The sequence below is a fragment of the Vulpes vulpes genome, chromosome 1, assembly GCF_048418805.1.
Source record: "Vulpes vulpes isolate BD-2025 chromosome 1, VulVul3, whole genome shotgun sequence".
NCBI classification, from domain to species: Eukaryota; Metazoa; Chordata; class Mammalia; order Carnivora; family Canidae; genus Vulpes; species Vulpes vulpes.
The window spans coordinates 178,311,253-178,425,089 of NC_132780.1; the positions used below are offsets into that span (position 1 = coordinate 178,311,253).

At 36.5% G+C, this 113,837-nt stretch overlaps 1 protein-coding gene across 2 annotated transcripts; it reads right to left on the reverse strand.

Moving 5' to 3' along the window:
* Positions 1–29,457: 29,457 nt before the first annotated feature.
* On the reverse strand, positions 29,458–99,897 carry MAP3K7 (mitogen-activated protein kinase kinase kinase 7). 2 transcript variants are annotated; one of them, XM_026002883.2, is made up of 17 exons: positions 99,400–99,897; positions 84,422–84,532; positions 81,976–82,041; positions 81,410–81,455; positions 80,182–80,320; positions 70,711–70,835; positions 68,053–68,181; positions 65,959–66,089; positions 64,288–64,369; positions 60,838–60,968; positions 60,065–60,194; positions 56,850–56,930; positions 48,921–48,985; positions 38,826–38,931; positions 34,482–34,543; positions 33,277–33,392; positions 29,458–31,192 (listed from the first exon to the last, which is right to left on the reverse strand). In XM_026002883.2, exons 1-17 carry the CDS (start codon positions 99,517–99,519, stop codon positions 31,012–31,014), a joined length of 1,821 nt encoding a protein of 606 aa, XP_025858668.1. In that variant the 5' UTR covers positions 99,520–99,897; the 3' UTR covers positions 29,458–31,011. The 2 variants fall into 2 exon arrangements, with proteins under 2 accessions (XP_025858668.1, XP_025858669.1); XM_026002884.2 differs by lacking the exon at positions 56,850–56,930.
* Between the last annotated feature and the right edge of the window lie 13,940 nt (positions 99,898–113,837).

Sequence of the window (113,837 nt, forward strand, 5' to 3'; positions counted from 1 at the left end):
TTGTTGCTAATTTTTGTTGTTGTTGTTAGTTTTCTGAGGAAGTATCATACTCTTTTTCATAGTGACTATACCATTTTACATTCCCACCAACAGTGCATAAGTGTTCCAATATCTCCACATCAATACTTATTTTGTAATTTTTTAATATATAACGGCCATCCTAACAGGTATAAAGTGGTATATATCTCATTATGATTACTCATTTTAATTTTCCTAATTATTAATATTGTTGGAACACCCTTTCTTGTGCTTGTCATTTGTATATTTTCTTTGGAGAAATAAATATTTAAGTTCTTTGTCCATTTTTAATGGGTTATTTAGGCCCTTTGTTTGTATATAATCTTTTAAATGTATTTATACATGAACAAGGCAGAGGCAGAGAAAAATGGCCAACTAAGAGTGTTATCTTAGAGTCTGTGTGGGGAATAAGGGAACCAAGAAAAGGGAAGCCTCTTTGCCTTTTGTGTCATGTATTGCCAGTTTCCACTTGTCACCAACATGTGTCACTAATTGAATAAAGAAAAAAATGTAAAGAAACTATCAATAAAATGTCATTTTGCTTATGTATCTTAAAATATCTAACCCGAGTATTTTTTTGAGGATTTTTTTTTTAATAATACAGCCAAGAAAATGAAATAGTCTTGAGCTGACTGACCCTCCAAGCAAATTTCATAGGTAAGATTTCAATAATGAGAAGAAAACTTCATTGTTCTCGTTGAAGATCCTTGGCCTGCCTTTCCCTCCTCTCTCCCCTCCTCCCTTCTGGAAAGAGCTCAGACTAAGAGAGGAGCCTGTCTCTCTTTAAAGAGAGTATTTGTTTCCATGGTAACTTGCCTTCTTCATCTTCAGAGTTGTAAAGTGGGAAATTCTATTACAGGCTTATCCAGGCAGTTGCTTTTGAAATGGTGTCTGATATTAGCTGTTTGTTTCATTCACCTTTGCTGCTCAGGAGTCTTTTGAATTTGGTGGTTCTGTTTTGATCAAATGGAGGAAGTAAAATAAAACAATACGAAGCTGATTATAATCAGTCTGATTGGGCCTGCTGTGCACTTTTGCCAGGAACTGTTGTGGGCTGTTGGAGCCCCCCAGGTGATGGAGTGATGTGTGAGGTCCAGTCCCACCTCTGCACTGATCCAAGGCAGTGGAGCCCAGCACACAGAGCTGCTTGGAGATGCCATGTGAGGTCAGCTGAAGAGGAAACAGAAACTACTTCTGCTGTCAAAAATGACTTATTGTTAATAGATTTCATGCCTTATCTATGAGATTCTGATGTGGGCAGGTGGAGTCATTATATCCCTGCTGTGAAAGCAACTGTAGTTCAAATAGGTGCAAATAAAGCAAGCAACCAAATTACCAGAGGCTGGTGATTTTCATTTTCCCACTAGCATCTATGCTTGTAAAAGCTTCATTTATTGACTCTTGGAATAAAAGGTTTTGAAAGTTTTTATTGACCACAGTGATTGGTATGCATGAAATCTATATGGTTTTTAATCTTTCTGAACCCTCAAACAAATGACATTTAAATCAATTTATATATATAGAAAATCTCTCAAAAGTACTCAAGAAATTTGGCTACTTTATTTCATATGAAAGCAACTTCATGTGATCATAGTGGAAAAATAAAATTCTATTGGTTTTCTTTTTTTTTTAAAAAAAGCTAATTGCTAATCAACAGTTTACCTTCAAATTCTAAACAGATTTCTTAGGTAAAATATTATTAGTATTTAAAAATATTTAGATTGGGTTGATGAAAAAGTTCTGGAGCTGGATGGTGGTAAGTTTAACAATGTGAATGTACTTAATGCTACTGACTGTAGGCTTAAAAGTGGTAAAACAGTTAAAATGGTAAACTTCACGTTATATGTATTTTACCACAATGAAAATAGTACTTAGAATTTTCCAATTGGAAAATACAAAAGTTTCTGCAATTGCTAAAGAAAAGCATATTAAGCAAAACACAATTATCTAAGAATCTTAGGCTCCTAGCTTTTTCCCCCAACTTTTTTGAGTATAATTGAAAGATAAAAAAATTGTATATATTTAAGGAATAAAACTTGAGGTTTTGATACATGTGTATATTGTGAAATGATTAGCACAATCAAGCTAATTAAGATATCTACCACCACATAGTAGTCATCTTCTTTTATTGGTGTGGTGAGAACTCTTAAGATCTACCCTCTTAGTAAATTTTAAGTACCTGAGAGATGTACCCTTTAACCCAACTCTCTCATTTCCTCCATTTCTCCTAAGGTGCTGGCAACCACAGTCCTACTTTCTGCTTCTATGAGTTTGACTATTTTAGATTCCACATACAAGTGAGATCATGAAGTATTTGTCAGTGTCTTGCTTATTCTACTTAGCATAATGTCCTTCAGGTTCATCCATGTTGTTGGAAATGGTAATTTCCTTCTTTTTCAAGGCTGAATAATATTCTATTTTACATATACACTCCCCCACCCCCCTATTTTCTTTATCCATTCATTTGTCCACATTTAGGTTGTCTCCATGCTTTGGTTACTGTGAATACTTATGTGATGCAATGAACATGCAAGTACAGGGATCCCTGGGTGGCGCAGCGGTTTAGCACCTGCCTTTGGCCCAGAGCACGGTCCTGGAGACCCGGGATCGAATCCCACATTGGGCCCAGGTGCGTGGAGCCTGCTTCTCCCTCTGCCTATGTCTCTGCCTCTCTCTCTCTCTGTGTGACTATCATAAACAACAAAAAAAGAGGTCTAGAGTTTATTAAAAAAAAAAAAAAACATGTGAGTACAGATATCTTTTTCAGTATCGGGCTCCTAGCTTTCTATGAAGCTTTCCTTCATCCTTAAACTCAGACTCTCAAGAAAATTCCAAATTTCACTTTCATCAGCTTCAGTTTTGAAGCATTTAAAATGCTTCCCTTTCCCCATGAAAGATGATACAGGTACTGTGTTCAATAACCCTTACCTTTAGAGATGTACTTGTATTACTTCGTTCCCAACTTGTGCCTTGGAGGAGTTTGCTGTCTCACAAGGATAAGCAAAGAACACAAATTATCCCAGAATTGCAAGGGATCTCTGTGGCCGCCTCCTTTGTTGTCCTACCAAAACAGGTTCCCCTCTCCAGTATCTCCAACAGGTAGACATTCAGTGTTTGCCTGATTACTTCCAGTGATGAGTAGCTCTCCACCTCCCAGGTTGCCCACACCACCTTTGTTCAGTCTCATACTACACATTCAGTCAATAGTGTGTCTTGGCTCTGTGTCCAGCACTGGAGATGCCAAAGGAACAATATGGATGTGGTCCTGCTCTCCTAATGTCTATGTTAGGATGTTGTTCTTTTAGGCTGAAATCTTCTTTCTTTACCTTACGCTCATTTGTTCTAATTATGCCTGCAGTCATAAAGAGTGCATGATGCCATTAGTGCATGCCTGCCACGGGCAGCCTGGTGCCAAGAACCTTAATGGCTTCATTTCTTTTACTCTTCACAGGAATCCTATGAGGCAGAGACCATCACTGTCTCCATTTAACCATTGAAACTAAGACTTTAAGTATCTTGCCTAAGATCATATAGTTACTATTTGCTTCTCCATTCATATTCATCCATTCATTTATCAAACACTGGTTGAGAATCTACTGTGTATCTAATTGGCAATGGAGAAAAACGTGGTGATGGCTGTCCTAAAGAACTCACCAACAAATGAGGTTGTTGGTGACAGACAAGTATAATGCAGTGTGCTGGGCTGTGCTCTGGCAGTGATGACAACTTGGAGGAAGGTCTCTCATCTGGTCTGTGGGTCCAGTCAGGCTCCTGATTATGCAGCCAGCTCCAGCTGCTTTCTGTCACACATCTGATCCCTCTCATCCATCCATTACCTGCATCCTGAGTGGTTTTGTCACATTCATGCATTTCCTTGTTCAGCCAACAAATATCTTTTGAGAGCGTACTTTGCAAGCCTTTGGGGACACAACAGTACATAAATCAGATGTGGTCAGGACATTTACAGAGTTTGTAAGGTAGGTAAGAAAAAGACACAGAGAGATAAACAGCATCTTAAAAAAAAAAAAAAAGCACACAGCCACTGTGGAAAACAGTTTGACAGTTTCTCAAAAAGTTAAGCATAGGAGCACCAGAGTGGCACAGTGTTTGAGTGTCTGCCTTTGGCTCAGGGCATGATCTCAGGGTTGTGGGATCGAGTCCCACATCAGGCTCCCTATAGGGAGACTGCTTTTCCCTCTGCCTGTGTCTCTGCCTCTCTCTCTCTCTCTGTGTGTGTCGCTCATGAATAAATAAAATTAAAAAAGAAAAGTTAAACACAAAATTACCATATGACCAGCAACTCCACTCATTAGATATATATCCAAAGAAATTGAAAACAGGTACTCAAATACCTGTACACAACTGTTCATAGCAGCATTAATCACAACAGCCAAAAGACAGAAACAACTCAAACATTCATCAGTGGAGGAATGGAGAAATGAAACTTGGTGGTATCTATACAGTAGAAAGTTATTTAGTCATACAAAGGAGCTGAACGGAAGCAAGGCACAAAATGTTACATATCATACAATTCTTTTTATGTGAAATATCTAGAATAGATAAATGGATAGTCAGAAAACAGATGGATGGTTGCCTGTAGTCAGGAGGGAAGAATAGGGAGTAACTGATGGGTTCAGGATTTCCTTGTGGGATGATGAAGATTTTGAAACTAGAGGTGAAAAAAAAAAAAAAAAAGAAACTAGAGGTGGTGGTTGTGCAACATTGTGAATGTAAATGCCACTGAACTGTGCACTTAAAAATTATTAATTTTCTGTTATGTGAATTTCATCTAAAAAAACCCCCAAAAGGCATAGCAAAGGAGCCTATTTTTTTTTTAATTTTAAATTTTTATTTATTTATGATAGTCACAGAGAGAGAGAGAGGCAGAGACATAGGCAGAGGGAGAAGCAGGCTCCATGCACCGGGAGCCCGACGTGGGATTCAATCCTGGGTCTCCAGGATCGTGCCCTGGGCCAAAGGCAGGCGCTAAACCATTGCACCACCCAGGGATCCCCAAAGGAGCCTATTTTAAAATGAGATCAAGCAAGGATTCTCTGAGGAAGCACAGTTTAAGCTGGAACCTAAAGGTTAGCGAGAGTTAGCTAGGAGTAGGTTGTTGAGAACATGCCATTGACAAGAAGTGGCTGTGGATGAAGTTGAAGGAGAAGGCAGTGGCAGGATGAGGTAAGGATTTGTAGGCATGTAAAGTATCTCAAATTTTATCACAAATGCCATGGGAAATCTGAAGAGCTTTCAGCCAGGGACAGTCATAGTAGCCTACAGGTTATCACTTTTGTTTTGTTTTAAAGATTTATTTATTTATTTATGAGAGACACAGAGAGAGAGGCAGAGACATAGGCAGAGGGAGATGCTGGCTCCCTGCAGGGAGTCTGATATGGGACTTGCTCCTGGATCCTGGCATCATGCCCTGAGCTGAAGGCAGACGCTCAACCGCTGAGCCACCCAGGCGTCCCAGCATTATCACTTTTGAATTCTGCAGGAATGGATGGCAGAGGAAAGAGAGCAGAGCAGGGATGCAGGAAGAATGCAATGCACAACAGTGACTTGGACTAAAGTCCCTGAGACAGCCAATTTGGTTCATATCCTCCAGGGTCACACCTGTCATCATGACCTTGTCCCCTCCCAGTTGCCCTGGCTCACGTCAACTTCCTCACCTCTTAGCCTCTGCTCCAGCCATAAGGAATGGCAGGCACTCAGTACTCAGGAGTTCAAGAGGTACCGCAGTCTCTTTCACTCCAGGCCACTGGACATTGTGCTCCTATCCTGAAACATTTCCACATAATATTTGCCTGGCCAACTTCTCTTCAACCTGTGACATGCAGCTAAGGCTGATGTGGCCCCAGGCTCCTATAGGGCTCCCCTTAGGAGTTCCCTCCAGCACTCTGGAGGGATTGGGTGGCCTTTGCTGTTTTACCCCCTTGGTTTTTTCCATTAACCCATAAATGCCTCCAGGCAGGAATTCCTTTGTCCTGCTGCCTTGCATTATACACCGTGGTAGATGAATTCCTTCAAGAGAGTCAGAACTCAAGGTGCCTTTCTTTGAAATCTGCTTTGAGTTCTTGGTTAACATAGTTCCTTTTGGGACGCCTAGGTGGCGCAGTGGTTGAGTGCCTGCCTTTGGCTGAGGGCATGATCCTAGGGCCCAAGATCGAGTCCCACATTGGGCTCCTTGTGGGGAGCCTGCTTTTCCTTCTGCCTATGTCTCTGCCTCTCTCTCTCTCTCTCTCATGAGTAAATAAATAAAATCTTAAAAACAAAACAAAACAAAACAAACCGGGGCGTCTGAGTAACTCAGTTGGTTGAGCCTCTGCCTTTGGCTCAGGTCATGATCCCAGGGTCCTGGGATGGAGCCCCATGTCTGGCTCCCTGCTCAGCAGAGAGTCTGCTTCTCCCTCTCCCTCCGCCTCTCCCCATGCTTGTGCTCTCTCTCAATAAATAAATAAAATCTTAAAAAAAAAAAACCCACATCATTTCTTTTTTCACTGAAGATCTCCATTCCACCCTCCCACAGATACTGTCCCTTATTGAAATGCTTGGCTCTTTCCACCTTTCAGTGTCTCCAGCCTTCGACAATATTAATCACATTTTAGTTCTGCCGTCTTCTCATGGTGAACGACCCTCTCACTGTTCCTTTTGTTCATAATGCCAACAATACTTTTCAGTAGGTTATTTTCCTTCCTTTTTCATGACACTTCTAGCTCTTTAATCCGAAGACTAGCAATTCATAAATGATTAATAAATAAATACCTACTGTTCTAATGGCCATTTAGCCCTTGAGTTGCAAGTACTAGTCAAGTTTTTACTCTTGAAGACCCAATTTAAAAAATATATTCATTTCATTGTTATTCAGGACATTATCCATTTCCCGAAGACATTCACCTATTATCACCCGGAGTGATGTTTAGTCTTCAGCATAGTGTTGGAGCCCAAGCAGCTTATACTGAATGCCACCTCCACCATGTACTAGCAGCGTAACCTCAAGCAGATTATTCCCCATCCCCATGCTTTTGTGCTCTCCTTTGTAAACTGGAGATGATAATGGTACCCACCTTAGAGCTTTTGTGAACACTGGACAAGTTAATATTTATTTATAATACTCTCAGAGCAGTGGCTGGAGTTGGCAACAGCCACAAATACCTTCTGAGGAAGGGGAAACAGAGGGGAGTTACTGTGTGTGCTAAAGCAGCTGGGACTCCTGTCCCCACAATTCCACCTGCACCTTTCTCCTTTATGTAGAGTGATGACAGGCTGCAGACAGCTGGCTTGGGAAGACTGCTGCCGCCTGTGTAGCAATACATCCAGCAATATACCCAACGGCAAAACACATCTTCCTGAAGCCACAACAGCCTAAGGACTTTGGTCTGGTTGTCATGGTACCCTCCTCCTATTTATCAAACTGTTAAAAAAAAAAATTATTTTCAGTGCCTGGACTGAAAGATCATCCCCTACCAAAAGAAAAAAGAAATAACATTCCTGACAACATAGCTTTAACTTTATTTTCATATTAAAGACTTTACTGATAAGAAAAAGCTAAAATCTAAGACAGTGTGAGGAAAACTCTGAAATGGAAAATACTTCTTTGCTTAGCTAAAGAAAAATGACTTTTTTTCTTTGAGCAAAATCAACGTGACTGAGCCATTGCTACATTTTGACTCTCTCAACTTTCTGAATAACCTTTAGTGAGCGTTTATCTGCTGCTTGCCTCAAAAAGTAGAAGTAGTTCATAACTTCAATACCATGGGTAACAGAATCAATGATTAAAATGCAAAGTAGCCACCATGCGGAGGATGTGTAGATGGCCTAGATGTCATCTAGGTGGTGGTGTTTTTGTTTTGGACACCTCATTCCTTGCTACTCCAGGGGTTGGTGTCAACATACAGTGGACCACACACCACATCTGCTGCCGTCGTGATATTTTTTTGTTTGTTTGGTTTTGTTACATCTTACATTATGCAGAAATATTTTTGTACAAATTGTTTAAAAGTTATTTATGCAAGGTTTGAATGCATACCTGTGTTTTTATTGTTTTGAGATTGCCAACTTCCCTGGTTTCCTTAAGGTAGGAGAGAACTTAACCTGTATTTCATCGTCACAAATAATCCATCTACACATGTGCCCAGATATGGCAAAGCAGGTGAAGACCTTCCAATTAAAAGCATGTTTAACTGGAAGCTGAGAGCCTGCTTTGTCCATCAAGAATTACATAAGCATGTGGATATATGTTATAGTCGAAGTAAGACACTCTGCCAAGTTTCCTCTGTATAGAATTTACCCATTTCTCAAAATTTAAAAATTCAGACTTCAGCCTTTGCACTCAGGAGGGTTTTGCGCCAGCATGAGCTCTTGTACTCTACACAGATCTAATTTATACAGTGGGTCAAGAGTAGAATAAATGATCCAACATAGCCTTTCTTTTCCTTTTTTCTCTCCTTTGAAGTGAGTTGAGTTCTCGTTCAAGGTTTATAACATGGCTATTTCCTAGTTGTAAAGTTATGCCTTCATAAGTGCCATTGTTGTAAGGTGGTGTTTTCCTAGACTTTTCCCTGACGCGGTTTTACTCAGGGGCAGGACATGGAACCAGACACCCCCTTGGGGTTGGGCAATGATTGGGAGAGGAAGGATCAGCAAACTCCAGTGAAGGTCAGAAAGATGGTTCAATCAGGTAGGTAGAGCTTGGTGCCCAGAGAGGAAGGTGATCAGTGAAGGTAACTGGCCATTCAGGTAAGTAGCTGACCTTTGAAAGTTCTAGCAGGGTATCATGGGCTACAAAATAGGACATCTGGGAACAGACCATATTTGGATGTCAGATAGCCAGGGAATTGCACAATCTGAGTTAGATCACCTGCTAACATATTTGATGATGATATTAATGGAATTAAGGCCTACAATGGGCAAGATCAAGGTAGGACCCAGCCCTAAAGGGAAGCTGTCATCCTGTGAGGGCATAAGCTCAGCCAGATGAGTAGTAAGGGGAACAAAATGTTTCTGAGTGGCCCACACTCCCAGTGTCTGGACAGGGTTGAGTCAAGTCACATGGAGCATCATGACAGGGATGTGGTAGTAGGAAAAGGCTCTCCTTGACTGGTTCTATCAATTAGGTAAGCTATCTGCTGCAAGTGGCTGAAAATCCAAGTTGCTGTGGCTTTCTGTGTAGGAACACTTACTGGTTATTAATAAGAAGTCTGGAAATTGTGATCTCAGCATTGGTGGGGCAGCTTGTCAGGGTCATTCCCATCCTTTGCCCCATCACCCTTACCTGTGGGCTTTTTGTCACCATCATCATATGAAAGTTCCTCGTACTAGTGGAGGGGTCTTAAGCAGGAAGGACAGATGGGAGCAAAAGCCTGCTTCCTTTTAGGCTAGTATGGAAAAAAGGAATTTTTCAGGAGCCCTCCCAGCAGTCTTCCCCCTACTAACAATATGTAGGTTATTCAGCCACTCCAACCTGTAACAGAAGCTCGAAATGCAAATCTCTTGTTTCCAGCCTCCACAGAGGCAAGACAGAAGGTGGTAAAGATAATGACTGCTGGAAATCTAGTTTTTAGATACATATTTTGTTTAATGTAAATCTTTCCCCCCGCCCTTTTCCCCTTAATTTGAGCACCCCAGATGCCCCTTCCCTCTCCCTTTTCAGAAGAATATTAAATTGCTTTGGCTCCTTTTAGGAAAAAATGGTATTGGTTTTCTCAAAGACAGTTTATTCTTCTCTGTAAAACTGATCAATCCTTATTCTTCAGAGTCAGGTGTGAGAACACGTAAGTCTTGAACCACAACTCATGGTACTCACAGCTGGACGGATGGCAGCCAGAGAAAATACTACCCTATGTTGCTTGTCTTGTAATACTGCCAAACTCTTAGGGGCCAAGGAGAGTCAACTTTGAGGCAGTTGGGTTTTCACTTAGGACTTCTGCCTCTCCTCATCCCAATCTATGTCCTTGGACAGAAAAGGCCTAAGGATAGAATAATTTAAAATAAACATATAGGGTTGCCTGGGTGGCTCAGGGCATGGCCCTGGAGTCCTGGATTGAGTCCCGTATCAGGCCCCTGCATGAAGCCTGCTTCTCCCTCTGCCTGTGTGTCTGCCTCTCTCTCTCTCTCTCTCTGTGTCTCTCATGAATTAACAAAATCTTAAAAAAAAGAAAAAAGAAAAAAAGAAAAAAAATATGGCACGTATTTCCTTATATGATAAAAGGGAAGAGACTTGAAAATTGAAAAGATCAGTTTTCTTAGTCTAAAATGGTCTAGAAAACAGTTGAGCAAGGCCATTTTAGGATCCTCTGAGGTGGTGGTGCTCAGGCTTTAGGGGACAAACATATGACAGAACTGAGTACACCTTGGGGGGAAGTGTAGAGGTCACTTAGGCATCTAGAGTAGAATAAAGATATGTTCAGACAAAGTAATGTATCAAAAAGTTTACCACACTGGTGCCTTTTCTGAGGAAGCTGCTGGATGACACACTTTAGCAAAATGAGTAAACCACAAAAAAGAAAGACATGAAGTCCAGGAAATATGGATCTGGCCCAAGAAAGCAGCAAAGGTAAGTCACTGGATGACAGCTCAGCAATGGCCTGAGAGTACCAAGTCTGTATGGGAGCTCAGGGAATTGTAGTGAATATCTGCAGAATGATGGCTCCGGAAATGGATCCACAACAGTGTTTGAGAATATGAAAAATTAATAGGTGTGGGTGATAAATCTGTTGGAGCATTTTTTTAAAGGTGATAAATCTAGCTCTTCCTTGGCACTGCCTGCGGAGGTGGCAGCCATCTCCTACTTGGCATAATGGCTGCCTTCAGACCTCTGGTGAAGCCCAAAGTTGTTAAAGAGGACCAAGAAGTTCATCCAGCACCAGTGAGTGATATATCAGAATCAAGCACAAATGGCAGAAATCCAGAGGCAGAAGATTCAAGAGCCAGATTGTGATGCCCAACATTGGTTATGGGAGCTATAAGAAAACAAGCACATGCTGCCCAGGGGCTTCTGGGATTTCCTAGTCCATGATGTCAAGGAGCCTGAAATGCTGCTGATGTGCAAAAGTCTTACTGTACAGAGACTGCTCACAATGTCCCCTCCAAGAACCCTAAAGCCATTGGGGAAAGAACAGCTCAGCTGGCCATCAGTCCTCAATCCCAATGCCAGGTTTCTAGTGAAGAAAATGAACAGACAGCTTCTGTGCATGTCATATCTGTGTTAATAAAATCATAAAATGCCGAAAAAAGGTGATAAATCTATAGACAAATGAGAAAGGTACTAGGAGAAACAAATGGTTTTAAGAGAAAGACCATATAATGAATAGTCATACATCACTGGCTCACCTGTGAACACTAGTTATATAGTCATAATAATGCAATATGGACTGATTTAATCTAAAAATGTGATCTAACTATATTGGGATGAAAGGGTAGAGAAAATGGGACAGGTAACTGGTTAAATCCTCTACTACCATAATATGAAGTCAAAATTTTGGTATGCAAAATTCATAAATAAATAGCAGTATAAACATATTATTTACAAGTATGGAGATAAAAAGAAACAACAGGCCCCAAATGGAGTCACCTGTGCTAATCCCCATTCCAGCAGACTAAGATCTAATACCTAACCTAATCAAAGTTTCAGTCTCTCCCAGGAATGCCATTTGGAACTATCTGTCTGAAATTTCCTGATCAACATTAGTGAGTTAATCAGCATGATAGACTCCTGCTCTTCCCCCAAAGGAAAGCAGCTGGGGTGCCTGGGATGCTCAGTCACCTGAGCATCCAACTCTTGATTTTGACTCAGGTCATGATCTCAGGGTCCTGGGATTGAGCCCTGAGTCAGACTCCCTGCTTGTCAGGGAGTCTGCTTGAGAATTTCTCTCCTCCCCATGCCCCTTCCACGGCTCATGCTCTAAAATAGATATATAAACCTTAAAAAAAAGAGGGAAAAAAAGGAAAGTGACCTTGCCTGAAATAATCCCCCCCTCTTTTTAAAATGACTTCCTTGCCCATACCCCCTTCTGGCTATAAAAGCCTTCCATTTTGTACAGTTCCTCAGAGCTCCTTTCTACTTCTAGATGTGATGTTGCTCAATTCATGAATTGCTGAATAAAGCCAATTAGATCTTCAAATCTACTCAGTTGAAAATGGTTTATAACAGGGTAAATAGAAGAAGTGGTCTGAGAGCAAGAGGCAGGGCATAAATTGCTCATTTTGCTAGAAGATACATTGATTTTAAAACTAGGTGCAAATATCACCTTAAAAAATCAAAATGGATCTTTAAAATGCATATAAAAAGTCAGGCAAATTGTTAATTTACTTACTGAGGTGTATTCTCCTCCTTTGCTCTGAAACTTCTCCCCACCAGCCTGTGATCAGGCCATCATGGATGTGCTATACAATCAAGACCCCTAATGAGCTGACCCAGCAGGCAGAAGTAGAGGAGGCGTCAGCATTTCAGGGTTTGGCCACTCTAGATTCATCTATGTTGTTCCAAATGACAAGACTTCATTCTTTTTTATGGCTGAGTAATGTTCCATTATATATTTATAACATTTATAACATATATAATGGAATATAGGGACACCCAGGTGGCTCAGCGGTTGAGCTCTTGCCTTTCAAGCCCAGGGTGTGATCCTGGAGTCCTCGGATCGAGTCCCACATCGGGCTCCCTGCATGGAGCCTGCTTCTCCTGCTGCCTGTGTCCCTGCCTCTCTCTCTCTGTCTCTCATGAATAAAAAAAAAAAAAAAAAAAGGAATATATATATACACACGCACACACCCCCCATCTTTTTTATCTATTCATATCAATGGACACTTAGGTTGCTCCTGTATCTTGGCTATTGCAAATAATGATGCATTAAACACAGGGTGCATATTATCTTTTTGAATTAATGTTTTCATTTTCTCTGGGTAAATACCCAGTAGTAGAATTACTGAATTATAGGGGGATTCTATTTTTAATTTTTTAAGGAACCTCCAAACTGTTTTCCATAGTAGCTGTATCTGTTTGCATTCTCACTAACTGTGCACAAGGGTTCCTTTTTCTCCATATTCTCAATACTTGTTATTTCTTGATTTGTTATACTTATTCCAGAGCATTCTGGGAGTGTCTATGAAAAGTGAAATCATGTTCTTAGATAGAACATTCCCATTTTGAGGAATCTACAGGATTAAGAGCACCTATATAGAAGGATATAAGGGCCAAGTTAAATACTGCATTATAACCAAAAAATATATTTTTAAAATTTTATTTATTTACTCATGAGAGACATAGAAAGAGAGAGACAGAGACATAGGCAGAGGGAGAAGCAGGCTCCATGAGGAAGCCTGATGTGGGACTTGATCCCAGAACTCCAGGATCATGCCCTGAGCTGAAGGCAGATGCTCAACCACTGAGACACCCAGGTGTCCCCCTAAAATATTTTTTAATTAAAAAAATATACCCTAAATCTCAAAAATGTCTTTTGATAGGGAAAATATTAAATTATGGTAAATTATGCAGTTTTTTTTAAAGGACTGAATTAAGTCTATATATGTTGATCTTGATTGATTCTGTGATCTACTGTGATATGAAAATAGGACACTGAAGAGTAGATATATGATGCTGTTTTGGTAAAAAAAAAAAAAAAAAAGTTAAACCAAACAAAAAGCCTGCATGTATAATATGACATACATATGAATATTGAAAATAGTCAGGAAGGATACTCTTAACAAATTATTACCTTTTTAAATGTAATTGTGAATTGTTTGGCATGTTTGAGAACAGATAACTGTGCAATTTAAAAATCTATGTTTGAAGAAGGAGGGAGAAGCAGAGAAGGAACAGTGAGAAGTCAGGTATTGAAGGTGTGGTGGTCTATGGGGACACAGGTTGCTGTTGGAGAGTGGGAATTACAGGAGATTTCTATTTGTGTATTTTGTAATCGATTCTGCAACAAGAATATGAATTTCTTGGTTTACAAAAAAAGTGATTTACATTTTTGAAATAAATGTTTTAAATTATAATAATTTGATGAATAAAGCTTCATAAAATGTATTTATAGGGATTTATAACATATATAATGTAATCAACCTAATGAAGGCCTGCAAAGATAATTGTTTTTAGATAATCAAGAATATTCTTTTCTTTTTAAAAGTGATCTTCTGTTATAACCAGTCTGTAAATAGTGACAGACTCTAATAAATGAGGTGAGAAGGAGGGAAAATACAAGAGCACAGCATAATGAACTGGCCTATAACTATCTAGAAGAGAACAAATTGCAACTAGCAGCTTTTCAGAGTACATCTGCAGCCACATATATCATGAATCATAAATCTCTCTGGCACCCCAATGTTTTTGATCTGAAGCACCCAAGAAAAGCTTCAAGAAGTTGAATTGTCTCCCTTGTGGGAAAGAAATGAAGGTGAATTCATAAGTCAATGACAAACAAATTCCAATCTCACTGAAACCCTCAGCTTACTGAGTTGCGAGCAGATTCCCATGGACAGAATATACATGCAGACAGAAAATTTGCATAGACAAAGCAAAACCCCTTTGTGCCTACGTGCCCAGATCTGAAACCAGGGACCAAAGAAGCAGGGTCCTTTTCATGAACACATACCTTTACTAGCACCAAAATGTCCTTTAACTTTGGTTACTCATTCCTTTTAAGAGGATGGGGGCGGGGAGGGGTAGGTTTCCTGCTGTGCTTCGGCCTAGGCCCTGCCAATATTGTCAACCATTTGGGGGCTGACAAAAGACTAGAGAAAAATGCTGAAGAGAGATACTTTAGTTTTAAAGCTACTTTAGTTTATTCTCAGGAAGCATTAGATGGGTCTCCTTTTTCCAATATTAGCTAGGCCAACTATCACAGTTAAAACTACATGCTGCTAACAAAAGTGACTTTTTCTTTCTTTCTCTTTTTCTGTCTCTCTCTTTTTCTTTCTTTCTAGAGGGGGAGAGGGCAGAGGGAGAAGGAGAGAGAGAATCTTAAGGCAGGCTCCATGCCCAGTGCTGAGCCAGACGCGGGCTTGACTTCACAACTCTGAGAACATGACCTGAGCTGAAATCAAGAGTCAGACACTTAACCGACTGAGCCACCCAAGCACCCCCATAAGTGACTATCTGAAAAGAACAGAAAGAAAGCATGTACTCTTTGGGTAGTTTGATAAATAAAAAAATACAGGAAATCAGCTTTTATATTTTTCCTTGCCTCAACAAGCTAGTACCTGAGCCAGTTTTGCTGCCTGAAATGTTTAAACATTGCTATAATTGTTCCTTAGAACTTCATTTAGGATCTGAACAACCTGCCATTTCCCTTAAATAACAACCTGTCATAGTGACATATGCGGAGGTGGTTGGTCCGCAATGCAAAAGTAGTCTGTTTCAGCAGACTGTTCCACGTATGAACAAGAGGCAGGTTCATTAAAATGAAAGAATAAAATTTGCCCCTACTGAGACACAGTGCTTTGGTTATTTTGGGGGAAAATGTCTTATTTTATACTTAAAAATAGTCAAATGGGGGCTTAGAAGTATTAAATATTTGTTACTTAAAAGATTTCCTTTACTACCTTTGTTCCAAGTTCTCTTATTCCGTTGGCTGGCAGGAATGGGGCATTTTATTATCTATTAGAATGTGACATTTCATAAGACTGTCCCCTACAAACTGATTTCAAGAACATATGGAAATACTTCACGTTTTCTTTGGTGAATAGCCGTCTTGTTTTTTAGTGATTTTTTTTTTTTTTTAATATAAAGAAAAAGAAAGGAACCATACTAGTGAGGACAAGGTCAGACTATTCACTGACATGACAATCTCGTTTCTATTATTTGTAATTCCAAGCTAGGCATGCCATCTACAGATGTAATGGTAACAAGTACATTTCCGTTTTCCCCTAGATTGGCATTCATTAAATTGCTCCTGGCTGTGGGGAAGGAGGTGCAGTCATCAAATGAGCTTTGCTTGGAGTCTGAAAACGAGAGGGTTATAGCTGACTGGTGAAGGAACAGTAATTTCCTGGAGGAAAAAGACCTTGGAGACAGACTGGTTCTGGGCCTGGCTAGATGCCACCTTGCTGTTGGGAGTCAGGAGGCCTAGCCAGTTTCCACGCCAAGGACACAGGGTGGCCTGGAGCCAATCCTAAATGCTTGTAATCTCAGTGTTGTTAATTTACCCTCCCCATTTTCTACTATGGCAAACTCATTTCTTCTGTTACAAATATACTTAAGGTGTTGATGAGCAAGAATGCATCAAAATGCTGGGAGGGGAAACCGAATTGAATGTCTATTTGTTGATTCCTCATTTCAGAAAAGATTGTAAGTCTTTTCACTTACACTAACACCGTTAACATGAATTCTTTATAGTGCCTTTAAAAATGTTACCTTGATTTAGGAATCTGTAAATGTTCTGTGAATGAATATAATAGTCAAACTCCCCATAGATCTTTAGGTCTGTCAGAAGAGACCTGGATTTGGGCCAAATTATTGCTCCTCTGCACAAGGGATGTACTTGCAAGACCAGCATAATGGAAAGAGCCTTTCTCTGGTAAAATGGCAGGGTAGCATTCCCAGATACAACAACATGACCCATTCTACGTCTTGCTGTATTAAACCTGAGGGACGCCGAGAGAAACAGCTGCTTCCAAACATAAGTGGAAAGTGAACTTAATACTTTAATCACCATAAATTGTAGTGATTATTTGTGTAAAACCGTAAGTGTATGCTATGACTAAGTGAGTCATTTACAGAATATCCTTTCAGTTATTAACTTGGCATAAATACTAATCCCTGAAGATTAAGTTGAACGCTAATCACTTTGAACATTCAAAGACCTTTTGTAATCCCGAGTTTCTTATTTACATATGATAATTTCCCTGGTGGTAGCTGAGTATGGCTGATCATTGCTATGTAAGCAGTAATGTATGACAAGGCAAGCTGGAACAAGGGATGGGGTTTTCTTCTCTCAATCCCTCCCAGTTCTTCATTCCCAATTTGAGCTTAATTAAAACTCCTCAGAACTTGGCTCTGATAACTAGAGGGCCAAACAAACCCTGAAATGCTGATGCCTCCTCTACTTCTGCCTGCTGGGTCAGCTCATTAGGGGTCTTGATTGTATAGCATCCATGGTGGCCTGACCACAGGCTGGGTGGGGAGAAGTTTCAGAGCAAAGGAGAATACACCTCAGCAAGTAAATTAACAATTTGTCTGACTTCTTATATGCATTTTAAAGATCCACTTTAATCTTTTAAGGTAATATTTGCACCTAGTCTTATTTTAAAGATGCTATTTATTTATTCATGAGAGACAGAGAGAGGCAGAGACACAGGCAGAGGGAGAAGCAGGCTCCATGCAGGGAGCCTGATCTGGGACTCAACCAGGGACTCCAGGATCACACACTGAGCTGAAGGCAGATGCTTAACCTAAGCTGAGCCACCCAGGGGTCCCTGCACCTAGTTTTAAAATCAAATGTATCGTCTAGCAAAATGAGCAATTTACGCTCTACCTCCTGCTCTCAGACCACTTCTATTTACCCTGTTATAAACCATTTTCAACTGAGTAGATTTGAAGACCTAATTGACTTTACTCACTAGATGTAATTGAGCAACATCACATCTAGTAAGTAGAAAGGAACTCTGAGGAACTGTACAAAATGGAAGGCTTTGATAGCCAGAAGGGTGTATGGAGAAGAAAGTCATTTAAAAAAGGGATTGTTTCAGGCAAGGTCACTTTCCTTTGGGGGAAGAGAAGGGGTCTATCATGCAGATTAACTCAGGGCATTTCACCTAGAGTGTTATGCTAAGTGAAATTAAGTCACAGAAAGACAAATACCCTATGATTTTATTCATATGTGGAATTTAAGAAACAAAATAAATGAATAAAGAAAAAGAGAGACAACAAAAAGACTCTTAAATATAGAAAATAACTGGTGGTTGCCAGAAGGGAGACGGGAGAGAGAATGAGTGAAATAGGTAAAGGGGATTAGGAGTACACTTATCTTGATGAACACTAAGGAATGTACAGAATTGTTCAATCATTATATCGTACACCTGAAACTAAAATGTAACATTGTATGTTAATTACTTAAATAAAGACTATTAGAAAAAGAATTTCATAGGAAAAAATAAAAGCTTTTTCTCTTTGACAAATATGATTAAGAAAATGAAAAAGGCAAGCCAGACTGGGACAAAACATTAACAAAAATATCACAAAAAAACTGTAACAAGAATATATAGAAATCTTACAGCTCAGTATTAAGAGAAATAGCCCAATTAAAAAAATGGGCAAAGGGGCAGCCCCGGTGGCTCAGCGGTTTAGTGCCATCTTCTGCTCAGGGCGTGATCCTGGAGACTGGGGATCAAGTCCCACGTTGGGCTCCATGTGTGGAGCCTGCTCCCTCTGACTGTGTCTCTGCCTCTCTCTCTCAAATAAATAAATAAATAAAATCTTTAAAAAAAAAAAAAGGGCAAAGGATTTTTAACAGACACTATACAAAACATATTATATGAAAGCCCAATAAGCACATGCCAATACACTGGAAATCATTAGTTGTCAGGGAAATACTCAAAGCCGCTGTAGGTTCCCACTACACACCTATTAGGGTAGCTAAAATTAAAAAGACTGATCATCCCAAATGTTGACAAGGATGTGGAGAAACTGTAAATTCTGATACTGCTCTAGTACTGCTATTGGGAACATAGAATTAGCTACTCTGGAGAAGTCTGGCAGTTTCTTAACAAGTTAAATATATACCTACCATAAAACTCAGCTGTTCCACTTCTAAGTACCCCACAGAAATGAAAACACATGTCTAAGTGAAGACTTGTACACCAATGTTCATAGGAGCATTATTTATTAAGAGTCAAAAACTGGAAACCCAGGGCAGCCTGGGTGGCTCAGCAGTTTAGCCCCGCCTTCAGCCCAGGGAGTGATCCTGGGGACCCAGGATCCAGTCCCATGTTGGGCTCCCTGCATGGAGCCTACTTCTCCCTCTGTTTGTGTCTCTGCCTCTCTCTCTGTGTTTCTCATGAATGAATAAATAAAATCTTAAAACAAAAAACCTAGAAACCCAAAATATCCATCAGTAGTTGTGTGTATGAACAAACTGCTGCATCTATACAAGGAACCCTGCTGAAAAATAATAAAGGGACAAACTATTCATATATGCAGCTACTTAGGTGAATAGCAAAACATTATGCTGAGTGACAAGCCAGCCAAAAGAGACTATATTCCTTTTTTTTTTTTTTTTTAAGATTTTGTTTATTTATTCATGAGAGACAGAGAGGGAGAGAGAGAGAGAGAGAGAGAGAGAGAGAGAGAGAGAGAGGGAGGGAGAGGCAGAGACAGGCAGAGAGAGAAGCAGGCTCCATGCAGGGAGCCCGATGTGAGACTCGATCCCAGGTCTCCAGGATCACACCCTGGGCTGCAGGCAGCGCTAAACCGCTGCGCCACTGAGGATGCCCATGAGACTATATTCCATAGAATTAAATTCTAGAAAATAATTAATTATAGGAAGCAGATTAGTGGTTGTCTGGGAAAGAGGGAAGAGGAGGGATGGATTATCAAGGGGTACAAGGAAGCTTTTGGAATTGGGGAAATTCTCAGTATCTTGACTGTGGTGGTTTCACAGATGTATACACGTTGTAAAACTTATCAAATTGTACACCTAAATATTTGCAATTTGTGTGAAAATTATACCTTAACTATTGGGCATTTGTTTCCTAAATCACTTTCTCCAGTTTAAAACAAATCTATTCCCAACTCCACTGGGCTTCTGACTGAAATTACATTAAACGAAAAATCTATACAATTTTTATGATATCGTTTTCTCATTTAGGAAAATGCTAAGTTCATGTCTTATTTTATACTATTTATTAAGGCTATAGTGTTCATCAGTCCTATTTCCTGTTAGATGTTTTCTCTGATATTTTATAGTGTTATTGCCATTGGCAGTAGGAGTAAGAGAAAAATCTCATTTCTACTTCTGATTATTGTTATTATAGAGAAAAAACTAATTTTGATACATACCAGATATAGTTACTCTAGCAAAGTCTCAAATTTTTAGAATTTAAGTAGAGTCTTGTGGGCTTTCAATATAATTTTACATTCTGCAAGTAATGATAATCTTCCCATTGTTTACACTAATTATTTTATTTTGGGGTCTTTTCATTAGCTAAAACTTAAAAAAAATGCTGAATGGCAGTGCATCTTTGCTTTGTTTCAGATTTAATGAAAATAATAGTTATTTAATCAGTATGCTGTTGGTTTAGATGTGTGATCTTTATCAAGTTTCGGAAACTCCACTTTAATCCTTCTTTTATTGTAAATATTATCAAATGTCCCCTAGGCATCTCTTTATTTAAATGATGAATGACACTGAGGATTTAAAAAAAAAGTTGCAGTTTTGCTATAAATACTTCTTCATATGTCAATCTTTTAATATTTTGAAGCACTCAATTTGGACAGATTTGTCCATTGCAGAACTATATCACATTGTCAACCTTAAAACAGTTATTTTAACAGCAAAACAGATTTGGAAATAGCAGAGGAATTATGATCTGAAACATATAAACTATGGCAAACCATAACCAAGTCAGATCAAAGGAGAGGAATGGTACTTGATGGAGAAAAGGAAGAAGTTGGGAGGGGCTTTTTTGAACTAAAGTCTATTGAATCAAAGTGAGAGTTCAGGGTGGTGAGGGTTTCTCATTGGCTGAGTGTATTTTTTTATTGGTTGCGCTACTTGCTGGGCATGGAGAAATTCTTTCTTCTTCCTGTTGGGAGTAGTTTAGGAGGCTTCTTTCTATTGGAAAAGCAAGGTATGTCTCTTCCTGCTGGGGTCTGCATTGATGATGAGTGGTAGTACACAAAAACTGCCCCCTATGGCCTCCCAACTTCATTTTATTTTATTTTTTTAAAGATTTTTTTTTATTTTTTTTTTATGATAGTCGCACAGAGAGAGAGAGAGGCAGAGACACAGGCAGAGGGAGAAGCAGGCTCCATGCACCGGGAGCCTGACGTGGGACTCGATCCCGGGTCTCCAGGACCCCGCCCTGGGCCAAAGGCAGGCGCTTAACCGCTGCACCACCCAGGGATCCCCTTTGAAGATTTTTATTTGCAGTAATCTCTACACCCAACATGGGGCTCAAACTCACAACCCTGAGATCAAGAGTTGCATGCTCCACCGACTGAACCTGCCAAGTGCCCTTCCCATTTTAAATAAGGTTTCCTTTATTCAGTTTTACAATACTTGGTGTAGAGCTACTATAATTTACTTAACACCGATCAATGGCTATTTAGATTGCTTTTCAAAAACTCAATGCTGGGACACCTGGGTGGCTCGGTTGAATGTCTGACTCTTGGCTTTGGCTCTGGTCATCATCTTGGGGTCTTGGGATCAAGCCCTGTGTCAAGCCCACTGGGCTCCACACTCAGCTAGGAGTCTGCTTGTCCCTTACCCTCTGCTCCTCCCCTGACTGGCTTTCAAATAAATAAAATCTTGAAATAAAACAAAACAATGAAATGCTGTGATAAACACAATTGTGTAACAATGTACCTCTAAATGATTTCTGATTTCACCTTTATTTTCTATGCTTCCTCCATAGAGATGGAAGTGGTAGAAAAGACAAGGTTCATATATTCAAAACTTCTTGAATTTCTGATGTTCAGGCATCACTACTTATACAGAAAGGTGGTTTTCTCCCCCAGGCTCCACTTACCTAAAGACATTCTGAGTTGCCCTTCTATATTTTTGAAGCTCTATCTCTGCATCTTCTTGAATCTTACCTCCATGGTCCTATGTTTGGTGAATATCAGGGACACAGCAGGTTTTATTTTATTTTTTATTTTTTATTTTTTAATTTTTTTTTAGCAGGTTTTATCTTTCACTGACTCATTCAAGCATTCATGACCCTGACTCCAAGTATGTGTGGGCGTTTCCCCCATACCAAGTCATTCGACACCAGCTGGGTGTCCTATAGTTTAACTCAATTCCAACATTATCTACTCAGTATAATATTCCACAGGATAAGGGTTCAGTCCTACAAGACTACCTCCTGCCCCCATTTCAGGAACTAATTGCAAGTCCAAGTTGTAATCTGTGCCTCTGACCTGACTGGCTATATAAATCAGAGGTCCCAACAATCTTTTCCTTGGATTTGATTAATTTGCTAGAGTGGCTCAGAGATCTTAGAGAAACATTTTACTTACTAGATCATCAGTTTGTTATAAAAAGATATAAACCAGGAACAGCCAGATGGAGATGTACAGGGTAAGGTATTTGGAAATGGTGTAGAGCTTCCATGCTTTCTGTGTGCATCATTCTCCTCCAACCTTTGAGTGTTTATCAACCCAGGAGCAGTCTGAACCCTGGTCTTTTGGGGTTTTTATGGGGGCACCATTACACAGGAATGACTAATTAAAATACTGGCTTTTGGTGATTGAATTGCATCTCTAGCCTTCTTCCTTCCCTGAAGTGGAGGAGGGAATAAGAGTTCCTATCTTCTAATCCAGTGGTTGGTCTCCCAGGCAACCAGCTCCTATACCCACCTAGGGGCTTTCCAAAAAACTGCCTCATTAACAAAGCAAGACCTCTTTATTGTTCTCACCAACTAAAAAATTTCAGCTGTGTGCCAGAACACTTGAAAGAAGACCAAATATAGATTTCTTATTATACATCACAATATCATACTCCTCCTCTTAGTTTACACAACACTGGATGGGTTAGAATATAGAAAATTTACAATGGCAATAGCCCTGTCTGCTCTATGGTGTTAGGTAATTCTCAAAACTGTCAATGTAAAGGAATTACTCTGGGAAAAAAGTTTATATGCCTGCATAATAGCCTGTCATGTAAAGCAGGAATTAAGAGGCTGGGGTCCCTAGAATGTGCGATAATAATAATAACCATCATCATCATCATCATCTTCAAGACATTAAAGTTCTGATTTAGGGCAGCTCCGGTTGCGCAGCGGTTTAGTGCCGCCTGCAGCCCAGGGCGTGATCCTGGAGACCCTGGATTGAGTCCCGCGTCGGGCTCTCTGCATGGAGCCTGCTTCTCCTTCTGCCTGTGTCCCTGCCTCTCTCTCTCTGTCTCTATGAGTAAATAGATAAAAAATCTTAAAAAAAAAAGTTCTGATTTATGTTTTTTTGCTCCTCTTGTTGAGACTGCTTCATCCTCACCAAAATCCATGGGAGGACCTTTGCCATCCCCTCCCTTTGGGTCTACCTCTACCTGCAGGGATCCAGGCTGGGACCAGCAGCAGAAGGGAAGTTCTTGCCCCTGTGGGATTCGTGCAAGGGCTCCAATGGTTATGCCCAAGGCAAAGGGCCCCGAGTTCCTGCCAAAGAAACATGGTTAGAGTGATATGTAAGGTTGTGTTCTCCTGATTTTCATTTTTACTGTGCAGAAAACAATAAAAAGGTAAAGAACTTTTAAAAAGGAAAAATTACTACAGTGTCTATACCCGAAGACAACAACCACGTCATTTTTCCGTTTTCTCTCACACCTTTGTTGGAACTGTTCCATTCAATGGCATTATTTCATTTCCATTAAGGACTAAATACACTTCTATAAATACACTTAGGAACCTAGTTCTCCCGTTTATTAAGTCTGTAAGAAAATGTATTCCAAATTCTAAACTAATTAAAAATGAATTTTTCTGAGCCTTGAAGCTAAGAAAGACCTGGATGTGAACTGCAGTCCATTATTTACTAGCTGGGCAAGTTTTTGAACACCTCTGTTCTTCATTTTATTTCTAAAACAAGAGTACAAAGTACAAAATGCCTAATGCATGGTATATACTTAGTAAACACCAGTTCTTTTTTTTCTTTACAATATCTCCGAGTCTGTTAAAAATTTTTTCCCTTTTATGGCTAATTTTTATTTTCTCATCAATAATGATTTGTTCTGACATTTCTATTTGGTCTTTTTCTCTTTCTCTCTTTTCTTTCTTTCTTTCTTTCTTTTCTTTTTTCTTTTTCTTAAAAAGATTTTGTTTATTTGAGAGAAAGAGAGAGAGAGAGAGAGAGGCAGAGACACAGGCAGAGGGAGAAGCAGGCTTCATGCAGGGAGACCCATGTGGGACTCGATCCTGAGACTCTAGGATCATGCCCTGGGCCGAAGGCAGACGCTGAATCATTGAGCCACTCAGGCGTCCCTCTATTTACTCTTTCATTCGAGATACAACTTAACGTTTCTTTTCTAAGGTGGATTGTCTGTTACCAAATATCTAAATTACTTCAAGTCTGATTTCCAATTAGTGTTCCAACTAAAGTGCTCTAATTTCACATTTTGAAGTTTTATTTTTCTAAGCTGTACCAATTAAAAAATACAGGGAACTCTTTTAAATATTGTACACCATACTGATTGGATTCTGACACTACTATGCATTCTTGTGCTTTGCCTACTTTCCATATTTACTATGGAGAGAGGAGACAGAGGGAGTAGAGGTGGCAGTGGTCTAGTTTCCTTTCCAAGACTGTGGTGAAGGGTACTCATTGTCCTCTGAATCTTTTTGATCCTTCTGTTGGGCATTGGCTGCCCATTTGTACAGACATTTCTAGTCTCCCTGCAGGTAAGGTAAATGCATATAACTAAGTTCGGGCAAATGGATGGGAGCATAAGTGACCTGCACCTTTGCTGCTCTTGCCCTTTCTCTCTCCTCTTTGGCTAGGATGCAAATGAGCAAAGCTACCACATTACTTTACACTTTTTCTGGTAGAAAGAAAAAAAGTGCTATCTTGTTTAAACTATTATTTTGGGCAGCAGCCAAACTCGTGTTCTTATGAATCACAGGGTACATGGAGCACAGAGACTAGAGAATTTTCTGATACGGCTGCCAAAGAAAGTGAAATGGGAAGAAATACTCAGCTTAGGCCAAGGAACTTTGTACCACTTCCTCAAGTCTCTTGTATATAAGGTGTGGAATCATGAATGGGAAGACAGAATTATGTAGTCAGATATTGAGTTTTAGTATGAATTTTTAAGTGAGACTATTGTCCAACAGCAATGTACTAATATGTAATACCCCAAGTGTACTGAAACAGATCACTTGTTCAGCATATAAATTATCATTTCCATATGTATCTAGGGGAATAAAGACATATTTCCAATCCTCAAAGAAATCGTATCTGTTAAAAGGTTCTCATGGGGGGCACCTGGGTGGCTTGGTGGTTGAGCGTCTACCTTCCACTGAGGTCACGATCCCGGGGTCCTGGGATCGAGTCCCACACCAGGCTCCCCTCAGGGAGCCTGCTTCTCCCTCTGCCTATGTCTCTGCCTGTGTGTTTCATGAATAAATAAATAAAATCTTAAAAAAAAAAAAAAGGTTCTCATGGTACATTCAAAGGAAACAAGTGTGGTACAGATTTTTCCAAGTAATATGCTCATGACATTTTACATGGATTTTAAGTAGTATCTTTACAGGTAATGTATTAAAAGTCAAAAAGGCATGTGAGGTAATATTACCATTTTTTCTTCAACCATAAAAAAGTTACACCCATTTTCAGATTTCTTCAGTCTCTAATTTGAATTTAGCAAATTTATCATCAATGATCAATGCAGATTTTCCTATAATAACTTAAAGAAGAGGTACCACAAGGAGAAACAAAAAAGTCTGAGCAGGAACTGCATTTTGTACATTACTTTTGCTTTTCAGAAGATAAATATCCAGCATTTGCTCAGTGATTTCTGGTATTCAAAGCAATTATCTTGATAATGCCATATGGCATCTATAAGGTATCACTGACCATTAAACTACAGGATAAAAAATACATTTCATTACTTGGAAATATAAAAGCACCATGGAGGTGACTGGGTGGGTCAGTTGGTTAAGCCTCTGCCTCTGGCTCAGGTTATGATACCAAGGTTCTGGGATTGAGGTCTGCAGTGGGCTCTCTGCTCAGCATGGAGTCTGCTTCTCCTTCTCCCTCTGTCCCTCTTCCTTTCCACCTCTTTCGTGCTCTCTCTCTCTCAAATAATAAAACCTTTATAGATATGTGTATCTATAAAGGCACCATGAAACTAGGGAAAGTTAAATAAGCATTTGATTCTCAAAAAGACTTTGCTGAAAATGATATGAAGGGCAGTTCACTTCACAAACTCAGTTTAGGTGGGACCTCATGGCAGTAGAGATGAGAAGCTGAGGGCAGGTATTAATTACTGGTGGAATAGGAAGGTCCTGGAAGTAAGCAGTGTATGATTTACCAGGGTAATCCTATTATTTATGTCTATGGGCACCTCTACAGCATACAGGACCACCAACAGTATGGGTATGAGATATCCATATCAAATACTATATACAGAAGACTGTTTATTATTTAAAATATTATTTCCCATGTTTCTGAGCAAGCAAAACAGCAACTGTAATCTAAACGAAAATGAAAAGAAGAATTTGTAAAAAGTTACACTTATCAACCATATTTGCTGAAAACTACCATGTACCTACTAATATGCTACTGTCCATGTCTGCATTGCATTCTAACACTTAAATACAGTGGTCAACATGCTTACTTTAACAAACAATACGAAGGATTTTGTGAGCAAAGTATTAAGGTTCTGTAAAAATGTAAAACTGAAGTGATCTTAAATGTTTCAGAAGGCAACACTACATGACCAAGTTGGCCACAATGGATGCATCTATCGCTTCTTAAAACCTGTTTTCTCTTGAAGACTGATACTGGAAGGTTTCCAAGTATCACTAAGAATGGTTTAATTAAAATTTCCTGTCAAAGGAATTAAAACAACTATTCAAGAGGGGGGAAAAAGCTTAAAAAGCAGAGTACATATTGAATGATTATATTTATGTAAAATTCTAGAACATGCAAATTTATATTTTTAGAAAGCACTGTGCCCAGGGCCTGGAGTAAAGGCAGGGAAGGACCCCAAAGGGGCATGGGAGACCCTGGGGTGGGAGGAAGGAAATGTTCAATATCTTGCTTGTTGGATGGCTTCCCAAGCATATATACATGTCAAAACTCAGTAAACTGTACTCATTAAATGGATGCAGTTTCTTGTATAAAAATTAAATCTCAATTAAAAACAAAATGGTAAAAACAAAAAAACATAAACAAACCAAAAATGAAAAAGCCTAGATTAAGCCTTTCCTGAGAGTGGAGAACAACTCTTCTTTTTAGATCAAGCCTCACAATATCATTATTTGTATTTCCATTTTTAGTACAGCTTTCAGTTGAGGGGAGGAAGAATGAAGACACCCCACTCACTGAATAAATGAACACGAAAGCCGAAGCACTCAGCAAGTTTTAAATTACAGTACAGTGAAATGGTTTAGAGCGCAGACTTGGGTTTACAAGACACGTGTGGGTCTCAGTGCTGGCTTTGTTGTGATCTATAGAGTGGTCACAAAGTCTGTGCCTATGAGGTAACTATGTAAGTTACCTCATATCCGCCCCCCCCCCATCATTTGCATTTCTCATGTTCTTCTTCACATCATGAGCTGATGGTTACCAGAGTCCCCTTACATGAGATTCTGCCTAAAACAGACAATGGGGGAAAAGCAGACTCAGGAACAAGTCTTAAACTTTAGGAGCCTAGTTTTCCATCAGAGAAATGGTAGTATGATCTAACTACCATGGGATCAATGAGAACATGTGATTTGGCATTAGCCATAAGCTTCACTTTTAATAGGTGCTCAATAAATATTTGTTAAAGGAAGGAATGAATGATGAATGAGCTGATTTATTAAAATGAGGGTCAAGTTTGTAAGAGTGTGTGTACATATGTGATGGTTGGGAGGCTAAGAGGTTGATCAAGGAATGAAATAATGTAACGTAGACACACTACAGGAAATCAATTTTCTAATGAGAAGAATCACTCAGTAATGTATATACTATGCTGTATTTCACATAAATCGTGATTTAATGAAATTGTGAAGAGCACCGATTTAACAAAAAATCTGAAATGTTATAGATGGATATGTTAGCTGGCCAATCAGCCTCTCAAAAATCATGATTACGTTAAAACAGTGTTGAGTATTTTAAGAATACTCACTTTTCAGTTTTTATTCAATTTTGTGTTGGTAAACACACTGCTAGAGCAGAAACCTCACAGCTCATTTGCTGATAATAAATCATTAATCACTTTTATAAACAGGTTAGAGTAACAATCTGTATTTTATTATAAACAAAAATAAATCGAAAAGCTTCCTTCAAGTATACAGTATGCACAAGGATTTCTGCATTACACTGTTTTACATAAAATGTTCTGAATGACAGAAGTAGAACTTCCTACCATTTGAAGGAGAGAGGAGTCAACTGCTAAAAACCACACACTTACAGAAAGAAAAAAGTTTCAGACAAGACCTGTGATCTCTGGCTACAGGCAGGAGCTGAAACTAGGAACAGAGAAGAAACTTGGGAGGAAAAAAACACATTAAACACTCTAAACCGGTTCAGCAAAAAGAGTGAGACATATGTAAACAACTTTTAAGCAAATCTCTTCAATTTGTGGTGTTGTTATAAAGTAAGTAATTTTAAATGATTTTCATTTGACTCAAAAAAGTTAATTTTAATGCTGCAGTTTCTGTTTTCTTTCCCTCGAGTAAAGAATGAAATATAATTAGGGATTGTTCAGGGATTGTCTGTGAATTTCCTACATGGGGGCCTTTACACCACTTGCTTGTCTGTTCGCCATTTCCAACCAAAAATGAGGCTTCGAATAAAAAGTAAAACGAGAATCATAAAATATTTGGCTCCTTGTTAAAATTTCTTTAAAGGTTTAATGGGTGAGGATGCTGGTTAAAACTTGTGGTGGATTTTAATGATCCCTGCTGCCCTTTTCTCCCATCAAGGACAATCAAGGACTTATAAAAAGTATGAGCTTTGCAACACAACTACTTTAGGCTGAACTACTCTCAGCATCTAGGGCAATTACAGTGTGAGAATCCCTAGGAACTTACTGTAAACAAACAAGCAAGTGTTCAACAACCTTTTTTTGCACTTGGCACCATGACTTAACATTACTATTTTCTTCCATTTTCCTATTTGAGATTTTTATGAAGTGATTACATGTGATAACAATAAAATTTCCCTTTAAGTATGTAATATAGAGCAAAAACACATTCATGACTTGAAATAAAAGCTGAAATCTATAATGCTAAATCCTAATGGAAAGGTCAAGCATTAGCATCCACACTTGAATATCTCATGCTCTGAGATAATCAGAAAAGTCTCTGAACACTGACTAGGTCCCTTTTGGTGGAGTGACACACATATATCAACAAGCAGCAATGCTATGAAAGAGTTCTACTTTTCCTTAGTCTATGGTTATTTTCTGTGCCAATTTTATTTTACTATTAATGTGTTGAGACCAGTATCACTTTCAGCTAGGTAATCAAATTATCTGGGAATGATAGCCCTTCTTTTTTTTTTTTTTTTTTTAAGTAATGGTAGACATCTACTTACTGGAAACTTTCTAACAATAGATTTTGAGGAAGCTAAAAATGACACAGTTTAGTACAAACTGTCTTTTACCTTTATTGCTTGTATACACAGGAATACATTATAAAACTCAGTGGGAGGAGGAAAAAATAACAGAAGAAAAAGTTACCTGCTTTAGCATTTTTAAGAATAGTTTTGATAACTTCTTAGATCAACTTGCTTATCTGAAACAGAGCAAAACTACAATACAATCATGATATAATTCTAATAATCACAGCAATTATGCTTTCATTTTTAATTTTCTCTTCATAAAACATTAATGCTATAAAAATGAGGTTGATGACATCATTGTTTAAAAGACACCTTGTACTGGTACCAAAATGTGATTTATTTTAATACCAACTGAAAAAATAGAGCTTATATAGTCTATTATTTCAATGAAGTTCTTTAATTACTTTTATTTTCAAAGTTGGTAGCAAAGTTATTGTTAACAATATAAATTTTCTCTTTATAAGTGTCGAAATTCCCTTAAAACTGTTGAAAGGCAGCAGGCATTCTAGGATGGGCTTGCAAGGAAAATCAATTATTCCAATGTTGATAAATAGTACACTTGATGAATTTTATATTGACTTCTTTAGTTTCCTTACTAACTTCTCCTGATTTGCCAGGTTTTTTAACCCTTTTGGTTTCATAAAAGGAATCTAAGCCCAAGCCTTTTGGCTGGAGCAATTATTTCCATTTTCCACTATTTCTCTTTATTTTTTCAAATATACACTAAAACAATCCAATAATCATTGCAGGAAGGAATGATCATTTAAGCTGGATCGTGTTCATTTACCTTTTAATTTCATTTAAGAGATATTAATATTAGAGTCATAAAATCTTTACAGTTTCAACACACATACACGCAATCACAAATTAAAAATCTTTATATCTTAAAAAAAGGGTTCCATTTTGTTCAATGTATCATAGTCAAATTTTAGTCCAATGAAATATGGTTTTATTACATACAGCAGCCGCCACTTACCTTTAAATATTTTATGGGTGGAACTAAGCTCAGCATTGACTGCAGGATGCTGGCGTCAGAGCCCTTACCTGTAACTGTCCCTAAAGATTCTGCATTTCTATAATGTACCACCAATTATTCTAGATTTATAATACCCTGTCTTCAACTTGGCAATATACCATCTTTTGGAAAAAAAATTGTTTTCTGAGATGAGATACAAGAACAAAATCATTCTTGAGGTTCCACCTCGAAAAAAAGACGATGTTTGCACATAGCAGCTAGTTTGATAACCCCTGTTTTTGTTAGGCTAGCCTTCACACAATGAGCATGCATGTACAGCCATGGTTCACTGCATCTGTTCTGGAGTTGAGAACTGCTGCTTATTCAAGTCACAGATGCCCCCATGTTATGTAAGGAGACAGTTGAATTGTATGTCCACCATGAAAAGAAGAAAATAAACGATGAAACAAAATGCAGCAAATATAGGCAGTTGGCATTCAGAACACGCCCAAAGCTAACACTCATGAATTGTCATTATAAGGGCTTTTCTTTCCTTAAAAAAAAAAAAAAAAAAAGAAGTCTGTCTTTGCATATTTTAAAATTTAAAGGTCCCAGAGAATCATGAAGTGCCTTGTCGTTTTTGCTGCTGACTTCTGATGACCTCTAGTTGTTTCTTGCATTGCTGGTAGTAAGTGGAAAGGCTTTTGTTTTCATCTAAAAGCTTTTTATGTTCCTGTACCAGACGAGATGTATTTTGCTGGTCCTTTTCATCCTGGTCCAGTTCTGCAACTAGTTCTTGCCTAAAAACAAATATCACATAATAAAATATTGTACATCTTGTACATGATAAAAAAAATCCATACTTAGTAACTGATAAGCTTGGCTTGTTAGGGCTTTCTGTATTGACTGTTACACATTTTAGGTACACTACTCAAATATAATTGTAGGCTAGAATGGAAACTATTACCCACTCTTCTGGTGTACCCACACGAACACCACACCACAATCCTTTTGTAAGTAACTGCACTTAGATAATTAATGAATGCAGATAAAATGGCATAAAAAAAGTTTCAAAACATTTTACTTGGTATCCCCTTTGTGTAAGAAGAAGAAAAAAGGCTGGGGAAGGGCTCTAGGCACAGGAAAATAACATTTTTTATCATTCACATTCCACTTTTACACTCGTGAACTTTTATTTATGTTTGAAATTACAGTCTTATTAAACTACAGTACAAAGTGGGGGCTCATAGAACATTGGCAAGCTAATTAAAATAGATGCTATAAAAAAATAGATGCTATCAACTTAAATCTATTTCCTACTTTAAAAGTGAGAACAATACAAAGTACCAATTTCGAATGAGTTACTTTTACAAACATTTTCAGGAAAGACCATTAGAGACTTTTACAGCCTGATAAACTTTTTAAAGACCCCTTTATTTGGGAGATGTTCAATTTTAACTCCTAAAGTGAAGTTATAAGTGATTAATTAATAATATAAATGAATAATTAATGAAGAGCCTCCAGATGATTTTCTTGTAGTATTTCTCAAAGTATTTAAATAAAATTGATTAAAATTGTCATAGTTTTCGCATTTCCTCAATCTATCATTTCTTTTCCCAGCACAGAACCAACTCCTCGTTCAAATGAATAAAATAGGAAAAAAGTATAGACTAAATATGTAAAGTAAGAGGTTTTTTTTAAAAAACATAAAGTGTCAACAGTTCTACAATTAGCTCTACAATTTGCAGACTCAAATATTTATTTCCTATAGAGCCTTTAAGGTAGAGTTGAAATCATTTAACAATAAGTTGTGATAGAGCTATTTTTTCTTTTCTTTTTTTAAGTACAAAGGGGAACTTTCCACAAATTATTTCAGGAAGCAAGAAATTTTCACTTATTTAGATTAAAATCAATAGAGGGAATCCTATTACCATGCCATGATTTTTTCCTATAGCACTTCATTTCAGTTCCCTCTAAAATGAGGATCATGCAAAAACTGAAGTTTTTGTTTTGTTTTTTAAGAATGTCAAATAAAGGAGCATGAAAATTGATTTTCTTAAAAAAGGGAGGAGAGGAAGGCAGACTCTATAACTCTCAGAAAAACATATGCATGAGTATAAAACACCTTATAAAAACACTCATGGGTATAAAATAAAGTAATCCTACTCTCCTAAACATATACCTGGAAAGACTATATCAATAAAACATTTCTAAGATAAAGTACAGTTGAACATTAGTAAATCAAATTATTTTACCTATGTCTAAGGAAACAATAAATCATTATAACTATAAATCTGCTTCTGGTTTCAAAATTCTTAGAACATGAAACACCAGTTTATTTTCCTTAGTTTTAATATAATATATACAGCCAATGGGTTGAGTTTTACATGAAAAACAGCCGAAAGTTCCTTCAAACTTAAAAGATGAACACATATAAAACCTCCAAATTGGAAATACAGTTGACCCTACAATGAGATGGGTCTCAACTAAATGGATCCACTTATACATGGATTTTTGTTCAGTACTGTAAATGTATTTTCTTTTCCTTATGACTTCCTTAATAAAAGTTTTTCTCTAGCTTACTTTAAGAATATAGTATATAATACATAAACATATAAAATAAGTGTTAATTGACTGCTGATGTCATTGGTAAGGATTCTAGTCAACAGTAGGCCATTAGCATTTTTGGGGAGTCAAAAGTTACACATGGATTTTTGAATGAGTGGGGGTTCAGCACCCCAACACCCAAGCCGTTCAACGGGCATCTGCATGCTTAATGATCAGTTCTAAAAATTATCAAGCTTTCATGTCTTCCAACAATATTTCATCTTAACATATTTTAAACTTAAAATACTAACGTGTTTATTCACAAAAGATAACTTACTTTCTCTGTAATAACAAAGCAATTTCTGTTTGAACTTTCATATATTCTTGTGCCATTTTACAATGCTGTTCAAACACTGCCATAGATTCTTTGGAGTTTGGGCACGGTGCTAGAGGCTGAAAATAAATCAGGACTGTTAAAACATAATTAAATCAAATCTTAATATCAAGCTGAAAGTTAAGACAGTGACTGTGACATGTTTTTATAGCACTAAAGCAATGGTCTTTTAAAAGTAAGTGTTAGACCATGGCCTAGAAAATTTCAGTGTCCTTTTGTCAGAGTTAACTCAGAACTTAAATTCACACTTGCTGTCTTAACACTTCTGTTGTTACAGAGAATCATGACTATAGAGTATCACTCGCCTCTGGTTTTACATTTCAGGTTGTCAAACCATATTATACCATAAGAAGTTTATGGCTTTCATACTCATGAGGAGACACTGAAGTGTATTACTTATGTTTTCAGTCACTATGAACATGAGACATTGACAGTGTATCATGAAATCTATTAAGTACAAATGAGCTTATGCAAATTTTATATTACAGTACTAAAATTAAAGACCAAAAATGCTATTCTTGGCATTTTCTTTCTTTCCTTTTTTTTTTTTTTTAGAGAGCAAGAGAGAGAACCTCAAGAGGCTCCATACCCAGCGCAGAGTCTGATGTGGGGCTTGATCTTACAACCTTCTGATCATGACCCAAGCCAAAATCAAGAGTTAGATGCTTAACTGACTGAGTCACCCAGGCATCTCCTAATTCTTGTCATTCTTTTTTTTTTTTTTTTTAAAGATTTTTTTATTTATTCATGAGCGACACAGAGAAAGAGGCAGAGAAGCAGGCTCCATGCAGGGAGCCTGACGTGGGACTCGATCCTGGGTCTCCAGGATCATGCCCCGGGCTGAAGGTGGCGCTAAACCACTGAGCTACCAGGGCTGCCCTATTTCTTGCCATTCTTAAACAAAGATATGGAAGTATTTTAAGACAATTAAATATCTTAAGAACATATGATTTTGCCAACTTCAGATTTGATTAATTTAACTGAATGAATCATTTTAACTTGATTTTCGAAAGTTTAAGTAGGCCAACTAAAAGCATAAGTAAGTGAATATATGATGACAGATATAAACACAACTGTCAGCTTTCTAGATAACTTCTCTAAACTTTCTAAGGAAATAGTAAACAGTCACTGAGAAGGTAATTCTTTACCTGTAGTTGGTGATCCAGTGTAAGATAAGCCATTGGGATAGAGTTATCTGATCCATTGGTATCTGGAATTCAAGTATGTATTTTATTTATTTTCTATCATAAATAATTATAAGGACAAAGCAAGAAAGCATGCGTGAGATATTGGTATTTTTTTTTCTTAAAATAAGTAATACATAAAAGTTATTACTACTGGTAATGAAGAAAGTCTATTCTGAATTCTAAAGGTAAAAGAGAACATCCAATTACCAGATAATCAAAATGCAACCATACTCTGATACAATTTAAGCTGGCTATAAATTGTGTAACATTAAAGCTTATAAGCCCTTGTTCAATTAAAAACAAAAACATCTACCCCTGAGACTAAATACTACATTATATGTCAACCAACTTTAATTTAAACAAAAATCTTAAAGGAAAATAAAAAAAAAAAACAGTGGTATGGGACCTTTATACTTTATATTCAGTCTTCACTGACCACCTAATCAAACCTCATAGCTCTCTTTCCTTAATCATGCTATGTACTATAAGGCTGTGTCAATTCCCTGAATACTAGTGTTCTTTTTTTTTTCTTTTTAAATATTTATTTATTTATTCAGAGACAGAGAGAGAGAGAGAGAGAGAGAGAGAGAGAGAGAGAGGCAGAGACATAGGCAGAGGGAGAAGCAGGCTCCATGCAGGGAGCCTGACGTGGGACTTGATTCCGGGTCTCCAGGATCACACCCCAGGCTACAGGCAGCGCTAAACCGCTGAGCCACCGGGGCTGCCCTGAATACTAGTGTTCTTTAATGAAAAAAGGGGGAAAACAAGAGACACATTCTCTTCCAGTAGATTATCTTCTATTTATACAGATTCTAGCATAAACCCCCTCCCACCTCTCCTAATAAGAATCACTGTAGAAAATGGAAGATGTTTTTGATAGGAGTATGAACAGTATGGAAATTATAGCTCAATGTCATGCACAAAACAGCTGAATGGGTTAAATCCAACCAGTCGATTTTACCAAAGTATTTTGAACAGACAGCTTTTGTTTGTATTTCAAAAGAGGTAAACTGTCATAACAACTTGCATGAGTCACATGGGATTAACATTTATGCCTCCAGAAGCAGGCAGGATAACTGTGAAGTAATAAGAACTTTTTTATTTCAGAAGTAGCTGCTTTCCCACTGTTAGGAGAGAGTAAATGAGTTAAACAAGTGAACTGTTCAGCCCTTTCCCTGACAAGTAACTCCTTGAAAGAGTGGTGCAGATAAAGACAAGGTCAGGCTGATAGCAACGCACTGCATGCAATGCAATAAAAAACTAGGACAGTCTGATGGTTCAGTAACTTCAATAATTTATTATTGACTGATATTCTAGTTTTCTTTTTCAAAGCCATTGTGAATGTGCTTACAAGTAACTCCAAAAGCTAAGCTAAATCAAATGAAGTAAGATAATGCATGTAAGAAATACCATGCAATGCTAACCTATATGGTAAGCACTCAACATATGGTGGTTATTATTACTGTTATTGCTGTTGTTATTGATACTAAGTGGAGAATTAAGAAGGAAGAGTAATTTTATATACTCAAGTTTGTATTTCAGATTGAAAAAACATTCAGTAATGTTTACTAAATACTGGACAGCAATAAAGACAGAGTAACAGTGTATTGCCTAGTAGAGTCTTATCTGCCCAAAAATCATATACTAACTGAAATGGCTGAACAAGAAATACACTTAACTTGTTATTTCTCTGACCAACTCTTTCCCCACCCACATCAACAGTTTCAAACTATGTAATCTCTAACAAGATTACAACTGATTAAAGATTATTTGCCCCTGACTTTATAGGAAAAATTAGTCTCTTGAACTCTTTCAATGTTTCTATTCCTATTACTCTTTCTTAGATCTTTCATACTTGATATATCTTATTAAATAAATACTCTGTGTCTGATATGTATTTTAAAATTAAGCATACCAGGATCCCTGGGTGGCACAGCGGTTTGGCGCCTGCCTTTGGCCCAGGGCGTGATCCTGGAGACCCGGGATCGAATCCCACATCAGGCTCCCGGTGCATGGAGCCTGCTTCTCCCTCTGCCTATGTCTCTGCCTCTCTCTCTCTCTCTCTGTGACTATCATAAAAAAAAAAAAAAAAAAAAAAATTAAAAAAAAAAATTAAGTATACCAGTGTTTCACAGTACTCAGGGAATGGAAAAAAAAATTCAAGGATTGTGCTATTAACTATCAAAACACTCAGCTTTGTGCTGAAAATTTAGTAGTGTCTTAAATTTATTAAATAAAGTATGATGATTTTTAAAAAATTTTTAATGTGCCAGTATTATGACTCTAAGATTGCAAGCAGTGGGCCATGTATTATACTTCCATCTTTGCAAATAAGAAAAATTCCTCAGTGGGTTTTTCCCCCTCTGTGGCTCCCTCTACTGTGTCTAGTCATTTCTCTCACTAACTGCTCTTGGGTATACATGTCTTTCTCTATATCTAATATATTATAAATAGAAATCCAAGATCACTCAATATGTGCTATGATTATTAAATTGATATGCTTTTTAATTTTTTCCAAAAATGCAAAAAATCCCTCCTCTTTAAAAAAAAAAAAACTAATTAATTAGGTTATTTAAACCTATGTATGTACTTCTAGTTTTTTCCTGAATCAGGGGGAATTCAAAGAAAAAGTCTTTACCAATATGTCTTCCCTGTAATTTACTGATTAGCTTGATTATCAATACTTTTCTCAGAAATTGTGAAAAGCTGAACTTCATTAAATATAAGCTTAAACCAGTATCAACTTCTAAAATTACATACAAAATTATCTAAAAATGATAAACACAAACTTGCCGTATTTCAAGGCAAAGCCAAAATCTAGGTCAATTTTGGATCTTCGCATGATTTCTAGCTATTGGTATTTTAGGTCACAGAAAAGAAAAAGATGAGATTGGGGTTGAAAGGCTGGAAGAACAGATGAAAGTGAGAGAGGCATAGAAGAATTTTTATTTTACTTTCATGAATTTAGTCATGTTGACTGGTATGGCCAGATTAGCCTAGGCTGAAGTCAGGAGGCCTTGCCAAGGTGAGCACTAGGTCTTGTCAAATGTTGTAATGTCAGGGCAACCCTCACCAGGAGGTTGAAGAACCAAAAATAACTAATATTACTTGAATGTTAATGATTAAATTGGTCGAGAGCATTTCCCTATCTACCTCTGAGGAGAGGCACATAGTGATGAATTCTGCACATGTGCTGAGCAGTGAATGATCTGGAGAATCCTAGGTTGGGCTATGCTAGGGGTTAAACACAGAGGAGTTTTTGCCACTACTAAATTTAAACTTACTAAAACTAGAGAGTACACCCCTGGCTAAACATAGTTGTATCTTACATGAAACAGAAAGCTACTCGGTTAATTTTTTAAATTAAATTGTGAACTTCACTAAATCATGCCAAAAATCTATAAATACTTATAAGTAGTGTTTTAGCTTGTAAAAGCAGAAAGCTGACTTTTTAATTTCAATTTAATTGCCACTATTAATAACATAGTTGATCTTACATAAAATCCCAAATGGTTTAATTTTCCAAGGTTTAAAGGATCATCTTTCCCTCTCTGACATAATAAAATATAAATAATAAATTTTCATAGAATGATACTACTGAGTATCAGGGAATTCTCTTAATGCTAAGGAAAAGTTAATTTCACCATGGCACATAATTTCCTGCTTGCCCATAATAAAAGTATTCCATCATTAGATTTTAATACTAGTATTTTGACCAGTTGGTCATTCATATTAGGGAGTTTTAATTAACTCTTAACAGGCTTTTTAAAAGGTCTAGTTAACAGAAATTTTGTAACTGAAATCAAGTCCTCCCTACCATTTAAAAATGATTCAAAACGTCAATGGTCAGAAAATTTTTTTCTCACTGACGTACATGGTATCTTTTATGTTTAAAACAAAAGACTAAGACGAAGATGATTATTTTTATCATTCTGCTGATTTTCATTATTTAAAAGATAATGGACTTTACTACTATCATCCAGTAGGATGGATCAAAAATAGGAAAATCATGGACTTAAGTATCAGGAATATAGTATCTTCCTCTCTGTAGTGACCCCAAACCAAAACATCTTCAATATACATTTTTTAGTATCCAGGGAAAAAAAATGCAGAAGGCAAGACAATTTATCTCAGTACTTAAAAACTCATCTTTAAGTTTATTGCTAAATATTTGATTTTATTAATATGAAAATAAACTACTGTAAAATGCCTGGCTTTATGAAGATCAGAATCATGATATAAATAAATAAAAACAAATATGATGAATTCAACTTCTTACGTATAATGAAGAAATACATTGGTCACCTGTGGAATCATCAGGAGTCCAGGGATGACTTCGAGTTGGCTTTTCTGAGGTTGGTCCTGAGGTAGTGATCATTCTGACGCTAGGACTGGATGACCTACTGCTTACCTATAGGAAGAAGTGACAGAAGGAACAAAATATGATTTATATGTGGAAAAAAAAAGACAAGAAAAAATTTTTTATTATAAAGCAAAGGATAGACTTCCATTTCTATCATGAGATCCTGAAATCCTCTTGCAAAAAATAAATCCTCTAAGATTTTACACACACGTATACACACACACACACAAGTATATACACAAACATATAAAATTTATATGCACTAATGTATGGTATCTCTTAAAATTGATGAGTCTTGAAAAAAGTAAGAGAAATGCTCTGAGACCAGAAATAAAGCAGGATCAGGAGTCCGGTAAGTATTTAATGCTGTTAGCTCCGGGAATTTCAATTGAACCAATGATGTAGAGCTTTTGTATTGACTACCTTCTACACTCACAGGAATAGGCATTATGTCTTGGGCCTTTCTAGGAAGGGAGTAAGATTGGAGAACTACTGTGCTTAAAGCTAAAACCCAAGAAAAGCTTCAGTCTTGGGGAAAGAGTAAACTAAGAAGAAAGATCTATCCTACAAAAGCAGAGAGCAAATAAATTTGTCTGTGTTGGGAGTGGCTCTGGATGGAGGGGAGAAAATGTATCCAATGTGAATTCACAAACTATTTCCATAATTTGTGGATGATACAAATCCCAACCACAACCAAACCCAAGCAGATAAAATAACAGAAAAACTACAATAATGAATTAAACATGGGTCATTTATAGTCAAGTTCTAGAAAACAAAGACAAATGGAAGATAGCAGAGACCAGCCTCTGAGACAGATTATTTACAAACCATACCAGTGAAATTCTCAATAACAAAAAGGAAGCTAAGAAGAGTGTGGAATATCTTCAATAACTACCAACCTAGAATTGTTTAGCCAACAAAAATGTAAAGAATGAGGTCAAAATAACATTCTTAAACAAGCAAAAATGGACTCTATTATCCGTAGGCTCTTATCATAACAATTTCTAAACCATGTACTTCAGGGATAAGAGAAAATTCTCCCTGATAGAAAGGCCAAGTTGCTATCAGGAATACTGGTAAACATAAGGATGAATCTATACACAGAAAATATTAAACATTGGAAATATGACTAATTTACAAAATTACCAAGCAAACAAATAAGACAGTACTAAAACCTGAATAAAACAGTATAAGCAAGAGAAGCACTGATTTAAAAATCCTTATATTGGGGATCCCTGGGTGGCTCAGCAGTTTGGTGCCTGCCTTTGGCCCAGGGCGCGATATTGGAGTCCTGGGATTGAGTCCTGCATTGGGCTCCCGGGATGGAGCCTGCTTCTCCCTCCTCCTGTGTCTCTGCCTCTCTCTCTCTCTCTCTCACTCTCTCTCTATCATCAATAAATAAATCTTAAAAAAATCCTTATATTGAGGATAAGGGTAAAGCTATTAATGTTAGGTTGAGTATGAGTGTTAGAATTCCACAGGTAGTTACTAAAGTAATAATAATATATGGGACTCCCAAATTACAAAGACAAGTAATGGAATGAGAAATATATTTGTTCAATTCAAAGGAAAGCAAAAAGGAGCCAAAAAGGGAAGTAAGAGAAAGCATTAAAGAGAAGGAGCAAATTTATCAGTAACCGTAATATAAATGGATTAAAATCTTCAGTTATTTAAAAAAAATCAAACTGTCGCGCTGGATTAAATGCTCTTTAAAAGAGATATATCTGGGAATCCCTGGGTGGCTCAGCGGTTTGGCGTCTGCCTTCGGTCCAGGCATGATCCTGGAGTCCCGGGATCAAGTCCCACATCGGGCTCCCTGCATGGAGCCTGCTTCTGTCTCTGCCTCTCTCTCTGTGTCTATCGCGAATAAATAAATAAAATCTTAAAAAAAAAAAAAAGAGAGATATATCCAATTCACAGAGTAGAGAAAAAGGAAGTTAATGAAAAAAGACAATCAGGTAAACCTACCCAAGAAAAGTTATGTAGCTAAATTAATGAAAGAATACATCTGAGGGTTTAAAAAAATTACTAGACAAAGAAATAAAAGGATTAGTGAGTCAATTCATTATATAACAATTCAAAATTTATATGCTCTACCTATTATAAGATATACCATACCCATACATAGCTTCCAAATAGACACAGTAATAAAACTGAAGGAGGGACATATTCACCACAGTGAGATGTTTGAACACTCCTCTGCAAACCATTTATAAAAGCAGACCAAAAAACAAACTACAACATCAGTAAAACCTGAACTCCATAAAAAAGAAGCTTGATCTAATCATATAAATGAATCCTGTACCGAAAAACTAGAGAATATGCATTCTTTCTGAGCACCACGGAATATTTATGAAAACGGGTCATGTACTAAGCTGTAAGGCAAATTTCAAAATTCCAAATTTTTAGATGAAGTAAACTAGAAGCGGTGACAATTTATAAACTAGGGATTTAACTTACAAACTTAATATTAGAAAAAGAACAAAGTCATCAACCTTCCCTCAAAAGTTACAAAATAAGAATGAGAGAATATAATTTGGTGCTTAGTAAATTAAAGATAAAACAAAAAATCTGGGGATCCCTGGGTGGCTCAGTGGTTTAGCTCCTGCTTTTGGCCCAGGACGTGATCCTGGAGTCCCGGGATCGAGTCCCACATCGGGCTCCCTGTGTGGAGCCTGCTTCTCCCTCTGCCTGTGTCTCTGCCCTCCACGCCCCCTCTGTCTCTCATGAGTAAATAAATTCTTTAAAAAAAACAACTCATAAAGTGAATACTCAAGTTTCTATACACTTTAGAAAATACCAAGCCCAGAGGATTTATAGTTGAGTTCTATCAAACACTTTCCATCTTAAAGAAATTATTCTAGAAAAAAGACAGTTCCTCATTTATTGTTAAGTCAGTAAACCTGACTAAGAAACAAAGACAGAATAAAAAACTGCTAGCCAACTTCACTGATAAAAATAGGTACAAAAGTCAAAAGTCCTAAAAATTACATTAGCAAATGGAATTTGGCAGTGTAAAAACAGTAATAATAAAAATCTTTTGAGAAGTTGAGGTTATCCTACAAATGCAAAGGTCACCTGATGCTAGGAATTCTATTAATCCAATTAATCATATTAACAGATTAAAGAAGATAAATCTCATTAAATGCAAAAAAAAGCATTTGACAAAATTTAATAGCCATTTATGAAATTACATTTAACAACTTGAATCCCATTTCAGAGAACATAGTTTCTTAGCCAGAGAAGTGGTATTTATAAAAAGTCTAGAAATATGGTAGCACAGAAAATGGCACTGTAGGCTGGTGGATGACACAGAGGTCACAGGCAAGGAGCACACAGGAAGACTCATGGGAATCGATCATGTTCCATTTCTTAAGTTGGGTGGTGGATTCATGAGCGTCCATTTTATTATCAGGCTTCAGAACTTACATATTACATGTACTCTTATCTATGTATTAGCGTTATATATATTAAAAATTCTCAAAGGACATATAAGCTAAAAATGGATTTTATAAGAATCTTTTTTTTAAAAAAGCACCTTTTTTTTTTCTTAAAGTGTTACTGAATACTCTGTAGGAGGCTCAAAAAAGAGTAAGGAGTTATACAAAGTAGAACATAAAAAAGTACATAAATACAAAAGAAACTTCAACAGAAACACTCAAAGACTGCAACAAGTAAAATGACTCTCTACTACTACTATAGAAATTAGCAGATGTGAGTTCTAACCATGGTGCAATGTCTGATTTAGTTTACTTCAAGAAGTCTTAGCTTCTTTATCTAGAGAGGGAGTGGGGTTGGGTAAAGGATGTGGCAACTTTTATTGTTTTACCCACTACTAAAGTTCTATTATTTTAAGACTTAAAAACTCACAATGAATTGAGGATACTAAAAATTAATTAAAAGGCACTTTTATAACAATTTCAGAAATAAATCACAAAATAATTTTGCAAAGATTGGGCAGTCCCAGTGGCACAGTGGTTTAGTGCCACCTGCAGCCTAGGGCGTTATCCTGGAGACCCTGGATCAAGTCCCACGTCAGGCTCTCTGCAAGGTGCCTGCTTCTCCCTCTGCCTGTGTCTCCGCCTCTCTCTTTCTCTGTGTGTCTCTATGCATAAATAAATAATCTTAAAAAAATAAATAATAAAATTACAGAAAAGGAAGATTAAAAAAAATTTTTGCAAAGATTGATGGACTATTACTTTCATCTTGGGTACCTATTGAAATTGCTTCAGAAATTCCAAAAAGCTTTTCTATACCATAAACAATTTTTTTTTTTTTAAATTTTTATTTATTTATGATAGTCACAGAGAGAGAGAGAGAGAGGCAGAGACACAGGCAGATGGAGAAACAGGCTCCATGCACCGGGAGCCCGACGTGGGATTCGATCTGGGGTCTCCAGGATCGCGCCCTGGGCCAAAGGCAGGCGCCAAGCCGCTGCGCCACCCAGGGATCCCCCATAAACAATTTTTAACTCCACATCAGACTGGTCTTTCAAAAACCTTAGTTTATTCATGCCACGTTTACAAAGATGCCCTGAACAATGTTCATTCTGTTTTTCCCTCCTCCTTGCTAATTCTTCTTCATCCTATAGGGCCCAGCTGAGGTTCCCTACATTATATGCTCATTCTTACCACATCCTTGGTTCTCTGCACACAAAAGCAGACCCTGTGTTTGAAGACTGCTTTGTTCTAGCAGTGTGTGGAATACAAAATCTTTATTTACTGGTTGTTAATGATCAATTCTGGAATTCTCACCCTGGCATTTCTGACCCTCCAATGACAGATTTTACTTTCCCTATCCAGATCATCTCCCCTTTGACAATTCCTTATGTCCCTCTTTCTCTTTCTACTTTTAATCTGGACTCTCTTTCTACTTTTAATCTGGATTCATTCAAGGAGTATCTGGTCTAATGCAAAGAACAAATATGACAACTGAACTATATGAAACTGACACCTTTACACATCAAAAACAGTTAAATACCAGCAAATTCACATGACTGTCTAAAACTTTGTGGAGACTTAAACGCAAGTGTGAACTTGAATAAGTAACTCAGTCTTTCGGAGCCATCATGAGCTAAATTTACATCCATAAATTAGTTAACTAAGTCTTTATATTTCAAGAAATTAGTTTTTTGATGAATCACAATATGCTAAAATGTTCATATTAAAAAAAACTAAAGAAATATTTAAAAACAAGCCATAACTGTATTTCTTTAACACCTGAAAAATATAAGGTATAAATAAGAGGATCAGGTAACATTTGAGAATTTAAAAAAGTTGAGCTAGTTTATGGATTAAATTTGTTACTATTTGCAAACTACTAAGAAGTCTTACTTTATAGTAGCTACTTAAAAAAAAATCATTGGTCAAATTCTTATGGTCATGTATGCTCTCAAACTATCAAAACTCATTTGAGTTACTCCTTTCTTCAAGACATTTACAATTACTTTATTCTATTCTTATACAAATTGTAAAGTTTAAGAGAGATAGAGAAACTTGACTTACCACAAGGATTGGATATGAAAATGGTTACAAGAGTACAGAATGCCACACTGCAATTTAAGGCAGCAAAAGAATATGAAGCCAAATTTAAACCAGAGGGCAAATTACAACCAGTAGACATGAAGCAGAATTGGACTTTGCACAGAACTTTATCTCTGTATTTATAAAAAGGAATTGGGAGTTATTTTACAGACAAAAATAAAGCTTTGCTTTTTATATCTCACCTGAATGGGAAAATATTTTCATAAGTCAAAAATTTATGGCCAGTGCTACTATTTAGACTGACATTTAAGAGCTATTTAAAGACCTCAGTTGCTAAATTTATACAAGCACAAAACACAGAGATTAAATGTTGATTTGATAATTTTGCTGAAGTAACATCTGAATAATAGCATTAAAAAGAAATGGGTATCAAGTTGGTGATGTGGATTTACAAGGGCACTTCCTCCATTATGACAGTCACAGATAATTCAGTTAAAACTATACATGACAGATAATACTGAAAACATTCTTTCTAATCTGAAGGTATAGGATCAAACTAATTTTAGCTTCACTATAGTTCATTATAAGGAAATTTTGGAACTTTATTATTCTTATTCTTTACCTTCTCCTAAATTCTTGGAAATTTATTATTCTTACTACATAAGCCTCTGATTTAGAGCTTTAACAGAAAATGATTTGCACTGAAGGAGGTGCAGACTGAGGACAGATAAAAGAAGTAGTATAAAAAATTATATTCCTTAAATAAGTAACAACTGATATGTGATAAAAGGCCTTTAAGGCAAATACTTTCTATGACCCCTAATACAAACTTCTTTTACAATATAAAAGAACTGAATGCCAATGGGATTTTACTTCTTTCCTAGTGGTATTTTTGTTTTCTGGATAGCAATATACTATACTGAGAGCAAGGAAGTGGTAAGAACCTTGGCAGGTACACTATAGGGAAGCAGGTATACATAATTAAGCATCTACAGTGTGTAAGAACCCCAAGAGGTGGGTGTTATGGTCCCCACTGGTACATAAGATTGCTGAAGCTCAGGGAAATTGAAGAACTTTAGTGTCACATATCTAATAAAAGTATATTCTAAAGTCCATATAAAAATACAGTATTCGGGGATCCCTGGGTGGCGCAGAGGTTTGGCGCCTGCCTTTGGCCCAGGGCGCGATCCTGGAGACCCGGGATCGAATCCCACGTCGGGCTCCCGGTGCATGGAGCCTGCTTCTCCCTCTGCCTGTGTCTCTGCCTCTCTCTCTCTCTCTCTCTCTGTGTGACTATCATAAATAAATAAAAATAAAAAAAAATACAGTATTTTCGTGCTCTAAACAATAATAATTGCATCATTTTATGGTCATGATTTTCACTGACTGGTGTCCTCACCAAGAGACTTCCAGAAAACAGATCTATATTGGATACAACTCCAGAAAGGGCATGCAGACATGCACAAAAATGTGTAATTTTAGTGAAACATAGAAAGGCTCACCCAGATATATAATAAATAACTCTGTGTAGACATCTACAGGAATTTATTATCAAGGTGAATTTGCCTTGCTCAATAATATAATAGAAGCTAAAACTTGTCATCACTGAAAACTACTTAAATAATGATAATGCAGACTATCAGAAGTCAAAACACCTGAAATTGGAGAGATGTAGGACTACTTTAGCATGCAATACATTCAGTTCTACATGCAAGACAGAATGACAGAGTGTAGTTTGTGTGTTTTGGAATCAGGTCTGGATTCATAACCTGGTTACAGCAATTACTGGTAGTACAAGGGAAGAGACTTTGGAAAGTTTCTCTAATTTTCAGTTTATTCATCTGCAAAATGAGGAAAATAAAAGTATCAAATTTTCAGGGTTACAACTTAAATAACATGTATTAAAGGCCTGACTGGTGGGGTGCTTGTTTCTTTCACTATTCCACTCTAACAATGGCAGTATAAAAAAATATCTAATTTTAATTTACTGATGTAAAGTCAAAAGGACTTTAAGGTCAGTCTTGAATCAAGAGCCAAAGTATAAACTCTAATCAGTTCACTCTCCTCTAATGAGATATAATATTAAACTTTATTAGTAAGTCTTCTCTCTTCCTCTGATGATTGTACTAGGTGGGCAAATATTTTTCTTCATGTTCTTTATCAATTCCATGGCTAAAACCAACCAACCAACCAACCAACAAAAAACCACCATGCATCTGTTTTATCACTGTTAAGCCAGACTTTTTAAAGAACTATAACTGGGCAGCCCGGGTGGCTCAGCGGTTTAGCGCCACCTTCAGCCCGGGGCATGATCCTAGAGACCTGGGATCGAGTCCCATATTGGCCTCCCTGTGTGGAGCCTGCTTCTCCCTCTGCCTGTGTCTTCGCCTCTCTCTCTCTCTCTCTCTCTCTCTCTCTTTATCTCTCATGAATGAATAAATAAAATCTTTTAAAAAAAAAGAACTATACTTTTAATTTTGAAAAATCCATAATGTGCATAATTTTTTTTTTCAAATAATTAATGCTATTTTCATGAGCAATTAAAAATATTTAATGGTCATTTATTCTAACACTTCAGAGGAAAATGTTTTCACAGTGCATTAGAATTACTATTTGCCATCCTCATCCCAAACTGGCATTTTAAGTTTATAATACTTAAGTAATTTTGAAAGAATGGATCAATGTAAAAACTGGCTACATAATGGCTATATATCATCTGTTTTAGAACAGGTTGTACTGCCACACCAAATTCCCCCTCACTCCAAATCTTTTGTAGTAGTCCATGACAATTCATGCAATGATTGTCAAACAACCACAGTCTGCCTCAGTTCTAGTGTTTTCCTACTGAAGGTATGAAAGGGTAGCAATCAAAATCTCAAGTAATATAGAACCTGTGATGAAATAAGGAAGCTTTGGTATGGTGAGGTCAGTCCTGAATTACAGTGATGCTTTTAGTATAGAGTACAGAGAAAAGCACTTGCGTTAGCAGATGCTCCTGAACTGCCTTAGAACAGGCTTTGCATTCCCAGTCAAAGGGAGAATACTTGGCTAGAGTTTCTCATAACTGGAATATCAATGGCAATAGTAAACAAAGTTAAAAAGGCTGAGCTCATCAAGCCTCTAAGGAATCAAAGCAAATACCAGATGCCAAACTATCTGTTACTAAATGCCCTCATTAATACTTGAAGTATTTGAGGGTGAGAAAGTGCGAAATTTCATTCAAAAGTTTTGGCGTTTTACAAAAGTAAATATAATGAAAAAACCCATTAAATAAATGAAATAAAATGCCTGTATTCATCCATAATACTTTCAGATTTAGGGTTACTTAATATCATATAAAAATAATTTAATATATATGTATAATGTGTCTGTGTATATATGCATGTTTGAGTGTATGTATAGGTATTGTAAGGAATAGAAATATTTCCAGATATAAAGAATAAAGAATAAAGATATTTACCATAAATATCTCAAGTGCTTTTGTTAGTTAAGTTGATGGCCATAAAGGGCTTTCAAATTTTTAATGACTACAAAGATTCTTTAAAATTTAAAATATTTATAAAAATTAAATAATAATAAAACACTTCTAGAATGAAAAGTACTTGTGCATTTTACCATAAATTAAATCACTTTGTTTATAATATATAATCCTATAATTTTACATGACACAATGTGATATTTTTATTACTTCAGATGTATGCTGTACTAACATTTATTTCAACACAAGTGAAAATAAATAAAAATACTTCATAATTAGTTCTCATTCATTTAAAAATTATCATATTATATATGTCCAGTATATTTACCTGAATAACAAAAAATAATGGCTGAACTGCTACTTGTATATACTTGTTGGTTAAAACTCTGTGCTAGTCAGTAATGGCTTAAATTAGAACAGTGTTTGGATCATTTAGAAAGAAAGTGATAAAGAGATAAGAGGAGTTTAGAAGAAAGTCCAGAAATACAAGAGGAAGAAAACCTTAGCAACTGCGATGAAAGCCTTTCTGGAATTTATCCATCTGCTTAGCAATGTCTTAAGCATACTTCACAAAAATATAAATCCAGTAGACAAAACAAATTAAAAGATATTAGAGTCATCTAGATCTGTCAGTGTCTTATGTGATGCCACAGGAGTGACATTTTCTTGAGGAAATATTCACTAGTAAATATTAATAATTAGTAAAAATTTTTTTTCACCTCATAAAAAGGAGACTGCACTAATGATTAACTTTTGAGGACAAGGATAACAAGAAACTGTTAAATTACAAGGCTGATACTTCCTTATTAAATCATATATAGAAACCATGTAATGCACATGGAGCACTATTGAATTAATCAACCTACTATGATAAAATTATCCCTCATGTTAAACTAATAATGGCATATATACTTTTTTTCCCAAGGTATTTAAATTCAAGTGCCAATGAACGTCTCTACTACGATTTTAGGTCAACTCAGGAAACTAATTCTGCAGAGTGTATACATTATAGTTAACTCTTTATCTCTGCTCATTATTATTCTTCAAAGACAGAAGGTTCAAATGTTAGGTCTTACCTGACCAGGTTCTGTCCCAGTAACAGTCAAGTCTTGGATGGATCTACGTCTTGGCTGTCCGTTGCCTTTTAAAGGATAAAAAAAAAAAAAAAAAAAAGTAGAATACTGAGATCTATTCAAACAGATAACAAGGTTGTTACTGCTACAGTAGGAAGTTGAAATTTGTTGCTCCGTGGATCTACACAAAATGTTTGTAGAAAAAATAATTAAGTTAGTTTATTGTTAAAAAAAAAAAAAGAAGAGAATGTTGTAAGGAAAAGAAGAGAAACAGCTGCAGAGTTTTAACTCAAAAGTTGCTGGTCTACGGCAAAGTAGGTCCTAATACAATTAACCACTCCTACTCCACATGAATAGCTACTGAACTCTCTTGCACCATCTTCTGTCATGTATTTAAATAGATGAATGCTTGTGGGCTGGGGCTGATGATGGCATCTATTTCAAGGGCCTTACGTTACAGTTTCTACAGCAAGACAGCTAGCCAGGAAGTTGTATGACATGACTGCCTTTAACCAACAACAGTACCTTGTTCTTCAGGGCCTACAAGGATGTTTAGGCTTAAATTTGTTATACTGAGTCACACTTACTTAATCCCATTAATCTTTGTAACAATCTAGAAGTTCATTATTGGTGAATAACTTTTAATTTTCTACTGTGAATGACCCTCATTCCATTCTCAAATATACAGTGTTTTTTGAGATGGCTATTGTGTTAATCCTGCTTTAGGAACTTCCACACTAATAATAACTTAACCTAAAAAGCAGTTATGAAAAAATGTTACAAATATAAGCATAAAAGAATGAATTAAGCAACAGTTTCACTTGGTACTTTTATTTGGGAATAGAGCTTTTTATATGGTATCTTCTAAGATAAGAGATCAGCTGTCTAAAAGGAAACACCAAAATATTGTGAGAAACAGCTGATAAAATACTCAGAATTCTTTTAACTCTGAAAGCCCTATTATATAATTTCTCAACTAGTAGGCAGCACTCAACATGCACTCTAAAAATTTTGGCCCAACTAGCAGACAGAATTTGTTCTTAAAATTTTATATTTCTAGGGCTGCCCAGGTGGCTCAGCGGTTTAGCGCCTGCCTTCAGCCCAGGGCATGATCCTGGAGACCTGGAATCGAGTCCCACGTTGGGCTCCCTACATGGAGCCTGCTTCTCTCTCTGTTGGTGTCTCTGCCCCTCTCTCTCTGTGTCTCTCATGAATAAATAAAAATCTTTAAAAAAATTTATATTTCTATAATCCTAAGAATCTTATTTTAAAAACAATCAGCAATATAATTTAACATCTTAATCCGTGTGACCCTCTGATTATTTTGCATGTAAACTAAAGGAACCTTACAACAGAATGAAGTTTAATGAAGTAATATGTGTAGTAAATATAAGAACTTAAGTTTATAGCCACACTCAAATTTATAAGATATCATCACTTTTTTTCATTTTAAACTATGTTTTAGAATTCTCTGCAGAATTTTAGCTCAAATTTACTTGAGATTTCATTTCATTCCAAGTTCCAACTTTTGGATACAAATTAAAATAACATAAATAACAGTACATTTGTTCAATCAGGCACACTAAGATACTTCTGTGAAAAATTTTAACTATTCCTGCTTCCTGAGGACAGAAAGATTGCCACCACCATGACTAATAAGCAATTTTAGACACATTTCATTCAACACAATCATTCTAAAATTAGCTGAGATGAGACAGGCTTGTAAAAGTGTCTGGAATTCTCTTTTCAGATTAGCAACATTTGTGAATCTGGGGAACCACCCAGCACATGTGTCTAAAAATCATTACATCACCACTTCAATAACAACAAAAACAAACTCAAATCTAAGTGGGGTAGTAGAAGGAAGGGGAATAAAAACTTTTAAGGAAGTAGGGTAAATAAGAAGTGACACAGTTAACAAATGCCATAAAATGAGAAATCTTCAAGCTACAACATGAGTCAAAGCAAGCAATATTAGGCAATGCATTTTAATTAGCATAACCATGGCAGAAAACCATCTGGCAAATAGTTTAGACAAAGCAAAAAAGGACTGCAATCAACAAATACTTATTGCTCCAATATTAAATTTTAAGCCATAATTCAGAAATGTGAATGTAAAAAAATAAAACTTCTATTATTGCTAATGAAAATTAGAGTATGTTCTCAGTAAATTTAGCTTGATTCTGAACTTTTTTTGCAACTAAATACTAATTTAGAAACTCACTCATTTTACATTTTTTCGTAGTTCTTTATCATATGCATATCTATATTACACATGGTAGTATAAATGAAAAAAGTAGAATCAAAGGCCAATATGGTGTCTACAGATGCCTGATGGAGGAATCCGAAACCTGCAAAAGCGTCCTGGGTATTTCATTTTGTAATAAATTCTGGAACTTTTAGGACTTATGACAGGGAATAAGTGACATTTTTTTAGAACAACTTTTCTAAGAGCACCAATATACTATATCCCTAGCTCATCATATTTCCCCAGCCACCCCCACCCCCGCCCATAATCCCTTTCCCCCCTAAAAGAAAGGGTGGTTGAGATAGCGGGTTACAGGCCAATTTAACTGTTTTTTATAATATCACAAAAACAGAATTCATCTCTTCAAAAAGCTGCTCTTTTAAGTACAACTTATTTCCTAAACTGATATTTGAACAGAGTCCACCTTCCCAGTCACTCTTGTGTCTTTTCCTATTGGTTTAAGTAAGCTCATTGTTTTCCTTACCTTAACTACTCTTAATTTTCTATTTTCCAAACTTCCTGAAGGCTCTTTTCATGTAAAATTCAATGCTACATTTTCCTGGAGACATCTCTTCACTAAATGTTGGAAATTTTGAGATTCGTAAGTTTTGAATATTAAAATTGTGGGACACTGTTCTCTTCATCTGTAAAATACATAAGATTTAAAAAATTTTGTACAGCACTATATACACTGTAGTATTTTATCACCGCTTCATGGTAAACTATGCAACTTAGAAATATATGTTCTCATTTAGGCTGCTACAAATTTCATATTCTTTTATTTATTTCAATAAATTCTGTGTCATTCCTTAGAAGGCCCTTCAGGGTGGGGTTTTTTTTCCTTCTATCAAAGGAAAGTAATTATTATTGACGTTTTGCTTTCTAACACACTAGCTTTTAGTAGATAAGAGTTCAATTTTTTGATTACAAAAAGTGATCCTGATAGGCTAAAATACATAAAGAGACTACTAAACATTCTCTTTAATATTGGTTAGATGAACTTCCCTATTTAATTAGCCACAAATACAGAATTTTATTGAAGGTGATGTGGCTACACATGACAGAAGCAGATATATTTCAGCATAGCTCTCCTTGAGCCTCAGAGTCCCTAATCCAAAGATTTATAGCTGCTAATGACACTATGTGTCCAAGGTAGGAACTTGCCAAATCTAGTAAAGTCTACTTCTTATCTCACTGTCTCTTCACATCAGCACTGCACTATTTGGGGGGAAAAAATGAACCAATAATTTATGTACTTGAAGTAATGTTTATAAAACATTAGTAGTACTGGTTCTTGAACCAAATATACTATTAAAAGGTTATATTCTTGTCCTGATGGGAGAAAGCAAAATAGTGCCCAAGTGTCTCTGAAGAGTATTACAGCCTCCAGCATTCTACAAAGCCCTCAGTGCACTATCCTCCACCAGCCCAATCCGTCCGCCAACTCCCTAAGATAGCTGAAACTTCTGAAGCAGGAAAAGGTGTAAGTATGAGACATTGAACTACCATTTATTTTTGTTAAATATGCCTGGGATCTCCCATACTCTACTTATTAACTACTCATCATACTCTTGAAAACAACTAATGTAGACCTAAACGTGTCTGACTGAAATTAAATGTAAGTGTTCATTAAATTTTTCTCAATAAGTATATCTAAATGCAGCTGAAATTATAAGGATACCTGAAGTTTCTTTCAGCTTTAAGAACTGTATTACAAACAAAAATATCAGTTAAGTTCAGGTTCTTCAGGGTCCTGGGCAAAAATATTTTACATGACTATTAAAAATTTTGCATATTCAATCTTCATTATTTCTTATATCCTTAAGAACAGTATATAAGATGGAATACCATCTTTGGTCAAAGCATACTATGATTCTAAAATGCTATGCCATGTTATTTTAGCCTTGCAAAAGGTATACTGAAGCACCACTATTCAAGGATCTCAAATTGAAGTACATTAAAGCTATTCTTATCTATAGAATAAATGAGAATTTTCAAGTGTTTTAAATCAACTCAAGCATTATAATTTAGTCTGAACAAAGAGATTCAGTACCACTGGGTTTAAATATAAATATTCTATAAAACTTTATGGTTTAATTTTTTAAAGATATATTCAAAATTCCGGTAGTCACACAGTATCAGTATTTGGAAAAATTTACTTTTGCAATATTTGGAAATATAGATCATTTTAGGATAGCAATCTGGTATAAACTATGTATAAGGAATTTCATTAGAGAGAGAAGAAGTATAGAAGATAAATGTTTCAATTAAATCTTTTGTATGTACTTAAATAGTACCTTTTTTCAGTGGATTTCAAAATACATTATTACTGCAGTTGATGATTTCCTTACGTGCTGTAACTATTCACTCAAGGACACAGGAGCAGAACTGCTGACTTTTTTCAACCACTCAAATTAAAGCCATGAACAAAATCATGACTTAACTACTCAAGTCTCTTACTCCATGCTTTAAATGGGAAAAGTTTGTTGCTCCTGTTTTGTTAATTTTTTTTTTTTGGACATTTTACCTGTTTATCTCTGGCATCTGCATCTTTGAAAGAAATGCAAAATTTAGGTATTCTAACACCAGTAAATGTTATTATCAAAATGTATTATATAGTTTCACAATTCATAATCCCTATTTCATTTGAGTATATGAAATAAAGATTGGGGGAGGGAATAGAACCTTGGAAGCTTGGAGAGTAACAAAAATGAATGTGGGAAAGTAAAAAAATCAAGTGGAAAAACCCAATAAATAAAAAATCATATTCTTATTAAAATCTTGGGAGAAAAAAAATTAGTAAATTTAAAGCAATCTAATAACATGCCAGTCATTCACCTTTTCTTCAAATAAAAGTAATACAATTAAAATGTACTGGCTAAACGGGAGAAATGATTATGTTTTTAAAACTTCCAAGTTTTAGAAAACATTTAAGAAAGGCTATTTCCTCTTCTCAAAGTTCATTTCAGCTTATCATTTTGTAATGTTCAATAAACGAATAGATTAGAAAATGGTAGGTCAAATAGTTTAAATCCTGAGCAAGAAACGTCTACACTTGTATTTACTTTGCTTATATTTATTCATAACAGATAAGATAAAAAATAAAGCTATATTTTAAAAAAAGTGCTTACAATTGTGATCCAATATTAATAAATACCAGTTTGGGTATTATCAAGAGGTATTTAATACCACAGAACTTATGGGAAACAGACTTTCAGGAAAAAAACTGCACAAGGTACCAAGAAATTCTAGCAATTAAGTATCCCTCTTTGTAATTTAAAATGGCCATGTAAGACATCTGAAGTACTCCCAAAGCATGGGTTATATTTTTATATTTAATTTAAAAATACAACCTAGGAATACTTTAATAACTGGCTCTTATGTCCAACTGTTATAAGTCCAGTGCTTGTATTAATCTTTTATTAAAGAAAGTAAAAACTGATTAGGTTACTATTTAGATATCTGGGGGGAAAAAAGTCACCAAGAATATTTAATAAAATATGTTATTGAATACTATTTCTATGTGAACAGCATTGTTGCTCTGGCAATTAAGAGCAGAATTATGGTTTCCTGACTCTATAAGGACATAGTGTCAAAAGAGGGTCTGTTGGCCAAAAAGGTCTCTTTAATGTGAACACTAAAGAGGAGCAAGACAAGTTTTCTGTCTTCTCCTCCTCAAACAAAAGAGGAGAAAATGGATGTGATTGGAATCAGATCTAGGTTGGGATCCTGGCTATGTGGCTCTGAGAAAACCACTCAAAATTCATTAGATTAAGTTCCTCATTTATAAAACAGCTGTTAATTTTATCTGGTAACCTAGTTATTAAGACTGCTATAGAGGTCAATTGAGATAATGTACCTTAAACTACTTTATAGGCCACACAAGAGCATTTAAGCAGGGTTTCTCAGCCTTGGCACGTTGACCAAGTGCCATATTAGGCTGGATAATTCTTGGCTTGTGGAACACTGTTTGATACATTGTAGGGTGTTTAGCAGCATCCCGGGGTCCTTCCCACTATTTGCCACCTGCCACTTGTGACAACCAAAAATGTTAACAGATGTTGCCAAATATCCCCTGGAGGGCATATTCATCCTGGTTGAGAACCATCAAGACTTTCCTTTCTCTTTTCTCTCCCTCATTATTTTGTACAGTACTGGCTACACTGTTCACTACATGAGTTTGTATGTGTTATTAGTGCTTACTCATAAGACATGGATTAAGACTATATTGCCATTTGCCTAAATACTTCTGATTCAAACATTTAAAGTAATCACAGCTTCATAGTATGTATGTCTAAATGTTGCTACTTCTTTAGTCAAAATAATATGCCCCTAAACACAGTACCTTTCAGCATGGAGGTGAAATAATCTCAAGTACTCTGTTAATTATGCATGCAGGCCATGACTCAATTAACGAAATTGCTATGTGAGAAATAGGTTAAACTCTTTTCCCTGAACAGTAATAGTGATGATGTTATAAAATAAATCACTTTGAAAAAATAAAAATTAATCTAATATAAAGTGGTTTTATACAAAGTACCTAAGAATTATATTATGTTTTATGCATATTTATAATTTATACAGATTTTATATGTATCCTAGTTCCTAGCCATGGAAGGTCAATAATAGTTGGTTCATTTAACAGGCACATATTTATTAAATACTGTGCATGAGGCCCAGTGCCAGACAGCTGCTGATACAGTCAATAATATATAATAAAAACATGGTCTGTATTCTGTTTTCACTTTACTGGAGGAGAAAATGACCTCTAGGTATTCAACTACGAAACAAAACTATTTTAAAAGCACAATCACGGGCAATGCATAGCCCTGAGGAATTTACCCAAATCATACCCATAAATGTGTGTGGGAAAACTGTGTATTTCTTTACGGGGGAGAGGTAGAGGAAAACCCAAAGCAGACAGAGTAATAAATGATTAATTTTGATGACATACATTTGTTGTCTGTCAAAAACAGTGATTGAGATTTATCTATGAAATTATCACCATAACAAATAAATGCAATTTACCAATTTAAGACATTGAAGTACCATGTGCTAGTTAGGTATAAAAACATGTAGTTTGCAAGAAGATTCTCTTGATAACATACAAGAATCACAACTGACCATGATTCTTTGGCAAGATACCATGCAAAACAGCAAATCTCTTTTACTTTGTTTCTATTTTCTAGGTTAAGGCAAAATGTTATTTAGCAATTCTCTTTTCCTAACTTCAAATTTCACTTGCTACCAACAGAAAGAGGCTTGGATAGGAAGTCTCAAAGGAACCCCAAAAGTAGAAATTAAGGAAGGAAAGGAGCCAAGAACAGTAAATATTTTAAATAGTTGTTTCCTTTTTCTGCTGGGTGCAAATAAAGTCTTGGTTTAGCTCATCTCACTTAAAAGCAGGGAGGAAGGTGATAAAATTCTAGGCTAGTATTTTCCCTTCTGAGAAAAGGTTTATTTTGCCTTCTATGCTACCCTCATTTTTGGAGATTTAAGGTATCCTGTTAAGTCGGCTTCAGTATATATAAATGTAATACCTTTCAATCTGTCTCCCTAATCACTGCATGCAAGGTATCTATTTTTATGTCCTATAACAATTGGAGCAAGAAGCATTTTATAAGTACCAGGGATCATTATTCCGGTCCCACAGCTATTAGACCAACTCAGGTGGTCTATGATACCTGATATGACGATCTCAGGGACATCCAGAATGTTGCCAAATGAAGCAGTTTTACGGTGGCCCCGTTTAGGCTTGGAATAGGCTGCAAAAACATATATATACAGTATACATGCAAACAACCACAAACAGTAACACAGAAAACGATTAACTACAAAAACAGAATAATTTTCAAATAGTTATGTTAATACTTCATGCAGAATGGCATGCAGAACTATCTAACTTTTCATCCATGCTAAGAAAAGGCATGATTTAGGAGAAAACAAACTATCAATAAAGATTTTCACATACTGGTTTTAATTAGCAGGGGGGGAAAAAAAAGGACAGAGACAAAGCTGCACGGTAGTCAGGAAGCTAAATTTCAAACATGGGAAACAATCTACCTAAGTGGAATCACTGATAAGCGATGGAGGGCTAGGATGAAAGTGGGAAGGGAGACAGGAGTTAAAAAGAAATAAGCCACCATATTTGTTTTAATTACACAAAGGAATATATGTTCAAATGAGATGTTTCTTGAAGTTGCTATAAAGTGAAATTTGTGATTAAATGGTAATTATTGAATCAAAGTACGAAACATATATGCTTTTGTAAATAAATATTTACATACACTTCTATTCAGCTGAATATTTGCTGTAGTTTCCAAAGGTCAAAGTGCATTCCCATTAAATGTGAACAGTGTTAAAAGCTGGAGAATACGAATCTTTCAAAGTAAGACAATTCATTAAAAAAATCTGAACTATATAAAATTCAGTGGATGTTCAACAACATCTGTTCCACATTTAGAGGGTAGGATAATTTAAATATATGTGGTTGTTTTTAACCTACTGAAGTATCACTTCTGTACAGAATAATTATAAACCAGTACCTGACCAGAAAAGATATAAATTATAAAACCACTTTAGAGCATTAATCATTATTTAGCAGATCTAACTTGAATGACATCCCTAAAGTGAAAGGTTTCCCAAGTGTGAAGATGTGTCACTGTATACACTATTCATCTAATGCTATACTGAGATGCCCTCACTCCACAGAAAAACACTTGTGACTCAGAGAGTAGGAGGGCTTGTTAGTGGCTGGTAAGCTCCATTCAATTTGATCATTTATGAAGATCCATCTGTGTGGCAAAGACTGCTAGTCCCCTGCCAATCTCTATTCTTCCCCTCTTTCTTAGCAACAGCACACTGACTTTACCCAGGACAGCAATGTTCCTACATAAAAGATCACAGATCCATTTTTTCCTTGCAGCCCCATGTAGCCATCTATTACTATGGCCAAAGGCATCTCTATGGAAGTAGATAGGGGAAACTTCTGGTAAAGATCCTTGAAAGAACTTGGGCATGTATCCTATGGCCTTCTAATTTTCCCCTCTTGCTGCCTGGATTGTGGATGTGATGACTGAAATTATGATAGCTATTCTAGAGCACAAAATAACCTTGAAGATGGAAGCCACACAATAGAATTGTGGCCCAGAGACAGAGGAGCTCAGCTGTCTAAGATCAGAGAGCAAATTTCAAATTTCTCTATGTGTGAAAAACAAAGCTTATGTGTTAAAGACACTGCTATTTTGAATATTCTGTTGTAGCTAGCCGATTCTAATGCTAATATAATCAGTGTTCATTATTAGATGAAGACAAGTACAATATGATAGTCTTCTGGGAAACTTCTTTCTGAAAAGAGCTCCACAAAAAATGACAACATTCTATTTAGAAAAAAAAAAAAAAAACAAATGAGAAAAAAAGACCTAAAAAAACTCCAAAGAAACCTGGTTAGCTAAGTTAAAAAATATACATACTAATATACATGAAAATACACATGTATACATATATATGGTTAAAAGACTAGAAGTAAAGACACAAAATTGTTAAGAGTTTATCTATTAGGGGGAAAATTAAGGAAAACTGGTTTTTGGTTGTTTTTATTTCCACATTTTCCACAAAAGAAATGTATTTACTTTTATAATTAGCTCTCCTCTACCCCTGGAAGAACTGGAACAAAAACAAATTAAACCAGCATTACCTAGCTAAAGACTGGCTAGAAAGGTTGTAATTCACTCAGGTAATAAAATATATACAACTGACCATTGAACAACATGGGTTTCAATTGCGAGGGTCCAATTATACATGGTTAAAAAAAATACAATATAGTGTTGTTAATGTATTTTCCTTATATTTTTAAAAAGATTTTATTTGACAGAGAGAGGGAGGGAGAGGGAGGGATTACAAGTAGTGGAAACAACAGAGAGAGAGGGAGAAGCAGACTTCACGCTGAGCAGGCTCGATCCCAGAACCCTGGGATCATGACCTGAATCAAAGGCAGACGCCCAACTCACTGAGCCACCCAGGTGCCCCTATTCTCCTTATAATATTCTTAAGTTAAGTTCTGGGGGAGTCATAAATTACATATGGATTTTCTTTTTAAAAAAGATTTATTTATTTTTTAGATTTTATTTATTCATTTAGAAAGCAAGAGAGAGTGAGTGGAGAAGGGACAGATGGAGAGGGAGAGAATCTTAAGAAGACTTCGCGTCAGATGCTCAACTGACTGAGCCACCCAGGCATATGTGGATTTTCAACTGCAAGGCAGGTTGATATCCCTAACCCCTGTGATGTTCAAGGGTCAACTGTAATTGTTTTTGTGATAACCAGTCCTTCAGTAATTAATCATTAATCATTTAAGTGAAAAAATGAATTCAAATACTAGCTTTTCCAAGATTGAATAAAATTACCATGATCTTTTAGATAACAATTAAAAGAATTATCTATACCAACTTGGCTATTCTTGCTACTAGAAGGAAGAGGAACACACAGTATGGCCAAATCATATTTGGATCTAGAGTACATTTTTCTGCTAATTTCAAAACAAAATATTTGCTATTATTTGAAGTCAGCACAATTTCTAGTACAATCACTAAAAATCTGCTGAAACATTCTAATTTTGGCAAGATTTCAATTTCCTACTTAAATTTTGACCTCATGTTTGAGGTGAAAGATTTATATTTAATAAAAATATATTTTATGATCCAAATAATTTTGTAAGTTATACTTGCCTTATTTGGAATTGGAGAAAAACATACAAATTATGGCTAGAAACTTAGAAAGTATATTGTAAGCCTACTTCCTGCTTGAAAAAAATTTATGACACAAAAAACCTGACATTCCCACTACTGAAACTATAAAACTTTTATTTCCACTTCTCTTTAGGTTTTTGTTTCCTTTTTACCTGTGGTTGCAGCAATTCTGGCTTCTATTTCAGACATGTCAGCACTCATCCTCTTGCCCTCGGAGGTTGGGGGCAAGCTCTCCACGCTACTTCCACGGGAAGCTCCCAAGCTTAAACGTCCTGATTCACTCTGTTAAAATTACAAGAATTACTGAAGCTCTTTAAATTTAAAACTCCTGGGCAGCCTAGGAGGAGGAAGATATCACCTAAGATTCTTATGGGTTCTGTTCTGTTCTGAAAAGGAAGTTTTAAGGGAGAAGGAATTATAGGGGTTAAGGGAAAGCAAGCTACAGATGGCTGCCTTTAAGAAAGGGCAGTCACTGGAGTTGGGAGTTAGAGGCTACAATTATTAGTTAACTTAAATGCCTCAGGTAAGATAAATAAAATTACTACCTAAAATACTTTTTAACCAACAACAGCAAAAAAGATAATAAATCTGAACAATATGAAATGATAGATTTAGGACAAATTCCTTTAACTGGGTAGCAGAACCAGTTTTTTTTAGCACTTTACATTTTTAATCAACCATTAAAGCTAGGGAATATCACAGGGAGGGAGTTGCGCTATTGGCAAAGGCAGCAATCATCAGAAGGGAAAACAATTTGATTGTGATAAATGGTAGGAGAATCTCATTTTATGTCTCTATGGTTATCTGCTTCAGGAACAAGATTCAGCATTTGTATAATGGAAGATGACAAACAGTTTCAGTCAGTATAAAGTAATGACTACTAGTAAGGTCATCATATGATTTTACTTTTAGTAACAAAACAAACCTGTTGCTTTGCCTGGTTTTTCAACAATTTTGATTCTAAGCGCTTAATAGTATCATTTGTGGCAGGAACTTGCTCCATATTAGTGTCACTTTTATTACTGGTATTTGTAGAAGCGATGTCCATGAATGAGCCTAGGAAAGCAGAAATATTTATGATTACAAATTGGGAATTATATAGATGCTTTGTTCAATAATATGTAATTTAAATTCTTTTCTAAACTAACAAGATATGAATCGAAACTAAGACTTTTCAAGCCAATGAAGATATCCACACTCTTTCTTTCTTTCTTTCTTTCTTTCTTTCTTTCTTTCTTTCTTTCTTTCTTTCTTTTCTTCTTTCTTTCTTATTTATTTATTTATTTTTTATTTATTTATTTATTTAAAAGATTTTACTTATTTATTCATGAGAGACACAGAGAGACAGAGAGAGGCAGAGAGAAGCAGGCTCCATGCAGGGAGCCCGACGTGGGATTCGATCCTGGGTCTCTAGGATCACGTCCCAGGCTGAAGGTGGTGCTAAACCACTGAGCTACTCGGGCTGCCCTCCAAACCCATTTTAAATGAAACTTAAGGATAGCAGAAACAGGGAACCAAAATGCTTAGTCTTCTAAAGTCAAGGGTGACTGTAAGGTTCTTAGTCTGAGCTAGTAAATCAAAGTGGCTATTAATCAAGATGGGGAAGACCATGGGAAAACTAAATTTGAAGGGTATGTCAGGAGCTTAGTTTGGAATATGTTAAGTTTGAGTTCCTGGGCAGCCCGGGTGGCTCAGCGGTTTAGCGCCGCCTTCAGCCCAGGGTGTGATCCTGGGGACCCGGGATCGAGTCCCACATCAGGCTCCCTGCATGGAGCCTGCTTCTCCCTCTGCCTCTGTCTGTGCCTTTTTCTCTCTGTGTGTTTCTCATGAATAAATAAATAAAAATCTTTAAAAAAAAAAAAGTTTGAGTTCCTATTAGACATCAAGTAGCTGGATATATGAGTATGAAGTTCAGGCCAGGGATGAAGCAAAACAGCAAATAGATGATATATAAAACTATGATACTGGATGAGATTACTGAGGAAATGAGGGTAGAGAGATAAACAAAAGAGCCTTAATGACCGAGCCCTAGGCATGCTGACATGTATAGGTTGGGAAGATAAAAAGTTACCAGCATAGGAAACCATCAGAGAAAGTGGCCAGAGATAGAAGATGGAAACCCAGGCTCATATGGTAACCTGTGGACTAACTAAAGAAAATACTCTATATAAGGAGAAAGTAATGAACTGTGTTAAATGTTACTGAAAGCCAAAAAAGATGAGAACTAGGAGCACTTGGGTGGCACAGTTGGTTAAGCATCTGATTCTTGGTTTTGGCTCAGGTCATGATCTCAGGTCTCAGGTCATAAGAACCCAGGTCAGGGCAGCCTGGGTGGCTCAGCAGTTTAGCACCACTTTCGGGCCAGGGTGTGATCCTGGAGACCTGGGATCGAGTCCCACTTCCCACGTCGGGTTCCCAGCATGAAGCCTGGTTCTCCCTCTGCCTGTGTCTTTGCCTCTGTGTGTCATGTGTGTGTGTCTCATGAATAAATAAATAAAATCTTAAAAAAAAAACAAAAACAAAACGACCCAGGTCAAGTCCCTGTTTATGAGGAAGTCTGCTTAAGATTCTCTTTCTCCCTCTCCCCCTGCCCTTGCTGTACATGGTCTCTCTCCTTCTTGCTTATTTAAATAAATAAATCTTTTTTTTTTTTTTTAAAGAAACAATGAGAAGTGAAAATCATTTCAATTTAGTCATGTGGAGACAACTAGTAACATTGACAGGGGTAATTCTGGAGTAGTAGTATATAAAAGCCTAAATGGACTGGGCACTAGAGAGAATGGGAAGAGAGAAGCTAAGAGGATGGAAATACAGACTATATATGCCTTGGGAATGAATGATTCCAGTAGAAAGGCTAAAACTGATGATGCAAAAGACCGAGGGAAGAACTGCTGGGAAGAGCAGATGGGATACACTGCATAAGTAGACAAGCTTGCCTCTGGTGAGGAGCTCAGCCATGGTAACAGAAAAGAATGTAGAGCAGATGGGCACAGATAACGGCCGGTGTGCAGATGTAGTGGGGGAGCTTCTGGAAGCTACCTTTTGATCAATCCAATCTTTCAAAGAAATAGGCAAATAAGATCAGCTGAAAGTGAGGAGTGAAGAGGAGATTATTTGACATTTGAGGAGACAGGTTAAAGTATAAAGTTAAGTCACCTAAGTGAGAGGAGACAGACTAAATTATAGGACAACCATGTAGCATCACTAAATCACTAAGGTGTTTGAAGACAGTAAATACGTGTTGTCTCCAGCCACGTGCACCCATACTGGCATAGGCAAGCAAAAGCAATCGTCAGATTTTTTTTTTTTAAAGATTTTATTTATTTATTCATGAGAGACAGAGAGAGAGAGGCAGAGACACAGGCAGAGGGAGAAGCAGGCTCCATGCAGGGAACCTGATGTGGGACTTGATCCCAGGTCTCCAGGATCACGCCCTGGGCTGAAGGCAGATGCTCAACCGCTGAGCCACCCAGGCTGCCCCGCAAGTGTCAGATTTAACCACTTGTGGTTAATAGCCAAACAAGCCTGAGACAAGAAATTAGAATAACTGGAATTAAGTGAAAGGAAGGCTCTGAGAGAACTGGAGCTCAGTGAAAAGATGGAAAGATCAAAGGACTGAAGGTCACAGTACTTAAACAGGGAGAGAGTCTGGAGGTGGTGGCAGAAACAAATCATGGAATTTCAGAGAAGTTCACTTTAGAATTAGAGCAACTTAAAGATTTTCAGTAAAGATGGAATTTGGTAATAACTATTAAGCCAGCTCAAAGTAAACGTAATTATTTTCGAGGTTGGGGAAACAGATCAGTAAAAATAAAATCTTAATAAAAATGCTTAAAAGGCCATATATTTTGAAAAGCACAATTTTTCTAAGAGAGTTATCTCTACTGTCTTTTTTGATGTTCACATACTACGGATCCTTAGAAAACTAAGGAACTTTGAACTAAAAACAAGAGTTCTTAAATAAGAGCTTCTACAGGCTTTTCTACAAAAGACCAATAAGTAGGGTGAAATACGAAGAAGAAACACACTGATTTTTACATTTACAATGATTTCTAATATTATTTGATCAAGCCGTTATCTGTGTAAAAATGATTTTCTTTCAAATAAAGAATGACATTCCCAGCAATACAATATTCCATCTTTTTATATTTAACTATGCAAGAATTCTAATACTTGGAAGCAGGTCCTTAGTAACTCTTTAATCTGGATACCTTCATGAAGAATGATGCACCTGGAAACCCAAACTGCAGTCAATCATATGAAATGAAGAAATTAAAATGCAAATGGAGACATCATTCATTACCTCTTGATTATAATTTCATGGGAACAGAGACACAAAAAATTAGGTTATTACTCTTCCAATCTATCCATTTACCTGTACTGGTGGCAGAGTTGCTCTGTCCTTCATCTGAATACTGACAAGGATACTGTAATGGTTCATCTGCTCCTGGAAAGTACTATATATGAAAAAGTAAATCACAATTTAAAATTTCTTTAACGCAAAATAAATCCTGTGAGAATTAATTTGAAGGATACACATTATTATTTTCTTGTCCTGAGATGTGAAAGTAGCAAAGATACTGCTTCATTTTCTCTAAGGCATATACTGAATTTGTGGATACATATACTCAGTATATGCCTTAGGTTTTTGGTTTTACAAAGATGGTGATAATGTGCTACTCTTTTGTATTTCACCTGTGATCAATCCCATGTATGTACTTAAGTATCTATTTTACACAGAGCCTAGACAGTTCTAAAGAACACAGCTATATTTTTCTAGAGGAACATAGGTAATATAATAGTATCATTCCTTATAATTATATAAAATGTATTTATGTTCTGCTGATACAAACTTCCAAACTATTGAAATTACTGTCAATCTGACAGTTGAGCTTGGTATGCCATAGAATAATTGTCAGAACTAATATTTTGAATATCAAAAATAGATTATGGCTGTTCCTCTATAAACTGGAGATATAATATTGGAAATTTTTGCTGGGCAAACATTAGAAATTAGGGGAGAAAAGGAAAGGTTTTCTTTTCAAATCAGACAAAGCACATGTAAGTACAACTACAATCTGAACAATTTTTATATCCCAATGTTTTAAGGTATCTCACTATGGAGACGAAGTAGATTTCTTATGAATGTATCTTTAGGGCCTAGGATCCTATGTATAGCTGGAATTCACATATGATGGTAAGTTTTAATCAGATTACTTCAAGCTTGGTTTGCCTAAATCATTTTCAATAGAATAAACAAATCTCTAGCCATATAGGAAATCTATATGTAAGGAGATTGAAGGGTTCTTCTACTGAGCAAACTGTTCTGAAATTCAGGCACTTTCATAAGTATGTGAACTTTTCAAGTCAAAGTACCACTTGATAGATTTTATTAGTGCACCCAAAACTAAAGGCCTAAAATTATTCAAGTAATTCTCAAAGTGTTTGTTTATAGACTAAGAAATTTTGATAATCATTTGAAAGGGTTCTTCTAAATTAAAAAATCCTATCTATAAATCCTAGAAGTTTAACATTTTAATGGCAAATGAAAAGCTAAAACTGTGCAATGAAACACCAGAAGGTAAAAATCATTTAAACAAATGTGCCTGGGTATACAACCATTCTACTGCCCTGCATAAATGACTCCTTGATGAAGATCTGTACTCAAGAAAATTTAAAATTTAGGTGGCAAGTATTAGAGTCAGAAAATACCTAAGTCCTATCAAGACATCTAATTCAGCTTCTTAGAATACAGAGAGGCAACAGGCCCTCAAACAAACGCATTTGTCTACTAAGTTAAGCAAGAGGAAAAAGCAAGTTCAGAAACCAAGTCTAGTTATCTTTCCATTATAAAGAACTTGATTTTTTTCCCCAAAATAATGTTTCCTCCTCTGAATATGAGTAATAAATGCCCATTCGAAACTGGACAAAATAGAAAAGTATAAAGCAGAAAATAGCAATAATGTCTCTTCACATTAAACCCCATCCAAACTCAGTATCTATCAAATTCCCCTAAATCCAAAGTCCCTCAAAAGAAGGATTATACCCGCATCAAATGAGTCATTATTTTCACAATTTCCTCCATTGAAGGGCGCTGAGAAGGATCTTTAGACCAACAACGAGTCATCAGGCTCTCAATAGGCTTAGGTAAATTTTTGATCAGTGGTGGTCGAGTACCTAGAATTGAAAATTAGAGGAGGGGGAAGAATGTATTTATCCAAAAGAATGGTATAAAATTTTTATATGTATTTCCAACACAGTACTTATCTTATAGATCTTGTAATTTAAGATTTTGGAATAGTGAAGTACTTTTTGTTCTGTTAACATTGTATTTTCATAAAGGGGAAGCTACACCTTTTGCAAAGTTAAAATAAAATTTTCATGTGCATTATAGTAAGAGTAAGATAGAAATATCTTATTTATTTATTTATTTTTAAAGATTTCATTTATTTATTCATGAGAGACAGAGGGAGACAGAGAGAGAGAGAGAGAGAGAGAGAGAGAGGCAGAGACACAGGCAGAGGGAGAAGCAGGCTCCATGCAGGGAGCCTGACGTGGGACTTGATCCTGGGTCTCCAGGATCAGGCCCTGGATGGAAGGTGGCGCTAAACCACTGAGCCACCAGGGCTGCCCCCTATCTCATTTATTCTAAACTTTTTCCTGTAACAAATAATAATGGCTTAGTGGGTACTTCATTAAAAAAAATTAAATGGTGGTTTTAAGTAATCTTACCTGAACTATATTTTCAGATTCACTGTAAAACTTTCAAATGTGTTTGAAAAATCCTCTTTCATATCAGGAAAGCCATCAACTATGGTGTTATACTCAGTGACCTCTAAATAACTCTTTTGTCAGTGGCAGACCTTTTTGGCTGCTGTGAATCCATCATTTCACAGCCAGAAAACTGTCAACTTTTGTGTAAATACTATAGTGAGGTTCCTAACTTAAAAAAAGCCTTTAATATTATGAAGTCTTTGTAATTTTACCAACAAGTTAGCTCTTTTATTCCTTACTTTACCGAGTTGATAATTTACTGACAATTGACAGAAAAACACAACAAATTGTCTTAGTCATTACTCTAGCATTCTCTACAATGACATTAAAGGTAGTAAAATGAAAAGTAGTACAGGAAACCAATAAAAACACTTAGGATTACTCAGATAATGATACTGTTTGACAAGTCTATGAATGATCTAGTTAGGTAAGTATTTTATGATCTGTGGAACAGTGTATTAAAATGCCAAAAAAATTAAAATGCCATAATCACAATGATTATAACCAATTGATAGAAATTAAATAATAGTGAAATAAAAATTAGGAAGGTTAAGCAACTTCCCTTCATGAAGAGTTTATTTTCCCAAATCAAATGTGAAGTAACTTGATTAATGAAGAACATGTATTCTAACATCCTGAGTGGTTAGAAACATCACAACTACATCTCTAAAAGGAGCAGGAGGGATATAAGGATACTGAATTCATAAATCAATATAACTTAAAAATATGGGCATTGGGAGTCAGAAAGATATGGATGTGAATCCCAGCAATACCACTTACTAATCTGGTGACCTTGGGCAACTTCCTTTCCCTCTCTAGGTCTCGGTCTCTGTAAAATTGTAAAATGAAGCAATAATAGTACTCCCCTTATAAGGGTGAATGAAAAGATTTTAAAAAGAAAGCATATGTGAAGCGCTATGTTCTGCCTTTATGAATAGCTGAAGTAACAACTCTTATTATCTTTTACTCCCTCAAAAGAAAAGGTTATATCTCCTTAATTATCTGAACCTAAGATTTTATTAATTTAATTTAAAAATTTTATTTTCTCCACAGAGTCCAATCTGATGTTTCTCTATCCCCTGGAGAAAGCCAACCTAGGTACTTGGCTCTGGCTGTCTACTGATGGCTTTTCCCTAATCAGCAGAATCAGCAGACCTCCTCAGCCTTGGGCAAAGGATGGGACCACTCTCACCTCTGCCCTCCTTGATTTTGGGGGGAGAGTAGGAGACTGATGACAGCAAAGTATTCTGGTAACAAAGAACTGGATATTTTAATATTTGGGATAAATGGTCTTCTTTAAGGTAGACGCAATTTTCCAGACAGAAAATATACAAAATATATTAAAGAAAAACTTCATTTTACTAACCGTTATGAACAGCCCACATGATACGGAAAGCTGGGCCACCAATCTCATCAAAGGGTTTCCGACGTGTTATCACTTCCCAAAGGATAATACCCCAGCTGAAGACATCACATTTTTCACTGTAATTGCTACCTAGAGAAAAAGGTGGTATAATTTCAAGATTCTTTTTCTACAACTGCTTTCATAAATTTTTAACAGCACTGTGTACAAAAACAGGAGGACACAACACACAGAGCTGGGAAATTACTCTTTCCTAAGTACCTTATGTCTCTGCAACAAAACATTTACTTATGAATTAAGTATTAATAATGCACTAAAAAAACACTTTAGAAAGCTGGACACTTTCTACCTTTTCACTGAGAGGCACAGGATTTATTTTTTATTTACTCAGACTTATACTTTCTCTAAGGTAGAGTATAAAGCATTTGTACTTTCCTTTCTGCAACTTTTAAATCTTAAATTTTCTTTCCCCATTCATTCTCTTGATGGAACTACTCTATCAAGGCAGAAGAAATTTCTAATTTAATGTTATGACTTTCTTCTAAATATCTGGCAAGATAAAATTCTTAATTTGTAAACTTAACAGTTGTAAGCAGTGAAAATCAGATAACAAATTTATAGTAAACAGATTATGCTGCAAAATTTATAGGATCACTAAATTGGGTGAATCAGCCCAATAAACAGCCAAAAAACCCCAAAAAACCCACTGTAAGAATGAACAATGATTACAGTGATAATTACATATGTACGTAGCATGTGTACTTCACATGCACTAAGCAGTCTACTGTAAGCATTAAAATGATATTACAATCTAATTTTGGTTTTAGGTGCTGACATCTTTCAGAAACGAAATCTATATAGCCTCATAGTATGAACTTTGCTACTCTAAATACTAAAAATAACTTCTCGCCTCTTTGTATAAATAAATCTTTTTGCTTTTCACACTATAGTAAAACTATGTTAACTCACAGGAAAACATTTTAAATGAATAGTTTTAAGCCAGTGTATTCTACACATGAACTTAAAAAAGAGACATTATTTAGTTAATTGTATAATTTAACATTTGCTAGTTCATTCACTTTTTAATTGAATTTTAAAAAGCAAAATAGCTCTACTCAAGTGACCAACTGCATGGTAAATTTCTCTCTCAGGTGGCTAGAAACAAAGAAACAAAATACTTTAAATTTGCCAAAAATAAAATAAATAGGCCATAACCAGAATCTGATACTAAACATATCTGAATCTTCTGGACGGTCATACTTCCTAACATACAAATCCCACATCTTTAATCAACTTTTCTCATTTAAAATATAACTTAATATTTTCATACAGAAACCTGTTATGAAACTTGCAGATCTCTCTTTTATAACTTGAGGTACAGAGATGTAAAAGAAATTAAACAGAAGTTTATCAGTTACTTGCCTTTCTTAGTATTACATTTAAACCAAATTACCTGCATTCCTTCTAAGGCATGCTCATTTAAACTTAGGCTGTCAATTTTTAATTGCTAGGAAACTAATACAAAGCACAATTGATTCTTGTTATTCTTGGTCTTTATGTTCTATACAGTTTCTGTGACGACTGGACTAGTGACTGCTGAATCATCTGCTCGTAGGTGCAGTCAGGGTTAGGTTCCTATGAACCTTAGTGTCAACTGATCAATATATAACCTTGTTTTATTATGTGTTTCTGTTTAAGATACTTTATTTAATATGTATTGGAGATTCATTAACATTGAACTCATGGAACAGCACTATAAATCATGCCTGAATAAAGATTAGCCAGCACATGTATTTTCTAAGACATGTCACAGCCTTGTTATAAATAGGAACACTAGAAAGCACTTCAATGCTGCTTCTGGAGGCCATCTTAAACAGTGAAATCACCAACAAAAAGCACATAAAAAAATAGAAAAAAAAAGCACTAAGTAGAGAGCAAAATAAGAAGGCAGTGTGTTGTCTTATTCCTCAGTTAGGAACATGTGTTGATGACTCAAAATTTTTCCCTGCTGTATATGGCTGCAAATAACCATGAAAGCACCAAGAATACTGGTTTTAGGGTTAAAAATAGTCAGGTTTTTATAACTGCAATTGGTGGAATATGAAAATGAGGATTGACTGTATATATACTTGAACTTGCATAGAACACTGCTAGACAATACAAATTGCTATTAAGATCTAGGGCTATATTTGTTTACTATCTCCTTAGACTTTACTACAGTTGACCAGTGAATACTGGTTTGAATTACAGAGGTCCACTTAAATGCGTATCTTTTCTTTTTTTTTTTTTTTTTTGGGTAAATACGGTACAATACTATACATGTATTTCCCTTACTATTTTCTTTTCTCAAATTTATTTTAAGAATACAGTATATAATACATATATAAAGTAGGTGATAAACAACTGTTTATGTTATGACTAATGCTTCTGGTCACTTAGTAGTTAAATTTGGAGGAGCCAAAAGTTACATGTGTATTTCCAACTGTGTGGGATGGTCAGTGCCACTAACTTTTGCATTGTTCAAGGGTCAACTGTATATGCTTTATAATATGTACTATGCAGAAATAAAACTGTGGAAACAGCATAAAGCCATAAACACACACCGGATGTACATGGAGTAAGAAGGCAGATTATCAATCGCAATATGATTTTGTCATTTACCTTCAAAAACTTCAGGTGCCATCCAAGCAGCACTCCCCTTGTTATTGGTCATGTGTGTCTGAATGTCACAAGCTGTACCAAAGTCACAGATTTTTAAAACTGTCCCCCCTGCAACCAGCAGTAAGCTGTTTACAAAAAATCAAAAATAAAGGTTGTAAGACCAATACTTGATTCCTACAATAAAAGAAGAGACATTTGTGGTAATAGAAATGGTTAAGCACAATGTCATCATACAACTTCCAACCAGTTTCCTGGTCACTCTAAGAGCTTAATGGTTCAGACGAATATTTGTAAAAATTAAATGACCTTAACCTAGTTCTCTTGGGACCAAGACTGCTAGACCAACAGTTTGATGTCTCCATCTCTATCTCCATAATCTTTCCTGATTATACATCTCTCTGGGACAAAATAAAACATAGGGTCTAAAAAAAGTCCTATCAGGTAAACATTATATGTCCTGAAAGGGAAGTAGGTGGATATCAATACCTTTGTAAATCACTTGCCCCCTAAACTTAATCTACCTATCGCAGTGTTTTTTAAGCTACAGGCAGAAACCTACTCATAAAATCTAAATCTTAAAAATCTATATTTTTTTAAGATTTTATTTATTAATGAGAGAGAGAGAGAGAGAAGCAGAGACACAGGCAGAGGGAGAAGCAGGCTCCATGCAGGGAGCCTGATTTGGGTCTCAATCCCAGGACTCCAGGATCACACCCTGGGCTACCCTGGGCTGAAGGCAGATGCTCAACTGCTGAGCCACCCAGGAGGGATCCCCTAAATCATAAAAATCTATATCAGAGATCTGGAAACCTAGGTCACAAAATTGATTCAGTAGACTATAAAAGCATTTAAAAAAATAGAATAGAAAATATCAAAGTACATCACTAGTAAAATGAAATACTGTTTGATGTATGTTGTTTTAGTCTTATACACATTAGTATGTAAACATGATAGACTGTGAAGTATCTCTTATTATGGATCATTGTCCAAATGTTTATAAACTATTTTGTTTTTATTAACCTTATGGTGAACAGAAATGAGTCGTTAGATTAACCTAATGTTGCCTGACCCCATTATCTGCTCACTGACCCCATTTCCTTTCCCTCCTGGACATAAAAGATTTTTTCTTTTTAAAGATTTTACTTATTTATTCATAAGAGACAGAGAGAGAGAGAGAGGCAGAGACAGGCAGAGGGAGAAGCAGGCTCCATGCTGGGAGCCTGACGTGGGACTCGATCCCCGGTCTCCAGGATCAGGCCCTGGGTCGAAGGAGGCGCTAAACCGCTGAGCCACCCGGGCTGCCCAGAGGTTACATTTTCCAGACTTGAGTAGTTAGGTGTGGCTATATGACCATTCTAGTCAATGGGTTGTAGATGGAAATGTACTTTGCTTTCAAGCCTGGCCATAAAAATCTCTCACATACATATATTCCTTTTCCTTTCCTCATATGCCACTGAATGCAGAGGATTTTGAACTACAAGACAGAAGGAGCCTGGGATCTTGAGCCACCAATGTGAAAACTGCTCACTAATCAAAAACATTCCTTTTGGACATCATATGAGTAAAAACAACAACAACAAAAAACTTGTACTTTGTAAAGCCATGATATTTCAGAGCTTATTATAACAGTGCCACTCTAACCAATATAAAAAAAATATAAGAAATGGTATAGAAATGGATGTAGCTATCACAAAAATCTAATATATTTGATATTAGCCTAGCACTAAGCAGCAAAAAAAGCTGAAACTGGAAAAGACAGAGATTCATTAGTGACATGGTAAAACATTTGGTAAAATTTGTCTCCTATGATAATTTGTGGCCTTAAAGGACTGGAAAAGTTGGCTGCTTCTAGACTCCAAATAGCAGGAAAGAAGACTGACAAAGGCCCATTAAGACTCAGTACTGCAGCAAAGAATAAATTAAGAGAAAGTACTTCCCACTAAAACTTGACGGCTTCAAGGTGCCTCTACTCAGTTGAGAAAAAGCAGTGTGGCCAGAAATCAAATAAACCAGGTTCAAGATTCTGTCTAAAAGGAATTATAGTAATAGTTACAGGTACATGAAATGGACAGGAACCAAGGAGATCACAAGCCTACTTTTGAGGAAATTAAACTGCCAAAGGAACCACAAATTCCTAATTAAAAGTTTTTGATTGTTTTGAGTCTTACAACAATCCTCAGGACCCCAGATCTACATAAGCAAGGTGCGGGTTGTGAAAACCGTACAAACTCTGAGGAGAGTATATGCCAATACCCACATCTGACATGGTATGAAGAATGCATTAAGAAGGAATTTACTAAAAGGTGAAGCTTGGAGTCATGACCAATGGATAAGGGAGTTCCTTTCCAAGGGCTGAAGCAAGGTTTGATCAAGACCCCTTTCACAAATCCTGGGCAGAGGGACTAGACAATGCCAAGACTTCATCCCTATAGACGAGTAACTGTGGTACACTTCCACGCTTTCCTTTTCCCAGTGGAAACTTTTACTGATTATCCTGTCTTTCTGTTATTATGTATTGTGTGAGTTGGAGAGGGCAAGGTGACAGATAACTTGTCCTTTTAATTCATTTGTTTCCAAACTATGGGATGCTACATTTAGACCAGCTGGAGGACCACATGTCATCTTGAAATGCTTATCCTGGACAGTGAATTGGATGGTGACTGGAAGAGCCTTTGGGATGTTTAACTGGCAACAGTTAAGTGGTTCTAACCTGTGGTTAGAGGAGTAAATACTCTGGGTAACTGGGACTGGCCAGCTGCTCATAAAAGCCATCTCCTTCTTCCTCTGGGGGCATACAAGACATTTCCTAACCCCTCTAGGAAGTTACAGTTCTAAGATTGAATTGTGGCCACTGATATGTGATTAAAGGGAGGGTCACTTCTAGACCTGGCTCAAAAAACCTCTCATGTGATCTCCATTCTCTTTATCTGCTGGCTAAATGATTAAGTTGCCAAAGCCCTGGAGGATGGCAGAAGTACAAGATGGAGGAAGCTTAACTGGGTCCTTGAATGACAATACGGAAGATCATCTGCCAAACAGGAACAACTGTTTTGGATTTCACATGCACAAGCAATAAATTTCTACTGTGATAAGCCCAGTATTAGCTACAGCAGCTGGTGTTAAAACAACTAATATTCTTAGCTATTATGATTCCTTTAAAGAAACTGATACTCAGAGTCGTAGGTTTTTTAATATCCCAATGTAACTTATTACTACTATAGAAACTGGAATCAACTTAAGAAAGTATTAAAAGAACTATAAAAGTAAAAGACAATTTTTATTAGCTTATTAAAAGAGTTAAACATTTAAAAATAAATATGTAACTCACTTTCTATATCATTACCTAAAAGGCTTACAGTCTTCAGGGTTATTCTGTAAACTAGTAGAAATAATTATTTATTTTAAATCCCCTTTAACCACCTTCTCTTACATGCATAAATGTATTTTTGTTTTATACAGTCAACTTTTATCTTAATGTGTTTCACCATTCCTTCTTGAATCTTATATTTGTCCTATGCAATCATTTTCTTTCTCCCCAAATACCTTCAATTAAGGTCCATTTATAGTAAATTCTCTCAGGTTTTGTTTCAAAACATCTTGAATTTGCACCCTTCTCCTTAAAAAATAATTTAGGGCAGGTACACTTTTTTTTTCTTAGCTCTGTGAAGTTATAATTCCAGTTTTCCAGCTTCCACTAATGGTGATGGAAAATACCCTTCCATCTGTCAATCCTTTGTAGGTAATCTCTTTCCTGATTAGCTGATTTAAAAATCTCCCTTTTGTTTCTGTTGTTCTGTAGCCTCACTAACATGTGTTATAGGGTAGATTTCATTTATCCCTGTTTAGAAATCATCTTTGTTCAGAAAATTCCTGGTCAGTCCCTCCTGAATTATACTCTCTCCATCTTATTTTCTACTGTAGTTCTGTATTGTTAGTCCTGTCTTTCCTTTCCCTGCTCCTTAATCTATCATTTTTCTCCTTTACTTATTTGGTTGTGTTGCATTCTGGGTAACTGCAGATATATCTTATAGCTTGCCAATTCTCTTGTCATGTATTTCAGATCCCCTATTTAAAATTTTTAATTATTCCTAAATGTTGTATTTAGTCCTTTTGGTCATTTTGAGTAATTTATTCCTTGCATATTTTAATTCTTTTTTGGGTAAATAATATAAGCATATTTACATCATATTCCAAATGTTTGGAGTCTAAATATTTGAGAGCTTAATTCTGCTTTGTGTTATTTCTGCTGACTTTTACTCATGGTAACTTGGACCCTTATGGGTGTGGTAATTTTTACTGTGGCTTCATATTTGATTAATTTTAATCTGGAATAATTAAAGGCCTGGACTGAAAGCACAGGACTTTTAAATGGGAGTTTCATTACTATCAGATGCCCTGGGACACTACCAATCCCAAAACACTTTTATTGTCTTGTTGGGATTTTCTTAAGTGTGCAAGTAGGGCAAATCCAAACTCACAACAAGAGGGGAGATCTCTGTTAAGAAATAAAAGTTTGCTTAAGTAAGAAAACTGGTATTTTTTTCTAGCCCACTTTTAAGTTGTTCCCTCTGGGAATACTAAATTTATGGAGAGATCTCAGTTCTGCTATTTTTCCTGGTACAGAACAAAAGACTTATCTCCAATTACACAAGAGCCATTAAAACTGGGGCTTTATATTTTTGATACTGACAGAAGCTCACATACAGTCAGTCCCTTAGCTTTATGCTTGGATTATATTCTTTTAGGATTCTATTCTTTCCATTTTTTGCCCTGATGATTTCCCTTATTTTCTTGTAAGATCCCTTATTTTTCTTGTATGTAAAAGGATGTTTGTTGTAATATGCAGTATCTCTGGGTGTTTGTTGTAGGACGGTTTTTCAGTTGATCTGGTTTGCCATATTGCTGGACTGTCAAAATTCTTATTATGTGAGCATTAAGAATCAAGCCACATTTCCATATAATCTCTATCACAGGTTGTTAGGATTTAAATACATAGATATTGTGGCTTAACTTTATATGCTTTGTAAACTAGGGTATGAAACCTTGTCACTATACCAGTCAGTGTGTGCCAAGGTAAGTGGCAGGGAGCCTACAGAGCCCCAGGTTAAAACTAGCACTTCTCCTTAGACCATCGTTTTTACTCAGCCTTAAGTATTTTTAACATCTGAACATTGATTTTAAAACAAATTACATTATATATGAAGTTGAATGCAAAATTTTCATGCAAAATTCAAAAAGGATGATTATTTGGGCTCTCTCTCCCTACTCTTAAAACTACTGAGGTTGTATTTTATCATAACTTTGTTCAGGGGCGGGGAGGGGAATTTGAGAAGCACCAACTTAGGGCATTAAAAACTTTGCAGAATCTCAAAACATCAATAATTCAGTAGCAGTATATTTTCTAAAAACAGCCATAAAAATCAAGTCTTCCAAGTCTAAGATTATTTATAAGATCAAGAATAGTTTCGAGTATTTACCAGGAGTAACAGGGAATATTATTTATTAAAAATAGAACGGTAAATATCTGAATATAGTGATATGAAAAGATGTCCATTTAAGTGAAAAAAGCAACATTATATAAAGTATAAATCATTCATGATTAAAAAAACAAAATAGTGGTTACCTTTGGGGAGTAGAAACAGGAGGCAGGAAAGACTCGCTTTATATTCTTCTATTTGAATTTGTTTTTAATCATGAACATATATTATTTGAAAATAACTACATATTTATTTATTCATCTATTTTAAAGATTTTATTTATCTGAGAGAGAGAGAGAGAGAGTGAGAGAGAGGGAGTGTGTACGTGCACACAAGTGGGGTGAGGAGAAGAGGGAGAAGCAGATTCCTGAGCAGGGAGCCCAATGATGCAGGGCTTGATCCTGGAGGCATTCCGGGATCATGCCTGGAGGCAAAGGCAGCCACTCAACTTGACTGAGCCATTCTGGTGTCCCAACAAGATATAATTTAATTAAAAAGGTAAAATAAACATATACAGGAAAAGGAAAAAATGGTCCTGATTTTAAATGTCCTTATTTTTTTTAAAAAAGATTTTATTTATTTATTCAGAGAGAGAGATACAGGGAGAGGGAGAAGCAGGCTCTACGCAGGGAGCCCGATGTGGGACTCTATCCCGGGTCTCCAGAATCACGCACTGGCCTGAAGGCGGCGCTAAACCACTGCGCCACCGGGGCTCCCCGAATGTCTTTATTTTTAAGATACTTCTAAAAATGTTGAATCTCAAAACTGTTTCTTATGTTCGAAGTGTGTGTGTGTGGGAGGAGCATAACTTTATTACAGTTAAAATAACTTAATAAAAATAACTTTATTACAGTTAAAATAACTTAATAACTTAATAAAATGTTGAATCTCAAAACTGTTTCTTATGTTCGAAGTGTGTGTGTGTGTGTGTGTGTGTGTGTGTGGGAGGAGCATAACTTTATTACAGTTAAAATAACTTAATGAAGGCCTAGGTGGCGCAGTGGTTGAGCATCTGCCTTGGGCTCAGGTGGTGATCCCAGGGTCCTATGATTGAGCCCTCGTCAGGCTCCTTGCAGGGAGCCTGCTTCACCCTCTGCCTATGTCTTTGTCTCTCTCTCTCAGGAATAAATAAATAAAATCTTTAAATAATAAAGTAACTTAATGGAAGGTTTCCAGGAAATTTTCTGAACTTAAGATTCTGATTTTCCTAGGTGCTATATACCACCCAAGTTCAATCACCAAGTAGTATATACCCTTACTTAGGTTTTCCTTTGGATGACAAACAGAAATAAGGATAATTTGTACTATCACACTGTAGTAATATTCAACAGCAGTATTTGGGGGAGGGGTGTTCATAGAAATTACAGTTTTTATAAATTCTTTGTATATAATTTTATATTAAAATTTTAACTAGAAAGATTATTCAGAAATCAGTTTCTTTTTAGTCCAACATGACTAGGATAAATAAACCAGATAAACAACTATACAGATCTCATGTCAAAAATACTTCTATGAGGGGATCCCTGGGTGGCGCAGTGGTTTGGCGCTTGCCTTTGGCCCGGGGCACGATCCTGGAGACCCGGGATCGAATCCCACATCAGGCTCCCGGTGCATGAAGCCTGCTTCTCCCTCTGCCTATGTCTCTGCCTCTCTCTCTCTCTCTCTGTGACTATCATAAATAAATAAAAATTAAAAAAAAAAAAAAAACTTCTATGAAAACTGAAGTGGAAAGAATGCTAAATGCAATTTACTTTTATATGCACTTCAACAAAAAATTGCCTGTTTTATTGTTCTTGTTCCAGCTCTAACTATTCTTTACCCAGAAAAGAACTGTAAAACTGGTTTTCCTCGTTTTATTACCTAGTAGATTCAAGTTAATTTTTTCTGAATGACTTTTATATTAATGTTATTATAATTAGTACTCCTTCACTCATAAGATTTTAATAGGTCACCAGCCATGAACATGACATTCAAGACTCACTGAAATATGAACTAAATTATCTTTGTAGGCTATATTCACACAGCTGGGACCAAAACCACATTTTTATTTTTGAAGTACATGCAAACAAACCTGCAAAAGATGAATAAAATAGGGGCACAAACACAAGTTGAAATTATATAAAATACCTAGTCAAATCATCACGTGCCTTCTTTATACACCATTCTCTGGAACACTCTTCCTTAATTCTGAATCCACAGGTTTTCCACTGACAGTAATATAGTATGTGTGCTTGTGTATACAATTTATATATGAAAGCATAGTCATTCCAAAGACTTTTCTTTTTTCCACTACATTCTGAGAAATCAATTCTAACTCTAAAGCCCAAAGTGTATACTGGGTGTCCTAAAAACAATCTGCAATACTATAGAACGAGTACAACCATAAGGATGCCTAAGAGGAATGAATGACCTAGGCTAGACTTCCTACAACTATACTGATGGTATCTATTAGCAAAAGGAAGAGTCTGTATCTACAAATGATTTAAGTAGGACATATCTAAGTAGGTTGGTTAAATAAATCTAACATTTATGGACTTATGGCATATGGGTAGATGGAGAATGAAGGTAGTCATTTCAGTTGTATATAATTATGGAATAGGAAAGATGTTGGAAAACTGAAATGACTTCCTTTTGTGAAGTATTTTCATGCATATTGTTTAGCAATAGTCAGTTATTCCAAAACCAAAATATGACCTAATGCAAAAGAAACAAGATACTTTTGGGAGTTCCATCTGATGGTTTCTGGCTCTTCCAAGAAAAAGATGCCTGATGCTTGCCTGCATCCTCTGAATCATTAGTCAATTTGTGGCTGGATAAGAGCTATGATTCTCATGAATTTGTTTGGATAATTCAGCTGTATATTAATTAAGAGGAGCAAAAGATGATTCAATCTTCGTAAACAGGAAAAAAAGATGAAATGATTTCTTCTTCATTGGCCAAGATAGGTAGCTACGGCAATAGCCTCAAGGAGTCAAGTAAAAAAATAAAAGAATCATGAATCTGAGTCTTAAACATTATTTGACCAGGGACCTAGGGAAACAGAAATCAGTTTTTTTTTTTTTTTTTAGAAATCAGTTTAAGTCTGAGAGTAGGAATAATGTACACTAGTGAGAACAGCCATTGCAAGAGCTGAGAGCTATGTAGAACATATTAGATTAGACATAAGAGTGACAAGTTGTACCCAGACAGGACACTTTAATGCTTTAAACCTGTATCAAGAGAATGGAATACTTGAGACTGATTTCCTAGGGGAAACCTCTTATATGAGGACTGATGTTAGTGGCGGTGGTGGTGAGTGAGAGAATGGCATGTGGACTTTTTTTACTATCACAAGTGGATAAAGAAAAAAAAAATAGAGAGGAAAGGGGAAAATACCACATGTATGTTTTCTTTATTTAAGTACCTATGCAAACAAAAAACCCCCAAAGTATTAGCCTGTTAATGTACTTATTTAGGGGAGTTTTAAAGTCCTATGATCCTTAATAAGGAGAAATCCAGAATATTTTCAGGTCCTACCCAGATGCCAGACATGTCCATTTTCCTTCCTCTAAAATGGCAAATAATAACCACTCTGTAAAATATTGTAGAATGTCTACTATATATGGACATTGTACTAGTTATTAGGAATATAGTGGGGAATAATATAAACTTGGGGACTGTCTAGGGGCAACAATAGATACAGCAGGCACAAAATAAGATTTACAGGCTAACCAATTATAGAAGTATGGCAATCAATGGCAAGAGTTATTAAAATATAACAAAAATATGACTAAAATTAAAATCCTACTAAATACAGTATTTTAAAATGCAAGCTTAGATAAAAGACTAAATAACAAAGGTGAGTTAAAAATAAACTCTTTCAAACTAGCCAAAAGGGAGGAGAAAAGAGAAAGTCAAGTGCAACAATTAGCTTGAATTAGGAAGTGGGCAGGGGTTGGGGCAAGATAGACAGAGAGAGAGAGATGGAGACAGACATCACACTATTAGAACTTACTTTGGTGGTTTCAGGTCCCTGTGAATTAGAGCTTTGGGTTGCATGCTGTGAAGATAAGCCACTCCTTGGGAACACTGTAAACACCAACTCATTGCATGGGCAGCAGTATAATATGGCAATGGTTCAGCACCATGCAGCACTGCAAAAGAAAGGCACAAACTAAAAAGAACTTTATTGCATATAACAAAAGACACAAGGTGAATGAGAGCACTATTGGGACACAGGACTGGGTATTTTTCTACACATGCTCCCATCAGTCCTGCTTTTAATTCTTTTCTAAATATAAAGATGGAAATATCTAATAATTTCAAATAGAGAACTACCACACAAGTATCTAAAATGTAATAGTACCTCTATCAAATGTTATACACACTCTCTAGCAAAATTAATATGAATTACTGCACTTTTCCAGCTTAAAAGTCTTTCACAATAATATAAATTATAGGCAATGTGATAGCACTGAGATACAGAGTACTACGGAAGGAAATAAAACAATGTGCATCAAGATGTATATAATTATGCTTTCTACAATAGCTAAAAACTAGATATAGTTCAACCAAATAAGACAACCAAGTGTTAGAGATACCCATTAACTATGATGAACACATGGGCATTAAATATAAATGAAAATTTAAATAAACCGTTAATTAAAAAAATAAAATGCAACAATTTATTTTATATAAATGCAATCATTAATATTTTTACTATATGGCTGGTGTCTCTTAAGAGTGAAAAATCTCTGTTCTATAAAAATAACTAAATGACCTTGTTTCTTTCATTGTTATAATTAAAATGTTTTGTGAAGTGCGTTTTCGCAATTTTATTTTTTGTAAAGAGAGCAAATTAAGTAGTAAGAGAGGGAAGAAAGTACAGTTAGAGAGTTCTCAAATAAGGAGGCTCAAAGATAAGAGCAGGCAAATGAAAAACATGAAAAGTATGAAGATATTTTAAAATCTATTTAAAAAGCAAATTTTGCTTTACTTAAATGCTTTTAACATTATGAAAAGTACCATCAATTGAAAAGATTGATAGGCTTCTAAATTTCACATACTAATGTTGCAGCATCTTATCTTTTCGCTTCTAATGTTTAACAGATTTTTCTTTTAAATTACCTCCTTTTGAGATTCTGAAGGTAAACTGTGAAGAACATTAAGTAACTAACAATGTATATTAAAAGCTTTTCAATGATTTTACTCTACTATATAAAGACAGGTCTAATTACACTCACCATTATATAAAGAGCCCCCTTCAGCATATTCCATCACAAGACACACCTAAAAGAAACATGTCAGTATAATTAACCACAGGGCTACAGCATCTTAGATGACTTGAGAGAACTTAGTTCAATCTGTAATTTTATAAATGCATTAAAAATTATTCTTTTGGTCCCCACTATGTAAATGGTACTAATGGAAAAAGAAGGTCCTATGATCTAAGGCCTTGTCTTGTAGGGGCCCACTACAAAATTAGTATGTAATAAATAACATAATAGATATTATAATATATAAGAAGAGTGGAGGTGAATGTAAAAACAATCGCAAGACCTTTGAGAACTTTCAGTGCTGAGTAGACTCTGTCAAGGAATGTCATAAACCTCATAAGATGAGGTTAGTGGACAGGACCACCCAAGATAATGCCTCCAACATACTATGTTGCTAACAGACTAGAAACAAAGTGTAATTTTTTTTTGGAAATAATATAACAGATCAAAATAGGTTCATAAGCTACACACCTGCAAACATTTACCATGTCAATACTTATAGGCAGGTGACAATGAAAAAATGACAAACTTACTGGATTCAAGCAGGCTCCATATAGCTTTACAATATTAGGATGGTTCACACGGGATAATTGTCGAAGCTGTAACAAATTAAAAGTTTCTTTTAAAAGATGCTAACTTCTGAGAATTGATTTCATAGCATCATTACAATTTTAGGGTGTACAAAACATTAGTTTAACCATTCAACAATTATTATTCACTATGTAGCAGGCACTGTGGTCATAAATGCCTACCCAGAATGGCAAAGATTCCCTGTCCTAGAGCTCTCATGCTTTACTTGGGAGACAGACGTAAACAATTAAGGCAAAGTGCAAAGTACTATAACAGGAGTATTGAACAAACCATGATAAGTACAAATAAAAAAAATAAACTTCAACAAAAAATGTTAGGACACCATCCCAAAGATGGCACTGAGCTTAGTATCCAAAGCAGAAGAAGCTATGTTACCGTCACCACCTTCATAGCTGTGGCTGATCAGTCTACCAAACTCTGTGCCAGGCCCTGGTCAGCACTTTATAGATACTGTATAATTCTCACAACTCTGCAACATAGGTATTGTCATTTCTACCTTAAAGAAAAGTGAACTAATTTTAAGATAAGGCTCAGAAAGGGTTAAGTGAGCTGCTAAATATCCTACCACCAGGGTTTGAACTTTAGTTTATCTGACTTAAAATATGCACTTAAATATTTCTAAATATATAGAAATCTTCTAAAGGTTTAGCACTGAGCTTTGGATAGATTATTTAAGCATTTATTCCTGCTCCTTCCCCAAATCCAAGAATAAAGACATTTTTTTCAAGGTATGAACTCGGAAGGATGAAGAGAATGTGAAATAAGAAAACAGCACACATTTTTGGAAGTTAGAAAGCAAATGACTAGCAATAACTAACTCAGTCGATCTTAAAAAAAATGAGAAAAAGTAAGCAGAAATGAGATTAATCTCATAAAACCTCCAAAGGGTTGGGAGTGCTGGTGGTACAAATAAGCTAACAAAGGAACAGAGAGATTAGTTGAAAGTCAGACCAAGGATTCCCTCCCTTCCTGACTTCGAACAGCTTAGTGACTGCCTCTTTATCACCCCAAAGATTAGTGGTTAATTCTTTGATATACCTAAAAGTCTTTGGATTGGGGAACCAAACAAAACTAAGGGATGAACTCAAAAGTAGTTGCTTCTGAAAAGGAGAAAATATGATGGGAAAAGATCTACAGGATTAAAGTTTTAAAAATAAGACTATGTAGACAACTATTTGACAGTCTGAATTACCTGTACGTATTAACTTTGATAAAATTTTTTATCCCAGCTATCTTTCTAACTCCTAATTCCTAGCATTTAATACATATGCTTTTAGCTAGTTTTGTGAAAGTGCCAATGCACTTTTAGACCTTTACCTAAACCATAAACAAAAATCATGAATAAGGCAAGGCTGAGGCCACTCTTGGAGTATACTACTAGAGATCATCTTTTCTTCATGAGGACCCCAAACTATCAGCATTTCTTTCTTTTTAAAATTTATTTATTCATGAGAGACACAGAGAGAGAGAGAGAGGCAGAGACACAGGCAGAGGGAGAAGCAGGCTCCATGCAGGGAGCCTGACGTGGGACTCGATCCCAGGTCTCCAGGATCACACCCTGGACTGAAGGCAGGCGCTAAACCGCTGAGCCACCCAGGCTGCCCACTATCAGCATTTCTTAACTCATTCAATTAATTACAAAAATCCACTTCATCAAATCCCACCTCACTTCTCATTCTCCATGTTTATACATTTAAAAATACCATAAAGGATATTTTCAAATTATAATTAAATTTAATCACATATAAATTTAGGTCTGTAAGGTAAAGAATACTTACCCATTGGCCAATGAGAAAAAAAAGTGATAAAACCACTAATTTAAGGAACTACTGCGATCTAATATACAAAATAGTATAAAATTAATAAAGAATAAATCTGATAATTACTATTGATTACTGAATTCATGATTATTGAATTCTCCATCATCAAATCTGTAAGACAACAGTTGTAGATTTTCATGCTAAATGAGAAAAAAAATCAAATTTGAAATTATTTCCCTGTAAAGTGATCTCATTTGAATTTCTAAAAATATTCAGCCAAAAATGAATGCATAAAATTTTCCTTCTTAATTTTAGATAACAGGAAAGAATACTATTTCTTTTCTATTTTAAAATTTAAATCCTATGCCTTGAAATAGATCTGAATTACATAGATGAGGCTGTATTTTAATTCAGGGAAGAATTCATTTATGTAGTTAAGAGTCTTTGCCCCAATTTTTAATCAGAATTAAGAGTGTGAATGAAAAATGTTTCTACGGCATTATCTTTGGTTCAACCAAATTGCTTAGGCTCAAGTACACAGAAATGATAATTGGGAAACAATTTTTTCATATTAAATCCATAGAGTATCGTAGGTAAAGAATTACACCTTGGAAACATCTCAACTTACCTCTACAATAAAAGCTTTCCTCTCAGATTCACTTTCTATTTGTTTAATAGCAACATCTTTTGCTCTCCACTTAGCTTTGCAAACTACTCCAAAGGCTCCTCTTCCAACAACCTGAGTTAAAACAAAACAAAGAGACAAACACCCATGATAATTAGAAATAAACAGATCTAGCCCAACATAGAACACGGAAGCCTACCTCAAAGACTTATTGAAAGATTTTAGAAATCATCACTATCTGGATTGCCACTGAGCAAGTGTAAAGTTCTTAAAGTGAGGAAATGATGAACTTATCTCTATCTCTGAAAGTTTATGGAATAGACAGCTCTTCACTATCAGATAAAACCAAAACATCAAACAACAAAGACTCCTGGAGCAAGAAAACAAATTAAAACAGGCAAGATGAATGGCAGAGGATAGAAAGATGATGTTTGGGAAAACAAATATAAAAAAGAACTTACTATCAATGTTTTAAGCTATCATATTCATGAAATTAAAAATAGCTTTTGAATAATTCAGTAGTGGTATGAAATGGAGGGAAAAGTATAAAAATATAGATGCTATAAGACTGGCCATCGTGAAGGCAGACAAAAAATGTATTACCTATACAATGGAATACATTCATCAAGAGAAAAAAATGAACTAATTGATACATGTTATATATAATATGGATGAGCCTCAAACACACTATGCTAACTAGACACAAGAAATCACATGCTGTATGATTCCATTGATATGAAATATCCAGAAATCCACAGATAGAAAGGAGATCAGTGGTTGCTTGGAACAGAGTAAAAACTGGGATTAAGGGCAGCCCTGGTGGCTCAGTGGTTTAGCACCACCTTCAGCCCGGGGTGTGATCCTGGAGACCGGGATCAAGTCCCATGTTGGCTCCCTGCATGGAGCCTACTCTCCCACTGTGTCTCTGCCTCTCTCTGTGTGTCTCTCATGAATAAATAAAATCTTAAAAAAAAAAAAGAAAACTGGGGTTAACTGTAAATGGGTATAACTCAATGTCAAGGGGATGAAAATATCTGAAAACATATTTATGGTGATGGTTGTATAACTTGGCAAATTTGTACAAATGACTAAACAGTCCGAATGGGTGAATTTTATGATATGTAAAATATCTCATTAAAGTTGTTTTTGAAAGTTATAAAATGAAGATTGGCCATCTACTGTTGACAGCTAAGTGATGGGTACCTTAGGGGTTCACTGCTTTCTCTCACTATACTTTCTACTTTTACCAATGTTTGAAATTTGCCATGATATAAAATCAACAAAAGAATAGCTTTTGATACTTGTAAAACAAAATCATTAGATGTTTATCATTGTAAAGGACCTTAGTTAAGTGCCATCTACTCCAATTTTTCAGCTTCCAACGTATCTAAGTACTTTGTGTCACAAAGCTTTTTGCTTAAGTGAAATATCTACCTCTTTGTACATCTCTCGTTTATGATGTACTTTCTGTGTAGTGCTTTACATACATTACCTCATTTACACAACTACAAGAGACAGGTACTAATGCTATTCTTATTTTACTGTAAAGCACCTAGTATTAAAGAAGTAAACTGCCCAAGGCTATATTAGTAAAGACTTAGTGCAGTTTGATGCCAGAGACTTTAACACCAGAATGTTAGGAATCCTAATATATGTACACATATATTTCTATTCTATGTCGAAAGGTAACAGTTATCTTTCCTTGGAGGAGGAGTTTTCACTTCAGATAAACTTACAAGAACAAATCCCTGGGCACAAAGCTCTTTTGTAACAAAGTTAGCTATGGCTAAGGTGATCAGATAACTTATTATTTTCATCAGAATGCTTTCTAGCATAAGAAGGAAGTGCTAATTACCAGGACAGTAGCTGTAAACTGGGATGTATGGCCACTCTAGCCATAGTTCAAATTCTTTTTTTTTTTTTAAGATTTTATTTATTTGTTCATGAGAGAGACACAGAGGAGTGCAGAGACATAGGCAGAGGGAGAAGCAGACTCCCTATGGAGAGCCTAATGCAGGACTCAATCCCAAGACCCTGGGATCATGACCTGAGCCCAAAGCAGATGCTCAACTGAGATACCCAGGTGCCCCACAGCTCAAATTCTACTTCATACATTACACAAAGTAGTATGGACATTTCTCATGTTAAATAATGCACAAAATCACCCAAATGGTTAACCATGTGCCATTTATTAAATGTTTACCATGTGCCAAGTACTAGTCTATGTGCTAATCATGCATTAACGTATTTAATTCTCCTCCATTTTATTATCTCTAAGTATTTTTTAAAAGATTTTATTTATTTATTCATTAGAGAGAGAGAGAAAGAGAGAGCGAGAGCGAGAGGCAGAGACATAGGCAGACGGAAAAGCAGGCTCCATGCAGAGAGACTGATGTGGGACTTGATCCCGGGACCATGGGATCATGCCCTGGGCTGAAGGCAGCGCTAAACCGCTAAGCCACCTGGGCCACCCTATCTCTAAGTATTTTTTTATTAAGTTTTGAATTTTAATTCCAGAATAGTTTACACAGTATATTACTTTCAGGTGTATAATATAGTGATTCAAAAACTATACATTATTCAGTGCTCATCACTCTTTAATCCCCATCATCTACTTCACCAATCCCATCTCCCACCTCCCCTCTACTAACCATCAGTTTGTTCCCTAGAGTTAAGAGTCTGTTTATCTTTTTATTTTCCCTTGGTTCATTTGTTTTGTTTCTTAGGTTTCACATATCAATGTGTGAAACCATATGGTATTTGTCTTTGACTTATTTTGTTTGGCATAATACTCTAGCTCCATCTAGGTTGCTGCAAATGGCAAGATTTCATTCTTTTTTATGGCTGAATAATATTTCAGTGTGTGTGTGTGTGTGTGTGTGTGTGTGTGTACATGACATCATCTTTATTCATTCATCAGTCGATGGACACTTGGGCTGCTTCCATATCTTGGCTACTGTAAATAATGCTGCAATAAATGTAAGGAGGCCCATGGATCCCTTGGAATTAGTGTTTTCATTTTTTTGGTAAATAGTAGTACAAATACTGGATCATAGGGTAGTTCTATTTTTAACTTCTTAAGGAACTTCCATACTGTTTTCCACAGTGGTTGTAACAGTTTGCATTCCCACCAACAATGCATGAGGGTTCCTTTTTCTCTATATACTCCCCAATACTTGTTTCTTGTTTTTGATTTTAGCCACTCTGACAGATGATGTGAGGTGATCTCATTACAGTTTTGAATTGCATTCTCTGATGATGAGTAATGTTGAGCATCTTTCCATGTGTCTGTTTGGCCATCTGTATGTCTTCTTTGGAAAAATGTCTGTTCGTGTCTTTGACCCATTTTTTAATTGGGTTGTTCTTGAGCACTGAACTGTATCTCTCATAAGAGAAAGAAACCAACATCAGTCATTTGCACTAGTCATCCAGCTATTTTAACATGAATGGGTATTGGCTAACCCTGGCAACATCAGAGTTTGGGAAAGAGTACACACAGGCTCTAAAACTCAACAGACTTGAGTTTGAATATAGGTTCTGTCTACCTATTAGCTATTAATGCTGGGGAGATTAACATCTTTGCACTTCTGTGTTTTTCAACAGTGTTCTCAGTGATATCTACAGGGTTCCTAAGTGAGTCAAAGCCACACGTTTTCTCAAGTCCTACAAAAGAAAAAGTGTGTAGAGTTGGGTATGCATAAGTGTAAGAGAGCTGTACTAATCATTTCTCTCACAATTAACCATGATAAATAGCAAACAGGTCCTGAGACAAATTTCAACTTTATGGCAACTTTAGGCTAAGAAGGTAGGGATGGAGACCAGACTATTGATAAAACTATGAAATAAAGACTATGAATTTAAAATATTCTTCAACCATGTATTTAAAAATACCTCAAAGCAACTGGTACTTAGTAGGTCTCCTCCTGTTTCATTTTCCTATTCTCAGGAATGTCCATGCAGGGATTCCAAACATTACATTTGCGGATCATTCACTTGTCAGAAAAACTGTTAGGTGTTGTATGACTAGTTGTGATGCACAAGTGCCATCTAGTGCCGAGATAATGGCTGAGTCTGAGTTTTCAATTTAAAATCATGGGAACAAAATGCAGACAAGTGAGGACACAATAAATTTTCTTCCATTTGCTTAAGAAAGCAATATTTGGGAATACTTTGAACTATAAAACAAGCATATTCATGTAAGGTAAAAGCCCATGGCTTTAAAAAGCATCCACTCATGTTAGAGCCATAAGATATTTCACATATATAGTGAAACAACAGATACAAAATGATAGTAAAGAAAGTATAAGATGCCTAAGGTTGTACACTGAAAGTGAAATGCATGATAAAAAAAATTGCTAGGAATTCAAAGGAGAGGTTAGAAGCACAGAGTTAAAGAATTAAATTTCTGGGGGTGTCTGGGTGCCTCAGTACGTTAAGCGTCTGCCTTCAGCTCAGATCATGATCCTGGGTCCTGGGACCAAGCCCCACATCGGGTTCCTTGCTCAGTAGGGAGCCCCTCTCCTTTCTTCTCCCTCTCCCTGCTACCCGCTTGTGCACATGCTGTCAAATAAATAAATAAAATCTTAAAAAAAAAAAAAAAGAAATTTCTGTGTATTTCATGATTCTGATCACCAATTCGAATGAATGAAGGGGACTTTCTCCACACCAACAAGCAATGCTCAGATACCAGCTTGGTGTCTTATAATTCAGTTCAATTCTGACACTATCTACTTGGATAGTGTAGCATCAGATCTTACAGGTTAAGATCTCATCTCTATAAGACTGCCTCTTCTCCCACAACTTCAGATGCCAGTCACAAGCCCAGGTGTCACTTGTGCTTCTGACCAATGGCTTCAGACTGTGGAGGTCCAATGACTCCCTCCTTGGGTTCAATTAATTTGCTAGAGTGGCTCACAAAACTCAAGCAATTTACTTACTAGATTACCAGTTTATTATAAAAGGATATAACCCAGGAACCACCAGATGGAAGAGAACCAGAGGGTAAGGTATGCAGAAAATGTGCAGATCTTTGATGACCTCTCCAGGCAAGCTACTCTCCTTGCACCTACCTCTACCTATTCACCAAGCTGAAAGTTCTCTAAACACTATCCTTTTGGGTTTTTATAGATGCTTCATTAGACAAGTATGATTCATTAAATCTTTGGTTATTGCCAAGTGATCTGACCTCTAGCTCCTCTCCTTTCTTCTCCTCTCCTGCCCTTGAAGGTCAGGAGGATGGAACTGAAGTTCCAAACTTCTCATCACAAAGTAGGTTCTCCTAGCAGGAGCCCCATCCTTTGGTAGGCATCAAAAGTAACCTCATTACCATAACAAAACACACATATGCGACATACAGGAGAAAGAAGGGGAGGAGGAGAAATATTTTTGAATCTCTCTTCACTTAGGAACTACTGAGGGTATCTCTCTTCACTTAGGAACTCTGAGTCAGAAACTGTGGACAAAAGTCAAATATATACACGAAATATACATTTGGTCATTCAGATTGCAACATCAAAAAAGCCTCCCATTTTCCAAATAGCATAACTGTGGAGACATTAACAGGAAAAAAGATAAAGAATTGACCCTTGTGAGGTAGAGAAACAACTCAAGACAAAATAACACTGTTAAAATAATTTTTTAAATACCAGCTGAAGTGAGCCAAAGGTGAGTCTATGAGGTGCCTAAAGAAACACCCCATCCCCTTCAGTGATAGGTTCAGGGATTCAGGATAGGTTAGGGATTTGAGGGCAAAAAGGACTTACCCTTCCCATTTCTCAAAGAGATCCCTAAGAGAGGGTAGCCTCACACAGCTTAGCCCACAAGGGAAGCTGCAGATGATTAAGAATGCAAGGGAGATAAACAAAGGGAGGCCCTACTCAGGTTCTCTCGGCCCCAAAAGAACCTGGAAATGATACAAAAACCTCTTGCCAAGAGAAAAGTGAGGCAACTGAAAATTAGAGTCTTCTGAACTGTTGGAAGGAGGCTGTTGCAGGGCAAATTGCTGGAACCTATATCATAGGCAGTGAGATGGCAGACAACTCAAGTACAGGGAGCTAAGTGTAGAGCTTGGCTACATTTTGGAGAATCAGTGAAATCATCCTCCTGACCTTCAAGGACAGGAGAGGAGAAGAAAGGAAAGGAGCTGGAGGTCAGATCACTTGCCAATGATCAAAGATTTAATCAATCATACTGTCTAATGAAGCATCTGTAAATTTTGGAGAATCAGCTAGAATCTTACCAAAGGGTAAGACCTAGTCAGTAAGCAAGGGAGAAATAAATCATTTCTCCTTTCAAAGGGGTAAAGGTGAGGTTCATGTCAAGAAAATAATGAACTTCATTTGTTTACACCTTAAAATAGTAGTTTTTGGTCTACTATATCTAGCTACCATTTAGGATACCAGAGATAGAGCAATAAATAAGACAAAGGCCTTGATCTATATGGAATGTGCTTTCAATTGGGGCTGGAGAGCAGACAACAGACAAAACGATGAATGAGAAAAATACCAGATTGCAAAAAAAAAAAAAAAAAAGTCATGTAGAAAACAAAAAAGGAAGATGATAGAACAAAGAGACTAATGGAAATTTTGGGATGGATAGTACAGTAAGGCCATCTGATGAGGTTACTAACTTGATACTTGAATAATACAAGGAACCAACCAAAGAAGAATAAACAAGTAATGTGATGGCCCTAAGAGGGGGAAAAAAACCCCATTCCCTATTCAACAATATTTGAACGCTGTCTACAGACTAGGTGGTATTCTAGACCCTCAAGATATAGAAGTGAACGAAATAAACCATAATCCTTTTTCCTACTGCTTATATTCTTGTGGAGAGACAAACGAAGCAAGACATACAAGTAAACACATTTTAGTAAATAACAAGCGTGCTAAGAAGTAAAGGAGCAAACTCTTGTGTGTACACACACAAATGCACCACCACACCGCCAATTTTAAACAGGGAAGTCCTGTAAAGCTGCACCAGAAAGGTGACATTTTAGTGATGACCTAAAGAAATATTTGGAGTGTTTGATGTGGGTGGTGCACAGTGGAAAAAGGGAAGAGTGATGCCAGATAAGGCTGGAGAGACAGGTAGAGTCTGGATCCTGAATGGCTCTCTGCATCATGAAAAAGATTTTGGATTTCAGTCTAAGTGCAATGGGAAGCATATTAAAAATAAAAAAATCATTCTAGCTCTTACATGAAAAATGGATTGTAGGGAAGCTAGACTATATAGAGAGACCAAAGAGGCTATTTCAACAGCTCAAGCAAGAGAGAATAGCTAGGACAAGGTTGATGGTAGAGCAGAAAAACGGGCAGATTTGGGATATGTTTTATTATAAGATTAAAAGAGCTTGCAGGGGTGCCTGGGTGGCTGTCTGTTATGTGTCTGACTCTGGTCATTTCAGGGTTTTGGGATTGAGCCCCCCATTGGGCTCCCTGCTCAGTGGGGAGTCTGCTTTTCTCTCTCCCTCTGTCCTCCCTCCCTACTTTTCTCTCTCTCTCTGCCTCAAATAAATAAATAAAATCTTTTTTTTTTTTTTTTAAAGAGCTTGTTGATGGTCTGCATGCAGGCAGGATGGGCAGAAAGAAAAGAGATGAATTAAGGATAATGTCTAGATTAGGCAACAGCTTAATGAAGGAAAACAAAGAAGAGAGTAGGCAGATTTTTGTAAAATAACACATTTAGCAACTAAATAACAGCATTTAGTTGTTTCTAGTCAATCAACTGGATGAGATTACCAAAAAAGTAGTCTCTAAATACTTGGGCCCCAGAACTGAGTTCTGAGGAACTTTAACATCTTGAAGAGAGAGGAGAATAAAACAGCAAAAACTAGGAAGGAACCGTCAATAATGTAGCAGGCAAATCAGATTAGTGTCATAAGAACCCAAGGGAAGACTTCCAAAAAGAAACCAAATGCAAAAACACAGCAAAAGCATTAATTCAATGGCTCTCAAATTGTGGTCTCTGGATCCAAAGCATCAGTATCACCTGGAAATTTGTGAGAAATATAAATTCTCAGGTTCCAACTCAGAAGTACTGAGTCTGAGGGTAGGGTCTAGCAATCTATGTTTTAACAAGCTCTTTAGGTGATTCTGGTTTGAGAATGATAATACTAGCTTATATTAAAAACATAATTAACAGACAAACAAGATACTCTGGTGGAAGCTATCACATAGACCAGGGAGTCCTCTCCTGTTGTTGATATTATTTATGAAAGTTTTCCAGAGCACTAAGATGCCAACTTGGGCGGGAAGAAAGGAGAAAAAGGGAATTCTTGTGAACAATCCAATGTTTTTCCTTATACACAGTAGATGAGTAGAAATGAGTGGCACACATGGCAAATTGAGACACATTTGCAACTAAGGTAAACAATGAAAAATCCAACATTCAAACTACAAAACAAGGAAAGAAAGTCACTTTTTACTTACTACTAAATTTTTAATTCAAGTTCACAAATCAAATATGCTTTTTGGATAGAATTCCTATCTGAACATAAGTTTCTCTGACACATTATCATTAACAATTATTTTGAATGACAGCTTTCTCCAAAGATCAATTTTCAGCAAGGGTGTAAAAAAGGGCACATATCCAATTACAAGTATCTCCCCCCCATCACACACGTCCATACAAAATGGCAAACTCAGAAATAAATACTAGATATTTTTCACAATCCCTCATCTGTAAAAACAGAAAAACAAAGGAATGCAAAGAGGACTTTGGCTTTAAAAGGGAAGTCAACTTAGAAATATTTCCTCCTAAATTTATGAATTCATTCTAAATTAAAATGTTGTTAGATTAATTCTCTTATGATATGCATCTACCCCCCCCCCCCCCCCCCCCCCGCCATGGTGTAGTCTTCTTGGTTTTGGGTCCACAACTTTAGTTTCATATAGTAAAGCAGATTTAAATGTATTTTTTTAATGTAATTAAAAAATTATTTATTTATTCATGTGACACACACACAGAGAGGCAGAGACATAGGCAGAGGGAGAAGCAGGCTCCACTCAGGAAGCCCGATGTGGGACTCAATCCTAGGACTCCAGGATCACACCCTGAGCCAAAGGCAGACGCTCAACCACTGAGCCACCTAGGCGTTCCTTAAATGTAATTTTTAAATTAAAAAGAAAAAAAAGAACAGAAGAATGAGAGTGCAAAGACTATTATCAAGCAATTGATATTAAAAAGCACAAATATCAAAATCAGGATTCATTCTGTTATGTGTTTAAAGAAAGCAACTCCTTTAAAAACGAATTTCTTTAGGATGGAAGACTATTCCTTTATCCAAGTCATGTTACTAAAAACAAATGGACAAACAAAAAACCCACTTAAACTATACTAAGTGGAAAAGGATGCATTTGTGCTCTTAATTTACTATGAAATATTATTCTTAATTGTCCCCAATTCATGTTATTTTTAGTTCAGTGATTTTAGTTGTCACATCAACTTGGCTCTGCTCTATGGACTATGTGAATGGACCCTGGCTATGCTGCCACTGCTCTGGCTAGAAATACGGAACATGACAGAACAAGCACAGATCTTACATTAATGTGTTAGAACTTAGAGCTTCCAACTATTTCAGAACTCAGAACTTCAATATCTATTAATAAACTGTGGCAGAGTAGAACTGCCATCTGCTGACAAGACAGTCTTGAAAACATAGAAGTAAAGCTTTGATTATTCAAACTTATTTTTGAATTTTCATGCAGTCTTTTAAAACCTGCCACAGACATCTGACCCAGTTAGTAGGCCTTTCTTTCAAATTATATGCCCATGTCATCTTTTAAGCTAAACACACACAATATAAAAGTTATCATGTACCTATCTTCACTATGATAACAATTCCAGATTTCAAATGAAACCAATGATCATAAAGTTTCACATGGAAGAGGGCAGCCCGGGTGGCTCAGCGGTTTAGCGCCTGCCTTTGGCCCTGGGTGTGATCCTGGAGACCTGAGATCGAGTCCCACATCAGGCTCCCTGCATGGAGCCTGCTTCTCCCTCTGCCTGTGTCTGCCTCTCTCTCTCTCTCTCTCTCTCTCTCTCTCTGTATGTCTCTCATGAATAAATAAATAAAATCTTTAAAAAAGTTTCACATGGAAGAGTTTATTAATAATTTTGGATACCCACAATTAAATACTAACAAATCTAGAGACTCAGTTTTTTCAGGTCGCTATAAACAAAGTTTTTTCCCATTATCAGTTGTCTATATACAGCTAAACTACAAAATAAACATCACTACCAAAAGTTCTTTCTATATTTCCCTTTAAAACAAAACCTTTGGGTCTCTATAACAAAGCTTAAGAACATGTAAGTACTGTGGTGATTATATGTGCCTTGCTTATTATATTATACTTGAGGTCAACACTGTGCTTTTAAAAAGCAACTATACCAAATAGGGTCTTTTTAGGATTTTAGTAATAACTCACTAGTGGTTTACTTACAGCATCTGACCCTTCACGGCGTTTTTAAAACCCTTGCTAAACCAAAGTATTTGCTAGGTATAATGGAGTATAATGGAATCAACATTTGGATAGAGAATCAGATTTCACTTCTAAGTGTAAATGCTGCCTTAGTCAAATCACAAACTCATCACAACCTCGGGTTTGTATCACATACAATAAAGAACTGGATGAGTACTAAATCCTCATGATTATGCTGTGATAACTTCAACTACTCCTTCAACAAATATTTACAGAAAGAATAGGTGCTACACATTGGTGTTACAAGTGTGAATAAGGCACCTTATATTTTGCTGTGGGGATACACAATTTTGCTTACTGGTTAAGTGCCACAAAGGATAATAAAACTGACAAAGATCTAGGTTGCTTAGGCAAAGTATCCCTAAGGAATAAACATTTGAAGTGGGACCTGAATGGTGAAAGCAGTCAGCCATGTGAAGTTCTTGGGGGAAGAGAATTTTAGGCAGAGGAACAACTGCAAAGACAATTCACATTTGTGCCTTTCCCAGTCTATAATGCTTACTTTATGCAAAATTGAGTTTCAGATTACTTTCTATTCACCTAAGTCTTCTGTGATTAACTCTACTTTCAAATTATGGCTTCAGTGCTCAGTTTATAGCCACAGTTTTAAATTTGTGGTTCTGAAAATGTTAATTATTAACTGTTCTGTGTTCATTCTAGCCTGACAATAAGTCAAAAATTTCAAGGAGAGAATCTAGAATTCTTCTATTCATCTTCCACAGTACCTTAGCAGTATTGTATACAGAAAAGAATGTTCATTAAATGCACAGGACCAATCACTGTAGGAAAGGAAATCAGTATTGTTTCTCCACTTTCAGAATAAGGTTTGGTCAGAGTGCTTCATAAAGAACTAAAGTAACACTAAATATAGTAGAAAGAACAATCGACACGAGTGAGAAATCTCAAATTCAATTTCCAGCTCTACCACTTACTTAGACATCAGGCTTCTAGTAAATTAAACCCTATGACCATTTGTCAATATAAAATGGGGATATCTGTCCTGTCTAATCAGGGTTGGTTGTCACCAGCTATATTCCACAAGAGATCATGTAAAGCTTACTGTGGAAACATACCAAAATACTGGAAATAACAAATGTGTTTTCACTTTAGAACTGGAAGACACTTTAAATACCATGTTCAATTCTTCATTTTACCTGAGAAGTCAGAGACCCAGAAAATTGAGGTTACCTGCTCAAGGTTACTGAAATATATTTTGGCAAAATCAGTATGGCATCCAATTTTTAAAAATACCCAGCCCAGTACACTTTTTACCACACCACACTGTCTTTACCACTTCTTGCAACTTAGTCTTCAATGTGCATACCTCTAATTTATTCTAATATTCTCTTCACTCAGATCCAGAATGGTAAAAACCAGATGGCTTAAAAAAAGGACAACTTACCTATGTAAGTTTCTGAGGCTGAGACCTCCTATAATTTGGTATCCGAACTGAATTTAGGAAGTGCCACCCTGATATTACTGAGTCACAAGATTAGGAATGTAAGGATTACAATCAGCTGATGCCTTAAAAATATGCATCTACTAAATGACTGCATATTTGGCCTGTGGCTGGAGTATTTTTCTTACGTAGTTTCTAACTGAATCAATATAATGCTGCTTCAATTGCATTGTTTTTTTTTAATATTTTATTTATTTATTCATGAGAGACACAGACTGAGAGAGAGAGAGAGGCAGAGACACAGGCAGAGGGAGAAGCAGGCTCCATGCAGGGAGCCTGATGTGGGACTCGATCCCGGGACTCCAGGACCACACCCTGGATCGCGCCAAACCGCTGAGCCACCCAGGGATCCCCTTCAATTGCATTGTTATTTGAGAAATACAGAACAGGATTTTATTTATAGGCAATATATTTGTACTATATAAAATACTGAAGGCAATGTAAAATACTTTTTTTTTTCTGGTCATCTTTCTTCAGTCTCTTATTTATGATTTTAATCTAGAAGCAAAATCTAAATTGAGAAATAGTTATTCACTGAGTGCCTATAGTACACTATGGATTATATAACACTGTTTTAACACGTGCAAATGAATGTAATGGGAACTATGTAATAGTTTTAATTTTAGAAAGGTCCAAATTCAATCTTTAAAGTGAAAATAAACTGAGTATTAAAAAATGAAAATTAAATTAGATAACCAGGGGTAGGCCACGTGGCTCAGCGGTTTAGCGCTGCCTTCAACCCAGCATGTGATCCTGGAGACCAGAGATGGAGTCCCACGTCCGGCTCCCTGCATGGAGCCTGCTTCTCCCTCTGCCTGTGTCTCTGCCTCTCTCTCTCTCATGAATAAATAAATAAAATATTTTTTAAAAATAAATAGGATAACAAGCTAATATTAGAAATTTTCATCTGAAAACAAAAATGTACTCCTCAGGAATGTCCTAAATATAATAAAGAAAGGTTCAAACAATATCTAAGCCAAAAGAAGAATCTTTAGAAACTTAAAACCTTATCAGAAGTTAAATGGCTCTCTGGGAAGAGCAGTAATATGAAATGATGTCGTCTCAGTAACTTCCATTCTTCCAAGAAGCAATAATGTAAAATGCTTTAGAAAGTAGTGTGACAATATAAAGGCTGTAAGAATCAAATGATGTTAAATCTGTGAAAGCAGTTGGTAGACCATGAAGTACAAGTTATTATTATATAACAATTTGTAGTCTACCAGCACAGTTTGCCACAGAGTAGACGTAAATGCTTATTTAAAAACTGCAATTCTTTTATACTGACTCATTGAATTTTTATTCTTAAAAAAGAAAGTTAGCCATGAAAGCTGGATCAACTATCCACTTCTGAAAAAGGAATTTATCATAGCCTCAATAGAAATCACCCCCCCCACACACACACACAAATAAATTCCTCCCTCTTTTCAAAATATGGGTCCTTCTTTTAGCCATGTGACCTTAAAGAGGGTCACTGTTCCTCTCAGGAACTCAGTTTCCTAGTAGTAAGTGTCAGGTACCCTGTTGGGTTTTGATTATATTGCCTAACAGGATGTCATACAGATAAAATTAAATAAAAATTATTATCCCTGTTTTATATTTATAGTTAAGAGATAAAGCTATAATGCTCAAAGTGTTTATGAAACTTGCTTCAAATCACACAGCTAATAAATGGTATATCGGATATACTGAACATTCTTCTAACTCCAAAGGCCTTGCTTACGCTCTCTTGTAAAATGAGGCTGTTCTCCATGATTACTTTATGCAGTAAAAAGACATGCTTAAGGAATCCATTATTCTTCCAAAACATGCCATAGGAAAAAAAAAAAATTATTTGTTGAGTGATAATTATCTCACCACTTTACCCTGCCACTGCCTAAAAATAATTTTGGATTTTTAAAGTAGAGGTAACTCCTTGAAGTCTGTGACACAGAACACACAGTGTTCTTTATGGACTATGTACTGCGAAGTACTTAATAAATTTTAAAAATGAAGAATACATGGTAACTGATAGAGATACTATTTTCAACTAAAGTTTTAACACTTTCTAAAGTGTGTCTTTAAAATATACATTGTTTTCACTTTTCTAAATTTTGTGGTCCGATCTACTTTATTTATTTTTTAAAAGATTTTATTTATTTATTCATGAGAGACACAGAGAGAGAGGCAGAGACACAGGCAGAGGGAGAAGCAGGCCCCATGCAGGGAGCCCGACGCGGGACTCGATCCCGGGGCCCCAGGATCACGCCCTGGGCTGCAGACAGGCGCCAGACCGCTGAGCCACCCGGGCGCCCAGATCCAATCTACTTTATATATTTGAAAAGAAACAACATGTTAAAAGCACCTAACTGCCTTTCTCTAAAATAACTTCTCACAGAATAATGAACGGATTTGGGTTTTCAAACAGCGATTTCTGGTTTGGTGTTATACTGTGGTTGTCATTGAAATCACTGAGTTAGCTCTTCGGAATATGCCACCTCGAGACATCGTTTCACCGTAGTCTACATTACTAATGCTAAAATTTATCCAGGCTAGTCCAACTGGGGACAGAACGCTTATTATTAGGTCTACTGCTCTATCGAATGGGCCAAAATGAGAATCATTCGGTAGCTGGGGAAACGCTGCATAAGACAGGATGACAGATTTCTTTAGCAAGCATTTGTACGAGGTACGGAGCTATATACGTCAAACGCAATACAATCCTCGGCCCTTAAGAACACCAAGTCTCGGGGAACTGAAACTCCAAAACGGCCGTGGTCTTTGATGCATCTGCTACCTATGTGTTCAGAACCGGTGGACCACACCATCTCACCAGTTGGTCCTGCTGTTTGAGGTGATCGAACTCCAGACACCGGACCCAGAAGAGGAGGGCAGCAGTGAAGAAGAAAGCAAGCTTCCCCGGGGCATTTGAAGGCAAAGTCCTCTCTCCACCTGGCCTGTGGACCCGGCGGGGCCCTGAGAACCGCAGGGGCCCGAGGAGCCCCCTGAAGAGCTGGGACCAGGCAAAGGCCGGTTCGGGTGCCTCCATGCCGAGCCTCACTCACCTCTTCCACTTCGATCTCCTTGTAATCGATCTCTTCAAAGTTGAGGACTTGGGAGGGGGCTTCGATCATCTCACCGGCCGAAGACGAGGAAGAGGAGGAAGCGGCGGAGGCTGTAGACATGATCCCTCGCGGAGCCCGGGGGGCCCGGGGAGGCTGCCACCCGGACACTCCGGGGGGGACCCGTGCCCACCCGCCTCCGGACCGACCTTCAGCCTGAAGCCACGGCGATCCGTGGCGGGGGACAGGGGCAGCGGCCACAGCCGAGTCCCGGCCCCGGCTCCGCTGCGTTTTCCGCCGCCGGGCCCCGCCCACTGGACTTCCGGTTCCGGCCTGAAATCGGAAACTGGAGGAGGGCCGCGAGCTCTAGAAAGGGGAGGGGGGAATTTTGTGACTGAGACCGGGAAAGGAAGGGCCGGTTGGGGGTGGGGTGGGGGAAGAGCGAGAGGCGAGCTTAGAGCTGCAGAACAAATTTCGCGAGATCTTTATTGAAGGGCGCCCTCCCAACATCGGATGATACCGCGAGAGTTGATGCGGTGACGCAATTAAAGTGCGCGAGCGGAAGTGGCGCGGGGCCTGACGGAATATCAGTGCGGTTGGTCGTTCAGAGACTGGCGGGAAAGATAAAAAGTAAAGTTTCAACTCTGCTTCGTCAGCTGTGTTATGACGCGGGTCCCTTTAATCTCAGAGACCTGCGGACAGATGGGGTAGTGTTGGACTGAGTTTTTGTGACGGAGCTTTTTTCAGTCTCAACCGTAAGGGAAACTGAGCTATTTCTTTAAGAATCCTTGGGAGATGTTTTCTCTCAATGCGATGTATGGAAGGAAGCAGTTGCCACTCTGAGCCAGAGTCCTTGATGTTACCTAAAGAAAATGGTACAGAGCGAGCCAGCCAGCCAGCACGTGTAACCTGAATAACACTATGTAGGCTGAGTGCGCAGGAACAGACCTTAATATTAGGTAAGGTAGATATTTATGACTTGTATTCATCTGAAGTTACGGATTGCATTAATAGTCCTTGTCGAACGCGGAGCACTCAGGTGCTTTAACGTTTATAATGTAATCATCAGTAACATCAAATATTTTGGCTGCCATTTTTAAAGACCTTAGAAAATAGGCTCAGAGAGATGCAAAAATTAGGAGCCTCACGGGCTAGTAGAAGCTCGGTCGTTGTAGCTCCAAGGTGGATAGTGGTGCCTGTGTGGTGCTATCCACAGAACTTTTAGTTTTAAACTAGACTTTAAACTTTAGTCGATGTGACCTGAAGCCTAACTGGAAAAAAACTGTGGAGTTCGAGATGAAGGCTGAAGGACCAAGGATGAAACCTTAACACATGTCAAATTCTGAGACTCAGTAAAGGTAAAAGACAAAAAAGGAACAATTCAGAAAGGGGAAAGTGAGGGGAATGGAGAAGAGTTTTCCAATTAAAGAATAGCCGGCCCAATAAATGCTGTACAGAAAAGTAAGTTAAAACACATTTGGGATAGCAAATAGGTCATTGGAATTGGCAATTAAGAAATTATGAACTGGGGATCCCTGGGTGGCGCAGCGGTTTGGCGCCTGCCTTTGGCCCAGGGCGTGATCCTGGAGACCCGGGATCGAATCCCACATCGGGCTCCCGGTGCATGGAGCCTGCTTCTTCCTCCGCCTGTGTCTCTGCCTCTCTCTCTCTCTCTGTGACTATCATAAATAAATAAAACAAAAACAAACAAACAAAAAAAAAAACCAAAAAACAAAACGCTTTAAAAAAAAAAAAAAGAAATTATGAACTGGAAACGATCTGTCATTTTTTTATAGTTCCGGTAATACGCAATGATAGCTTGGTGAATAGCATAAAAAGAATGAAATGATTCCTTCTTGTTATACACTCTGAACGATACACAGTGTCCTGAATACCTACACCACTTTTATGACCACTCCCAATCTCCCAGGCTCAAATATTACCTGAATTCCCGGACTATTGAACATCTCTATTTAGGTTTACCATAAACAGCTAAACTTCAAGATTCCAAAAGCAAATGCAAAAGTTACCCACCGCAAATATGTTTTCCCGTGTACATTTTCTAAGTTCATAAAGGATACCATCCATCTACTCATTTGTACAAGTGAGAAATCAGGACTTTATTTCTACATTTAAAGTGATGCTTAGGGGCAGCCCGGGTGGCTCAGCTGTTTAGCGCCACCTTCAGCCCAGGGCCTGATCCCGGGTTTTGGGATCCAGTCCCACATCGGGCTCCCTGCATGGCGCCGGCTTCTCCCTCTGCCTGTGTCTGCCTCTCTTTCTCTCTTTCTCTCTGTCTCTCATGAATAAAAACAAAACAAAAAATAAATAAATAAATAAAATGATGCTTAGTGCACTAATAACTAAGTAGAAGCAGATTAAGTCCATGGGATAACGATTTTCACCTGTCATTTCTGGATTTCCGAAATTAGGATTATATCATATGATAATTCTACCTGCAGGTCATTAATGATTTCTATTTAACACCTTGATTTTAATTCAGTGGATCTACCAAGTGGAAGCACAAGAAATGTTTGGTCAATGTTCTAGCTGAATGACTAGCTTTTGCTAGTTCCCCCTTTGCCAGGCGTGTAAGGTCTGTTTTCTGTACCTTCGGTTTAGAACTAGAATCCTGCTGAAAAGGTACTAATCATTCTAGCCATGATGCTATTCTCCTGCTTGATTTCCTCTCCCCACCCCAACATATTTACTATATCAAACATACAAAAAAAATTGAAAGAATTTTACAGTGAACTCCTATATACTTACCACCAAGATTCTAACAACATTTTACAATACTTGCTTTATCCTATATTTGTCCATCTACTCACCCATGCACATGTATTTCTACCATTTCTTCTGTTGGATGCATTTCAAAGTGAACTTCCTACTGATTCTGAAATCCACTCCAGAATTTCTGCTTCTATATTTTATCCACTGATTTGGACTTAGATACTGATACTAGTCTAAAGTCAATTCTGTGTGCTTGTAGACTGCTTTGGGGGGGATGGGCAGGTAGGTTCCAGTGCCTGGAACCTTTTCACTAGCTTATGATAAAGTCCCGCCACTGTTCATGTGTGGATCCAGTCATCCCCTAGATCAAAGTTCACCTCTCCTGTGATTTGATTATGTGGGTGGTAAATCCCCATTTTTCATTTAAGCTGAGTCAGGTTGTATTTTTGTCACTGGCAATCAGTGTCCTGAGTAATACAGTTTGAATCCAGAGAAATGAGGAAGGAGGGGCTGAACTTCCCCTAATTCACCTCAATTTTTATTTTGTGTTCCCTTTAACTTTCATGAGTTAAGAATAGAAGGTTGGACCTCACAATTTCAACTTCAGATTCCTGTCTGTTGTGTCTACACAAATTTCCAGAGATACATACAAGGTTATTAAAGGGCCTTCTTGAAGTCCCTCGAAATTTGAGCACTCTCCACCAACCACCCTCATGTCAATGTCCTGATAACTACTCTTTAACCTTCAACCCTGTCTTCAATTTTAACTCTGTGCTATCGATGGGATGAGGATCAAGAGTTTTGAAATTCATTTCCCACTATCTCTTTGCATGGTTTAAGTGGGATTCTTATCTTACTTGGCTCATTTTGGATATGAGGATATCTGGCGCCTATTTTCATGGAGACTTAGCAGAAACAGACTAAAATAGTTCCGCTTTAATGTTCTTTTGCATTGGCATGTATAATACATCAGATAAAGAATTCCATACTTTGTCAGTTAATATATTTGTTATGAATAACAGGAGACTCATCTCAAAATGGCTTAAACAATAAAGGGAATTTATTTTCTTAGTTAAATGGAAAGTCAAGAGCTAGAATAGGTTTTAGATGTCATAAACTTAATGATAGCATTAATAATTTAATTTCCATTATTGTCTTCTCCTTTTTGTGGCATTTGCCATTGCTCTAGAACAGTGTTTCTCAACGTTTTTTTCTTTATTGCTCCCCTAAAGAGCCTTTTAAGATTTTTTTCTCAATGCTTCCCCCTGCCAAGTTTTAATATCACAGTTACAGTGCATGTCTGTTTATGGACTGTATGCCTGTTTTATGATTTGTGCATGAAAAGAGTAAGATTTTTTTCTTCCCAGTTTTTACCCCCACTGAGAATGTAGGCTCTAAGGAGTTTTGCTTTCATACGACATACACACTCTACAGTACAATGACAGAGAGTGTCTCTTTTGGTAGCTCTTTCAGAAGAGCAGGGAACTTCTTTTTCAAAAAGCCCTTGGCAACTGTACCCTTGGGTGAGCAATAGAGGACAGGTGGTTTGAGGTTGAAAATATCTGGGATAACTTAGGCTGAGGACTCATGGGATCATGGGCTTTGAGAGGGAGGAGCTCCTAACCAGAAGAAAAATCTGAAGACTCCTAGGAGGCAAAGCAGGGAATGGTTGTTTGGTTTGCAACCAACAAATGTTCATTATTAATATGTCTATTCAGATGGAGCTCTATATCTAGAAAGTGTATCTTTACTGCTTGTCCTAGAACCAAACTAGTCCAAACTGATCAAATATTATTCTTTCCAGGAAGCTCACAAATAGTTTTCTGTTGTACTTATTCAAAACTTCAATAACACAGAGGATAGTCAGCTCCTTAACAATTCAGTGACACTGCTGGAGAGCGGCTCTCCAAATTCGTGCATTTCTCAAATATTTGAGTGTATTCCATATTTTCTAACTCCCCACATCTTTATCCTAGGTCTTTCACAGCCCATGGAGTTGCAGAAAGGGTTTGTGTTTCAGATGCCCACAGTGTGGATGGTAAAGGCCTGTGAGGGGGGAGTAGAGACAGGTGCAATTCCAAAGCATTCTCGACATTATGTATAACAGACATTTCTGTTTGCAGCTAACTAATATTTTATTTTTTACTCCCTCAGCTAAGCTGGCTGTAAGACAACTGCTTTGATGGTGGCTTTATGTCCTACAGATGAAATCTCCATTGTTTTTGAAATATTTGATAAGAAAAAGTTCAACTGGTTTCAAAATCCATTCATATTATCACAAGGAATTTGAATATTACATTTGTATTTTTTTACATTTGCATTTATTTTTTGAACATTACATTTGCATTTAAAGAAAAGCTGTTAGAGTCTTAAATATGATTTCAACTTTTGCAAATTTTAAAATGGTTCTAAAAACTTTTGAACACTTTTTTCATTTCTTTGTATAAACAAAGTTCTTCTTTGGTGATGACTATCAAGAATTTGAAGGGAACATCCTTAAAGGTCTCCATCAGGAATTGATAGTAAGCAGTTTAAGCAGAAAATCTTATATTAAAAAGTGAAGTTTATGAAGGAAAGCATAATAAAAATTACTATTAAAATTTTGAAAAATATATTTGATATTTATATAAACTCAATGCTTAACATTCTTTCTAATGTTTTGTGTTTATTTTTAAAAATTGCATAGTATGAGAAAAGCAATTACATTCTTTTATTAAGCCCCAGATAGATACCTTAAAATCCTTCACAGTTCATCTCAGAGTATCTTACAATTTCATTCTCTGTGTGAAAAACTTTAAGAAGCACTAAGATGCCGTTGTAGTAATCAAGGCAAGAAATAATAGTGTTTTTAACAATGTAGATAGTGGCCATAGATGTTATAGATAAATGGATAGATTTGAGAGATACTGAGGAGATGAAATCGGTGGAATTAGAGATTTACTGGATGTGGAGGGAGGAGGGAAAGAAAAGAGCAATATAAAGAATAATTTCCAAAATTCTCACTTGTGCAACTTAGATACGAAGGGTGCTATGTACAGAAGCAAAGACTGGAACAAGATTGAGGGAGAAAAGAATAAAATACCAGTTTTAGACACTTTGAGCTAGAGGTACCTGAGAGACTTCCAAGTATAATTATCAGTCTTAGGGAAAAACACTGTGCTAGGGAGACAGGTACTGATCTGCTGACAATAATTTAAGTCGTGGAAATGAAGAGGTCATCTAGGGAAAATGTGTCAAGTGAGAAAGAATAGGACTTAAAACGAGCCTTAATAAAATATTTAAGGCATGAGTGGATGCAGAGGAATTGCTAAAGAAATCTGTGGAAAACTAAAAATTAAGATGTGGGAACCAGGATAAAAGTGTGTTTCAGTGTTCAATACTTCCAAGGAGTCAAACATGAGGTATCCACATGTGGGTGTTTAAGGTTCCTTGCAGTATAGACTTGAGTTCAAAATAGGAGAAGAGGGGTCTAGGTCAGGAGCTAAAGGCAGGCTTTGCTCATACTACCACATTCTGGTGAAGGTAATGTCATCAAGGTAGGAGGATGGAATATATTTCCTTTACCAGCTTGTTATCTTAAGTTGGAACTTATGTAGACATGTATGTGAGCCTTTATTTGTATTCTTGCCCTGGGCCCACAAATATTAGGAGTTCTGTTTTTTATGTGTTAGGATTCTGTTCCTGCATACTAGTGGTCTACAGGTAAGCTGTTCTCAACTTGGATTTGCAATTTCCCAAATTTCCCGCAGATGCCTCAGCTCAGTCACCATTCCAGAGGTAGTGATGTTAGCCCCCCCTTCATCAACATACCCCTTGACTTTCCATCCATTACTCAGTTTTATTTCTAGCCCTTTACCTATCTTACATCATCTTATTTAATTATTTGCTTCCTTGTTTATTTTCTGCTCTTCCAAGCCTCCCTATTCCTGCTCATTGGATATTCGTTAGTTCCAAGGCACAGGGATTATAAGCATTGTACTCATCACTGTCTCAGGATTTAGAACAGCATCTGAAATGTAGTAGACATTTAATAATTTTCTAAACTGTAAATGAGTATCTTTACTTCTAAGTAAATACTGTTTAATTTATTTCAGGCATAAGGAATAAATCACATATTTTCTATAGTATCATTGAGAGAAGATTTAATAAATGGCTGAATTAATATATAAGTAGTGTATCAATTGTTTATCCTGGAGATTTCTTAAGTATTTGAGAGTTTCAAAAATGCTTTGTTCTCCTGGGCAATTTAAATCTTTCACCTTATCTTAAAATTACTAATTTTTGAGATATTTCTCTCTCTAAATTTTGCAAGGATAAACTTCAGTTCCTCTTCTTTCCAAATACTCAGTACTATTTAATGCATTTAAATTGCTTATTGAGATTGAAATGTTACTGTGGTGCTAATGATTGATTTCAGAAATAACTGATATTTTAACTAAAATAGATAAAATCACAGGTGCCTGGCTGACTCAGTCGGTAGAGCATGAGACTCTTGATCTCAGGGTCCTGAGTTCAAGTCCTATGTTGGATGTAGACCTTACTTAAAAAAGTAAATGAAATAGATGGAGAATCAAACAAAACAGATTTTTATTGTTTGAGCTTCTGAGGCAAGCTTAAACATCATGATATACTTCAGCATTAGTTTTTAAAAGCAAAAACTTAAATAACATACTTCATAAATAAAAATAATCTTCATAGAAATAGCACTCTTCACTACAAAAGTGCATTCATTAAATGTTTTATTTCATGAACTAATATGTCAAATCAGTTTCTTAGATGGTCTATTTCAGAAGAAATTCCAGAAGCAATTTGGCTTCATTTACGGGAATAAATAAGGGTGTTTTATTTCACACTGCCTCAGGGAATCACAAATTAAAACTTTCCACTAAAATGGATGCCATCTACTATGCATTATTTCAACAAACAAACCACTCCACTCTGCTGAAGTTGCAATCAGGGTAAGGGATATATAATGCTTGAAACCTGCAAGGCTGAGAGGGCCTAGTTTGCATTCTTATTCCTAAGCAGCCCATTTCACGTCTTCCTTTGAGTTCCCCAGCACCCCACAGAGCTACTCTCAGTGGTGCAAAGCTCCATTAAGTAAATAGAGGCTCCATATTTAGAAACCATCTCTGGGAATTCAAAGTGTGCTGAGAGGGAAATTGGTACTATCAAGATTAAGGTATTAATGAAAAGTTCTGTTAAATTTCTGTTGGGATGCTAATTAATCTTCTAAAAATTGTTAATCAATTCAATTATGTAACGCACTTAAACTTTAACACATGGTACAGGAAAGAAAACAGGGTCTTTCAATTATGCCCAGAGGCATTCAGAAAGTTAAGGGAAATAGTCTAAATGAAAATCATCCCCCAGTGGTGTTTTAGCTTGATCTTCAACACTCACTTGTTCTGTCATATTTGATAAGTTTGGGAAATCAATATTTAAAGCTCAGGTGGTTGAAGAAATACTGGAAGTATTAGAAGAATTCAGGAAATGGAATTATGACAATTTATATGGAATCTCCTACTTGTAGTGCGGAAGACAATTTTAGCGTGGAATATTAAATTCATGCCTGTAGCTTTAGCTTGAATTGTTATAGAAATAATCCAATAATTTTTTAATATTTGAAGCCTGACTGACCACACTGTCAGTATTGAGCTAAATGAGTTACCCTGGAAGTTATGCTATATTCCTATTAATATTACAATATTTTGTATTGTTAGGAATATGAATCATATCAAAGTTGTTAAATATTAAAATGTCAATCCATCTCTAAATCTTAATGTATATGAAAAGGTGTGAAAGTATATAGTACACTTCCTAGGAAACATGTGGTGTTCAGAAATGTTAATATGAATTAAATACTAGATAGAGGAACAGAAGTAAATGACATGATATGACAACAAAAGTTAGCCACAGCCTATAGTTCTGTCAGTAAGTATTACTCCTAGAGAATCTGATCAGGTAGGTCTAAAATGTGATTGAGGCAGCCTTGGTTTCTATTTCACAGCCTGGTCAGAGTTGAGAACTGTTAAGATCACATATAGGTAGTAGCACATATTTTAACGAATAATTCTAATAATTCATTTTGAAGAACTAAAAAATATACAACTTTAATCTTGGGCCTATTTTTCTTTTTTTTTTTTTTTAAAGATTTTATTTATTTATTCATGAAAGACAGAGAGAGAGAGAGAGAGAGAGAGGCAGAGAGAGACACAGGCAGAGGGAGAAACAGGCTCCATGCAGGGAGGCCGACGTGGGACTCCATCCTGGGTCTCCATGATCACACCCTGGACTCAAGGTGGCACTAAACCGCTGAGCCACCTGGGCTGCCCCTGCGCCTATTTTTCTATTGTTTAAAAGAAGAAAGTTGATGTTAGTGATTCTTTTCTGATTTGTAATACTTTTTTTTTTAATACATTTTTTTTGGCCACAGTTGAAGACTGTTCCCAGTAGCATCTATGGAACAATTCATGTGAGGACACATTGATCTTGGCTGTAATCTTTGGTTATATAAATTCAATAACTCAGTTTTATTGGTTCACTCAAAGGATGATTAGGCTTTAGATTTCTGCTTATCAAAACCGCTAGTGACCATAAGAACTAAAAGCTGATACTATATACTAGTGCTTCTGAGTGAGGGACTGGAGAAAAGGAGCCTAGTTAAAGCAGGGGACTACTATAATAGAGTAGATTAAGAAAAGGAGGCTTGAGAGGGGTGATGTTTTTAAAGATTATGGTGCAGTTGCGATGAACTCACCAGTGTCCTATAAAATCATTTTACCAACATTCTCTGAATACTTTTGTAAAGACAATAATTAGCGTTGTAACCGTAGAAAGATGTCTCATTTTAATGGCCCTTGAGGTTCTTTGTAAAATCACCAAAACCTATTTACCTGAAAGCTTAGAGCCAGATTACTACTCCTAGCTTCTATCGAGCTATTAAATTAGATCCTACTACCAGTTGTAGCTGCTAACAATCCAGTTCTAGACTTTTGCATATTGGACTGTCAGATGATCAAATTGCTTTTAAGTATATTGAGGTTCCTTAAGAAAAATAGATTAATTGTAACCTTATTTGTTTGCAGGATGTTTTTTTGAATATGGGCCTTTCCTGGAAAAACATAGAGCCTTTTTTATTTATTTATTTGATGAGATAATTATACTTTAGGATTACATCATTGTGATTTTCCTAATAGTATTTCCTTTCTTTTCTTATTTGATCACTAACTATGGATTTAAGGCCAATTATGCTTAAAACTTGGGGGTGGTGTGGTGAGATTCTTTGGTTTCAGGGAGAAGAAATTAAAGTTGAAATTTAAGCAGAGTAAAACATTTTAAAGAATGCAAGCTCAATTAATCATTAAGAATAAATCTTCAGGGATGTTTAGGAATATGATCATGCTGTAATAAGTATATCAAATATAATGTACTGCATGGTCATTGAATAGAAATTGATAATTTGGGGATGATGAAAAATATTCAGTTTATGTTACAGTTTTAAATCTCCAATTTTTTTTTTTTAACTTTCCTAGTAAATACTTGTGTTTCCTTGATAAATGGCACTTGCTTAACATTAGTAGTCATTATCCTGGTCAAACTGGGTTCACAGCCTAAAGGAAAATTTCATTCTGAGATCAAATGAAGCAATTCTTGATCAATCTAAATGAGAGTAAGTTTTACACTTCCTTGTATATCCAGACAATTCAAGAGTTTATTAATCAATATAAGCTATCTTCATTAAAAGAGAAGCAATAGCATATTTGAATTGACGTGTTTATTAAACTAACAAAAATGGAGTTGTCTTTGGTTTTAATTTCATATAATATTGCTTACCTTTCTTGCTCAGAATTGATCTCTGTTTTTTCTAAAGGACTCATTATCAACTTTAATAAACCTCAGATTGATCCCCTTTGGAAAACAAAGAATACATTATTTCCTGTGTCTCTAGCTTAATTTACACACAAAAATGCATATCCTCAGAATTGATAATTCACCTCCAATTGAAGCATATTGAGCTGACATACAAAAGATTTCGGAAAGCAGCAAAATTTAGCTATAGGACTATAATATGTGAAATCTCGGTTAAAAATTTGAAATACCTTTAGATTTTGAAAAAGAATGTGGAAGATTTAGGATATGTAGAGAATAAGTTAAATGACTACACTTCTTTCAAAATGCTTTCTAACTTTAAAAGAATGCTTTTTAACTTTAGATTTTTAATTGACTATGTAATTGTGTTTATATTAGAAATTGTTGGGATTTAATATATTATTTTTATTTTTGATGTTTTATGGCTAAGACAGTGTATGTAACTATCTCTTAGAAAAAGTCCTACATCAGAGCCCTTTCCTCATAGTTAGATTGTGAAAAGAAAACATTAAAAAATAAAATTGAGAGTTCAGTGTGAGTGGGCTCCGTATCTGTTCCAGAATAGAATAGCTCAGTCGTAAATAGGTTATCCACTCTTCCATTTACTGGGTGATTTACTGAGTGTAGACAGTAGTAGCTACTATACTATAATGCCCTTAGAGGCTATTGAGCATGGTGCTATGAAGTAAGAGTTTTATTTTCATATTCTCTCTTTTAAACTCTACAGCCTTTTCAGTTACACATACCAATTGCCATTTCTTACCTGTTATAGCAGACACTATAAGTGTCATACCCATAACCCTCTCAGATTCTTTTAGTATTTCCAAGCATGCCAGCTTGATTTTTGTTGGGGAGCTAACTTTGGTTACCAAAACTCACTTTGTTGACATGCTTGGGTGGTCTGAAAATGCATGAAAAGTAGTGGCTCTTATCCAGTGGTCATTGGTATAGGAGGTATAAATACCAGGCTCTTTACCCCTTTACTGGAATAATTCTAGAGCTTCCCTGTGGTGTCCACAGTAGTAGTTGGCTTGTGCACCACGTATTACCTGCCTTTCCTCTTCTGTATTCTCATTACCCTGTCAAGGTCACTATCTCAAATAAACCAGATGCATGCAATCCATATCTCAGGATTTGCCTTTAGGGGAACCCAGCTAAGAATTCGGTATTCTCTAAACAATAAAGAGAGAATCTTGGTTGTAGCCAAGCAAGTCTACAAAATATAAATAGTAGGTACAATTTGTGTTACTTTTTAAGCCTGAAAGCTTTTATACTCCAACATATGACTGGCAAAGTCTTAACTGGATATATCTGATTGTAAGTTCACATTTACGTGTATGCTGTTTTGGATTCACCAAATGATCCACCAAATTGTTCCCTTTAAATAATAGGAGTAACTGGTTAGAGTGATTACATACGCCATTTTTTTAAATTGAACAAAATATACTGAACATCCACCATGTACTAGGTACTATTCTAGGTTTTAGAGATACAGCAATTAACAAGACTATTGATTACTTAGTCTTAACTCTCCACCCTTTTATGGAAGTTTAAGGTTGAGTTTATTTTATTGTTTTCAGCTATATTTACATACTATTTTTGCAAATCTTAATAAATTATTGGTTTTACTCGATGTGTTTAATACTTTTCCCTAGTACTTGTATTGTAAAACTCAAAGTTGTGATACATTTCCTCTGTTATGCTTTTCCATGTTAATTGCAGCTTACTGATGTTGTATATCTGGTAGGTCTACTTAATCGGTTCTTTTTTTTCCTCTTCAGTTTCAGACATTCTGTCTTTCAAGACTGCTTTTTCAAGAATGACTTCATTATTGCAGAATTTGTTTTGAGGTCTACTTTATTATTCCAGTAATATCTTACTGCAATTAGCATTTTTCAATGTTATATTTGATTCAGCCATATTTACACATAAGATTTTTTTTGAGTTTTTGATTAAGTATAAAAATGCTCACAACTGAATACATTTTTTATTAAGTAAAAAGGGGTCTTAAACACAAGTAATTCTTAATACTATGTAGAATAGTATATAGCATTTTGAAATAAGCATCACATTTAGCTTTTCACATTCTAACAATTTTCAGCTTAATTTAGAAAATATTAAGTTAAAACTTAGAAATGCACAAAATTCTTGTAAATGGTTATTGCCTTCCTGTCATGTGTCAGGATTGACCTAAATTAAAAGCTGTGGTTTTTTTCAAATGGATGCATTGATTGGAATGTTCACCCGAAATTTGAACTCAGCTGAAACTTGAGGAAATAGCAGGGAGTTTATACATATAGAATCTGTTAAAGTTTTGTATTCATATGATCTGTGTGTTCCTTTGGAAAAAAAAAGTTATTCTCTGCCTTTAATATTTTTTGCACATAGAAATGATTCTTAACACTCTGTAGTTGGCTTTTTATTCGTCTAATATTCAGTGCCCTTTCTTCTGGCATTAGCATCTTGGTTTTCCTTTCGAATAATCCCTCCATACTTGGGTTTCAGGTGAAGTTGACTGCTCCCTCCCTTTCAGTGGCGAAAACCATCCAAGTGTGGCCAAGAAGCGTAGTACCTTCCTTTGGGTCAGGGGCGATTGGTTCAGGGGTAGATATATAAACCAAGTCAGGCCAATCAGAGCCAATAGACTAGCTACAACTATGAGAAAGAGGCATTCTCTTTCTGCTAGGGTTGCTAGACTGGTAGGTAGTCTGTATACCCAGAGCTACTACTAGGTGTTCTTATGACTATTTGGGGAGACCTTGCTTGAGAACAAAGCATGTAAGGGAATTGGAGTATGGATGGAAAGAGACAGGATCCTAAAGACAATGCCTAAGCATCCAAGTTCAGAGGTGCCTGGAGATTCACCCCTGAACTATTATTTGCATGACCCATTAAGTTCCAACTGTTCCACCAAATAGTCTCCCACTACCCCTTCACAATTTTATGAGACTTGTTCTCTCTATCTCAACAAGACTTTTGTGATCAAAACACCAAATAAGTAGACTTCTATTTTAAAATCTTTTGGCTCTTGGGATATATGCAAGAGAATTAAGCTTTCTTTTATGTGAGGCAATAAGAGGAGTCTATGATGTTGAAACCATAGTTAGTTGCTTGGGGAGAGCAGAGCCATTGAAACTGAGTATGACCTGAATCTACAATAATAAAGAAGATCTGTGGGGTACCTGGGTGGCTCAGTGGTTGAGCATCTGCTTTTGGCTCAGGTCGTGATCCTGGGGTCCTGGGATAGAGTCCTACATCAGGCCCCCGGAGGGAACCTACTTCTCTCTCTTTCTCTCTGCCTATGTCTCTGCCTCTCTCTGTGTGTCTCTCATGAATAAACAAATAAAATCTTTATAAAAAAAAGACCTATTGTCCTTTGAGATACACTGTTGATTCAAGAAATGTATGCCAAGTTCCTGTTACTTTAGGCATGGGAATAGAGTAGTAAGCAATACAGATAAAAACCTCTGAACTCTTGGAGCTGACATTCTTCTGTTATTCCAGAAGACTTGGTACCCAAAACTGGAGCCATTTTGGGGGGCAGGGGGCACTCAGGGAGACTTAATTCCTCTGCCTGAAACCCAGTGGTTTCCCACTGTACTTAAAATCCCGAGGCCTTAGCATGCTTACCAGTACTGCATGGATCTGGCCCATGTTCACTTGTCTAAAACCTTGTCCAAGAACTTACACTCTCCTTACTCAAGCTGCTCCAGGCAAGTAAACTATCTTTCCTTTCTTGAACATTCATCTGTCTCACAAACATTCACATCTCTGCATCTTGTCTATCTCTTCCCCTGACACTTCAGGTGGTCACAGTTTAAATGACACTCCATCAG

Coding starts and splice junctions, on each gene's coding strand:
- MAP3K7 (XM_026002883.2), bottom strand. CDS start 99,519: ATGTCTACAGCCTCCGCCGCTTCCTCCTCTTCCTCGTCTTCGGCCGGT. Junction 81,456..81,975: donor ATGGAGCCTGCTTGAATCCA/GTAAGTTTGTCA, acceptor TGTTTCTTTTAG/GTGTGTCTTGTGATGGAATA. Junction 38,932..48,920: donor CTGGGACAGAACCTGGTCAG/GTAAGACCTAAC, acceptor TTCTTCCTATAG/GTAAGCAGTAGGTCATCCAG.